The 144179-nt window shown below is 39.4% G+C and overlaps 1 protein-coding gene, 3 long non-coding RNA genes and 1 other non-coding gene across 50 annotated transcripts; 3 read left to right on the top strand and 2 right to left on the bottom strand.

The window, feature by feature from the left end:
* Positions 1-3763: 3763 nt before the first annotated feature.
* LOC145513537 (uncharacterized) lies at positions 3764-6615 on the bottom strand. Its single transcript, XR_014059482.1, has 2 exons — positions 5834-6615; positions 3764-3873 (listed from the first exon to the last, which is right to left on the bottom strand). It is a non-coding gene; the product is annotated as an uncharacterized LOC145513537 (long non-coding RNA).
* A 6170-nt stretch (positions 6616-12785) lies between these two features.
* LOC145513540 (uncharacterized) lies at positions 12786-14726 on the top strand. The gene is made up of 2 exons (XR_014059484.1): positions 12786-12989; positions 14418-14726. It is a non-coding gene; the product is annotated as an uncharacterized LOC145513540 (long non-coding RNA).
* A 58104-nt stretch (positions 14727-72830) lies between these two features.
* TRNAK-CUU (transfer RNA lysine (anticodon CUU)) lies at positions 72831-72904 on the top strand. Its single transcript has one exon. It is a non-coding gene; the product is annotated as a tRNA-Lys (tRNA).
* An 11475-nt stretch (positions 72905-84379) lies between these two features.
* Positions 84380-90372, bottom strand: LOC145513547 (uncharacterized). The gene is made up of 2 exons (XR_014059486.1): positions 89258-90372; positions 84380-85909 (listed from the first exon to the last, which is right to left on the bottom strand). It is a non-coding gene; the product is annotated as an uncharacterized LOC145513547 (long non-coding RNA).
* RNF38 (ring finger protein 38) lies at positions 89473-143154 on the top strand. Of its 46 annotated transcripts, none has more exons than XM_081509259.1 (15): positions 89473-89612; positions 90365-90515; positions 90781-90813; positions 92951-92984; positions 97364-97513; positions 108955-109148; positions 118321-118534; positions 125038-125205; positions 126669-126839; positions 129090-129251; positions 129575-129681; positions 130969-131053; positions 134735-134856; positions 138293-138392; positions 139719-143154. In XM_081509259.1, the coding sequence occupies exons 6-15, from the start codon at positions 109042-109044 to the stop codon at positions 139779-139781; spliced, it is 1299 nt and encodes a 432-aa protein (XP_081365385.1). In that variant the 5' UTR covers positions 89473-89612; positions 90365-90515; positions 90781-90813; positions 92951-92984; positions 97364-97513; positions 108955-109041; the 3' UTR covers positions 139782-143154. The 46 variants fall into 46 exon arrangements, 45 of the variants coding, with proteins under 45 accessions (XP_081365385.1, XP_081365393.1, XP_081365377.1 ...); XM_081509267.1 differs by having other exon boundaries at positions 90711-90813; XM_081509208.1 differs by lacking the exons at positions 89473-89612; positions 92951-92984 and adding exons at positions 90050-90118; positions 100710-100773.
* The last annotated feature ends 1025 nt before the right edge of the window (positions 143155-144179 follow it).

Raw genomic sequence — 144179 nt, 5'->3', positions numbered from 1 at the left:
TTCAAGAAAAAAATTTAAAAATATATTCATCTGCCACCTTAGAAATGTTTTCATAAGAAAAAAATTTAGCAGCTTGTGACAAGAATGACTATTTCAGCACATAAAGTCTGAGATAATTTCACCAGCTCCCATTCTTCTGACAGTCCATCCAAACCTCTCTTTCATCATTTACTTTTTCTTCCTATCTCTTTCAGTCTTTCTCTCAATCTCCCTTTCAAGGCATCTTTATATTCTCATGGTTACTCCTCACAACACAGCCTTTTTTATTTTTAATAAACTCTAAGGGGTTAAGCAAGGGGAACAAGCTCGGAAGTCACAGAGGTAGGATTTGAGCCTATCTCCTCTGATAAATATTCATATTCAGTTATAGGAAATAAGTCACAAGGTTTCAACATAACCCTTTGCTAATCCATTATATTTGAAAATATAATCATTTCCATAACACATCAAAACTCAGACTTAACTCCTTTCTAGTTGCCCTCTAACCTTCTTGAATAGAATATCTTCTCCTAACTGCTTTTAACCTGTTTCTACTAAAGGTACATATGTCCAAACATTCCATCATCACTTTCACATCAAAAACTCACCTTCTTACAATGTCCTGAGGAGGTAGATTTGTAAAAGTACTTTGTTTTATCTTGGAGGGTTGTAGCATGATATAGTAAACACAATGTTTCCTAAACTTTAGTAATTTGTATACTTCTTTCATGATTTTTATCACATTCTTATACCAGTTGCACATCTTTTAAAAAATATTTTAATTCATTCACCTTTAAACTTAAATTTTTTGTTAACATTTGTTTGTTTATATTTATTTGTTTTATTTATTTGGATGTGCCAGTTCTTAGTTGCGGCGTGAGAGATCTTCAATCTTCGTTGTGGCATGAGAATTCTTAGTTGTGGCATATGGGGTCTAGTTCCCTGACCAGGGATCAAACCTGAGCCCCCTGCATTGGGAGCCAGAGTCTTAGCCACTGGAACACCAGGGAAATTCTTCAACTTAAATTTTAAAGGAAGCTTTAGATTACTAAATAATATCCCTATCCATAAAATCAAAGTGCTTTTTATGTTTCCTAAACATTAAAATAAAAGCATAACTGTTAGTATCTTTAAATATTTGTCTTGAACTACTTCAAATAATCTCAGGAGCACATTGGTGAAACCAGGGCTGTTGCTATTTGCATCATGGTCACATCAGAGCTGTTCAGGACACAGCCTATGGCTGTACACATTAACCCTGAGTAAACCTTGGGAACTTTAAAAATAGTGGAAAATAAAGAGAGTATTTGGCAGCAGCCTGTAAACCTGTGCTCCAGCTGTACACTGCCACTGATTTGCTGTGTGACTGCGGGCAATCCTCCCACCTCTCTGGACTCCATCTTTCAGATCTAAAAAATACGGTGGTTGAATTGGAAGAGCTATAAAATCCTCTTTTAGTCACTATGATCCTTTTTTCGAGTAGTTCTAGTCATTTTGGATATCATTCTGTGGCTTTTAATCCCAAAGAAAAGCCTTGCTATTATTGTAATCCAATCAGATACAAATGAGTACTTATTAATAGATACTAAGGAAAAGAATTTTTTTTGTCCTTTGCTTTGGAGGTAAGATCAAGTAAATCTTCCAAGATAGGGTTCATGTTGGGCAAGAGGGCATCTCCAGGCAAAACTGTGGATTTGACATTATTGTTCAGAATCAGATACTATCACTATGGTTACTATTTGTGAACTTTTCCCCCTCTTGTCTAGAGAGAAAACTCTTTGAAGGCAAGGGTTGGAATCCTCACAGTACATTAATGTGGCAGGATCTCAGCAAATATTTGAATATGGCAACAGAAGGGAAAGGAGAGGGGGGAGAAATTCAAGGGAAAGCAAGGAGATGGTACTGAAGGGCTTACCCTTTTATTTCTCAGAATAAGAGAAATACCCTTACTCAGAATATTCTGAGAAAAGGTAGTCTCAGAATACCCTTTTATTTCTCAGATTTATTTCTCTAAATCATTTTGGTTCAATATGGGAGTGACACCTAGATGTGAAGGGAATTTTTTCACTGTTCCTGTTTCCTGTCTTAATTTTCAATGATGCATTGTTTCATACAGTGGAAATATGTAGGATGTTTTTCTAATACTTCACCATAGTTAAGACTATTCTGAGATTTCCCTTATGTATCTTTCTTTTCCCTAATGTATCTTTGACCTATTATTCATAAATGTATCCTATTTAAATGATTTAAATGCAATGTTAATGCTTATATATTTCTGCTAACTCTTTCATCTATTACAGAAATATTTTTGAACCCCTACTATGTGTCAGAAACCATGCTAGATATTGTTGAAAATATGATGATGAATAATAAATGGTTCATGGCTTTAAAGGTTTCATAGGCTATTTTGGGAGACAGGTAAATTAGAACAGACCCTTGACACTTGTGATTTACTATTCTTTGTTTCAGCTATTCAGTTCACAAACAGCCTCAAAGATCCATGACATGAATTTAATTGTATTGAGAATAATTATTCTGATATTATGGGCTGTTGAAAGGATTAACTGAGATAATGCATTTTTAAACACCTAGGATGAATTTAAATCAAGAGCACTGTAAAAATATTGTATAAGAGGGACTCACCTGGCTAGCCAAACCAAACATAGTGTAAGTAACTGGGATGAGTTGCAAGGAGGAGGGAATCTGGGCAGAATATCCCATTCTCCAAGTTTGGGTGAGAGATAACTTTGCTAATAACCAATAAAAACATGGTAGACCATGAAAAAAATATTAATTGATATAGGAGCTGTAAAACATAAGTCATGGTCCAACTTCTTGTGTGGCACTATTTTTAAAAACCACAAAGTATTTATCAAGGTTGAAAAGAAGAAGCATGAGCACACTGGTGTAAATACAGTGAAGATCATTCCTCCTGCCATCTCCATCTAGGTGAAGTTCTGCTTCCCTGTCTGCATAAATATAGTTGTTCATATCAATACTTGCAAACTTTGCATCACTTAGAACACATATTTATAACTCTTCTTAACTATCAATATTTGTAAACTCTGATGACATTTGAAATTGTCAAAAGAAAAAAAATTTTTTTCTGGTTTTGTTTGCTCTCTGGCCTTCTTTCATTAGCAATGTTCTGAGCAACCTCTGTTCTCTGTCCATTTCTTTCTTTCTCTTTTGGCCCTTACAGTTTTTTTCTTGCTGTTGCTTATTTCTTCATCAGAATTGGTTAGTGAGTTGATCAGATAGAATTAGTGTCTCAGAGACTGGAAAAAACAACTGTGTCCTAATGTGCTTGAAGGTTCAGGACCTTGGACAGCAACACAAACGCCCTCCCCATTTAAACATTCTCCTCATACTCTGCCGTATATAGTTAATAATGAGCAGGAATCATAAAGGTGTGTGTCAGGGACCTGCTATAAGACTCAATTAGGTAAGTGTTATCCTAGCAGAGTAAACAAAGTGCTGCAGGAGAACCAAAGAGGGAGAGATTTAACCTTCTTAAAGAATCTGGAAAAGTTTCGTTTAGAAAGGTGACACTATATTGGGACCTCAGAGAATAGAAGTCATAATAAATATACAGCTGTTTGAGCTAAAAGGGATCTCAGTTGTCCTTTTATACAATTTTAGTTTTAAAAAAAGTTTTTCTTAGTGTATCAGTAGAACTTGCTGCATACAACAGAAAACCTAAATAACTTACTTAAAAACAAGGTAGAAGTTTGTAAGAGAAGTCCAGAGACAGTCAATATAGAGCTGATATGGAGACTTCACAGTCATTAGAAACTCAAGATCTTTATGTCTTTCTCTTCCACTGTCCTTAGTGGATTCAATTCTGAAGGGGAACTCATGACCCAAGATGGCAGTTCAAACTTCAGCCATTTTCTAGAGAGAAAAAAAAGAAGAGAGTGATAATGTTATCGCCCTGTTATCTAAGTGAGCCTCTTTTAAGGTGATATCCTAGAGGTTCACCTGCAACTTCCATTCACATCTCACTGGTCATCCCTGGCTACAGAGAGATTGGACAATGTAATATTTTGGGTGGACATATTAAAGCCCATAACAAAATTAGAATTTTGTCAGTAAGGGAGAAGAGGAGAGGAAATATTAGATAGGCAATCTTCAGTCTCTGACACATTTAGTAAACTCCATAAGGGACCTTGGGGGTCATGTCCCTTGTATCCCAGAGCCTAGCACAATAAATGAAAATGTACACGAATAAATTTCATTTGGGGAAAATTGTGAAGCCTCTAATTCTTTACGGAAGGTTCTCCTCACTGCACTCTATTTCTCAGAATTTCCACTCACTCGTCCTGGTTCCTCTCTGAGTCATCCTGAGCAGGTTGACCTTTTTCTTTCATGGCAAGCATTTAGATATCTGGAGACACTTCTCATGTCCTGTCCTCTTCCCCCATATCTTTACTTTGTCAGGACCATTTCTCATAAGACATGACTCCTGGATTCTCCCTTTTAATTTTTTTTTTAACATAATTTTTAGCGATTCTTTACCTTTTTGGTTTTGTTTCAATTTTTGTTTGTTTGTTTTTGGCTGCTCCAGGTCTTCCTTGAGTGCAGTACATGGTATCTTTGTTGCAGCATGAGGGATCCCCTATTTCTCCCCTCTTCAAAGCATTGGGTCTCTCTGATCAAAACACTATTCACACACTGTACCATGGGGCTTGCATTCTCTACCCTGCAGAATCAGTGGGAGCTTTTCTAGAAGATACAGCCTCCAACCCAAGGCCTCAAATTTGCCTGATCTCCCATTAAACATCCCACCCAGCCTTGAGTCCAGCTTATCATTCTGCTTCTGAATTCCTGGGTTAACTTGGCTTCACATATTTTATGAATATATACACTCACTCACGTAGCCACCACAGACCAAGACCTAGAATATTTATTGCTCCATAGAAGTTTCTTCTGTGGGCTTCCCTGGTGGCTCAGCAGTAAAGAATCCACCTGCAATGCAGGAGACATAGGAGATGAAGGTTTGATCCCTGGGTGGGGAATATCCCCTGGAAGAGGAAATGGAAACCCATTCCAGTATTCTTGCTGGGAAATCCCACAGACAGAGGAGACTGGCTGGCTACAGTCCATAGGGACACAAAGAATTGGACACAACTGAGCATGAGCACAAAAAGGCTCCTTTGTACTTCCTTCTAATCAATACCCACTCCTCAACAATTGGCACTATTCTGGGTAGTTTTGCTAGCTTTTGAACTTCAGATCAGTGGAATTAGCCTGTAGGTGCTTTTCTCCTTCACCATTATGTCGGAGAGATTCATCTGTGTCATGTGTGTAACAGTATTTTGCTCTTTTCCATTGCTGTGTCCACTGTGGCAAGTGATTCAAAGATTTCAATTTGAGTCTAAGGCTTCTCTGGTGGCTCAGTAGTAAAGAATCCACCTGTCAATTCGGGAGACATGGGTTTGATTCCTGATCCGGGAAGATTCCACATGCTGCAGAGCAACTAAGCCTGCGTGCCACAACTGCTGAGCCCACGTGCCACAACTACTAAAGTCTGCCTGCCCTAGAGCCCATGCTCTGCAACAAGAGAAGCCACCACAATGAGAAGCCCACACTAGAGAGTAGCCCCCACTCACCGCAACAAGAAAAAGGCCCACACAGCAACAAAGAACCAGCACAGCCAAACATAAATGAGTAAAATCAAATAATTTTTTTCTGAGTCTAGAATGTGGTCAAGATTGAGAACCATGGCTCTAGAGTCAGAAAAAAAGCAAGATTGGGCTCCTATCTCCATGACCTGGTTTTGTTCCTGAAATGTCCCATCATCAGATGCTCTTTGGGCTCGACTGGAAATTTAGCTTCACTCGGTTACACTCACTTGGCATCAGATTAATTACAAGGGGCCTGGATAAGACACAGCATGCTGGCCAGACGGCACCTGGTACTTCTCTTCATCAGGAGTTCTTGTAGTAATCCAGTAATCCAGCTCCCCAGGCCAAAAGAGACAAAAATCACATCAGTGAATGTTGTAACAACTTTAGCTTAGAAATGCTCTTGCCCCTGGACTTCCCTGGTGATCCAGTGGTTAAGAGTCTGCCTGCCATTGCAGGGGACACAGGTTCAATCCCTGCTCTGGGAAGATTCCACATTCCACGGGCAACTAAGCCTATGCGTCACAACTACTGAGCCTGTGTTCTAGAGCCCGAGAGATGTAACTACTGAGCTCACATGACACAACTACTGAGGCCCACATGCCCCTGAGCCCGTGCTCTGCAACAAGAGGAGCCACTGCAACGAGAAACCCACACACAAGGAAAGAGTAGCCCCTGCTCACCGCAACTAGAGAAAGCCTGGGCGCAGCAAAAAGACCCAGTGCAGCCAAAAATAATAAATAAATAAATAATACATTTTTTTAAAAAAAGAAATACCCTGTCCCAAATAGGAATCAATATCTTGTGTCCCACAGACATAACTTTCAGGTTCTCTGTGGGAGATGAACCTAGTTACGAGAGTCACTGTGCTTAGGGAGGCCCAAAGCCTTGACTTCTCATCAGGTACTTAAATATCCTGGCCCAGATGCATTTTACCAACCAGGGGTTATTTTTACCATACCCAATGTGCCTAATATTATAGCTGACATTTCATCTTTATTACATTTCCAGGGGGATAGAGCTATAAAGTTAGCCCAAATTGGTCCTAAGAGAAGGAGAAAGTAAATTCTCTATTCATAACCCCCTTTAGCTGACATACTAACCCTTATAGAAAACCCAGAAAGTTCAGATTAGGTCTGAAAATGTCCCCTTTCCTTGAGTTTAAAACAGTATCTGGCACATAAAGGTGCTTAATCGATGTTTGTCAATGAGCAAATTAATGATAAATAACAACAAACCGCTTGACTAAATAATAAAAGCTACTTGACTTCTGCGTTATATTGGGCAAGTCTTAATTTCTGTTAAACCCCTGCCACCTCATTTGTAAAATGAGAATAATAATAGTTCTCATCTCTATAAGATTGCCGTAAGGATTAAATCAATGAAGTATATAAAAGATATTACAAACAGCTACGTTTAAACTTTATTATTATCGATGGCGAGAGGAAGCTTAGGGAGAGAAAGGAATTTGCACCACATCACAAATGGTGGCAGAACCACTTAGGTTTCCTGACTCCCAGCCCGGTGCCTGTCCGTAGTACCACGTGGCTCCTTACCCAATTTATGTGTAAAAAATCATAAATCTCAAACCAATTCGGATTTTTATCCAGGAGAAAAAACATTTGTGAAAGTCCACTTTGCAGACTTGTCACCCATCCTTTACAGAACACAGTCCATTAAGGGTACTTCGCCTAGTGTTATGGGTGAAATCAAAATTTTTCTCAAGGGCATGAGAAGTGAAAATGATGTTCTTAGCTTGCTGCTTATGTTCTTAGCTTGTTGTTCTTAGCAGACAAACAGCAAACAGAACCTCTAAGCATTCATTTTTGAAAGTTCTGGTTCCTTTTTCCTTTCCAACAGCCACTGCAGGGAGGGGAATGTGAAAAGCAATATGATCAGAATGCAATGAAAGAACAAATCTCACTAGGAGTCAAATACCATTGTTTAAAAAAAAAAAAAAGGTACCATGGCAGAAGCCCAAAAATCAGAGGCTTCCCCCAGTGTTCTTTGAATCCGTTTTTTAAGCTGTTAAAAACAGCCTTAAAATAAACCTGCCATCTTGTGAGGACAGGAAGAAGGTTGCCCGCCTTTCCACCACCATCTGTAGGGCTAGCTCAGCTTTAGGCTTCCTTGAGCCACACTCCCCCGCCTCCAGCCTGTTCGTTACAACACATCAGGGTGAGGTTGGTTATAGTCTTTTTCCCTAACTTAGCAAAATTTAGTTACAGCTATAATTTGAAGTGAACCAAGAAGAGACCATAGAGGTTGTAACCCATTTCACAATGCATTTTTTTCTTATAACTTCACTTTCTCTAATACAGTTGACCCAGGAACAACACAGGAGTTAGGAGTGCCCACCCACCACACAACTGAAAATCCCTCTATAACTTACAGTCAGTGCTCCTTACCTGGGATTCCTTCATACCAGGGATTCCTTCATACTCCCAATTACTTCATATCTGTGGTTCCACAACTGATTCAACTAACCACTCATTCAACAGACAGTGAATCTGATTCAACTAACCACGCATTCAACAAACAGTGAATCCTACAGTATTTGAGAAAAAATATGCCATAAAATCTGTGCAGCTCAAACCTGTGTTGTTCAAATGTCAACTGTAAGTTCTAACGTGGTGCTTGATCTATTTTTATTTATCAGTCTGAGTTTGGATCAGGTTAGTCTGAGTAGGTTCAGGGCTCAGGCTACATCTGACATTAGAGGTTGTTCTGCTACTGGGGTCATGGCTCAGACTGTGATTGGTATCAGGATTCACCGTGTAGCTGTGATTAGGGCTCAGTCTATGGTGGGCTGAGTCTATGGTGGGTTGAGTCTATGTGTATAGTCTGTGATTAGGGAAGAGACCTGTCTGTGATCAACATTAGGGCTCAGTCTGTACCAGAATTACAGAGATCAGATTTGTTTGTGGGAACCACTATTATTCAACCCATAGTGGGGGTTATAGCAGGAGAGGGCTCTCTTCCAGGAAAGAAGGCCTGGACGCATTGATCAGGAGTCAGAAAAGTCCACTGAGGGGCTGTTAGACCAAGTGACTGAGCAGAAAGGGAACCAGTGAACTGAGGCTGGGTGGGTGAGGGGAGATCAAGATAGAGTCAGTGACCCCCATCAATATAGCTTACATTAAAAGAACTGATGATATCAAGTGTTGGGGAGGATGTGGAACACCTAAAACATTCTCATATTACTGGTAGGAGTATAAACTGTACAACAACACTGAACAGCTGTTTGTCAATATATATAAAGTTAGGTGTGTGTATACCCTGTGGTTCAGCACTTTCATTCCTGGAATGAACAAACAGCTGCTACCTACCATGTGGATAGGTCTCACAAAACAGTATTAAGCAAAAGAAGCTAGACACCAAAGAGTAGAAATTTTATGAGTCCATTTATGTGAAGTTCAAAAACAGGCAAAATTAATCTATGGTGGCTAGGAACCAGAATAGGGGTTACATTTAGGGGGTGGTATGAGCAGGAGGCACCTTCTAGAAAGGTGGTATGGTGTTTATTTTGAACTGGGATGGTACACAGTTGAACATATTTAAAAATTCACTGAGATGAGCATTTATTTTTTATTTTATTTTTTATTTTTTCTGAGATGAACATTTAATATGTGCACATTTTATCCCATGTGAGTTATTTCTCATCGTGAAAAAAAGAAACAATATAGAAGTGTGGTTGGTTAAAGACTAGTTGGGGAGTTAACTTCACAGTCCTGACTCTTCTGCCATGATAATTGTGATGTTACTGCCATGGTTTCTGGAGCCTGGGGGTTGGGCCTGAGCGGTTTGAGGAATGGCAGGGTGCAGCCCTTAAAGCGACCAGTTCAGTTTAGTCGCTCAGTCGTGTCCGATTCTTTGCGACCCCATGGACTGTAGCACACCATGCTTCCCTGTCCATCACCAACTCCTGGAGCCTGCTCAAACTCATGTCCATTGAGTCAGTGATGCCATCCAACCATCTCATCCTCTGTTGTCCACTTCTCCTCCTGGTATATAAACAGTCACAGACTTGGTATCAGGAGCCCTGAGTTTGGATCTTAACACTCTGCTTAGTATCTAACCCAGGAGAAAGCACTGGTGTGTGGTAATTGGTCCTGAGGTGAGTTACAAATTATTCATTGGTAATTATAAATCACTGAAGCTTTTAGTAATTTTCTCTTAATTCATTTGAATTCATAATACATGCATTTGGTTAAAAAACAAATTAAATCTTATAGAAGAGTATACAGTGAAAAGTCCATTTTCCTCTCATCCCTGAGTCCAAACACTGGTCCCCCATTCCTTCTCTTGAGAGGCAACTACTGTCGTCAGTTTCTGAAATACCCTTCCAGAGATAGCCTATGCATATTCATGAATGATTTCCTTGAAGAAAATTAGAGCAGTTTCAAGGTATGCGTATAATAATGTTGCTTTGCATACTGAATACTTTATTTTCAAAATGAAATTAGGTTTTCATTATGAAAATAATACAGTTTAGTTTAGTTCAGTCGCTCAGTCATGTCCGACTCTTTGCAACCCCATGAATTGCAGCACGCCAGGCCTCTCTGTCCATCGCCAACTCCCGGAGTCTACCCAAACCCATGTCCATCGAGTCAGTGATGCCATCCAACCATCTCATCCTCTGTCGTCCCCTTCTCCTCCTGCCCCCAATCCTACCCAGCATCAGGGTCTTTTCCAATGAGTCAACTCTTAGCATGAGGTGGCCAAAGTATCGGTGTTTCAGCTTCAACATCAGTCCTTCCAATGAACACCCAGGATTGATCTCCTTTAGGATGGATTGATTGGATCTCCTTGCAGTCCAAGGGACTCTCAAGAGTCTTCTCCAACACCACAGTTCAAAAGCATCAATTCTGCGGCGCTCAGCTTTCTTCACCGTCCAACTCTCACATCCATACATGACCACTGGAAAAACCATAGCCTTGACTAGACAGACTTGTTGGCAAAGTAATGTCTCTGCTTTTAAATATGCTATCTAGGTTGGCCATAACCTTCCTTCCAAGGAGTAAGCGTCTTTTAATTTCATGGCTGCAATCACCATCAGCAGTGATTTTGGAGCCCCCAAAATTAAAGTCTGACACTATTTGCACTGTTTCCCCATCTATTTCCCATGAAGTGATGGGACCAGATGCCAGATCTTAGTTTTCTGAACGTTGAGCTTTACACCAACTTTTTCACTCTCGTCTTTCACTTTCATCAAGAGGCTCTTTAGTTCTTCTTCACTTTCTACCATAAGGGTGGTGTCATCCGCATATCTGAGGTTATTGATATTTCTCCCGGCAATCTTGATTCCAGCTTGTGTTTCTTCCATCCCAGCGTTTCTCATGATGTACTCTGCATATAAGTTAAATAAGCAGGGTGACAATATACAGCCTTGACGTACTCCTTTTCCTATTTGGAACCAGTCTTATTTAAAAATTATATAAAGTAAAAGTGAATGCTCCCTCCACCTGCTCTGCTTACATTTTACTCCTCAATTACAGAGTTAACCACTGTGAACTCTCTCCTATATGGACTTACTGATAACTTGATACATGTGTAAACATACATAGAATATTACTGTAAGTAGTAAATTTGCAATCTGATTTTTTCATCAATAATGTATTAAAGATATAGTTTCACATGAATTGCATACAGTTCTTATTACCCTTCTTTTAAGGCTGTGTAACATAAAATACTTTACAATAGGTGAGAAAGGGATAAAGATATGGCAAGAATTACAGTGGGAAGTGTGTGCACCTGAAAGCATCATCTCTCAAAATGACCCAGAAGAAAAAAAGTTAAAAGCAGTTGATTTACTCCATCTTGGTCTCAGTTTCTCATCTGCAAAATGGAGACAACAATGAAAGCCCTGATTGTCTCACAAGGTTGTCACAAAGATTACACAAGAGGAGAATGAATGCAGAGTACTTTGAAAACTGAAAAGTGCTGTGTAGACATGGGAGATTGTTATTCCTGGAAAAGAGAAGGAATGGTAGTTCCAGGGCCTAAAGTCTATAACCAGCACTAATAAAAATTGCTTTCCTGCCTTTCTTCATCAAACGAACTGTCCATTTTTGCATAATAATTGTGAACATTTATTGAGTTCTTACTTTGCCAGGCATTCTTCTAAGATATGATTACAAATATATGTAAATATATATATTGGGCTTCGCAGGTGGCTCACTGGGTAAAGAATCCACCTACAATGCAGGAGACTCGTATTTGATCCCTGGGCCAGGAAATCCCTTGTAGCTGGGCACAGCAACCCACTCCAGTACTCTTGTCCGGAAAATCCCATGGACAGATGATCTTAGCAGGCTACAGTCCATAGGGTCAAATAGAGTCAGACATGAATGAAGCAACTTAGCATGCACGCATGCATGATATATATTATGAGTCAGATACTCTTATTATCTTCATTTGACTATCAGGCAATCGAGGCTGACATGGTTGGCAAATGGCACTTTTATTTCTGAACTGTGCCAAGTGAAAGTCACTCAGTTGTGTCCGACTCTTTGCGACCCCACGGACTGCATAGTCCATGGAATTCTACAGGTCAGAATACTGGAGTGGGTAGCCTTACGCTTCTGCAGGAGATCTTCCCAACCCAGGGATTGAACCCTGATCTCCCGCATTGCAGGCGCATTCTTTACCAGCTGAGCCACCAGGGAAGCCCAAAAGTGCACATGTCTCAAACTCTGTGCTATTCACTTTGGAGGCTTATCCATGCTTCAACTATGTAATTAGGTTGAGACTTAGACAGTTAGGGAATATGACTATGCACTGAAGAAAGAAGGGGCTCATTTCACTGGTACTAAAAAATAAAAAGCAACTAAGGACTCAAAATCTCGAGTCTCATAGGTATTCACACAGGTGGTTACACTGCTACTTGCTCCAGAACCCTTCATGACTCCTTTCTGCTAAATAAAAGCCAAGTTCCTCAGACTGATGTTCCACCTCTTCCTAAGCTCAATCAAATAACCTTTCTAGGCCTTTGTTTTATAAGACAGGAACTTCTAAGCCCATCATTCATACCTGTCTGGGGAAGTCATGAGAGGTTAAATTGTGTTTCCTAAGAAAATGTATGTTGAAGTCCTAACCCCCCTAACCCTCAGAATGTGACTTTGTTTGGGAATAGCATTGTTGCAGATGTAATTCATTGTGATGAAGTCATAGAGAAGTAGAGTGGACTCCTAGCCCAATATAACTGATGTCCCTGTGAGAAGATGGCCACATGAAGAGACAATCAGGGAGAACGCCATGTGACCATGAAGGCAGAGTTTGGAGTTATTGAGCTGCAAGCCAAGGAATGCCAAAGATTGCCAGGAAAGGTGGCACTAGATGTAAAGAACCTGCCTACCAATGCAGGAGACACAAGAGATTCAGGTTTGATACCTAGGTTGGGAAAATCCCCTGGAGGAAGACATGGCAACCCACTCCAGTACTCTTGCCTGGAGAATCCCATGGACAGAGGAGCATGGCGGGTTACAGTCTGTAGGGTTGCAAAGAATCGGACACAACTGAAGCAACTTAGCACGCACTCATGCATCAGGAACTAGGAAGAGGCAAGGAAGGGTGCCCCTACATGTTTTGCAGGGAGAGCAGTCCATCTAATATCTTGATTTGGGACTTCTAGCCTCCAGAACAGTGAGACAATACATTTCTGTTTGTAATACAGAAATGGTTTGTAATAATACTTTGTTACCATAGCTCCAGGAAACTATTGCAAGCCTCAGCCATTTAACCCCCTGATACTGCATGAGGCCAAGATGCATCAGGCCTTCTTTTTTCCTGTCCCATTCCTGTTCTCTCAGTCAGCCGTAGCATCCTCGGCAGTTTGCTTGTATAACACAATCAAATCCATGACATTCCCCATCTCTTCTGGTAGACAGCACACCAATGGTCTGTTTACTTCCCAACACACTCTGTGCAGGGCCAGTCGGGTCCCCTGCCCCCTGCCTCTTCCTGGCTCAGGGCCAGCCCAGCCCCTCTGGGGAGACAGGAGATTGAAACCCCCTCCTGCGTTGCCTAGGCAACAGTGCCATCTGAGTGCCCTGGAGCCAGGCAGCTGTGGCTGCAGGGAAGGGAGGGACCAAGGGAAGGGGGAAGGGAGAGAGGAGGACTACCGGAAAGACTCAAGGAGAGTCCTTAAAAGTGGCTCTAGTATAACCCCAGAAAGTGAAATTAAAACTGCCTCACCAGCATTATAAAGAAACAGGCAAGACCTGAGCTGGAGAGGAAAGACTTTACTCAGAGCATTCTATAAGGAGCTCAGTTCTATGGGTCTTTCAATCCAAACTCCATTCAAACCTATGCTTGAGACCTTTTGACAGCATGAGATCAAAAGATAACAAAATTCAGGCAAATGGGTACTGGCATTTTGCACACCAAGAGCAAGTCTTCTGTAAATTGCCTTAAGATGCACATTAAATGAAGAGAAAGATGAATGTGATTTTCAGTTCACCATAAGTAATGCCTGCTGTATTCAGGAAAACAGGCAAGGTGCTGGTTAGTTGGGGAGGGAATACAGGGGGGAACAAGAAGTTATACTTGCCCTCAAGCAGCACATTGTCCTTCCTTCAGTCATTCCTGCAGGGATGAACTTCTATAGTCGCATGCTGGAACATTTGAAGGCAATTTTTCTTATTCCATGGGGTTAGGTTGGGTTTCAAGGGAACCTAAGAAATCAGGTTAATACATTGCCCTGGCCACAAATTGGTTCAGGGGTGGCCACATACCCATTCTTAGCCAGTGATGAGTAGTGAGTTTTGGTGGGATTGCTGAGAGGAATACATGTTTTCTCTTCTGTACTAGAAGCCACCATTACCAACTTGCCCCCACGTGGAATCTTGCATGAAGCCAACTGGTGGCTCTCGACAGAGGATGAGATAGTTGGACGGCGTCACCAACCCAAAGCACGTGAGTTTGAGCAAGCTCCAGAAGTTGGTGATGGACAGGGAAGCCTGGCATGCTGCAGTCCATGGGGTTGCAGTCCATGGATCTGACTGAACTGACTGAACTGAACATGGTGGCAAGCACAGCTGAGAGATGGAGAAATATTGGGAGCTGGTGACACCATTTGAGTCCCCAACTCAAGCCAATAAATTCTACATGTTTCTTAAATGTGGTATGTGTTACTTCCAATTCAGAAAGTTCAATAAAAGATAAATTAGGAACCCTTTTAACTGATTGACCAGACTAACCAATGTTTTTCATTCCCTACATAAAATACACTGATTTATGCCCTTGTATATTGAACACTCAGAGCCAATGAGTTCTGGTACTTTGTTCCCCAAACTGTTTATGTTAACTATATTTACCACTGAAATTATGTTATTTAATTAAATATTAAGTAACTGCAGAGGCACAATGCTAAAGGAAAGATTTCCTGGTTGTATGAAAACTAATTTATAAAATACTTTTGAAAGACTTGATATACAGTGAGTATTTAAAAATTGCTTTGGGGTTAGATATGGATACACACATAGTTAAAAATGAAACAATAAAAATAAGGATGAGTTTTACACTCCACTTTGGAAGGGTCTTTAGTTCTTTTTCCCTCTAAAGAGCCCAGTGCTCGACATAGTGGATGATACATACTGGGTGAGAAAGAGACCATTAATTGTCTTATAAGAAACCTTGCAGTTTTGACCTGGGACACTTGGAATATTAATTCTAGGGGGGAGCCAGGCACTACGTAAGAAGCCTATCTATCCTGAGACCATCTAACTATTAGGAAGCCCAGGCTAGCCACACTGAGAGAAAAGCGAGACACCCTGCTAACCCCAAGCTGTTTCAGCCATCTCAGATTAGAGACCAGATGAGTGAGGAAGCCATCTTGGATATCTATCCTAGTTGAACTTTCAGATGGCTCTAGCCCTAGCTAGAATCTGACTGCAACCTTAAAAGAGATTCCAAGGGAGAAACACCCAACTGAACCTGGTCCACCCACAGAACCATGAGAAATAATAACTTACTATTTTAAACCATTTAATACAAAGTGGGTTTATTATATAGCAACAGATAACCAGGCTTTTGTGGATGAAAGGAGAGAGTTACAAGAAAAAGGAGGTGGCTTCTAATGTCAAATACCATAAAGAGATCATGGAGGATGAGAAAAGACCATTGTGGTTAGCAACTGAGAAGTCACCAGTGTCCTTCAAGCATTTCAGTTTCAACAGAATGGTGGGAGCAGCAGCCAAATTGGAAGTGTTCTAGGGCAAGTGAGTGGTAGGAAATTGATACAAAGGCAGATTGGTCTTTTTTCTTTTTTCCTTTTTCTAATAGTTTCACATTCACTGATGATCCTTGCCTGAATCAATTATCTTATTGGAGATTGCAAAATGGTGATTTTCTAATTTTATCAGTCCTACATTTATTAGTTGACATTGTTCTATAAAGAAGAGTTTTCCCTCATCAATTGGGACTGAGCCTAATTTCTTCCAAAAATGGCAGATTAAATGCTTCATTCTTTCTCTTTAATTATCAATTTCCTGACAAAGGAGTTGGTGTTATAGTATTTCCATTGGTGGCAAATGAGTTTTTTTCTCCTTTCTCTCTTTTTCTCTTTGAGTATCATTATGGATTCATGTGTGGACTCATGTATCACATTTATTCAATATGTTACAATCAATTGCAAAGTAAATTAGTCTTCAAAGAAGTAATGGAGGATAGGGCTAAGGATGTGGTAAGAAAACTTCTGGAAGAACACAGTGGTTAAAAATACACTCACACATGCACAACTTATCCTTATCAGTAATCAAAAAATGAAAATCAAAGGTATATAAAGGAGGAAAAAAACTATAAAACACTCAATTCTGCTACTGAATATATAACCCCTCCCAAATTCTCACAGGTCCCAATGATGGCATATAAAGATATTCATATAGGTATCAGGTGGCTCAGTGGTAAAGAATCAGTCTGCCAGTGCAGTGGACGCAGGAGATGCAGGAGACGCAGAAGACAGGGGTTCAAATCCTGGGTCGGGAAGATCCCCTGGAGGAGGAAACGGTAACCCAGTCCATTATTCTTGCCTGGAGAACCCCATGGACAGAGGAGCCTGGTGGACTACAGTCCATGGGGTCACAAACAGTCAGACACGATTGAGCATGCACGGAAGGAAAATATGAAGATATTCACAGCAGTATTGTTTTTGGTTGTGGGGAGTTGGGAGACAATTTGCATGTCCATAACTGAAATTATGGGCAAAATGTGGTGGATGGAGTAAATGCAGTAATTATAAGCAGTGGACTAGATCATAAAAACATGTTACTGCCAGGAAGAAAAAAAAGAAAAAAATTATACTATTACTTATATAAGGAAAAAACATATGTGTCTAAAACAATGATACATATTACAAATAAACATCTTCAGACAAAAGGATGTACACTAAACAGAATGGAATGATTTCCTATGGTGAGAAAGAGGGATGAGATTGGAAAATATGGGAAAAAGAGAATAATAACTAAATAAAGCAATGTGAGAGGCTTTGCAAGTGAGGAATAGGATTGAGTCAACCCCCTCCATTTAAGTAAAAATAAATAAAAGACTATGTAAACAAATTGCCACTACAATACCTAGCAATTGTACTTTTAGGAATCTAGCCTACGAAAATAGAAACTAATGCATATTAGTGTTATAGCAGTGAGAAAAATACTCGACATGTATTCTTTTGCCCTCGCCCATACCTTGCAATACACATCCCCAGGTGCTTCAGGGCAACCTCAGAGGTGTTTCACAGGTGTTTGTCCTGTGCCTTGAACAAGTATAGTCACATGGTATTCGTATTTAAATTCATCATCTCATGCCCCAGCCCCTTCCACTTGGTGTTGCTATTTCCACTGCCTTTACTGGATATGGTTATGACTGTCACTGTCACTCATCTGGAGTCCTTCAGCTGCTAAGGCTGCACAGTGTTATGCTGCAGTGTAGCCAAGACTGTCTTGCTCTTCTCTTCGTTTTACGTACTATTAGAAGTCTACCGTTAGAAGTCTATTGTTTCCAGGAAATAACTCTTTCAATATTTTCTTACCATCTCTCTCCTCTGCTGATAACCCCACCCCAAACTTTTGCAAACCAAGTTGGAAAACAAATACAAGTAATAGATATGCTGGCCTTGAAAGTGAAATGGGAAATTCAAATCAAAACTACAATGAGATACCACTTCACATCCATTAGGATGACTGCTGCTGCTGCTGCTGCTAAGTCGCTTCAGTCGTGTCCGATTCTGTGCGACCCCCTAATATAAAAAAGAAAAAATGGAAAATAACAAGTGTCAATGAGGATGTAGAGAAATTGGAAACTTTGTGCATTGCTGATGGGAATGTAAAATGGTGTAGCCACTGTAGAAAACAGTTTGGTGGTTCCTCAAAAAGTTAAGTATAGAATTACCGTATGATGCAGCAATTCCACTCTAAGGTGGAATTCAACAGAATGGAAAGTAGGGACTCAAGCAAATACTTGTACATCAGTGTTCATAGCAATATTATTCACAATAGCCAAAGGTGAAAGCAACATAAATATCCACTGATGGATGAATGGATAAAGAAAATGTGATGTACACATACAATATAGTATTATCCAGCTTTAAAAAGAAATGAAATTCTGATAAATCCTATAGCAGGGTTGAACTGTGAAACACTGCACTAAGTGAAAGAAGCCAGACCCTAAAGGACAAATATTGTATGAGGTATTTAGAATAGGTAAATTCATAGAGACAGAAAGTAGAATAGAGGTACCAGGGACTGGGGGAAGGGAGAGTTACTGTTTAATAGATGCAGAGATCCTGTTTGGGATAATGGAAAAGTTCTGGAAATGGATGGTGGAGATGGTTGAAAAATATTGTGAATGTAGTTGCTATGAACTGAATTATGCACCCACCCCCCCATTCATATATTGAAGTCCTAACCTCCCAATGTGATAGCATTTGTAGATGAGGCCTTGGGGAGATTTTAGGTTTTGAGGTCTTGAGGGTAGGACCCTCAGGATGAGATTAATGCCCTTATAAAAAGGGATACCGGGGCTTCCCTGGTGGCTCAGCGGTAAAGAACCTGCCTGTCAGCAATGGAGAAACAGACATAGAGAACAGACTCATAGACACAGGGTCGGGTTGCAGGGGGTGGGGGTGGGGTGGCGGAGGAGAGGGTGAGATGTATGGAGAGAGTAACAGGGAAACTTACATTACCATATGTAAAAGAGAGGGCCAATGGGAATTTGCTTTGTGACCCAGGGAACTCAAACAGGGGCTTTGTATCAACCTAGAGGGATGGGATGGGGAGGGAGATGGGAGGGAGGTTCAAGAGGGAGGGGACATATGTATACCTTTGGCTGATTCATGTAGATGTTTGACAGAAAACAACAAAATTCTGTAAAGCAATTATCCTTCAATTAAAATAATAATAATAAAAGAATCCGCCTGCCAATGCAGGAGATGCAGGTTCAATCCCTAGGTTGGGAAGATCCCCTGGAGGAGGAAATGGCAACCCACTGCAGTATACTTGCCTGGGAAATCCCATGGACAGAGGGACCTGGCGGGCTAGAGTCCATGGGGTTACAAAGAGTTGGACATGACTGAGCAACTGACCAATAACAACAACAAGAGGGGACAACAGGGAGTTTGCTCTCTTTCTCTCCCCACCATGTGAGGACATAGTGGGAAGTCAGCCATTTACAAGCTACGAAGGGAGCTCTCACCAGAAACTGACCATGATGGCATGTTGATCTTGGATGTTTAGCCTCCAGAATTGTGAGAAAATAAGTTTCTGTTGTTTAAACCACTAGCCTATGGTATTTTTAGGGATTTTTAAAGAGGATTTATTTAGTTAGTTCTTGGCCATGGTGGGTCTTCGTTGCTGCATTTGGGCTTTCTCCAGCTGTGGAGAGTAGGGCTACTCTTTGTTGTGGTGCTTGGGCTTCTCATTGTGGTGGCTTCTCTTGTTGCAGAGCATGAGCTCTAGCCGCACGGACTCCAGTACTTTTGGCTCATGGACTTAGTTGCTCTGAGGCATGTGGGATCCTCCTGGACCAGGGATCAAACTGGTATCCCTTGTATTCCAAGGTGGATTCTTAACCACTGGACCACTACGGAAGCCCTGAGCTTGTGGTATTTTGTTATGGCAGCCCAAACTAAGATATTAATAGTAGCTAATGCTATTGAATTGTATACCTGAAAATTATTAAAATGATAAAGTTATATATATATTTTTTATCACAACAAAATGAAAATAAAAAGTGAAAAGGGCAATTCTGCTATCTTGCCTCTCTTTGTAAATCTCTGGGTACCAATCTTAGAAGGACATTAGTAATTGTATAGTAGTGACTCTAGATAACTCCCTCAGCCCTTCTGCCTTATATGAATAGGAGAGTGAGGGTTAGAGAAATAAACTGATTTAACCAAGATTACAGTTTTCTGTTCCCCATCCAGTATTCCCTACCTTCAGGAATGGTACTACTCTCACCCAGTTGCCCAAGCCAAAAATCTCTGTCATCTTTGATTCTCACCTTTTCCAACAACTGTCTATATCTTGGCGAATCTACCACCTTAATATCTCTCTATTCCTATCATCTCTGCCTCAGTTTGGGTCACTTTCATCTTTTGCCTGATATGATAACTTTTTAGTTGGTTTTTATCACCTCTCTTCTTATTCCCTTCCAACCTATTTTCTACACAGCAGCCAGAGTCTTTCCAAAATTGAATCTGACCATGTCACTCTCACTAAACCCTTCAATAGCGCTTTTTAGTTACTTGAGTTAAGTTCAGATGCACTCAAGTTTTTTTATGGTCTTCTGGTCTCCTGTTAACTCTCTTGTCTGATCTCTCTCTCAACTCTCTACCCAGGCTGTGTTTCAGCCCTATTAAACTTGTGGTTTCCTGAATATATCAAGCTCATCTTCTTTCCTGATCATTGCTGGAGGACAGAAATTTTCAGAGATAAAAGTCACAGAACACATGGATGTCATCCATTTCTTTCTTTTGCATCCCTTAACTGGCAAGAGGTGGTCCAAGGCCTAGACTGGCCCTCTCCCTTGTTTCTTCCTGGCCTGCAATGAAGCCTCAAGAGGCGCCTTTGATTACTGGATTAAACTGCTTTCCTGACTTTTTTCTTCTAGGGATAGTGTACAAAATATTTGACCAAACTGAAGTTGTAAGAGTTGAAACTGGAGCTTGGGCTTTGGAGTGGAAATTGGCCTGATTTCATGCAAGGCAGTGAGACCTATCAAAGGTGATAAGAGGGACTTCCCTGAGGTCCATTGGCTAAGAATCAATTCCCTGATTGGGTAACTAAGATCCCATGTGCCTTGGAGCAACTATGCCCAGGTGCCACAACCACTGAGCCCCCACTTCAGAACTAGAGTCCATGTGGCACAACGAAAGATCCAAAGATCCCACGTGCAGTAACTAAGACCCGATGCAGCCAAATAAACATTTTAAAAAAAAGAGATAAGAATGCTACATCTTATGGGAATTCTACAGTAGACATTGGGGCCAAACCCAGCTAGTAATGTTACCTGCCTCCTCTATGACCAGAAAGTTAAGGGTGCTGCTGCTGCTGCTGCTGAGTCACTTCAGTCATGTCCGACTCTGTGTAACCCCATAGACAGCAGCCCACCAGACTCCGCCGTCCCTGGGATTCTCCAGGCAAGAATACTGGAGCGGGTTGCCATTTCCTTCTCCAGTGCATGAAAGGGAAAAGTGAAAGTGAAGTCGCTCAGTCGTGTCTGACTCTTAGCGACCTCATGGACTGTAGCCTACCAGGCTCCTCCGTCCATGGGATTTTCCAGGCAAGAGTACTGGAGTGGGGTGCCATTGCCTTCTCCAAGTTAAGGGTGGGATTCAGATAATACTAGGTCCTTGAGCTAATTGTAACTTTAACATCTTCCTAGTCCACTTTCCTCCAATCTGCTCCACCTGGTAAACTTCTACTCATCCTTACATTCTTAACTTCTAAGAATGTGTCTCACCAACCTCCAAAGAGACTGTAAACTCTTTAAAGGCCTGGACTGTATCTTTATCATTATGTCTTTAGAGTCTAGCAGTGGTCATGATTGTATAAATGAAAAGATCACACAGTTCGTTAAGTGTTAGGGTGGAATTCGAAATGTCTGTTGCCAAAGATTCATCTGCACTTCTCTTACCCGGCCAGCCGTCACTGTAGCACTGTGCCTTGTCAACCTGCAGCTCTCTCTCTCCCTTCTCAGTCCCTAGTTGGTGGCTGCATGTGAGGAAAGGCTGAGGACAATACGGAAATGATCTATTCAGCAGTTTAGTTGCACCCTCACCCACATGGCTGTACTTAGAGGCACTCCTCGTATGTGATTGAGTTTATTTTGCTCCCCTATGGCTTTGATATGAGAGTCAGAGATATATGAAAGGAAAATGGGTTCAGTAACTAACATCACATCCAAGAAGAGGAGGGAGCAAGGGGGGCATGAATCTGCGGGAATTCTCTTAATAAAAAAAGCTCTCAGCACAATTCAAAAGCCTTTCTGCACTGCACAGCCTCTCCTTTTGAGACTAGGCCTAGCCGAGTTGGATGGCTTCCTGCAAGTCTTTTAACAAGGGCGTTTAAAGTAGGAAAGAGGAAGAGAAAGTCAGAGAAAGGGGCAAGGGGCCAGGGCTAAGCCAGATTTTTGGCTTCTGCTCATAATTCAGGATGGGTCTCTAGACTCGAAGGCAGGACACCTCCATCCGTTTCGTTTCTGCTTCTGCTACCCTCTCTGGGTCTGCAGAATCAATCTCTGGGATTGATTCATCACTGAGATACAGCCCAAGAAGGGAAGGGAGAGTTTCTGTCTTAAGTGTCTGAATAGGAAAAACTTTGAGAAAACAGCCAAGAGAGGGAGAGGAGAGGAGGCTGTGCTCTAGTGTGGGAAGAGGTGGAGGAAGGAGGCCAAGGCGGCACAACCCAAGGAATGGGAGCCTGGGGGCGGGCGCGCTGACGGGCAGCAGATACCCGGGCCAAGCCCCGGGCAAACTCGCAGGAGCCAACGCCGGCGCCAGAGGCAGCCGCGACGGAGCCCAGGTGCACCCGGGCCTGGGTCGCTAGAGGCCTGGCCCCGGAGGCCCTCGGCCGCGCCCCAGAGGCGGACCGGGGGCGGAGCAGCCCCCGAAGCTGGGCTCTCCCGGCTGGCGGCCCTCAGCCTCCCCGCCTCAGGGAGCGGCAGCGGCAGAGGATGCCCCACGGCGCCGCCCGCCCAGCCCGGGAGCCTCGGTCGGCGGAGGAGCCCGCCGCCCATTGGCGGCTGCGGCGCTGCGTCCCCGCCCCCCTCCGCGTCCCCGCCCCCTCCGCCGCCGCTGCCGCTTCCCGGCTCCGCCTCCTCCCCCTCCGGGAGCCGCCTCTGTCGCCGCCACCGCCACTGCCGCTGCCGGCCGGGGCCCAGCCAGCGCCCGCCGCGCCGGAGTCGAGTCGCAGCCGGAGCCGCTGCCCGCGGCCCCGCCATGAGCGGAAGCGCCGCCGCCGCGGTCGCCGCCGCCGCCGCCTCAGCAGCCGCGGCCGCCGCGCACTTCCAGCCTCAGTCGTCGTCTCCCAGGCCGGGCCCCGCCGAGCTCGGGCCCCCGCGCCGCCTGCGCGCCCCGCCGCCCCGGCTCGAGCCCCCTGCCGCCGGCCGCCTCAGCCCTCCGGGCCACGGGCCTCTCCGGCCGGGCGCCCAGGGTGGCAGCGCCTGCGGCCGAGCGCCGGGAGCAGGTACGGGGTCCAGGAGCGGGCCAGGCGGGGAGGGGCGTGGGTTGATTCCGGGGATGGGGGGTGGGCAGAGGCGTGCGGTCCAGCAGCCCGGCCCCACGGAGGGGGTGGAGCGTTGTCCGGGTCAGGTTTGTCCGGCCCCGGAGCCCCTGGGAGTCCTGCGTCCTCGCTGTGCCGAGCGGCTCACAAAGCGTTTTCCCACCCGGTGGCTAACCCCCTCCTCAAGAGTGGGCAGGGCAGGACCCTCCAGGTCTCCGCTGGGCGGAGGAGGAAACTGAGGCTTACTGGGGGAAGTGACTTGCCCAAGGTCACATAGCCGGCGAGAGTCGTAGCCTGGCTGGGACCCAGGGCCACTCTGGGCTGGCCCGGGCCCCGAGTAGGGGGCGCTGGAAGCAGGAAGAGCCCCCAGCCCCGAAGAACCGAGATTGATCGCGGAGGAGGGGGCGCTAGGCCCGTCCCCAGGCACGCCCACCCGGCGCTTTGGGGCTGGTTTAGGAGGAAGCATCTGTTGCGGGCTGGGACGGGGGAGCGGCGGCGGATTTGGGGGCTTGGTGGTGTGCTGGGGAGTCGATTTGGGGATCCCCAGGAGGAGAGACTCCTGTGAGGTTGTCCTCTCGGGGAAGAGGGCTTTCTTGAGTGAGTGGGTCAGAGCTTCGTAAACTTCTAATCGCGGGAACCATTTGGTCTCTGCCAGGCCACCTTCCCCACCACTGCACGGATTAAACCAATCCAGCTGGAATTAATAGGAGGGAGGCCTGCTTGCTTTTGTGGAGACGCTCGTAAGGTGTCTTTTCCACGAAATGGCCCGAGTTTCGTTCATGCCCCAAACAAGTGTATATATGACCCTCGTAAAGGCGTTTCTGCTGCAGAAAACCAAGTGAGGTTTTCCCTGGTGGTCTGGACCTGTCACACTTGGGTAACCCTCAGAGAAAGAACAGCTGTCCTGGGCATGAAAGGGGGAAGGAAGTGAGAGGATCGGGACTAGTCACACCCGCCTGCCTGGTATGGAACCAGGGCCATGTACCGCTTGGGATTCCCGTTTTTCTTTCGGGTGGGTTGTTTTTATTGTAGATACATCTTGGAAAGGAACTTGGGGTTCTAGAGGTGACAAAGATAGAGGAGGGTCCCATGGAGCGAGAAAATAGAAGCTGTGGAATGGGGGAAAAGGAGAGGGTATTTTGTCATTGTGGGGGAAGGGAGATGAAAGGATTGCTGAAGGGAGGGAGACAGTGTCTAGTGCAGAGAAAAAGATTGGACTGTTCAGAGAGGGAGCCAAAGGTATAGAGCTTGAAAGGAGTCTGGTAGAGGAGGATGGTGTCTTACAGGGTTGAGTAATAGGTATTGGTCGGCAATCACTTCATTTTCTTTCAGTAAAGACTGTTCTAAGTACTTTTACATAAATGTTTTAGCTGTTCTGCTCCCCACCCCCATTGTCTGTCGGCTTCTAAGGCAGACCCATAGTATTGTCTTGGAAGTAAGGCTTAACAAAAGAGGGAAGGGAAAGACTAATTAGCAAATGCATTAATTAGGGCCCTTTGTCCAGGGTGATTCCTTGTTTAAGTCAGCTGTTTTCTTGCTGCCCTCCCGCACCTCAGCTTTCCAGTTGTGGTGGCTGTTGGCAAGGTTCTTTGGGGACAGCTCCCCTGATTCAGATAAGATGGTTACATTTTTTTAGAAAACTGAGAAAAACCTATTTGACAGATACACATAAAAGCATGAAAATTTACTTGTCAAAAACTTAAAATCAGGGAAATGCAAATTGAAACATCATTGAGATGCCATTTCGCACTTATCAGATTGGCAAAAATTAAATGCTGTGATAATCAAGTATTAGTGAGGTTATGAGGAAATCATCGATATACTGCTAGTGGGCATGTAAATGGATACAGCCATCATGGAGAGTAACATGATGTCTGGTTGAAGGAGGGCAGACAAACCTATTTACCTAGAATGTCCATTTCTGGGTATATACTTTAAGAAATCTTTCCACACTTGTCCAAGAAAATAAGTACAAGAATGTTCATTGCTGCTTAAATGTCCACCAACAGGGAAATAGATAAATTGTTAGACAGTCCCACACAATTGAGTATTATAGCACTGTGAAAAATAAACTATAGCCGCATGCATTAAAATGGTTGAATCTTAATATGGGGTGGGCAAGCAAGTAACAGAAGAGTTATTAGAGAATGTTTCCACTTGTATAAAATCTGAAAACATGCACAATAATATTTTCTGTATTTGTGTGTGCTTAGTCGTGTCCAACTCTTTGTGACCCCATGGACTGCAGCCTGCCAGGCTCCTCTGTCCATGGGAAGAATACTGGAGTGAGTTGCCATGTCCTCCTCCAGGGGATCTTCCTGACCCAGGAATCGAACCTGTATCTTTTGCTTTGGCAAGCAGATTCTTCATCACTGAGCCACCTGGGAAGCTCCCTGTATGTGTGTACATATGTAGTAATAGTATAAAAACATTCATGGTAGCAACACCAAGTTCAGAGTAGTGGTTATCTCATAAGAGTGGATGAGGAATGGAATTGGTCAGGGGTACACAGAGGGCTTTAATTATATTTAGTATTCTGTTATTAAATCAGAATCAGACAATTGCGAATTAAGATTTGCTTATCTTTAATGTAGGGTACAGAGATATTCATTATATTATTTTAAATATTTTTTAGATGTTTGAAATATTTCTCAAATGCAAAACAATTTCTTATTTACATAGCACAGGGGTTTTGTGCCATAATAATGAAAGTCTGGTAGCAGGCTCCAGCCCTGCACAGCCTATTAGGCATGCTGGCTGGTGATCTTTTTCTCACCCCCTTTTGACCTGCAAAGCCTAGTTTTGTGATGGATGACTTTTATTTTGGAACAGCTGATAAGGCACGTGGAGGATTTCCCAGTCTTTTTAAACTTTCTGGTAGACCTAGGTCAGCAGTTTGAGCTTTGTCAAAATATGAGTGCACCAGGATATTTTCATCCATCAGATGTAGGGAGGGACCCAGAAATCTGATTCTGAACGTGTTCCCTTGTAGATTCTGATGCGCACTGGAGTTTGAGACCTAACTGCCTTAGGTTTCTTCTGACTCTGGACTATGTCCTTCTCAGCTTTGCCCAGCCTGTCCCCTGGACTGCCTTCTGTTGCTGCTCCTGCATGACTGGGACTAATTTGGACCCATGAGATATTTAGCTCTTTTGCAGGACATAAAAGAATGATAGGGTTGGAAGCCATTGGATGTTAAACCCTTCATAATCTGGATTGTCTATTCCTCTTACTTTCATGCAGGTATCCAAGAGGCCCACCACCTACTAGGGCTCTTTATCGGGTTTTACAAACTTTAACCACATGTATCACTATATATAGTTTTATAGTTAGTGGAGAGGCAAAATAGTGTCTGACTGAGAAGGAAAACTAGCAAACTGGAGAAAGTAAACCCCCAGAGGTAAATGTATGTGATCTTGCCTTTCTCTGTAGATGATAGTGATTGAGTGTTTTAATTTAGTACATGCATTTGAAGTTCAGTTATTTGAACCTGTAGTCAAAGATTAGGGGCTTTAGGAACAACTCATTATTGGTCTGGACAGAAGAGTTTCCTTTCTCCCAAATTTGCTACTTTTCCTTCTTTGCTAGACTCTTTTTCTCTAGTCCTAATATGTTTATGAATGAATTTATATTAATGTGTGAGGATTTCTGGTGATGAAATATGTGAAATGCCTGTTTGCCATTGGTGAGGTTCTTCTTTCTGGAAACCTATTTTGGAGGTGCAGTTTTGCCCCAGGTACGCTTTTGTAGGGCTGCTGATATAGGGTTGTATAACTTATGCTCAGCCCAGGGCACTTGTTTTGTTTCTCAAGTGGGAGTACAAACCCATTTTGTGCTCCACTTACCAAGATGCACACCTAGTGTGGAACGGTGTTCCCTTAGTTGGACACCCTTTTCTAATCCTCATAAAGGTGCCCTCTGAACTAGCATGGCCCTGCGGCTTTGGAACTGTTGTTCCAGCTGTTACCCGTCCATACTCATCACGGGCTCTGTGGATAGGGCTGGTTACTGTCGGTCCTGGCGCTCTGCAAACGTTTTCTCCTTGTGAACTTCTTATGGGAAGGGGCTTACCTCTGCCTCTTCATTACCAAGCTCAGTTGAACCAAAGAGTTCAGCTCAAAATTGTAAAATTTGTTATGGGTGTAGAGAAATGTGTACAGAATAAACAATTTGAAAAATACCATTATTTATGGAAAGACAATGAGAAAGAAATCACTGAAAAGACAGAAGCATCTGGTAAGCGAAGGAGAGAAAGTAGCTGTGTGCCACATTTGCTCTTGCATTCATATAGTGCTCATTTTGAGGGGGAAATTTGATGCCTTTTTTTTCTCTTCCTATTTCTCCCTACACTAGCATTCCTGAATTTCTTAGGACCTGAGGCTTTTTAGCCAATTTGGAAAATATTTACCCATTTGTATTTTCCATTAAGTGGTTGTTTACGTTTCCTGCTGTTTCATTTTTTCTTGGAGAGAGAGGAAGGGGGAGTGCTGAACCAAGGACAAGACTGGACTTCCTACTGCTTCTGCAAATAATGGCAGTGTGTTTTTCAGAGCATTTGTCATGCTCTGCGGGCTCGAGAGGTACAATTTGAAATGGTTTCTGTTGCTGTTTTTATTATTATTTTTAAACGTGATTGAGGGTAATGGATAGAGGGTACCATTGTACTTTTGCTGCTGTCTTAAAGAAATTTTTTTAAAAATGTATGTAAATAAAACCGAAAATGTTTAATAAAAGTAGTCTTCTGTCCATACAAGGAGAATAAACAATTCTTACCCGAAGCAGTTTCAGGTTTTTTTTTTTCCTGTTTTTATTTTAAATGGGTATTAGTGCTATTCTAGGGACTGCTTTGACAGTTAACCAGAGTGATGTTGGGCAGATGGAGGAGAATGGTGGGATTATTGTGTTAGCCTTTAACAGCAGCTCCTTCCAGTCATGATATGGAAAGCTATCACTGGATTGTCTGCTTTTATGATAAAATATGCATAGAAATGAGGGAGAGAGTGTAAGTTTTGATATGACCATTTGACCTGTTGATAGAAGGGAAGAAGTGATAAAGAGGAAGAAATACATACATGGAAGAGAGAGCTGCAAGCAGTCAAGTAATAGAATATTTTGTAGTGCTTCTGGGATGTTCCTTGAGTCGAAAGTTACCTGTCAGTATCTGTTCTGCCTCAGCACCTTTGATTTTAATGTTTGCAGATGGTGCTCACTGATCTTCCGTTACAGTCTGTTTTATTGTTACAGAGCTGGAAAGTGAGTGGTTTTGAAAACTTAGACTGAAGTAGTAGGGTGGGCATCATTTCATAATCACTTTTGCAATTAGGAGATAGGATTCATAATTAACAAAAATATTTGTTTGGCTTTTGGGCTACCTTTTTTTTTTTTTCATTTTAATTGATTTGTCTTCCTATGTAGATTTCTGTTGATGCCTGAATACATGTTTGAATGAGCACTTATTGGGTGGTCGCCAGTGATTCATGGGATGATGGCATCACTGTCAGAGACCTCATTACCTGAAGTACTGAGAACAGCACAAAGGAGGATATTTCAGCCACAGCTTTCTTTTCTCCTGCTTTTCATGCTTCCTTCTGGGCTTGGTGGTGATCTCTCTGTCTGTGAGGACAGGCCCTGTCCTTTACTCTCCTCATGGGAGGGGTACAGAGGCTTTGCAGAACCTTTGGGCTGGGCACCCATGAGTAAAACCCCTCAAACAATGTTGAACCAGACCCAAGGGCCACCAGAATGGCCCCAGCTCCTCTTTCCTTGCTGCTTATGTTGCCACCACCTACCCTTTGTTGTGGAGCCTGGAGGGTGCCCCCCTCACCCCTAATCATACAAAAAGGCTTTGTGCTTGGGGGATGTTTTAAAGGCACGATCACTGTAATTATAATTCCCTAAGCACAACCAAATAATGGGGGCATGCAGGGTAAAGATAGTATCCAAGTACTTGTTGGTAGGGAGAAGTCAGGAGGGGATTAAAAATCATCTGGAGACAGTACCAAAATGATGGATAATGGAGCGTTGTTGGTAATGCTGATGGGAATGTGTTTAAGTGAATACTTTTCAGGGTTTTAAATTCTAATACTTGCAAGATACTTGAAGCTTTAAAAAGCACAAGACAGCCAGAACTTTTTCCCCCCTAGTCTAAAATTGTAACTGAAAAGTACTTTAGAAGAAAGTATGTAGAAATCCAGGCCTACTTTGCTTTATGTTTGTGTTGCCAGAATGATTGATTGCCCGGGAAAGCCAAATAGATAACTTATTTACTATCCAGGGGAACTCTTGCTAATCTGTTTGTTTTTAAGTTTCTAAAAGTTAGCACTGACTGACATTTTGGGAAGCTGATTTTCCCCTACCACCACCAGAAAAAAATCAATTAATATAGGGATATGTGCTTAGTAGGTCTTCCTTTGTGGCTTAGTGGTAAAGAATTGCCTGCTAGTGCAGGAGATGTGGGTCTGATCTCTGGGTTGGGAAGATCCCCTGGAGGAGGAGATGGCAACCCACTCCAGTATTCTTGCCTTGGAAATTTCACAGACAGAGGGCCTGGTGGGCTATAGTCTATGGGGTCACAAAAGAGTCTGACACAACTTAGCGACTAAACAACAAAATGTGCTTGGTAACCTCTTGTATCAATCATCCTGTTGTGATATGCTTCTGAGCTCTGTTGGCAGTCAGTCTTCTAGAGAACCCTGTTTTACTATGTTAGCTATTAGTGTATTACTTTAACTAGTTTCTTACACTTCTTTCTTTCTCCCTCCCTCCCTCTCTTTCTCTTCTCCTTCCCCATTTTTATTGACAAATAAAATTGTGCATATTTAAACTGTGCAACATGATGGTTTGATATTTGTCTACATGGTGAAATGATTGCAGTGATCAGGTTAATTAACACGTTCATTACCTCACATAGCTACCTTTTTTTTTGGTGAGAATGCTTAAGATCTATTCTGTTAGCAAATTTCAGGCATACAGTATAGTACTGTTAACTGTAGCCACCATGCCGTACATTGGAGCCTCAGAACTTACCTATCTTAATAAACTAATGGCTTGTGCCCTTCAGCCAGCATCTCATTTCTTCCACCCCTGAGGCCCTGGTAACCACCATTCTACTCTTTGTTTCTATCAGTTCGACTTTTTAAATTTAAAAACAAAATTTTTTTTATTCTGCATATAAGTGAAATCTTACAGTATTTGTCTTTCTCTCTTTGGCTTATTTCACTTTACATTATTTCCTCCAGTTATATCTATGTTTTTGCAAATGGCAGGACTTCTTCTTTCTTCATGGGTGAATAATATTCCATTGTATCCATTTACCCAACTTCTTCATCCATTCATTCATTCATCAGACACTTGGGGTCTTTATCTTAGCTATTGTGAATAATGCTGCGATGAACATGGGAGTACAGACATCTTGAGGAAATCTGCCTTAAATTTATCATCACTGAAGAATAGTGGGTAGTCCATACAAAGATATTACCCAAATAATCCTTAAAAAGACTATACCCATTTAACAGCTAAATTTTGTGAGATTTGAAAATATACAGGGTTCCATTTTATCTGCTTTTAATGAAATGTAAGGTTGATTTCCTCCAACCCCCACCCCCCTCCTGTTTTAGGCACATATATTACTCAGCAGTGACTTATATTTTACCACTGTTACTCAGTTACTTCATTTGCTTCATTGATAATACATATTTCTTACAGTATATATACGTATAGTCTCTGATGGTTTACTTCACTGCTCTCTGGTGGCCAGTAAAAGTAATGATAAAACATTTATTGAATGCCTACTATATACCAGACACAGTGAGAATTTCAGATTTGATTCAGATATGCAACAGTTTAGCAGTAGACTCTTGACAGTGTGTTAGCTGACCAGATAAATTTTTTGGATCTGCTAACCACTAATAAGAGGGCAGAGAACATCAAAATTGCATAAATAATAGTGGTATGATATAATCATGATAGTTAATATTGCTGAAGCACAGATCTAATCAGATCACAAACTTAAGTGATTGCCTTATAAAAAAAAGAAATATTTTTTGGTTTGGCATTTGAGGCCAGCATAATTGGGTCTTCCAGTTGCTACTGTTCTTCATGGATATTCTACAGGGAAGTATAATACCCTGTTGTCCATATATTTGTGTATCACTTTTTCACCTCTATTCCTTTGTTGCTTCATGTTGGAATGCCTATCTTCCTCCAGTTTTTCCAAATCATACTAGTTTAATATCTAGTGGTCATTTACTGTGTGCTTATTATGTGCAAGCTCTGTTCTAAGTGGTTTACCTGGATTAATTCATTTAATTTTCACTCCAGTCCTCTAAGATTGATGCTTTTATTATCCTTATTGTGCAGATGAAGAAACAAGATTGAATATAAGCAAAGGTGATTACTGTTTTGGCCACTAAAGGGAATTTGCAGTCCAGGTTTACCTTTGCTCCTCCTGAGAAATATGCCCCTCCCCCCTTTTTTAAGTTCTAAATTTTTGTGTTGGGATTATTTATTATAATTCATTTCCTTTTGAGTCATATATTACTTTCCCACATAACATGGAGTAGGAGTACCTGCATTGGAGTGGGTTCACTTCATATCAGGCATGTTTAAATTGCTTCTTAGAAAATCTCCCGTGTTCTATGATTCTGAACGCTGGTTTTAACTTGGTGCTTGTTTGGTCACTTAAGCAAATACAAAACTTCTCATGGAGAAATTTGGCCCTACTCAGAATCCCACCTTTTTGTGGGATTTCCCTCTCTGAAATTAGTACAAAAATGGATGTTAGACTTCTTTTTAGCCCTCTTAATTTCCATAATAAACTTTGATTTGTCACAAGCTAAAGCATAAACATGTCCCTTTATTCAGTGGTATAGAATATGAACATTTCAGGCATCAGCTGGAGAGCCTGGTGGTGTGTTGATGCTGTCCCACATAGTAGATTATTTGGGGAAGATAATGTAGGATGGTGTGGTGTGGGTTAGTCACTAAGTCTGTCCGACTCTTGTGACCTCAGGGACTGTAGCCTGCTAGTCTCCTCTGTCCGTGGGATTCTCTAGGCAAGAATGCTGGAGTGGGTTGCTATTTCCTTCTCCACAGGATCTTCCCGACCCAGGAATCGAACCCTGGTCCCCTGCATTGCAGGTAGATTCTTTACCTACTGAGCTATGAGGGAAGCCCTAATGTAGGATAGTGGTTCCCAAATGAACTTAACCTAGTTGGTATGCTTGTTAAAAATTGTCTTTAGGTGGCCTACAGTTAGAACCTGAGATTAAATTTTTTCAAGCAGTTACAGTGTTTCTAATATTATTTCATCTGTGTTGTGTGCTTAATAGGCACTGGTGAGCCATCCATTTAGTAAATGTTCTGTGGGAAGGTGGGATTCTGAGGTCATAACCAGGTAGGGTAGTTACAGACTTTAGGAACATGGCATGTTTTTGAGTTGAGCACTGGCAACTCAGTCTTTTTCTTCTACTTCATTTATGGATACCTGGAAAGGAAAATGAATTCTCCTTTCAAATTACTAAGCAATATGAAAATTCATAGGAGGAAGATAGTGTTTCTATTGTTGAAAGTCACTTAGTCGTGTCTGACTGACTCTTTGTGACCCCATGGACTGTAGCCCACCAGGCTTCTCTGTCCATGGAATTCTCTAGGCAGGAATACTGGAGTGGGTTGCCATTTTAAGGCAGAATAAAAGCTGATTAAATCCAGATAATTGAGGAATTTCCACCCGCTTTTTGGTTTGCATTTCTTTAAGAAACTTAGCATCAGAACTTATCAGAACATATCAGAACATAGTTACAGTATGTTTGGGGTTCTAATGAAAGACATTGTTGACTGTCTTTGCTATATATGAAGAATATGAGTCATGAAATCTTGTGATCTGATCATCGAATGTTTCTTTTAAAAACTGCATATATTGTTAAAAACAGAAATTACTATTCCATGATATTTTTGAGTTTTAACTTTAAATAAAAGCTACCATTGTGTGCTTAACAGCAAGTAACAACAACAAATAAACCCAAAACTAACAAAGGCAACAAGTCAAAAGATATGCCTTCTTAAAGTGAATCTGTGTGGAATTCATGAAGTTATTAATGTCTGTGAAATTAAAACTAAAGTATGAATTTAACTCTAGAATATTGTACATACTTTGAGTCTAGCTTTTGGTAGAACAAAATCTTTTAAAAAAAAATGAATTCTCTCTCAGTTGACATAAATGGTATCAACAAACAAACATCTGTGTGAGGTGGGGGTAGAAATCAAACTAGTTTTACCATACCAAAATCTTTTTATAGCACTTTTGAGATGTAAGCGTGTTTCCTTTCAAAATAGAATTGTTTGATGGAATAGTTACATTATTTTTCCTGATCCTGTGTAATTAAAAACCCAAGGCCCAAATTCAATTCAAGAAACTTCCTTTTTATGGAAGAAGAGTTATCAAATTGAAAAAGGGCTTTAGAAATTTTGATTCTGAGATTTCTTTAAGAAGGGAGAGGCAAGTCAAATTGGGTTTCAGCCCCAAAGAATTGACTGTGTGACTTCCTAGGTCTGGCGAGGTGGGGACTGTGCTACGTTGGGGCGGGGCATAAGCCTGGTAGGAACTAGAAATGAAACTGGAAGTGCCTTAAAAAAGCAGATCGTTGTGTTAGCCCGAGTTTGGCTGCCATAAACAGTGAGACAGAATGATTCTCAAGCACAAATGTATATGTAGTTAGTTTGGCAGATTTCCTGAGAGAGTCAACATGTTTGCCTGTGACTCAGGACAGACCTGAGACTCAATGGAGGAAAATGAGAGAAGAGCAGAGAAGAAACTGAGTGAAATAGGGGCTTTAGGGTGCAGGTTTTGCAAGAAAATTTCTGAACCTTTGAGGGAGTCAGCAGGAAATTAAAGGTGGACTTCTGGGGACATTTTCCCTCCTTACAGGCTGTGTGGAGGTGGAGGCTGCAGCATGGAATGAAGGGTAGATAAACTTGTAAATGTTGATGGAGTTATCCTTGTTACAGCAGAAAAGGTATATCCCCCATCCTGCACTTTGTTTTAAAACAATGGATTCCCGCTATAGTATTAGTGATACAAAGGTTAGCTAGTCTTATGTAATTTTATTATGCTTGGGGTTAACATTGGCATTCACTTATTTTAAAGAAAAATGAGAACTTACGATATAATATTGACTCTTAAGAGTCAGTTTCCAGGGTGGTTTAATGGTAGTTATGTGCTATCCACGCACCAGAGATGACTCTGCTAACATGCTCTACCTAACTAGGGCATGCTGCGCTGATGTTTTCCCACAGGAGTGGTAGATTTAAATTCACAGAGGTTAAGAACCACTGCTCTTTCTGCTGGCCTCCCTGCTTCCCATCCCCAGAAACCACTCATAGATACCTTGTGTGCAGATAGGTGCAGGTAATATGGATAAGGGTTAGGTTTATGGCTCAGGACACTTTAATTTACTTATGCAGCATGCTGGGATCTAGTTAAAAAGCAGTTCTTAGCAAGGGCACAGGTGGTGGAGTAGTGGAACTCAAACTTTAGCCTGCGTAGTAGTCATATGGAGGGCTGGTTAAAAGGAAGATTACTGGACCCCACTTCCTGATTCACTGGAATCAGAAACTAGGGAGGGTCTTTTAAACAAATTCCTAGGTGATGCTAATGCAGCTGTTGAAGGGGGTTTGTGGGTATTTTGAGAGCCACTGAGGATGAGTATAAATAACCCTGAGGAGACTCAAACTGTTCCTCTTGGTTTCTTGAGTATTATTTTATAACTGAACTGCAAATGGTGAAGAAAAAAAGATTGCAGAAAGTAATAGAGTAATTAATACTGTTCATGTTAAGCAAACAACGCTTCATAAAACAATTCTACATGTTTTGTTGTGGTGAGTGTGTGTGTCTCTCTGTCTAGAAAAAAGTCAGTGACAGACCCCATCAAAATGATGAGAATAAAGATGATTACTTTTGGAGAAGGATCCAGGATTAATGGAGGGTGGGATTTTAACTTTCTATGTAAGGTTTTCATTTTTTAATGAAGATATTGTACTTCTGTTTATGTAGTTAGTTTTACAGAAAGTTAAAATAAATCCGGGTCAGATACCTTGCATTTACTTCTCCAGGCCTGTCCTTCACCCATTTCCACCTGGCTCTTTGCCACAGAGAGAGTTCCCAGATCTTCTGGTTTCTGGTTGGGTTCAGCCTTAAGAGGAGATTGAAAAGGAGGAGAAGAATGAGGTCAGAATGTTTATTCTCTCTCCTCTCAGAATAGTTGGTCTTGTATTACCTGGGTTGTGGTACTCTCTGTGTCCTGTCTTTGGGGGCTGGAGCAATAATTGTTCTGCTATTGCTAGTTCAGGTTCCTGTTCCTCCCCTGTAGTTTCTATAGGTCTAAACTCCCAACTTTATAAATAAACCCCCTTCAGATTATTCTAATTTGAGTTTGCCATCTCTTCACTGTTGGGGTAATGACTGATGGACTCTCGCTTGCTATTCCTCTCCTTACTATAATCCCAGAGGTAGTATCAGTGCGATTTTGATGTGTGTTTCTTTCCAGATAATTTCTATACACAGCATGGCTCTAACAAATGAGTAAATAAAACACAAGGGATCATATTATACTTCCTGTTCTTTACATTTTTTTTTTTTTAGCATCATACTATAGTGTGATTATCTTTCTACATCAGTGTAATCTACCTCATTTTTAATAACTGCAATACTCCATTGTACTTGATAATGGACGTACCACAATGTAATCAGTTCCTTATATATTTAACATGATGTTTTAAGTTGTATACTGAATTTTCATTAATACTTTAGATCTGTTTCTCACTCTCTTCTATTGATCTGTCAGTGTTCTGGCACCAGTATTGCATGTTTTACTTATTGTGGTTTTATATGGGTATTGGCTTTGTAGGGCAACTCCTTGTAGTATTCTTATTTTGGAAAAAGACTTTTGCCTTTCATTACATGCTTTTCCCTCATCCAGGTATATTTTTAAAAAGTTTTTGTCAGAGTTATTACAAAATTTCCACTGGTGTACTTATTGGAAAAGCATTAAATTTATTAAGTTGGAAATAATTGATCTCGTCACACTGTTGTGCCTTTTTATCCATTAATATGATTTTCCACCCCCACAAAAAAAATTTTTTTTTGATGGTTCTATAGCTTTACTGAACTACCAGCAGTTAGTTCTCATCTGCATTGTCTGCAGATTTTTGAAAGTGGTAACAGGCACATAGGTACTGACATGTAGACTTGTTTGGTGAGTCTTCATTACGTTTTCTGGACAACTGCACATGGATCAGGTGTGGGATGTTCTTTTTTCCTTTGGCCCAAACAGCTTTGTTGAGCCTAGTGTCCATGCACACATTTGGGGTTCCCATCTCCTTCATGGCAAATTGCTGGATTTCTTTTGAGTGCCTGAGGGGCATGCTTCTTGAAACCTACTCCAGGGAAACCTACTTCTGCAATTGTTGATAGTGTATTATCTGGTCACCACCTCAGTGATGCTGACCCACCCTTTTTTGTGGGAGGGGTTGGAAAGGAAGTTTGCAACAATAAAAACAAAGTATTTCTATTTATTATAAGTTTGTCAAATGCCATAGTATATTGGTTAGTGGAGTTTTGTAGTTTAATTCACATGTCATTTCCATAGTATTTTACATATTTCCTGCTTTTGACAATGGGGTGTTTTTCATCATGTTTTTTGAGATTTGCTGATGTTAGGGAAAGCTGTTAACTTTTGTGTATTTATTTAAAAACCTGCCAATTTCTTGAGCTCTTTTAGCCATTTTAATAATTTTTCATAGGTTTTTCTTGGGCATTCCAGTTGGACAACTCTGTTATTGGCAAATTTGATAATTTAGACTCCTCTTCAATATTTCCCTCTGTTATTTTTCTTTGTCATTTCACCTGGCTAGACTATAACATCCAGAAAATGTCATGTACTTGATTGTTGTCTAATGAGGCTGCCTCAGATGTGTTTCACTGTTCATTGTGGGGTTGACTGTGGGTCTGAAACCTAGCAGGTTAAAGAAGTAGTATTTTTATTTATTATAAGTTTGTCAAATGCCTGCCAAACCTGTTATCTACCCTTAGAGGTTATGTCTTCTTTTTATTTATATATGTACTGAATTACATTAATCAATTTTTATTATGGAATTATCCATAAATTTCTGTAATGGATCTCATAGTACTCGATTGACTTGTTCATATTTAAGACTTTGGTATATATTCAAGGAAGAAAAGCCTTGTAAATTTCCTTCTTTGTACCATCCTTGATGTCAGGATTTTGGTGGCATGGACAACCAGCCTTTTAGGAGGGGCAGTAACCATTTTTATCTTGTTTTTTTAGCTTATTCCATTTAGTTTTCAGTTTTTGTTGTATTGTGTGTGTGGTGGGGAGGTAGTCAATTTTGATAAAAATTTTTTTAAGAAAATTAAATTCTTTTCAAGCTTTAAAAAAGTATGAATGAATTCATTGTTTTACTTTTTAAAATGTTCTCTGTAAATGATTTTTTGAGCTGTATTCTGTTCTATTTTGATTAAATTAAAATCTCCTGACCTATTTCCTCATCTGTAAAATAGGTGTAATATAGGTATAATGAAAATGGGCTGATGTATGTGTCAAGTATATAGTAAGCAATCAAATGATGGTTGCTGTTATTTTTAAAAAAATGATTACCTTTTAGTCTTGGATCTATTCTATATTTTTGTATACTGATTGAGGAATTTCTGTTCTTTATTAAATTCTTTTTGTATACCTTAAAATATTTTTTTAAATGTATGGGCTTCCTTGGTGGCTGAATCAGTAAAGAATCTGCCTGCAGTGCAGGAGACCTGGGTCCAGTCCCAGGGTGGAGAGGATCCCCTGGAGAAGGAAATAGCAACCACTCCAGTATTCTAGCCTGGAAAATCCCATGGACAGAGGAACCTGGCGGGCTACAGTCCATGGGGTCTCGGAGTCGGGTACAACTTAGAGACTAAACCACCACCATACATGTATTGTCTTCTAATTATAAAAATGCACATTGCAAAAAATTCAAATGTTACAGAAATATGTGTTAGAGAAAATAAAGTCCCTTTATTTGAATTCTTCAGGGATTAATGAGAATGGCTTGTTGTATATAATTGTTGTGTGTGTTTTACTATGCACATACATATATGTGTATGTATGTAAACGTATTAAAAAATGGGGCCATCCTATATATATATTGTTCTGAAACTTGTTTCTGCTTTGTATCTTGGATCTCTTTCCAAGTCAGTATTTATAGATCTAGTTATTCTTTGCTAAAAGCTTTATTTGACATGTGATAATATGCATAAAACATGCACATTTTGTAAGTTTACCACTTAGTGAGTCATAACAGTGTGAATACACTTGTGTAACCAATAGTCAGATCATGAAATAATGTTATTACAGGGACCCTCAGGCACCTTCTATTGGGCTCCCTATCTCATTGTTTATAAAATTTAACAGGCTTGTTGAAATATAACTCATATATCATGCAATTCACCCATACTAATTGTACAAATTCAATGGCTTCTAATATTTTGGTATATTCATAATTGTGCAGCCATCACCATTGTCTGATTCTAGAATCTTCTCATTCCCTGAAAAAGAAACCAGGTACCCTTTGGAAGTCGCTCTTCATTTTCTCCCACTTCAAGCCTAGGAAACAGCTATCTTCTTTCTCTATAGCTTTGCCTATTCTGGACCTTTTATAGTGGAATCATACAATATATAGTCTTTATGATTGGCTGGTTTCACTTAGCATAGTGTTTTCAGGTTCATCCATATTGTAACATATATCAATGCTTCATTCCTTTTCATGACCAAATAATATTCACTGTATGTATGTACTACATGTTATTTATCTATTTGTCAATTAATGGACATTTGGGTTGCATTCATTTTTGGACTGTTACGAGTAATGCTTCTGTGAACATTTGCATACTAGATTTTGTGTGGACATAATGGTTTACATTTCTTTTATGTACACAGACACACACACACACCCCCTAGAAATGAAATTACTGGGTCAGACTGTAACTATGTTTAACCTTTTGAGGAATTGCCAAACTATTTTCCAAGGTGATACGCCATTTCATTTTACCAGCAATGTATTAGAGTCCTGACTTCTTCATACTCTCATCAAAATCTGTTATGTCTTTTTTATCATAATCATCTTACTGGGGGTGCATTGGTAGTTCATTGTGATTTTGATTTGCATTTCCCTAGTGGTTAATAATATCGAGCATCTTTTCATGCATTATTGATCCATGTAGATTTTAGAAAAAGCTTTTAAACTTTTTCTAATTGTCAGAGGCAGAGCTTAGAGGTATCTTTAGTGTCCTCATAATTTTTATACAAGCATTTCAGTACATATTTACTTCTCTACTCTCTTTACTGTTTCTTTATAGATATAATCTATAGTTTTATTTGTTTGTATATATTGCATATTTTCTTTTGAGAATGATTTTTTAAATGTTTCAGTGTAATCATATAGACAGATTTAGAATAGAATTTTAAATTGTTTTCCTGTTGCTTTCCTTTCTTAGCTATAGAATAACTGTAAATCAATTGATGGATGAATAATGTAGTTTCCAGGATCCATGTTTTCACAGATTATGTATAGGATTACATGAATTGATGACCTTTGTTGTTGTTCAGTCTCTTAAGTTGTGTCCAACTCTTTGTGACCCCATGGACTACAGCATGCCAGGCTTCCCTGTCCTTCACCATCTCCTGGAGTTTGCTCAAACTCTTGTCCATCGAGTCGGTGATGCCATCCATCCATCTCATCCTCTGTTGTCCCCTTCTCCTCCTGCCTTCAGTCTTTCCCAGCATCAGGGTCTTTTCCAATGAGTCAATTCTTCACATCAGGTGGCCGAAGTATTGGAGCTTCAGCTTCAGCATCAGTCCTTCCAATGAATATTCAGGACTGATTTCCTTTAGGATTAAGTGGTTTGATCCCCTTGCAGTTCAAAGGACTCTCAAGAGTCTTCTCCAGCACTACAATTCAAAGGCATCAATTCTTCGGCACTTAGTCTTCTTTATGGTCCAACTCTCACATCCGTACATGGCTACTGGAAGAATCATAGCTTTGACTATACTATCTTATTGGCAAACTGATGTCTTTGCTTTTTAATAGGCTGTCTAGGTTTGTCACAGCTTTCCTTCCAAGAAGCAAGCGTCTTCTAATTTCGTGGCTATGGTCACTGTCCACAGGGATTTTGGAGCCCAAGAAAATAAAATCTGTCACTGCTTCCATTTTTTCCCCATCTATTTGCCATGAAGTGATGGGACCAGATGCTGTGATCTTAGTTTTTTTAATGTTGAGTTTTAAGCCAGCTTTTTCACTCTCCTCTTTAACTTTCATCAAGAGGTTCTTTAGTTCTTCTTCATTTTTCTGCCATTAGAGTGGTATCATCTGCATATCTGAGGTTGTTGATATTTCTTCTGGCAGTCTGGATTCCACTTTGTGATTCATCCAGCCCAGCATTTCACATGATGTACTCTGCATATAAGTTAATTAAACAGGGTCACAATATACAGCCTTGTTGTACTCCTTTCCCAATTTTGAGCTAGTCTGTTGTTCCTTGTAAGGTTGTAACTATTGCTTCTTGACCCGCTTACAGATTTCTCAGGAGACAGGTCAGATGGTCTGGTATTCCCATCTCTTTCAGAATTTTTCAGTTTGTTGTGATCCACACAGTCAAAGGCTTTGGTGTAGTCAATGAAGCAGAAGTAGATGTTTTTCTGTAATTCTCTTCCTTTCTCTAAGATCCAACGAATGTGGGCAATTTGACCTCTGGTTCCTTTGCCTTTTCTAAAACCTAGCTTGTACATCTGGAAGTTCTCAGTTCACATACTGCTGAAGCCTAGCTTGAAGGATTTTGAGCATAACCTTATTAGCATGTGAAATGAGTGCAGTTGTGTGGTAGTTTTGAACATACTTTGACACTGCCCTTCTTTGGGACTAGAATAAAAACTTTTCCAGACCTGTGGCCACTGCTGAGTTTTCCGAATTTGCTGACATACGAAGTGCAGGACTTTAACTACATCATCTTTTAGTATTTGAAATAGCTCAGCTGGAATTCCATCACCTCCACTAGCCTTGTTTGTGGTAATGCTTCCTAATGCCCGCTTGACTTCACACTCCAGGATGTCAGGCTCTAGGTGAGTGACCACACCATTGTGGTTATCTGGGTCATTAAGATTTTTTTTGTGTGTGTGTAGCTCTTCTGTGTATTCTTGCCACCCCTATTTAATCTCTTCTGGTTCTGTTAGGTCCTTGCTGTTTCTGTCCTTTATTGTGCCCATCCTGGCATGAAATGTTCCTTTGATATCTCCAGTTTTCTTGAAGATATCTCTAGTCCTTCCCATTCTGTTGTTTTCCTCTTCTTCTTTGCATTGTTCATTGAAGAAGGCTCTTATCTCTCCTTGCTATTCTGTGGAACTCTGCATCCAGTTGGATATATCTTTCTCTTTCTCCCTTACTTTTTGCATCTCTTCTTTCATAAGCTATGTGTAAAGCCTCCTCAGGCGACCACTTTGCCTTCTTGCATTTCTTTTGCTTTGTGATGGTTTTGGTCACTGTCTCCTGTAGAGTGTTACAGACCTCTGTCCATAGTTCTTCAGGCACTCTGTCTACCAGTTCTAATCCCTTGAATTTATTTGTCATCTCCACTGTACAATTATAAGGGATTTGATTTAGGTTTATACCTGAATGGCCTAGTGGTTTTCCCTACTTTCTTCAATTTAAGCCTGAATTTTGCAATAAGGAGCTGAAGATCTGAGCCACAGTCAGCTCCAGGTCTTGTTTTTGCGGACTGTATAGAGCTTCTCCATCTTTGGCTGCAAAGAATATAATCAGTCTGATTTTGGTATTGACCATTTGGTGATGTCTGTATGTAGAGTTGTCTCTTGTGTTGATGGAAAAGGATGTTTGCTATGACCAGTGTGTTCTCTTGGCAAAACTCTGTTAACGTTTTCCCTGCTTCATTTTGTACTCCAGGGCCAAACTTGCCTGTTACTTGCCTCTTCAAGGTATCTCTTGAATTCCTATTTTGCATTCCAATCCCCTGTGATGGAAAGGACGTCTTTTTTTGGTATTAGCTCTAGAAGGTCTTATAGGTCTTAATAGAACCGTTCAACTTCAGCTTCTTTGGCATCAGTGGTTGGGGCATAGACTTGGATTACTGTGACGTTGAATGGTTTGCCTTGGAAACAACCAGCTAATTCAGTCATTTTTGAGAATGCATCCAGGTACTGCATTTCGAACTCTTTTGTTGACTCTAAGGGCTATTCCATTTATTCTAAGGGATTCTTGCCCAAGTAGTAGATATAAGGGATCATGTGAATTAAATTTGCCCCATTCTGGTCCATTTTCGTCTAATTCCGAAGATGTCGATGTTCACTCTAGCCATCTCCTGCTTGACCACATCTAATTTACCTTCATCCATGGACCTAACATTCCAGGTTCCTATGCGATATTGTTCTTTTTACAGCATCAGACTTTACTTTTACCACCAGACACATCCACAGCTGAGCATTGTTTCCACTTTGGCCAGCTGCTTCATTCTTTCTGAAGCTGTTAGTAATTGCCTTCTGCTCATCCCAGTAACATATTGGACACCTTCTGATCTGGGGGCGGCTCATCTTCCACTGTCATATCTTTTTGCCTTATCATGGTTTTCATGGGGTTCTCATGACAAAAAGACTGGAGTAGTTTGCCTTTCCCTCCTTCAGTGGATCATGTTTTGTCAGAACTCTCCACTGAGACCTGTCCATCTTGGGTGGCCCTGCATGGCATGGCTTATAGCTTCAGTGAGTTACACAAGCCCCTTTGCCATGACAGGAATGTGATCTATGAAGCAGTGATGATCTTAATGACTGATTCAAACATTTTAAAGGTATGGTTCAGTTCAGTTCAGTTGCTCAGTCGTGTCCGACTCTTTGTGACCCCATGGACTGCAGCACGCCAGGCCTCCCTGTCCATCACCAACTCCCGGAGTTTACCCAAACTCATGCCCATTGAGTCGGTGATGCCATCCAACCATCTCATCCTCTGTCGTCCCCTTCTCCTTCCACCTTCAATCTTTCCCAGCATCAGAGTCTTTTCCAATGAGTCAGCTCTTTGCATCAGGTGGCCAAAGTATTGGAGTTTCAGCTTCAGCATCAGTCCTTCCAATGAATATTCAGGACTGATTTCCTTTAGGATGGACTAGTTGGATCTCCTTGCAGTCCAAGGGACTCTCAAGAGTCTTCTCCAACACCACAGTTCAAAAACATCAATTCTTCATCACTCAGCTTTCTTTATAGTCCAGCTCTCACATCCATACATGACTACTGGAAAAACCATAGCCTTGAGTAGATGGACCTTTGTTGGCAGAGTAATGTCTCTGCTTTAAGGTTTGCATTTCGTTGTTGTAACTCAGAGCTTTTTGTTTGTTTTTAATTCATCAGGAGTTTCAAGGTAATATTTTTGTCAGTTACCCTTCCAGGGAGAACAGCCTAAGATAGGGGGTTTGCAGAGAAAAATGATATAGTCTTTTTCTTCATTATCAGCAAGATGAGTAGAGAAACCAAATGGACAGACTGGAGAGCATGGTTCCATTATTTGGAAGAATCAACTAATCCCAGAGCATCATACCTACTTGCCTTTGTTCAAATATAATATGTATGTATCTCCATATTTGTGTGATTCATCAGTACCACTCTTCCCTCTATGGCCCCCTTTCTGAGTTATTACAAATAGTTTATATCCAGTGTGTTTTGCCTTAGCCAGAAGTTCATATTGAGAACAGTTCATATTCAAGTCTAAATGGAAATACTCCGTGAAGAGTCTATAAGGGATGGCCCACAGGATGATATTACAGTGAGTTTTCCAAGGCATAGCAACTAGTATTCAATTTTATGGGCTCAGAAACTAGGCTTTTTTCGGCATGTCTCCAGGTGATCAGACTTACACTGTCCAAGTAACAAAAGGCTTATATCCAAACTGAAAGCACAAGTTTATTAATTTGTAAAGTGAAAGGGCCTTTTTACCAGCTTGGTGGTGATGGTTTAGTAGCTAAGTCGTGTCTGACTGCTTGCAACCTTGTGGACTGTGGCCTGTCAGGCTCCTCTGTCCATATTCTCCAGGCAAGAATACTGGAGTGGCTTGCCATTTCCTTCTCCAGGGGATCTTCCCAACCCAGGAATCGAACCCAGGTTTCCTGCCTTGCAGGCAGATTCTTTACTGACTGAGCTGCAATGCAACAGATAAGTATGAGTTTCTACTGTGTACCAGGCCTACTTACTGGGTATACAGTAGTGAACAGAAACAGTTAAAACCTCTGCTCTTATGATGAAGCTTGCATTCTGACGATGTGAGACAGACATTAGTAAACACATAATATGTCATAGAGATGGTAAGTGCTAAGAAGATAAATAGAGTAGGGTAAGGAAAGATGAGCAAAGAAGGAAAGGAGTGAGTGCTGTTTAAAGCCATTGGCCAAAGAAGGCCAGAGGAGTGCTCGCTGTCAAGGGGCAGAAGGGAATTCTGAGTAGCTAGAGAAGAAGGGTGACAGGAAGTAGGATGGTGATCTTCTAGGCCATTATAAAGACTTTCTTTTTGACTTTTGTTACGAGTGAATTGAGATCACTGAGCAGAGGAATGGTGAATGATCTGACCTTCTTTTTAGCTGTGTCTCTGGCTGCTGTGCTGAGGAGTGTAGGGAGGGTAAGGATTGAAGGAGGAAAAGCCGATAAGAGGCTGTTTTGGTTGAGCAGGAGGTGAGGCGGTTTGCCTGCTTCTTGGTTATAGCTAGGAAGTCAGCCCTTGTCTGTGTAACTATTTTTCCTGCTTTCTGAAACTGCTCTTGCCAAGATCATTGATAGTGAGTTGATAAACCAATGGACATTCAGGCCACATCTCACTGTGTGTCTTATCAGAATTCTCCATAGAATTCTCCCTCTTTCTTGAGTTACTATCTCTTGACTTCTTGGATAGCCATGGTTTTCCTCTCACTTTTGTGTGTAGTTTTTATTAGCCTCTTCCCCTCAGTCGCGGCAGGTTTGAGTGGCTTAGAGCTCCCTAATCTCTTCTGTTCTCTCTTAATGATATCATTTGTTCCCAAAGATCTTATATATGCTTTATATGCTGAGAATTTTCAAATTTATATTTTACAAGGAGCTCATATTTTACATGTCAAAATCTAAACTTATTATCCAGCCAAAACTGAAGAGGGACTGATCTCCCCCTGACCCCCCATTTTCCCTCTCAGATACTGACATCCAGTTGCTTAAACTGGGAACCTAGGAGTCATTTCAGGCACCTTTGTTTCCCACCCCCCCCCCAATCCTTCACTGAGTCCTTTTCAACTCACCTCCAAAATGTATCTTGTACCTTTCCATTTCTCTCCATCGAATCCATCTCACCTTTTTTCTTGAGCTACTGCTGTTAACCTTTCATTTGGTCCTCACACTTCTCTGGCTTTCCTCCCATTTTCTCTGCACAGCAACCAGAGAGCTTTTAAAAGAATAGGCTGCACGGTTACTTAAAACAATTCATTGGCTTCCTGTTGCACTTGAACTTCCCCAGTTTTTCCTTTCCCTCTCACAAGCTGTTTCTCTGCATAGACTTCTCATTCTGCCCTTTACTCAGTTCCTCCTCATCCGTTAGCACTCAGCTTTCCTCTGAGGCCTTCCTTGGCTACACTGTTCAAAGGAGGTTCTACTTCTCTGCTCTCTCATTACGCTGTTTTTTCTTTTATAGCACTTAACCACAATTTACAATTACTTGTTCGTGGGTTTACATATGTGGCCCAGATACTTGTCCCTCTAAGTCTGGTGGGAGAGGTGAGTTTGTCCTTTAGCAGAAGAGTTTGGTCTTGATTGTAGTTGCATTCAGAAGAAGCTGCAAATAATTTTTCACTTTGTCTTAGCTGAGTTCCCAGAAGCCCATTCTCTGATCTTCCTTTCTGTAACCTTCCCTCCCATCCCCAAGAGTGGGGAGATCTTTGACAGCTGGTGTTCAAACCTGGGTTGTCTTGTTCCTGGATCCATCCAATAAGATGGTTTTGATTATCATGCTCTTCAAAAATGAACATTTATAGGACAGACCGAGACCTCCCTCTTATTTGGGTATCTCTCCTGATTTAACTTTGGTATATTATCCCAGAGTACTTCCTTCTGACCACCAGTTTGTCATTGGGAACAATGGAAGGAATCAAAGGGATCAGGTCCCCTTATCCTGCCCCCCAACCCCTTTAGAAATTGTCTTCCCTACTAGGCTGCAAGCAGCATGAGGAGTTATTCTGTCTCCTGTTTTCACCATCATGACATACCCAGTGCTTATGTAGTTCTTGGCACTTAGTAGCTGCTCTGTATAGAATATGCACAGAATGGAATTAGAGCAAAAACAGGTAGCTGCTTTTGTGAGAATTTCATCTAAGTGATAGGAGACTTGATGGAAAATCTGCCTCCTATCAGTCAAGGCCTCTGGTATCCAGAATATTTGTCTGTGTCCTCTCCTCTCTGTCTCTCTCTTGGGCAGAGCTGGACATGACAAGGGTGGTTTTAGAATCTGTTTCTCATTGCTGATTTCCACCTTCAGGTGGCCTTTTGTTTTTTTATATGTGCTCATGTCACTGATTAAGTTAGTTCTTCTCCCAGTCCATTAAGTGTTCTGCGCCTAGGAAAAACCTATTTCTTATCACTGCATTTTGGAGAAGGAAATGGCAACCCACTCCAGTACTCTTGCCTGGGAAATTCCATGGATGGAGGAGCCTGGTAGGCTACATACAGTCCATGGGGTTGCAACGAGTCGGACACGACTGAGCGACTTCACTTTCTTTCTTTCTATAATTCCTTTTGGAGAAGGAAATGGCAACCCACTCCAGTATTCTTGCCTGGAGAATCCCATGGACGGAGGGGCCTGGTGGGCTACAGTCTATGGGGTTGCAAAGAGTCGGATACAACTAAGCAACTAACACACACACAGACACCACTGCATTTAATTTACTTCACTGTCTGAATCAACCCAGTTCTTGTCGTAGCGGGTAGTGTGGGGCAGGCACTTGGACCCCCATATTTTGTTGCTACTCTATTTAATTTTACTCCAGTATGTGTGTGTACTTGATAACTTGACTAAACCAGTAGAGATGGAAGAAAGTTCTTTTTATTCCTGCCTCTGAATTTTCTGTTTAGTTCCTTAAGCTTTGAGTTAAGTTAGTTTCTTCCTACTTCTGGTCACTTATGCTGGAGAAGTAAACTATGAGGTTTACAATTAGTACAATCTATTCTTCCTTTCTTCCCTCCCTATTTATTTATTTAGAGGTGTCATGTCTTATTTATTTTGGTTTGTAATGTCATGTAAGTTTCATGTGTATAGCATTATATTTCTACTAATGTATATACTACAGCATGCTCACCACCAAAAATTTAGTTTCCATCCATCATCATACAGTTGATACCCTTTGTCCATTTCACCGTTCATCCCACTCCTTCCCCTCTGCTAATCGCTAAGAACAACCTATGTTTAATACTCTCCACTACCTTCTATGTTTGTCAGACACCTGTATGGAGTTGTGGAGAAGGTGTACAGGTAATTAATGGTGTGTGCGTATATCAAACAGTTATGCTATGCCTGTACATAGGAGAATTGATATTTCTAATGTATTTATTCATCATTACAATTTTTTATTTTCAATGTCATTTTGTAGGCAGTTGATCATGATCTTAAGAAACCACAAGAAAAATGGTTTTTTAATTACATGTGCGATCTTTAATTGAAAGCATTGGTTTTGGCCCTGAATATAGTTTTCATGTATTAAGAGACACAACTTCAGTGAATGAATGGAATTTCTCTGCCTTGTAAGTTTAAAAAAATTTTTTTGCATGAAGATAAAAATTTTTCCTCTAATGTGTTGGATAGCAGTAGCCTAAAAACACATAGGTATAAAAGAGTACTTGTGCTAACGTTACCAATCACTGGAGAATCTTGTGTTTAAAGATTTCCTGACTGAATAATTCTCTGTTTTCTTTTGAAAGAATTTTGAAGTCAGTTAAAACTCATTCTTAGCATTTTACATGGTAGTGGAAGATGAATATGAAAATAAAAATTTCAAAAATTCACAAACCTCTAAAGTGAACAATTTTTACTTAGTGGTAGTGGAAGGAAAGGATTTCTGTGTAAGCAGCATAGAGTATTTAGAGTTAATGTTTTATGTGATCTATATGTGATGGAGTATGTATACATACTCTCTAATACACACACATATACTCTTCCCTTCCTTCTTCCCTCCCTCCCTCATATGCATCCAAGGTGTTAAATATAAAATAATTCTTTATTCTTGGGAAACTCTTAAGAGGGTTTGTGATCACAACTTAATAAAATCATGATAATAGATTTATTCTCAAAATACTAAGTATTCAGAATACCAAATGAGGACAGTATTCCATTCCCAATGTTTGACAAAGAGGTTTTATTTTTGGGCCATGGCAGTGAAAATGCTAAATCCTAACTACTAGTCCACTGGGGAGCTTCCTGTTTGGTTTATACAATGCTTCCATGTTCTGGGAGAAAGCAAATACCTGTAATCAAGCTGCTCTTAATGCAAGTTCCCCCAGCAGAAGTCAGGTTTTAAGATTTTGTTGTCTTATTCCTAGAAGGACTAGTGTCTCTGAATTTAAAGAATTTGGGTAAAATTTGTCCCTCCCAATGGTTTTATCAGCTTGTACCTTATTGCATGATAATCTTGGAGAATGTGAATGTTCATGTAAGTAGTGCAGAAAGCATTTGGACTAGAAATCAGCAGTTCTGACTATTAATATCTTTATGCCACTAAATAATCCTGTGACCTTGGCTGGGTCACACTCCATCTTCCTGGGTTTTACTCATCTGTAAAACAGGAAGATTGGACTCTTATTGCTAAGATTCCCTTATCTTATAATACTAAAATACATCCATCATTAAATAGATCAACACAATGGTCAAAACAGCCCAGTCTGTTGGTCTTCATACCCGGCACAATGTGGATATAGCTGTTCTGGACCCATGGAGGTGTGGGGCATTTGAGCTAGCCAGGAGCAGAAGCAATGGGCATTTGTTAGATTGACTGAGGCGGGGAGCTGAATTGCTGGAAGAGGCCAAGAGAAACCCTCAGGTCAGAAGGGAAGGCAGTTTCCATTGCAAGTCAGAGCTTAGGATAGGTCATTGAAGAGAAAACTCAAGAGCCTGGCATTCAGAAAAGGAAATGTCTAATTCTCCTTTGATTCTACAGCAGCAGACATCAGAAGTTGAAAATTGATGTTAGTGATGCTTATGTATCCTGACAACTTTTAAATTAGTTTTAATATTTTACAAAGCAGAAGAATGCATATTATATTCTGAAATAATATCAGTAAATATGGTTGAAAAAAATTATTTTAAATCAGCTGAATATCAAGAAAATTTATCCAGGTGTAGCTTCTACTCTATACTGATGCTAGAAAAATTAAAAATTACTGGGTTGACTTTTCTGTGGTCTGGTCAACTGGCAATTTTGGAAAGAAAGCAAGAATTAAGGAAAATGAGTGCAAGTTTAAATTGACTTATTTGCCTCCTAGCTTCCTTCCTCTGGAGATGATTAAGAGCCTCCTTTTAATATTTGTGCTTATTATTAAAGAAACAAAACCTTAATTGAGATTAAGTCCAGTATTGCATTTGCAGTTTCTCATGAATTTATTTCTGCATATACGTGAGAGTTGAATACTAATACATTTGATTTTTCAGATTTGTAGCAATGAGGCTTAGTTGGATATAACACAAAGTTTTTGTTAACTAGTATAAAGATGTAACCTTGGAAATCTGTCTAATTATAAGATTTAATATTAATGCATAATCAATACTTAGGTATAAAATATTTTCCCAGGTTTTAAAAATACCTGGGAAATATATATATGTATAAAAATATATGTAACAGGTATATTTTGTTTTCAAGGGTTAAAAAAGGTATAAAATCTCTATATTTGTAATATTATAGGCACACTTTTTATATTTATTATAGAAAATTTCAAACGTGCATAAATTTGGAGAGACTAATATAACGAATCCCTGTATAACCATCACCTGGTTTCAACAGTTACCAGACTGACAATTTTATTTCATCTACACTTCTGCTTACTTCCCCTGTACCTGTCTTGTATTATTTTGAAACAATTCCCCATCTTGGGCAGCCATGATACTCTCTTGCCACCTGGTGGCAGCATACCATAGTTTGAAAGTTATTAAGGCTCTTGAGGTTATAATTATAAAAAACAAAGGGTAGGAGAATGAGAAACTATTGCTTAATGGTTATAGGATTTCTGTTTGGGTAGTGAAAAAGTTTTGGAAGTAGATAGTGGTGATGGTTGCACAACACTGGGTATAACTTCTGCCACTGAATTCTACACTAAAAAATGGTTAAAATGGTAAATTTTATATCATGTATATTTCACTATAATACAGGAAAAACAAAAGGGAGAGAATAACCTCATGACTGTATTTGATAGCATATAAATACATAAAGGGATTCAATAGTATGGTTCTTGTGAAAAGAACTAATATGTGTTTGTTATGCTATCTTCTTTTTGAGGAGAAAGACCTAGTGAGCTTCCAGAATTTGAACAGCAAAACCATGATAAGTAACACACAAAATTCGAATTCCTTGGATATAGCGAGGGGTCTGGAAAGCTTCTTCCATCTAGTTGAACAACTTCCCCCACTCCCACCCCGTTGTATGGCCCAAAATGTTTTAAACCATGGCAGATCTCTGAATAGTTCCTTTATGAACCCAAACCATTATTCATTAGAGTTAAAAGTATTTGTAGAGGAGATCAGGTATTGGGTGTTTTAAGCGGTTTCCTGTTCAGGTCTAGTTCAACCTGAGATAATCATATACTAAAAATTTTTATGGGAGGAAGGTATGGATGTAGGCACTTTCTGGAGAACATTGCAGATGATAAGAAAACATGTTTAGTGTTCTAGATGCTCTTTTTAAAGACGTGTGAATGAATTCCAGAGAGATTGGCTGGAACACTGCCTCACAGCTAGTCAGTCAAAGATAGGGATGGGCTCTTTGTGCTTTACCATCACTACTTTATAGCATGTCAAGAGCAAGATAGTATTCATTCTGCTTTTTCCCTTTTCTCGTGTTCTTTTTCCTGATAATTTAGAGGTTCGGTTATCAAAGCCAGTTTTTGGTAACCAGAAAATTAAATCAACTAGAATATGCAGTTTTTCTGAGAAGTCTGTTTGGGGAGGTTTTTCTATATTTGATCATTTCAGTTTGCATTTGCATAGTACTTTGATACAATTTATCACAATAAACACACATTTAGTGGCTGCAGAGAGAAGGTTTAGGGTAGTGAATCACTGACCTCACTCGGCTTTAAGACCTGTTCTGCCCTTGCTCTGCCGTTAGCTCTCTGTATGCCTCAAGCCAAGTGATGCTCAGTGGAACTGGTAGAGGAGGATTTTTTTTTTTTTTAATTGGTTTATTTTCTATTTTTTAACTTTACAATATTGTATTTGTTTTGCCATACATTGACATGAATCCACCATGGGTGTACATGTTTTCCCCTTCCAGAACCCCCTTTCCACCTCCCTCCCCATCCCATCCGGTGTACCAGCCCTGAGCACCCTGGATTTTTTTTTTTTTTTTGGTCACATCACGCAGCTTGCAGGATCTTAGTTCCCCCAACCAGGGATTAAACCCATGATCCTTGCAGTGGAAGCACCGATTCTTAGCCACTGGACCACCAGGGAATTTCCTAGATTTGATGAGCTTTAAAGGCTTCTGTCAGCAGTGCCATCCAGAGCTGTTAAGCTGAATGTGGGCTTCAGTATTGCAATGAAGAGTCACTCTCTTCCACGCTTTTAGTTAAAAAGAGTTCACAGGGTAGAAGCAGCTACTTGAGGTTGCCCATGACAGTAATTATGCACATAGTGAAAACAAACCCAGTTTTGAAGTTAACATGAATACGTTTTTGTTTAGGGCTCAATACAATTATTAAATTTTTTGAATGTTGAAATCTCAGGCTTCTTCTTGGTGGAGGTCCTAAGGTTATTGGGTTTGAAAGAAAACAAAGTAAAAAAGGTAGTTGGCAAGACCGTTTCCTTTCTGGGTTGACATTTCTGTTCCTTATACAATAGTTGTTTTGAATCTCAAGCATGCTAAGAGGGCTCAAATTCAGTCTGCAAAGTATTTGTATTTTCTTTGCTTCTCTAGGGGCTTATTCCTTTCCTTGGTTGTCTATTTTAACAGGTCATCAGTTACTCAACCTTACATCACATCACCAAATGCCCACCCATCTAGGGCTAATTACTAGTAGTTATTACTACTTAATAATGATTGCCTGTGGCTCAGATGGTAAAGAATCTACTTGCAGTGCAGAATACTCAGGTTTGATTCCTGGATTGGGAAGATCCACTGAAGAAGGGAATGGCTCCCCACTTCCAGTATTCTTGCCTGGAGAATTCCAAGGACAGCGTAGCCTGGCGGGCTACAGTCTGTGGGGTAATAGAGTCGGACATGATTGAGCAACTGATCACAATAATAACCTACTTAGTAGTTATTACTAATTTGGAATCTTTCAGAGAGTAGCCAAAGGGAGGGAGATTTACATCTCTCCTTGGCGTCCCAGGTGGCACAGTGGTAAAGAATCCTTCTGCCAATGCAGGAAACACAGGAGACACAGGTTCGATCCCTGGGTCAGGAAGATCCCCTGGAGAAGGAAATGGCAACCCACTCCAGTATTCTTGCCTGGAAAATTTCATGGACAGAGGAGCCTGGTGGGCTACAGTCCATGGGGTCGCAAAGAGTTGGCTACAACTGAGTGACTGAGCACAGAGATAGCCGAATTTGTCTTCTGAATTCAGATTGAGTATCATGTCTTTCCATTCAGAAGTGTTTCTTTAATATTTATTATGTGCCCAGCACTGTGTTGGGCTTAGTGTAGCAGAACATTAAGTCCTGGCTTCTGTTCTTAAGCAGTTCTTGTTCTAGAAGGAGAAGCAAACGTTGTGATGTGTTTTGACATGTTATGCAGTGGTCTGTGCAGCACAAGAGTATCTAGATCATGCTGTTCAGGCACCATGATGAGACTCTGGAGTCAAAATTTTTAACCACACATAGTCACAAGAGCTTAACCAGTTTAATGTACATGTATTTAAACTTAATAGTTTTTAGATTGCATTTTTATTTTAGTGCAAAGAAATACAGTTGTTTCCAAACCATGTCCTTGTTGCAAATTTTCTTAACAAGAAGCATAAGGAAAAAAAAAAGCATTTCATATAAACTGTTATATTGGACTCACATTGTTCTCAACTCTTGAGAAATTGCTGGGAAAATCTCACTGTGTTTATGAGCCCTTTATATTAACTCCTTGCCCTCAAACTCCAGGAAAAGAAAATAACACTTCATGTGATAAAAATCTGCGTAACATTGCCAGAGCCTGTGTTTGAAGGGCCAGAAGTCCTGCCTGGAGGCTGTTAGCGTAATTAGGGCTTTGCAGGGCTGGCTTACTGAGAATCTCCCCGACATGAGTAAGGTCCAGTTGTGCATGTGGACCACACAGAACAGCGTGTGAGTTTTTAGTGCGTCGTAGACTTTCCTATGCGAGAGCCAAAACTTTGTGGGGAGGGGAAGAAGAAAAACAAGGGCTAAATTAGAGCCAGAATGATTGTGTAGGAGAACTAGACAAAGCAAGTCGTAAACGATGCACTATGCAGGACTGGCTCTCATGTGCCACTTCAAGGTGATGTGTTTCGAGCCCAGATGAAAGTTGAAAGGGAGAATTTCAATACATCTTTTCCTAGACTGTCACTTCAGGAGACATGTTAGAGCTGTGAGTTGTTTTTGTAGAGGAACATGTTCACTGCTGGTGTTCGTTGTTTTGTGACAGTCCTCGAGTTCAGCTGATGCTCAGAAGTACTGAGTTGAAAACCTGGATTAAGGAGTTGTAGCTTGGCTTTCAGACAGCCACGTGCCTCCGTGCTAAAGCTCTCACCCTCCCCAGGTGTTTCTGGTCTATGGTTTGACTTCCTGCCTTAGCATGAACTGTTTGCTTACACTTTCTCTCATCCCTACTCCGTAATTTATTTGTTCAGTTCAGTTCAGTCGCTCAGTCGTGTCCGACTCTCTGCGACCCCATGAATTGCAGCACGCCAGGCCTCTCTGTCCATCACCAACTCCCGGAGTCTACCCAAACCCATGTCCATCGAGTCGGTGATGCCATCCAACCATCTCATCCTCTGTCGTCCCCTTCTCCTCCCGCCCCCAATCCTACCCAGCATTAGGGTCTTTTCCAATGAGTCAACCCTTCGCATGAGGTGGCCTAAGTATTGAAGTTTCAGCTTCAACATCAGACCTTCCAATGAACACCCAGGATTGATCTCCTTTAGGATGGATTGATTGGATCTCCTTGCAGTCCAAGGGACTCTCAAGAGTCTTCTCCAACACCACAGTTCAAAAGCATCAATTATTTGTAAGCATCTCTATACCAGTGTTATAGCCTCCATTGGTTTGATACATATGGCAGCCAGTTATCCAATCTCAAATTGTGTACGTGGCTGACAAAGGATATCTTGATTTATAAAACCATTAATATGAAAGAGAATGGAACAGATGATTAAGTTCATTTAGTTATACAATTAACAAGTAACAGTTATTAGAAACCAAAAATTATGTGAAATCATATTCTCTTGAAGTTGGAGACATGGCCATGAAATCAACTTTGTCTTAATATGTCCATTGTCTTTTTCGCTGACCATGTTCAATTTCTCTGCCACTTTCAGATTTCCTCAGAGAGCATCTCATGATTAATTTCTTCCTACCTGGAATTTATCGTCATTGTTCTTTGCTTCTATTTAATGATTGTTGTTGTTAGGTTGTCTTTGAGTGTCCCTAAGTCACATCGTTTGTGGGTCTCTGTCATTCTAGGGTGGGAGCATCATCAGAACATGCTGCCCCGTGGTAAGAAGGAGTGAGGTGGTCCACCCTTGTGTCAGGTGCTGAACCCTGGTGAGGCACCATGTATGCTGAGTCAGCCAGTGTACTTTAGGAGATTTGAGCCTTTGTGGTCTCTGCAGAATCTGCTGAGGCCTAAGGTATACTGCATTAAGCAGAACATATTGGTAAGTGATCTCCAGAGGTGGCTGTGAGAAAAAAGGAGGATAGTTCTTCATGCTACAGTATGAAATCATGCTGTTTTCAGATTAATAAGGAACAGTGACACGTTTTGCGAGAAGGAAGGAGAGTGTTGCTTTGTTTATTCAGATTTTACTCTTTTCTTTCTTCTGAAAAGCTTAACTGTTTAGTTTTAATATTTGTAAAGTCAAGGTCTATTTGATTTTTAATCAGGGATATGTAGAAAAGTTTGTTAGATTAGCAAGATTTTCTGAACTACTCATTCTGTGAGTTCTCAAAAATGACATTTTACTGAAGTATTTTGCTGCAAAGTAGCTGCCAGTTTATTGTCTCTTCCAGGCCTTTATTTTGTCAGTAACTTTCTAGTGAATTGAATTCTTTGGATACTTTTCAGCCTTGATTTTTAGTTGAACTTCCTGTTTATCACTATTGAAATCCTTCTGCCTTTGCTTCAGTGACTCTGTCCTGATCATTCAGTCTCTCCTTTTTGGTGCTTTGGTGGCTTTTTCTTTGTTCATGCCTCAAATCAGCAATGGCAAACTGGCAATCTGTGGTTCAGATCTGGTTTGCTGACATGTTTTATTTAGTCCTTAAAGTGTTTTGAAAATGTTTATAGTAGTTGCCAATAATAAAAGGGTAATATTCTATATTAAGAATCTGAATGTAGCTTTTTGCAGGGAAACGAGCTGGCTGCACAGGGTGGCCATTCCCTTGTGGCAGTGTTTGTCAGATCACTGGGAGGGGCGTGTGCTTGCTTCAGGGGCTGTGGCTCCATGCAGAGCACTTCACTCATTTGTTCATTGCCTACTCTCTGTGCATTTGCATTTGCAACTGTCTTCCACAGCATCTGAAATCTCTTGTCTTCTCTCCATGTGCTCTCCCTGAGCACCTCTGCCTCCATCAGCCACAAAAGCCAGGTGGACGAGTCTGTTTGCCATCTTAAGGAATGGTTTTTCAGTTCAGTTTGTGCCTGCTTTTCATTGTTTGAGTTCGTTTCTTCTTTGCGTTTTAATCACGTTATTTTGTTTTCAGGTCTATAAGGTTTGATAGCTTGAAATAATTTTCCAGTCTCTATTAATTGAAACCTTTTATCTGCTTGTAGAGATCCCAATTGCCATTCAAGCATTCTATGTCCCAACAACTGGGTGGATGTTTTATTGTGCATAAAAATGATACAAAGATTAAGTTGCTTTGCTTTTACTTTTTTAATGTATGTACAGAGTAGCATTGTCATTTTTCTTACTGTTGTAACTTTCATACCTTTGCTCTAAAACCTTCATGTGAAAACCTGTCTTTGAGGTTTATACCACAATGTCCTTTACTCCTCTTTGTGATCATCCACTAAAACTCCTGGCACCAACATTTTTCTCATCCCACTCCCCTCAGTTCATGAGGGATTTTGTCATCTGGCTCATAGTGTTGCTCCCTTCACTCTGAATCTTACTGCCTTTATGCCTGTGGACAATCCATTTAACATACTGCCCTCTAGGAGCTTAAAATCTACTTGGAGATAATAAACATAATATGTAAAAACAGTAAAAGTCTTACATAAAAAGAACATTTTAAGGCATTTACAGAAGAAGTAGCATAGGTCTTTGATAAATTGCTGATAAAGTTATATAAGCAGTTTTTTGAAGGGTTGAAGTCTCTTTCAGCCTAGACTCATGTTTCTGTGCAGAGGGATATCACTCTATGTAATTCCCTTGGTGTGTCTTTTTCTGGGGAGGAGTAGCTGATCTTATTAGAGAATATGGGCAAGGAACTAGTCAGGGCCTACCTCTCATTCTCTCTCCTCTCCCCTTTGCTGAACAGCCAGCCACCGGTAACCTGTTCCTCTAACTTTTCCATAAACACACCTCCCTGTGGGGAAACCTATGGTTTTCTGACTATGACTGTGAGGAAGCCAGTTCAGTTCAGTTCAGTCGCTCAGTCGTGTCCGACTCTCTGCGACCCCATGAATTGCAGCACGCCAGGCCTCTCTGTCCATCACCAACTCTCGGAGTCTACCCGAACCCATGTTCATCGAGTCGGTGATGCCATCCAACCATCTCATCCTCTGTCGTCCCCTTCTCCTCCCGCCCCCAATCCTACCCAGCATTAGGGTCTTTTCCAATGAGTCAACCCTTCGCATGAGGTGGCCAAAGTATTGGAGCTTCAGCTTCAACATCAGACCTTCCAATGAACACCCAGGATTGATCTCTTTTAGGATGGATTGATTGGATCTCCTTGCAGTCCAAGAAACTCTCAAGAGTCTTCTCCAACACCACAGTTCAAAAGCATCAATTCTGCGGCCCTCAGCTTTCTTCACCGTCCAACTCTCACATCCATACATGACCACTGGAAAAACCATAGTCTTGACTAGACGGACTTTTGTTGGCAAAGTAATGTCTCTGCTTTTAAACATGCTATCTAGGTTGGCCATAACCTTCCTTCCAAGGAGTAAGCGTCTTTTAATTTCATGGCTGCAGTCACCATCAGCAGTGATTCTGAAGCCCAAAAAAGTAAAGTCTGACACTGTTTCCACTGTTTCCCCATCTATTTCCCATGGAGTGATGGGACCAGATGCCATGATCTTAGTTTTCTGAACGTTGAGCTTTAAGCCAACTTTTTCACTCTCCTCCTTCACCTTCATCAAGAGGCTCTTTAGTTCTTCTTCACTTTCTGCCATAAGGGTGGTGTCATCCGCATATCTGAGGTTATTGATATTTCTCCCGGCAATCTTGATTCCAGCTTGTGTTTCTTCCAGCCCAGCGTTTCTCATGATGTACTCTGCATATAAGTTAAATAAGCAGGGTGACAATATACAGCCTTAACGGACTCCTTTTCCTATTTGGAACCAGTCTGTTCTTCCATGTCCAGTTTTAACTGTTGCTTCCTGACCTGCATACAGGTTTCTCAAGAGACAGGTCAGATGGTCTGGTATTCCCATCTCTTTCAGAATTTTCCACAGTTTATTGTGATCCACACAGTCAAAGGCTTTGGCATAGTCAATGGAAGCCAGTAAATTAGTTCAATTCTGTAGTGAAGTTTTGGGAAGACATTGTTGCTATGCCTTTAAGTTACATTTTAAAACATAGGCTTTACCTGTAATAAAACTGACAGTTTGATCTCCATCTGTTTGACTTTTCTGTCTTATTTCTTAATTATTCCAGAAATGGGTAGGATAGGTAGCTGGGAGGAAGGGATTTTATTTAATGATCCCCTAAACCCCCGTGGTAACAATTGCTAAAATGTTCTTAGGGGACATGATTCTGGCTCTTTTGAGGTTTGAGTTGAGTATTGAGAGCAGAATTCAGGTAGGATTTTGTTGTTGTTTTATAATTGTATCTATTTATTTTTGGCTGTGCTGGGTCTTCATTGCTGTGTGGACTCTTCTCTGGTTGCAGTGAGCGAGGGCTACTCTCTAGTTGTGGTGTGCGGGCTTCTCATTAGGTGGCTTCTCTTGTTGTGGTTCCTGGGCTCTAGAGTACAGGCTCAATAGCTGTGGTGCATGGGCTTAGTTGTTCCGCAGCATGTGGGATCTTCCTGGATCAGGGATCAAACCCATGTCCTGTATTGGCAGGCAGATTCTTTACTACTGAGCTACTAGGGAAGCCCTCAGGTAGGATTTTAGAAGTGTGTTGACTTGAGAAAATGCAGGGAGATAAAGGTCAGTTCAAAGAACAGGAAGTTGATAGCTGGCTTTGAGCAAAAGGCTTTGGAAGATGTTGGTAGTGATGATTGGCCAGGGCAAATTGTATAGGACTTTAAATGCCTGATTGAGAAATTTGACTTTTTAATCTTATAAGTAGCCGAAAGCAATTGATGGATCCTGTGTAGGGGAATGATGTTAAAGTGACACATTAGGAAAGAATTTTTTGAATTGATGTTTCAATATAATATAATACATAAAAGAATATATTATCATTAGTATCTTAAGAGCCGGCTAACATTCAATGGTAACATGTAATGTTCACTGTAAATCATTTTGGAAGCACAAATGATTTAATATACTAGGAAATAATCTTTCTTGAAGATAGTCATTCTTTAAGTAGCTGTGATTTCTTTGAACAGAAGGCTTGCTTCACAAGCTGATTTAGATGGACCTGGAGTCATCTTTTAGTGTTAGAATTAACTTCCCAAAGCAAGCCTTTTTGAAGGAGGTGTACAATTTTTTTTTTTTTTTTTACTGAGGGATGTTTTTATTAATGTGTGTTGGACTGTTTGTAGTGTCTGGCAAAATAAAATGAGATGAGAAAAATAGTTTTGGAATCTGTCCAAGGTGATGTAATTCAATATTAAGAAAGATTTGACAGAGTAACCCTGAACAGGTAAAAAGCCTGCTAAATGAAATTACATAAATTACATCCTTACTCAGCAGCTGACATTCATGGAGAGGATGGCTGTATGGCATATATAGATGGCTGAGGTCACAATAGGTGCCTACCAATGTGGGCAAAGACCATTTTGTAACCTCAGCAGTACAGTATGAAATAGAGAAGGGTGCTCCTTTTCCATTGAGCTTTTTGTTTCTCATTATTTCTTCTGCCGCTTTCTCCTCTACCCACTCCAGCACCCCATTCCCCCACTTCCTAGCCACTATTGTGGTTACAGGGGCCATGCCTAGCTTTGCCTTGGCTGTATTAGATTGGCTGGCAGATGGAACCAAAAATAAGTCTGTTTGTGGGATTTTCAGGACTGTCAGACCATGAGCTACTTTAGGAAGACAGCGTTTTGGATAGAAAGGTTGAGTCAGTATCTGGGGTGTTTTGTGTGAGTAATTTTTATTTTAATTATATGGGTAATACTTTTTTCTCTTTTGTTGTTGGTTTTCAATTATGCAAGTAGTGCTTGAAGATGTAGACAATAAAAAATATGTAGATACCCCCAGTCCCATTATCCTTTTCATGAATAATTACTGTTAACAGTTTGTATATATTCCTGGATAAATGGGACCTTTTTGTATTTGCTTATTGTTTTGCACCTTGCTTTTTTCACTTTATATGTATTTGTGGTCTTTCTATGTCAGTAACTTTCATGCGGTCTGTATAATAAGTAGATCATAGGAATAGCAATGATTTATTTAACCACTTGCATACTGATGAATACTGGTAAGTTTTTCCAGTTACAGACTATGCCAGTTTCTGGAGGTCTGGAGAAAGGAGGTTGGTACTTTAACTTTCTCTTTGATGTGTTTTAAGAATAACCAGTTACTAACTTTTTAGTGCCAGACAATGCTAAGTTTTCTACATACATCATATAAACTTTGCAATAACCTATATCATAGGTGTTGCACCCCTTTCCAGATAAGGAAAAAAATTAAAGCTCACTTGGCCAAGGTCTCATGGTCCATGAATGGAAGAACAGAGGTTAAAACCCAAGCCTGTCCCATCACAAAACCTTGCTTCTTTTCCACTTTTCATTTCTAAGACTATATTAGCAAGTAAAAAATTTTTTTTTCCACGAGTGATGATGTTAGAATTAGCTTGAATATAATTTTTGTGTTCTAATTTAAAATTCATTTCTTGTTTATTTGTAGTTTTCCTCTCGGTTGCTTTTCATGCATAGCTCTATTCTGCATAGATTTGAAATATGGCAGTATGAAGTGGCCCTTGTGACTCATTATATCTGTTTCTTTCGCTTTGTGGGTTAGAGAGTAACAGTATACTGTGTAGCAGTATTCAGTTCAGTTCAGTTCAGTCGCTCAGTCGTGTCCGACTCTTTGTGACCCCATGAATCGCAGCACGCCAGGCCTCCCTGTCCATCACCAACTCCTGGAGTTAACCCAAACTCATGTCCATCAAGTCGGTGATGCCATCCAGCCATCTCATCCTCTGTCATCCCCTTCTCCTCCTGCCCCCAATCCCTCCCAGCATCAGGGTCTTTTCCAATGAGTCAACTCTTCACATGAGGTGGCCAAAGTATTGGAGTTTCAGCTTCAACATCAGTCCTTCCAATGAACACCCAGGACTGATCTCCTTTAGGATGGACTGGTTGGATCTCCTTGCAGTCCAGGGGACTCTCAAGAGTCTTCTCCAACACCACAGTTCAAAAGCATCAATTCTGTGCTCAGCTTTCTTCACCGTCCAACTCTCACATCCATACATGACCACTGGAAAAACCATAGCCTTGACTAGACGGACCTTTGTTGGCAAAGTAGTGTCTCTGCTTTTTAATGTGCTGTCTAGGTTGGCCATAACTTTCCTTCCAAGTAGTAAGCGTCTTTTAATTTCATGGCTGCAGTCACCATCTGCAGTGATTTTGGAGCCCAAAAAAATAAAGTCTGACACTGTTTGCACTGTTTCCCCATCTATTTCCCATGAAGTGATGGGACCAGATGCCATGATCTTAGTTTTCTGAACGTTGAGCTTTAAGCCAACTTTTTCACTCTCCTCTTTCACTTTCATCAAGAGGCTTTTTAGTTCTTCAAGCCTGAGAAAAATGTGTAGTAATTTTTTTTAAAATTCAAGTATAGTTGATTTACAATGCTGTGTTAATTACTACTGTACAGCAAAGTGATTCAGTTATATATTCATTCTTTTTTTGAAATTCTCTTCCATTATGGTTTATGATAGAATATTGAATTAGTTCTCTGTGGTATACAGTAGGACTTTATTGTTGATTCTTTCTAGATATAAAAGCTTACATCTGCTAACCTCAACCTCCCACTCCATCCCTTCCCCAAGTCCCTCCCCCTTGGCAACTACTAGTCTTTTCTCTGTGTCTGTGATTCCGTTTCTGTTTCATAGATAGGTTCATTTGTGTCATAGTTTAGATTCCACGTGTAAGTGATATCATATGGTATTTGTCTTTCTCTGTCTGACTTATTTCACTTAGTAAGATAAACTGTAGTTGCATCCATGTTGCTGCAAATGGCATTATTTTGTTCTTTTTAATGGCTAAATAGTATTTCATTGTATATATGTACCATATCTTCTTTATCCATTCATCTGTTGATGGACATTTAAGTTGTTTCCATGTCTTGGCTATTGTGAGTAGTACTGCTGTGAATAAAGGGATGAACAGAAGGCGTAAGTAGACATTTCTCCAAACAAGAAATACACATGGCCAACAGGCACATGAAAAGATGCTCAGCATCGCTAGTTATTGTTCAGTTGCTCAGTCGTGTCTGACTCTTTGTGACCCCATGGACTGTAGCATGCCTTGCTTCCGTGTCCTTCACTATCTCCCGGAGTTTGCTCAAACTCATGTCCATTGAGTCGATGATGCCATCCAACCATCTCATCCTCTGTTGCCCCCTTCTCCTCCTGCTGTCAATCTCTCCCAGCATCAGGGTCTTTACTATACCTATGGCTGATTCATGTTGAGGTTTGACAGAAAACAGCAAAATTCTGTAAAGCAATTATCCTTCAATAAAAAATAAATAAATTAAAAAAAACAACTATATGGTCAGAATGAGGTGCCACATCACACCAGTCAGAATGGCCATCATTAAAGTCTATAAATAAAAAATGCTGGAGAGGGTGTGGAGAAAAGGGGACCTGACATTTCCCCCTCCTGTTAGTGAGAATGTAAGTTGGTGCAGCCACTCAGGAAAACAGTGTGGAGGTTCCTCAGAAAACTAAAAATAGAATTACCATGTGATCCAGCAGTTCCACTCCTGAGCATATATATCCAGACAAAACTATAATTTAAAAATTCTGAAAGACACATGTACCTAATAATAATTCTTAAGCTTCTGATTTCTGCATTGTGAGACTTTTTACCTTGTGTATTGCTTTGCCCTTCCCCGGAGATGCTCAACATTGCTAATTACTGTTGTTCTAATAATTATCATACTAAGAGAGCAAGAGATGGCATCTCTCCCCAAGCAGGGGAAGATGTCAGGCCTCATACCTAGCCAGTTGAGTAGAGAGAACTTTTTTCCTTCCAGTTAAGAGTGGCATTGACAGTTCCCCCACCTCCCTACCTCTTTGACTTTGTGGAAGTAAATGTATCGGAGAATGAGCGTGCATTCCTACCTTCAGGTCTTTGCCCTAGCTGAATGAAAGCTTTGTACTGTATTGAATGTCTTGAAACTCTTCCTGCTTGTAAGTGGATTGGGATGGAGTATGGAGAGAGGAATCTTGAATACTTGGTTTAGAGCAGTGAATCTAATTGAGAATCCTGGACTACTTTGAAGATCTGTTTTAAAAAAAACACTCACTGGATTGCCTTTGCACTTAAGGTCTGAAGTTAACCATCTTGACAAGCTATTTCAGGCTTTATTTTCCCTTCGTAGGTTGAAAGCTGACTGAAGATAGGACCTATGTTTTTGCTGCTTTTACCCTCCTTCCAGCTCCGAGCTTCCAGACCAAGCTCAGTCTGACAGCAAGTAGCATTGATTGGCTTATCACTCATCAGATGATAAGTGGACACTATTTTTTAGATTGTTGCCCTTAGAAAGCTTTGAATTCGAGTGGAAAAGATTAGTTACCCAGATGGAGGATAAACATTTTACATCCAAGGATGTGTGAATAATTTTAGGAAAGATAACAACAGTAACTGACCCAAGTTTAGGTAGATTTCCCTCTGAGCTGGTTTTATGTACTGGCATTTATATTTGGTCTCAGTAACATCATCATAGATAACCAAGAGTTGATATGCTGCTGCTGCTGCTGCTGCTAAGTCGCTTCAGTCGTGCCCGACTCTGTGCGACCCCATAGACGGCAGCCCGTCAAGCTCCGCCATCCCTGGGATTCTCCAGGCAAGAACATTGGAGTGGGTTGCCATTTCCTTCTCCAATGCATGAAAGTGAAAAGTGAAAGTGAGGTCGCTCAGTCGTGTCCGACTCTTCGCGACCCCATGAACTACAGCCTACCAGGCTCCTCCGTCCATGGGAGTTTCCAGGCAAGAGTACTGGAGTCGGTTGCCATTGATATAAATGAAGATATTTTAGTTGTCAGATTTGGTGAGAAAAAAAGCAGATGGTACACATATGACCCATCTGATGCTGGGTGAGAAATGGCATCTTGGATAGTAAGATTGATAGGTGAATTCTCTCATTCTTCTTGCCTTACTCAGCTGAAATGCCAGGAGAGAGAGGGAAGGGCTGGCCATGTGCCATTGCAGCCTGAGTGGACTTTTAAGTAGCCACTCCTGTCTTATTTGCTTCTTCAGTGTTCATCTGTGTAGGGGCAGCAAAAAGGGAAAAGGAAGGGCCTGACTTTTTGCTCCTCTGGTGGTAGAAACTGCTTTCTCTCAGAACTAGCAAGTCAGGAAACAGACTTCAAAGATTAGTGACCCAGGTTGCCATGGCAAGGCTGAAAGATGGATGGCTATTCATTTTTATAATATTTATTCTTATGTTCCCATTCTTTAGTGCCAATCTTACTGTGTCTTTTCCTGCTATTGATTATGCTTCTGTAAATTAGAATATTTTCCATTATAGAAGAAAAAAAATGAATGTAAATGCATCTAAGATGATTTTTTATCTATCATTACTATTTTAATAATGTGCAGTCATCTTTTAGAAAAGGAGCTGAGTGGTTTAACTCTTTCCAAACTGAATTGAGCTCTCTTTTCGTTTGGATTACCAGTTTCATGTCAGCTTTCCCATGGAGATCGTTTGGTGCATCCCCAGATACTTTACAATGAACTTAACTCACTCTTCACATTACCCTGCTACCACTCAGAGCAATAAAAGCCTAACTTTAGTGGAAGAATCCCATGGATGGAGGAGCCTGGTAGGCTGCAGTCCATGGGGTCGCTAAGAGTCAGACATGACTGAGTGACTTCACTTTCACTTTTCACTTTCATGCACTGGAGAAGGACATGGCAACCAACTCCATTGTTCTTGCCTGGAGAATCTCAGGGACGGGGGAGCCTGGTGGGCTGCCGTCTGTGGGATCTCACAGAGTCGGACACGACTGAAGCGACTTAGCAGCAGCAGCAGCATCTATAAAACGTTATTTCACAATTATGAATATACACACAGAAGGCTATCTTTAGCATTAAGAGCTGACAGCATTGTATGGGAAGCTTAATATTTAAATGAATTTTTTTGTGATTTGAAACAGGTTTTTTTTTTTTTAAAGGCAATTCAGAGAACTTTTAAAAATTTTAGTTGATTTACAATTTCTACTGTATAGCAAAGTGACTCACTTATATACATATACACATTCTTTTGTATATTCTTTTCCATTATGGTTTGTCCCAGGAGATTGGATATAGTTCTCTGTGCTTAACAGTAGGACCTTGTTTGTCCATTCTCTATATTAAAGTTCGCATCTACTAACCCCAAACCCCACCCCTTTCCACCACGAAAGGTCTGTTCTCTGTGTCTGTGAGTCTATTTCTGAAACAGGTGATATTTTTTAAGAACTAAAAACCTGTAAGCCTTAGTATATAAGAAAACACAGAATTGTAAGAAACTAGGTTATATTTGTTGCCTAGAAAACTCTACTCTCCTTAGGAGAGCTTACTTATTTCTGAAATGTCTATGACTTATCATTTTGATGCAAACACAAAATGTGACATAATTGTGTTGGAGGACTGGATGAGATAGGAAGTGGAACCGGAGGAATGGAAGAGTTTAGTTGTCTGATAGAAGTATGACCGAAATTGAATAGTGAAAGTGTTAGTCACTCAGTTGTGTCCACCTCTTTACAACCCCATGGACTGTAACCCTCTAGGCTCCCCTGTCCATGGAATTGTCCAGATAAGAATACTGGAGTGGACTGCCATTTCCTTCTACAGGGTTTCCTTCTACCGGGGATCTTCCTGACACAGTGATTGAACCCAGGTCTCCTACACTGCAGGCATATTCTTTACTGTCTGAGCCACCAAGGAAGCCCTATAAATAACATAAAATTTGATAGCCAAGCAATAGTCATATATGCATATTATGTAGGAAAATTGAGGTCAGTACTGGAAGGAATGCCTAAAAAATTTGATCATGCTTGCATCTGGGAAGGGAGACTAGAGACTGGGATGGGGGTGGTAGTCGAGTTCTATTTTCATCATAAACCACTTTTTTCTTTTTCATTTTTTAAACTTAAATACATGACTAAGCTTATGTTTACAAGATGACATTTCACAGAATTGACTGGGCAATGCGTCTTTGTAGAATTGGTTAAGATATAAGATAAATGAAAGGCAGAGAGAGACCTTTTCTTATATATACTATGTCACTAGTGCCTAGGATAGACCTGACACAGTGGGGGTTTGATAAATATTGAATGAATAAAGCAGTTGCAGAAATGAAACTTTTGGAGTATGAATGAGATTAGAACCTTCAGGATAGAAGGCAAATGCTGTCTATTAAGCTGTAAACTCCATAGAGCAAGGGAGTTTTTTGCTTGCTTTTTGCTGTGTCTTATACATGGATGCGGAGAAGGCAATGGCATCCCACTCCAGTACTCTTGCCTGGAGAATCCCAGGGACGGTGGAGCCTGGTGGGCTGCCGTCTATGGGGTCGCACAGAGTCGGACACGACTGAAGCGACTTAGCAGCAGCAGCAGCATACGTGGATGCCTCCTACAGAGTAGGTACTCAGCAGATGCTCAGGGCTTGCTTTAAAATGGATTATTCAAGAATTAAAGCCTTGAGGGCTAGAAGTAAGGGTACTTCCATCAGCTTGTGTCTTGTTGCATCTATTCAGTTGAAGCATACTCCTTCCCTCACTTGGTGGATCCTTTGCTAGGCATAAAATCAGAGCTAATCAATTATGGAAAGTCTTTGTGTATTCAGTAAAGTTTTTTAGTAGGGCTTTCTATGACCAAAAGTTGGCATTAGGTTCTATAGAGGTTATAAAGATGAATAAGGCTCAGTCTCTTGACTCCAAAGAAAATATAATCCAGAAGGGAAATCGAATTTCTATGCATTTAACTGTTATATACAAAACTTATTATGAGGCCTGAGCAGCTTGTGTGGGAGAAAGGATGATGATTCAGGAAGGCTTCCTTTCCTTTGTCTCCCCATCTATTCCTACCACCCTCTCTTTCACTCTTTTATTTCATTTCTATCTAACTTTGTTTCTGCATTTACTTAGTGCCTGCCATGAGCCAAGAATTGTTCTCCATGCTAGAATATGGAAAGATAAATTAAGTATCTTATGGTCTGGTTGGAGAGACAGACCAGACATGTAACCAAAAAATGACAATATGATCAGTGCAATCGAAGAGTTCTAGTGAAAAATTAAGGAGTTAGGCAGTGTTTCACAGGCAAATCAGCAGCCTTGGTTTGAATAGAAGTGTTATTCATAGCACCATTTCTTGAATTACTGTGCCAGGCACTGTGCTGTGAGCATTTTCATATATTTAACCTTAATAATAATCCTCAGAATAACTCTGAAGTAGATGTAAGTAGATATAACTATTCCCACTTTAGAGCTGAGGAAGGCATGTAATATGTTGAATGACTTGCCTTAGATCACATATTCAGTAGATGACTGAACTGTATCTAGGTCTGACTCCAAAATTCATTCTATTCAAGAAAGGAATAGAAATGTATAATGATGCAGTCACTTTGGAAAACAGTTCCTTAAAAGGCTGAGAAGAGGTCTCTGTGACCCAACAGTCCCACTCAAGAGAAGTAAAAAGAACATCAATGCAAAAATGAATGTCATAACAGCACTATTGACAATAGTACTGAAGTGGAAACAACCCAAATGTCCATCAGTTGATGAATGGTTACCATACACTGGAGTATTATTTTGTCATAAAAAGGAAATGAATTGATACATGTTATAACATGGGTGAACCTTGCAAACAAACATTAAGCTAGGTGAAATTAGTCAGTTATTGTACAAAAGCCACATTTTATGATTTCATTTATATGAAGTATCCAGAATAGGCACATACACAAGTTAGACTGGTGCTTGTCAGGGGCTCATGGAAGGGAAAAATGAGGTATAGTGGCCTTAGGTTTCTTTTTCAGTTCAGTTCAGTCACTCAGTCATGTCCGACTCTTTGCAACCCCATGAATCACAGTACTCCAGGCCTCCCTGTCCATCACCAACTCCTGGAGTTTACCCAAACTCATGTCTGTCGAGTCAGTGATGCCATCCAACCATCTCATCCTCTGTCGTCCCCCTTTCCTCCTGCCCCCAATCCTTCCCAGCATCAGGGTTTCTTTTTAGAGGGATGAAAATGTTCTAAAATTGATTGTGATGATGGTTGCACAACTTTGTGAATATACTTTAAAAAAAAACAACCTTTGGGACTTCCACTGCAAGGGCCTAGGGTTCGATCCCTGGTTGGAAACTAAGATCCTGCCTGCTGGGACTTCCCTGATGGTTCAGTGGTTAAGAAGTTGCCTTGAAATGCAGAGTAAGTGGGTTCGAACCTTGGTCAGAGAGCTAAGATCCCACATGCAGTGGAGCAAATAAACCCTCGAGCCACAACTAGAGAATCCATGCACTACAACAAAACACCCTGAATGCTGCAACTAAAATCTGACAGTCAAATAAGTATTTTTTAAAAAAAAGATCCTGCATGTCATGTGGTACAGCCAAAAAAAAAAAACAACCACCCAACTTTTAACTTTATACTTTAAATAGATTAATTGTATGGTATGTGAATTATATCTCAACAAAATTGTTTAAAACAAAATATCCTGGAACTCTGAAATTGAGTTTTCTGTTCTTGGCAGCTAGAAGTGTCATTAAGATCTTATTGTAAAAGTAATTAAGCAACTGAGTCACTTACAGAGTAAGACTGGCTTTTTCCTCACATGTTATTTATCAAAATTTACCTTACATTAAAATTACCTTACATTACCTGGGCTTCCCAGATGACACTAGTGGTAAAGAACCTGCCTGCCAATGCTGGAGACGTAAGAGATGCGGGTTCCATCCCTAGGTAGGGAAGGTTCCCTGGCAACCCACTCCAGTTTTCTTGCCTGGAGAGTCCCATGGACAGAGGAGCCTGGCAGGTTACAGTCCGTAGGGTCGCAAAGAATCGGACATGACTGAAGCGACTTAGCAAGCACACAATTTCCATTAATAATGTCTTAAAGTGTATTAGTTAATAGAGTTTTGTCTAATAAGTTTTTTTTTTCTTTTTTGGTGGTCTTTTGTTCTTTTTTGTTTTTGTATTTCTTTTTCACTGTACTGAGTCTTCATTGCTGCTCAGGCTTACTCTCTAGTTCAGTGAGTGAGGGCTCTTCTCTAGTTTCAGTGTATGGGCTTCTCATTGCAGTGGCTTCTCTTATTGTAGAGCACGGGCTCTAGGGCACGCAGGCTTCAGTAGTTGCGGCTCCTGGGTGCTAGAGCACAGGCTTGATAGTTGCGGTGCAGGGGCTTAGCTGCTCTGTGGCATGTGGGATCTTCCTGGATCAGGGATTGAACCCATATCTCCTGCATTGGCAAGTGAATTCTTTACCACTGAGTCACCAGAGAAGCCCTGTCTAGTAAGTTTTAAATAAGTTTTCTAAAAATAGTGCAGTCTGTTCTGCAAGTTCATTTGGAGAAAACTTGAAACATTAAGGATAGATGAGTAAAGTTGGATTTTAACAACTGGGTGATACTAAATCTTTGGAGCAGATATCTTTTGGAAGTTATTAGTTGGTTGTTAAAACCTGGAACCTTTGTGACACTTTCTTTGCAGCTGTGCTGTAGACTCTGGTTTCCCGGTACCAGTTGTGAAGGCTACTGCAAGTGATATGACTAAAACCCAGCAAGATCATGTTCTAGAGTGTAGCAGTCTCTAGGCCAAGGATTGGATAAGGCTCAATATGTTTTCCTGTCCTACTATAAAATCAGTCACTTTTACTCTTCTGCCAGAGTAAAAGGAAAAGAGCCCTAAAAAAAACAGTATATGGGAGCAGACCCAAAAAATCAGACTCAAGTGCTGAGAGTATCTTTTAGACAGTAATTACAGTGACAGTAAGTACAGGTAAAGGGCTGGGGCTGGCTTTTATAAAGTCTACCTGTCTCTCTTAGTGTAGCGTGAACAAGATGTAGCTTTGGGTTTTGTTTTGTTTTTTTTTATTGAGTTCAAATGCCTTTTAGTAATAATAATAATAATCTATGCCAATTATTTGGATTGTGGTGGTTGGTAGGCTAATTAAGTTTTCAAAAGACTGATTTGGAAGGGTTGTTAATACCTCAGAAAACAGGACCAAATTTCAGAATAATTAAGTTGTATAGAATACCAACTATGTGAAGGGCCTGTACCAGTGTCCTAAAGAATCTAGAAGCTGTGTAAGACCTAGCATCTTTTATCTAAATTTTACTGCCTCCTTGTGAGAACTTACAGATCCATCTGCCACAATCAAAGATTGAATTCTGCCTTGCTATCCTGTCTTTGGATTATCAAGGAGATTCTGTCAGGACATGACTTCCATCATAGCCCACTTCTGACCCAAGTTAATCACTTGACATCCTTGGGACATATAGGAAATAACTGTTCCAAGCCTTGATCATCACCTTGTGTACTTAAGTGAAGTGAAAGTCACTCAGTCGTGTCCGACTCTTTGTGACCCCATGGACTGTGTAGTCCACGGAATTCTCCAGGTCAGAATACTGGAGTGGATAGCCTTTCCCTTCTCCAGGGGACCTTCCCAACCCAGAGGTTGAACGAACCCAGGTCTCCCGCATTGCGGGTGGATTCTTTACCAGCTGAGCCACCAGGGAAGCCCTTGTGTACGTAATTGGTTATAAAAAGCCCTGGTTCGATCACTAAAACATGAGGCTTAGTCCTTACCTGCCAATTGTTGGCCTCAAGCCAGGCCAGGTCAGTGATTCTATGTCTCTACTCCTAGTTCTTGGTACGTTAGAGAGACATCATCTTTGAGGAGTTGCATGAATGAGGCAGGCAGGCGCTCATAGGTTGGTCTAAGCTGCTTTCTCCAAGGTACTTTTGTCAGAAGTCATTATGGATTTGGACTAGAGCTTAATAACAAAATGAATAGAGTAAAAATATCCCTGCCTACACATAGATCAACAGTTGCATCTTAGCAGAGATGCAACAGTTGCCACCAAGATCATTTTGTAGACAGGGTCTCAAAGGAGAGAGAAGGTAAAGGATAGTTCACCTCAAGAATCCTGCTTGTGGTCGTGGTGGTGCTGTTGGAGCCCCCTATACTGCGTGGCTGCACTGTGTGGCTTGTGGGAGCTTAGCTCCCCAACCAGGGATCCAACCTGTGTTTCCTGAAGTGGAAGTGCAGAGTCCTAACCACTGACCGCCAGAGAATTCCATCTTTTTTTTTTTGAGTCTTTTTTTCTTGAGGTTGCTTGTTCTATTTGGTCTAGTATTCCTAGGGATACTTGAAGGTAGGCCCCCCTTTTTAACGGATATCATGGAAAATCAGAAAATATGGATGAGCAAAGATAAGAAAAAAATTTCTTCCTGTTACCCAAGGATTATCATTGTTACATCACAGTGTATATTCTTCTAAACGTTTGCTTCATATATCTGTGTATGCATGTATTTGTTTAACCACCATGAAATCATACTATTCATATTCTTCTTTACTCTGCTTCTTTTAAACATTTTTATTTCAGTAAATTTTCATCTCATCTAATTTCACTATATTTAGATTTTTCCAATTGTCTCCCAAATATCTTTTTAACTGGTTTATTTGAACTAATATGCAGTCTGGTATGCACTTTGTATCTGATTATTTCCTTTAATTTCTTTTAATCTAGCACAGTTCCTATCTTTTCTTTTTCCTTTTAGAATAATAATAACACTGACTTACTGAGAACTCCTGCAGAACCAACTTTTGGATGAGCTGATTGCTTCCTGTGATGTCTATCCCCTGTGTTTCCTGTAAACTGGCAATCACATCCAATAGTTTGATGGAGCCAAGGAAAGTATTTTTTGCTTGATTACCAAGCAGAGGTGATGTCTGAATTTCACAGTGTATCATATCAGAAGTCACAGCTGGTTGGCCCACTGTTAATGATGCTAAGATGGGTGATTGGATTAAGATGATGGGATTCCATCTCTTTACGGTGTCCTTAGGTTCTCCATGCAATGACAGTGTTTCTTTGGCAGTTTACAAACTCCCATCAGCCATTCACCTAGCGATTTTAGCCCTTGGTGATCCTTGCCTGAATCAACCGTTTTGTGCAAAATGATGTTTTCTAATTCTGAAATTCCTTCTTTATGTGTTGGCACCCTTGTATAATATAGAACTAGGGCTGTTCATTTACTCTAAAAGGATATATGCATGCTTTTTAAAAAGTTACTATTAAGGAACTCCTATATTTTCATGAATATGAAGTGTTTTTGGTTAGTTACAGTCTTTTCTTATTTTTGTTGTTTTTTTTCAGTGCTTAAACTGATAAAACTTTGGCCGTGGGAGCTGCTGCTTTTGGTCCTGTAGAACAGGTCTCAGAAAGCAGGTGGTGCTTTGGTTGGTGCTGTTGCTCTTGCCATTGTCCACTTCTGTAGCTCAAAACCTTCACTTTTAAACCCCTACATTTTTGGAAATTCCTTGGTGGTCCAGTGGTTAGGATTCTGCGCTCTTAACCACCAAGGGCCCAGGTTCAATTCCTGGTCAGGGAACCAAGATCCTGCAAGCTGTGCAGTGTGGCAAACAAACAAACAAAAACACAGAAATCTTTGTTTATGAGGTGACAACTGCTAGCTACTGAGTCTAGGACATGCTTAAGAGAGGCCCACTTCATACTGCTAGATTAACACACTACCATTACAATGCATTGAGGAATAATTCTAACAGTGTTCAAAATGGAGCATTCTCATGACGGCTTAAAGAGCCCTAACCATTTTTAAAGAGTTGTGCCCATTTTGCCCAGGTCTCTGCAGTTCAGTTTTGTGGTTTAATGCCTCTTCTTTTTTATACTCAGATTTCAAGGAATTTGCATGTATCTCAATGTTTTTTCTGCTGATGTTTATTTAAGAAGATTATATGTTTGTTTCACAAACTTAATACAACATTTTTCTCTTCAAAGCAATGTGCTGAAGAGTTTCAGTTACATTCCAACTATCCTTGACAGAAGATGACATTTGGAAAACCATGCTACATGACAGCAAAGGAGATGTGAGTTCTAGATGGGCCTGGCATTAGGAGACAATATTACTGCATATAAAGAACTGTTAATGGTCCTGTTTGACAATGTTTTAAGTATATAGTGGTGTTGATTGACAGTGTTTCAAGTATATAACATACTAGCATGATAATTTGCTACAAGTGTGTATTTATTGTGTTTTTAGCTCCCTTTTAGGAAAGAAAAAGTGGTAGGAGATATGATCAGAAAGGTCTAGGATACCCAGGTCATGTGAGACCTTGTAGATCAAGGAGTAAGGACTTTGGATTTTATTTTGAGTGGGAGAAGTAACCAAGGGTTTCAGAGGAGGAGTGACATGATCCATCTGAACCTTGAAAAGCGTCATTCATGCTACAACATGAAGAACAGACTTGGGAGGAGGTAGGGAAAGTTCATGGGGAAGAGTAGAACTAAGGAGACTAGTTAGGAAACTGTCACATTAGTCCAGGTGTTGGCTTGAGTAGCAGCAGTGAATGATGCCAAGTAGTTATATTTCAGGCATATTTTTGAAATGGGACCAACAGGATTTGCCAGATCATCAAATGTGGGATGTGAATTAAAGAGAGGAGTTGAGGAAGATGCCAGGGATTTTGACCAGAAATGCTGGTGAATAGTTATGCTGTTTACTGAAATTGGAGGTAGGTTTAGAGGACAAGATCAAGAGCTCAATTTTGGACATGTTATGTTTGAGATGATGCTTAGATATCTAAGTGATATCAAGTAGGTAGTAGGATATAAAAATCTGGATTTTCTTGGGGTAGGAGAGTTGGGGCTTGGAAATTAAAATTTTGGTGTCATCAGCCATGAGACTAGTTGGGATCACTAAAGGAGTGAATATAGATAGAAAAGAGAAGTCTGAGGATTTACTCTTGGGACATTCCAACCTTTATAAATTGGGGAGATGAGAATCAAGCAAAGGGGACACAATCAGTGATGTAGGAAGCTTTTCTGAGTCCAAGTGAAGGAAGGGTTTCACGAAAGAGAGTAGGGTCAGCTGTTACCTTCTAGAAGTCTTACACTTGTGTGTTTTACATTTAGGTCTGTGATCCATTTTGTGAAAAATATGATCAGTGTCTAGGTTCTTTTTTTTTTCCCTTTGGTATGTGGATGTCTGTTCATTTATTTTTAATGCTCTGTTTTGGAAGAGATTTTTAAGTTGCTAAATTAGGTATCTCAACCTTCATCTTTCCAGGTTCGTGGAGTCCAACTTTTTGACAATGGTCCTAAATGATGGTCTCCCCTACAGTTGTTAGATGGTATTATGTGAACTATTTCCAGCACAGTTTCATTCTTAGATTGTGTCCAGCAGAAACACACATAACATCATACCTTAAATACAAGGGTTTTGCATAAGGATAAGATAAATGTCTGTTTTGGTACCTCATTGAAAGGTATCTAATGTAGCTTATATTTCATCAGTCCTTAGGATTCTTTTCACCAGTCTAATTTTAGTATTGCATGGTATTAGACTAATAGGAAACAGAAAGTGTAATTTTTACCAACTTCTGGAGACGCAGCTACCAAATCTTTGACAGAATAGTTTGTTGTGACTAAATTTGTCATTCTATATTCTCCCAGGAGATTTTAGTATTTGGGAATATTGTTGTATATATATATTCTTCCTTCCAAATCATGGTTGTTGAATATGTTAAATGATGTTGACTGTTATTAGTACCCGTGGGAACTCTATGGTTTATATTATTCTTATCCATAATTGTACCTTTTTGGCAACTGCACCTTCTCCCACCTTATCCTTCCCAGAATTGTCATCCAGTGGCAAAATCTTGTTAAGCATATTAATGTTTCTTTCTTTCTTTTTTTTAATTGGAGGATAATTTCTTTACAGTGTTTTGCTGGTGTCTGCCGTACAACAATGCAAATCAGTCATAACTCTCTACGTAACACCTCCCTCTTGAGACTCCCTTGCACCCCCAATAAGTTTATTTCTGAAAAATAGAAATTGATAATAAATATTTGCAAATGCTTTTTCAGCATCTTTTGATGTGATCAAACTTTTTAAGATTGGTTCCTTATGCTAATACTTTGTTGATAAATTTTGTTGAATTAGTTAAGGAATCAGGCTTTTCTTAAGACAAACGAGCAGATCATGGTGACATACTATATTACATATGCAGTTAGTGTGCTCTAATATATAACTGTGTTTAGCATTTTTATTCTTGTGTTTGAGGTTAATTTGTTTTCTTATTTTAATCCTCTTTGTATTTTATAATCAGTGTCATATAAAATGGGGGACAGTGGTTTATATTGGGAAGTTAGGAATGTCACTGCCACTGGGATTATTGAATCTGTACATTTTAAGAAATTATGTTACGTTTATCTAGTAAGGACTTTTTTGGCTGTACTGCGCTTGTGGGATCTTAGATCCCTGACCAGGGATTGAGCCTGGGCCACTGGCAGTGAAAGTGCCGAGTCCTAACCACTGTACCATGAGGGAATTCCCTTAAGACCTTATCCTTTGTAGCTTTTAATAATTTTCTCTGTTATTGCCAATTATATTCTCATTTTCTTTTATGAATATATAAGGCTAATATATGATAAAAGTCTATCTTTAAAGTCTAAAGAGTTATTTCAATAAGTGTAAAATAAAAATTTTTAGTATTAAGAAAATGTGTCAGAGTTTAGTTGGTAGCATTCTTTCTCAAGGATGTGGAATACTAGGACATCTGAAATGATGACATTGTCAATTTTATAAAATATGGTACCCGTCAGTGTAACGTCCACAGGAATGGCAGTGGGATATCTTCTTAGGCTCAACTAAACACTTGCACATTCAGACTGCTAAAGCCACCGTAGGTCTCACTTGGCAACACTTTATTCAGAAGGATATAGGACAGAAACTGTAACTTGTCTGTTAGATAAACTGTAAGACAGTGGGAGTCCTTGCAGCAGTTCATTCTTTCTGAAGTGCTCTTCTCACAGCTAAGGGTCCAAGAGATAAGATCCATGTTGGGTGGTGCAGAGAACTCCATGGGCATAGTTTCCAGGGTCTTTTGCCAGGGACATACATGCCTAATTAATTACGTATCACCATACTCAGAAAAGTTCAAGAACATGGCTTCCTACTGTCTGTCTGCTTCCAGTCCAGATGCAGTTTACTAATTTGGTAGTTTCTATCGTAAACAGTGTTGCCAGATAACATAGGTGGCATGCTATCTTAATCAGGTTCATAGGGATTAACCCAAGGTTAAATTATTATAAGGAGAAGGGGTTTTGCTCATTTTGGTCCACAGTCATGCTTGCTGATTTTGTCACTTATGCCTTCTTATTTTATACAGTATCATCTTTCAGAAGGCTTTTCTTACTCCAAGATTGTTTTGTAAATCAGCATTTTCTTTTAAAATCAGTTTTACATAGATCTTGAGCCATCATTTTCGGTATGATGAGGTAGAAACTAAAACTTTTTTCAGATGGCTTATCAGTTGTTCCAGTCATTTATCTCATGGTCATTTGTTTTCCTGTTGGTTAGAAATGTCTCTGTTGTCATAGAGCAGTTACTAAGAGATAGTTCTTCAAATTAACAAATGGTTGGGTATATTAAAAATGTGTATTTTTTTAAAGTAATAAAAACCTACTTATAATCGTGTGATTGTGTATTAGATTGTGTTACTTGTATGCTGAGAATTTATAGCATCAGTTTTTTTCCTTAAAGCAAGTGTGTGTAGTCTAAAAAGCAGTATTCTTTTTTCTAAACAGAAGTTTGCCTTATTGAAGGCTTTTGTGGTTATTTAGGTGGCCTTACTCAGAAAACTAACCACTCAGTGTAGTGGAAAGTGGTGAATTAGGTTTGAATAATGGGGTTCTGGTTTCAGACCTGCCACTTCACTGACTGCTCCTTTGTGCAAGTCAGCCTGTCTGTGTTTTGTTTTGTTCAGTCAAACTGCATGAATAACAATCCCTATCCTGCCTATTTCCGAGTATTGTTGAGAATTAGATGGGATGATGGATATAAAGGCACATGTAATTGGTAAAGCAGGTTAAACATAAGAAATTATTGCATCTTAACTTTTCCTCCCTTTCTCTTGTAGGTAGTGTTGGTGCTTCTTTTCAGTGCCAGTCCATCCATCACGACCACATTTGTCATGATGACAGTGACAAGGTGAGGTCCGTGTTGATGTCTGCAATGGTGAAAATGCATGCTGCCCTATATCACTGAATTCACTTGCATAACTCTGGATGTAGAGGCAGGAGAGTGTGACTTGTGGGGCACAGTGTTGAGATACAGAGGGCCTTTCTGGTTTGTTGCTGGGTTATTAGACTGCTCCAGAAAACTTGCAGGTAATTCCAGGAGGTGGGCTGGGCTCCTGATAACCCTTCCATTTCCTTACCCCCATTCCTGTCTCTGTCACTGCACTTCCTCTTTTTCTGAACAGCCTGGATGGATTATCTTACTATCCAAACAGGTGTTTCCAAAACTGATAACTATCTCAGCAATTTGTGTGTGTTTCCAATTTGAAATATCTTGGACATTCCAGTTTGGTCTGTTTCATCAGTTCAGTTCAGTCGCTCAGTCATGTCCGACTGTTTGCGATCCCATGAATTGCAGCACGCCAGGCCTCCCTGTCTATCACCAACTCCTGGAGTTTACCCATACCCATGTCCATCGAGTCAGTGATGCCATCCAACCAGTTGACTGTATTATGGCTTCTTCTTATACTTTTTTTTTTTTCACTCTGTTTCCAAAGCCCAATTTAAATGTTGAGGATTGAGAATGGAACCTGTCAGATTCATGCCAAAAAAAAACCTGCTTTAGGCTTGTTTTGTTTTTTAAATCAGGTCCAGACTTTTGGCATTTTGTTTCTGTTCTTTTATCTCTAAAGAAACTGATCTTTGGGGACTTGTCAGTACTCATGAGCACCCTTGATGGCCCAGGCCTTGACGTGAATACTAATGTGGGCTTGGTGTTTGGAACCTTGGCTGCTGATATTGGAAGGGCTTAAATTCAGTCTTTTCCATCGTCAGTTTCCAGTGGTTTCCCTCCCATTTCCTGTGTCTTGTATAGAGGAATGTATCACTCCCTTGGTAGTTTCCCCAGGCAGACCAATCCAAGTGATGTTTTTCTCTGCTGTTTTAATCAAGATCCTCCTCCCTCATCCTGTTGGAGCCTGATCAAGAAGTTGGTTGAACATTGGGATTTTCCAAATGGCCTTTGTTCTGTATGTTGCTCTCTCTGCGAGCTTTGCTCAGTCAGATTTTGGTCTGTTTGTGGAGAGAGTGGTATACTTTTAGTATTCCAGATTCTCTCTTATTATGATAATAATCCAGAGGCATGGGCTTAACTTTTAACTTCTTTCAGAAGCAAGCCACTGAAAGAGACTTCTAGACTATATAGTTAGCTCCCTAAAATGCAGTATACCACAGATTTTAGAAATAAGCATCTGAAAATAAGACCAATGATAGAGACAAAAGGCAAAATCACTTTAGGTCGGTTAATACTATGAGCCGTTGTGTGACATAATTCTAAAGATGTGTGGGGGTTGAATTTTCTTTCCCCTACTCAGTATAATATGCCTCTGTCTGTTGTTCATTTACAGTGGAGAAGCCAAGTTTAGAGTCTAGAGATGAGATTTCTGTCTACCTCTGGCACGTATTTTTTATCTACTTTAAAATGATTTTCTTCCTAATTTCTGAACCTTTATATGACTGATTTTGTGCTTTTAGGATGGGGTCTCTCCTGAAATACATTGGGAGAGGGAAGAGAAATTTGAGGGCTTTTGTCACTTGATCAGGCGATCAAAGAACTGTCAGAAACTGCTTTGCTCTCCTCTCTCGCCTGCCTACTACGCATATATTTATGATTGTCTCCCAGAGGGAAATGGAGAGAATGGATTAGGGTCTCTTGAATATGTTTATAATTTATTCAACTGATTCAGTCAGCAAATAATATTTGTTGATGGGCAGCTATGTTTCTAGGCACTTAGGGAATACATCAGGATACAAAACAAATCAAGATTGCTGTTTTTTCGTGAATGTGCAGTCTGACTTGGGGGGGGGCAGACGATAAAAATAAACATAATATGTTGTACAGTAAGCACAGTGGATTGAAGAAAATGTACAGCAGAATAAGTGGGATGAGGACCACCAAGCATTGGATGGTAGTGATTGCAGCTTTGAATAGGATCATTAGACATCATTCTGGGAAGGAGAGTGGTAGATAGGATAAGAATCAGATCACTATGTTTGTAGCTTCTGACTTCTTTCTTCCTATAATAAATGGGTATTGGTTTTGCAAAGCAGCAGTAAAATCTGCTGCCTGATACATGCCACCTGGATTATGTGTTCTTTTCTCTCTCTCTCTGAAAATTGACAGGATTATAGAGCACAGCTAATTCAACCCTGTTTTAAAAATAAACTTAGAAGCTGTGATCCCAGTGGAGAAAAGACTCCATTCCAGGGAGTCACCCTGGAATGCTGGGGCTAGATCAGTTCTTCTATCCCTGATACAAGCGATGCCAAATAATTGTCTGGTTATTTCTGAACATATTTTCAAAACAGAGTGATGCTTACTATCCTCACTTAACTTTCAGGTATGGTTCATTTCTCAGATTTGGGAACAAAAGTTGATGTTTCTTAAAAGTTGTCTGAATTTTAACTAATGCATGTGTGATGGAGGTGAAACCGAGGAGTAAAAGGGCCATTTGTTGTACATCCCTTCTGTAGCCTTGGAAGTGGCAAGCCCTCAAATTCCATGATTGAGCTTGTTTGCCAACTTAAGTTTCTCTGCTGCTGTACATCAGCTTGACAGTGCTGGAAAGAGCTGATTGCAGCTCTGAGGTTTACTGTTGAATACTGTGAGTTATATACTTTCATGTTCAGTTTATTTTGGGCACAGCAATTCATACAAAGCCCTCTAGGAATATTTTTATATTCACTCATAATGTCATACCCCATAATTTCCAAGTAGCAAACATCAATTATATATTTGAGTGCCTACTATAAACTAAGCATTGTTTTAGGTATTGAGGACAAGTGTAGTGAACAAAACACACAGGAATCCTTATTTTTAAGGAGGTTGCTTTCTCTGTAAATGGTTAGGGAGATGGCAAGACATAATTAAAGGTACTGTTAGTTCATTTGTGTTATGAAGAATAATAAATCAGGTAAGGGATATAGGAATATTGGGAGAAGATTGCCTTCCAAACACCCTTTGAAATAGGGATTGTTTTATTCCCATTTGTAGGTGAGGAATGTGAGACAGATTAAGTAATTTGCCCAAGATGACCCAGTTAGTAAGTAGTAAACAGGGATTCAAACCCAAACTCCTTAATTCTAGAGTCTGGATTTGACCAACTGGAGAAATCTGTTCCTAATGTAGCTTTACATACTCAACTCTGACAGGCTCAGAGAAAAACATATCTTCTAGTGAAGGCCCTGGAGAACCACAGTGAACCAAGTCAGTTGGCAGGCAGTTTTGACCTGTCGGTTTTTTCTTGTCCAGCTCCTTTGACATCCAAAAGGACATGACTGTTTGTTACTCCAGGCCTCTCTAATCTGACAGCCCTGCTTCAATATTCAGAAACCTGTGCTTCTTTGTAAGAAACCTCACATTGTATGTTGCTGTGTTGCACTGATCAAATGTGATGGTTATGTAAAAGTACTTTAAAAGTATAAAGAATAGTAGAAAAATGTGATTGTGATAGCATATTTATATTTCACTTAGGTATTGAAATTAACCTAACTCAGCTAATGTACTTGAGATACTTGGAATTAAGTAGTCATCTTCACAGTGAGAACAAGCCTGGCATGGGGGAATAGGTCTGTCCTGAGGATGAGGTAAAACATTGAATAGTCTGATAAGACGAGACTTCAGGTGAGAGGAATTAATTTGTAGCCTCAATGGTACACTTTTCCTGAGTGGCCTGGTAATACGTCTGGGAAAGCTGGCCATTTGAGAGAAGGAGATGGGAGAGTTCTTTCTAAACCGCTGCTTCTGCTAAGTTGCATCAGTCATGTCCGACTCGTAGCACCCCCATGGACTGCAGCCTACCAGGCTCCTCCGTCCATGGGATTTTCCAGGCAAGAGTACTGGAGTGGGTCGCCAGTGCCTTCTCCGTCTTTCTAAACTGTATGTATGTAAATAGCTGGTCAGAGCAGAAGTCCTTTCTGGACAAAACTTCCTTGTGCTGGCCTTCAGTCCTTTGGTCACGGAAGAAGGCACCAATCCAATTTGTGTATGGTCATCCTACACACACTGCTTTCAGAAAGGTGGGAGATGTGCTGTTGGTTTTTCTTCCATGACTGTATACTTCCTTTTACCCTTTAAATATTCAGTTGTTTGTGTTTTTTTAATTACATAGTGATTTAAAAACAAAAAAATATGCAGCACTATGTATAATCCCTCTCCCCAGAAGTTAACAGCAATTGGAATTTTAGTATTAACAGGATTTTTAAGTTATATTTTTATAGAATATTTTTCATCTTTGCAAACAGTGGTTTTTTTTAGTATATTCAAAGAGTTGTTCCTCTATCGCCACCATCTAATTTTAGAACACTTATCATCACCCCCCCCAAGAAACCCATACCCTTTAGCAGTCACTCCCCACTATTCCTTCCCCTCAGCTCCTAGCAACTGCTAATCTTTTCTGTCTGTGGATTTGCCTGTTCTGTACACTTCGTATTAATAGAATTACAAAAAATGTGGCCTTTTGTGTCTGGCTTCTTTCATTTAGCATGATGATTTCATGGTTTGTCTATGTTGTAACATGAATCAGTACTTCATTCCTTTTTATGGGTAAGTAATATTCCATTGTGTGGAGCTAGCACATTTTCTTTGTTAGTTCCCTAGTTGATATTTGTTTCTATGTTTTGGTTATTATGAGTAACACTTTTATGAACATTTGCCTGTAAGTACGTTTTTGTTTTCACATGATTTTAACATTTTGAGGAGCTGTCAAACTCTTCCAAAGTGGCTCTACCATTTGGTATTCCAAAAAAATGCCTGAGGGTTCCAGTTTTTCCACATACTTGCCAATACTTCTTTTTCCTGATTGTCTTTTAAACTACAGCCACTGTAGTGAGTGTGAAGTAGCATCTCATTGTGGCTTTAATTTTCACTTCTCTAGTGACTAAGTATGCTGAGCATCTTTTTATATGTTTATTAGCCATTCTTAAATCTTCTCTGGTCAGTTATAAAACATCAGTTAAAAGTCTTTTTATTGTTCTTGCCCCTTGTGCTTTAGAACAAAAAAAGAGAGAAAAACAAAATCAAATCTCCCTGTGCCCCGTATTACATAGTTACATGTGATTATTAGGGAAATAGAAATAGATTGTTATAAGTAGATACACCATCTTTCAGTAGATGACACTCTTAACATGCTTTTTTTTTTTTCCTTTAAATTTTTCTTGGCATTCTTTGCACGGTTACAATAAAACTAAACTGTGCTGATTATCTATGGTTGTGTAATTAATTATCCTAAAACTTAGTGGTGCAAAGCATATCTTTTGGTTTCTTTCATGGTTCTGGGGTTTTCTGTGCTCAGCTAGGTGGCTCTTGCTTGGAATTTCTCATGCATTTGCTGTCAGATGGTGGCTAAGGCTGGAGTCATCTCAATGTCTTCACTCACATGTCTGATGGTTGATGCTGATTGTTAGATGGGACTTCAGCTGGGGCCCTTAGCCTGAGCACCTGTAGGTAGCTTGGGCTTTCTCACAGTGTGGCAGCTTGATTCTAAGAGTGACCAAGAGAACCAGGCGGGTGCTGTATGGCCCTTTATGCCTAACTTTAGAAGTCATAAAGCTTCACTTCCACCATAGTCACAGACCTGCCCAAATTTAAAAGGAGGGAGCATCAATCCCACCACTGGGGAAGAATGTCTACATAATAAGAGAATGAAGGATGGGAGAACTTAACGGTTGTCTTGAAAAGTATAATCTGCACATTATATACACATGAAACATCAGTTGGCTGCATAATGTTCCACTGTAAAGATGCATGGTAATTTATTTAACTTCTCTTTAACTATGGAGCTTTAGGTAATTTTTTAAAAATTGTGCATTTATTCATTTAGCAAACATTTATAAGTGCCTACTTTATGCCAGGCACACCTGAGTCACCAGAGTACCATGGTGAAAAGACTGACAAAGAAGGTCCTTCTTCGTAGGGTGCTTACTTTGTGGAAGGGGCAGAAAATGAGCCATATATGTAAACAAGTAAATAATCAGATATTCTAAAGTACTGTGCAAGTAATTGAGCAGTTGGCTACTCTAGTTGGGTATTTAGTTCAGTTCAGTTGCTCAGTTGTGTCCGACTCTTTGCGACTCCATGAATCGCAGCACGCCAGGCCTCCCTGTCTATTACCAACTCCCAGACTTTACCCACACCCATGTCCATCGAGTTGGTGATGCCATCCAACCATCTCATCCTCTGTCGTCCCCTTCTCCTCCTGCCCCCAATCCTTCCCAGCATTAGGGTCTTTTCCAATGAGTCAAGTCTTCGTATGAGGTGGCCAAAGTATTGGAGTTTCAACTTCAACATCAGTCCTTCCAATGAACACCCAGGACTGATCTCCTTTAGGATGGACCGGTTGGATCTCCTTGCAATCCAAGGGACTCTCAAGAGTCTTCTCCAACACCACAGTTCAAAAGCATCAATTCTTCTGCGCTCAGCTTTCTTCACAGTCCAACTCTCACATCCATACATGACCACTGGAAAAACCATAGCCTTGACTAGACGGACCTTTGTTGGCAAAGTAATGTCTCTGCTTTTAAATATGCTATCTAGGGAAGGCCTTTAAGAAGGTGACACTTAGGCTAAGATCTGACTGATGGAAAAGAACAAATTGAGAAAATCTGGGCCATAGAACATTCTAGGGAGAGGAAACAGCTAGTGCAAAGGCCCTGAGGCTAGAAATAGAAACAGAAGGAGAGCTGATGTGCTCCAGCAGGGTGGATGAGGGTAGAAGTGGTGATATGAGATGAGGTTGAAGGGGTAGGCACAGACCAAATTGAGTGGATCTTGGTAAGCCAGGGAAAGAAGTTTAGATTTTATTTTGCCTATATGGGAAGCCTTTGGAAGGTTTTAGGCAAAGGAGTGACATTATATATATATTTTTTACAGTATCCCTTTTGCTGCTGTGATGAGAATTTTTAAAAATTATTGTAAAATCTGCAACACAAAATTTACCTTCTTAACCATTCATTTAGGTGTACAGCTCAGCAGTGTTACGTACATTCACATTGTGCAGCCAATCTCTAGAACTCTTTTACATTGCAAAATGAAAACTATATTCATTACACAATAACGTACTCTTCTCCTTCCAAGCTCTGGTGATCACTCTTCTACTTTGTCTCTTAATTTGAGTGCTCTATGTACCTAATAGAAGTGAAGTCATATAATAGTTGTCTTTTTGTGACTGACTTGGCATAATGTTGTCAACGTTCATCCATGTTGTAGGATGCTTCAGAACTTCCTTCCTTTTAAAGGCTGAATAATATTCCACTGTATGTGTATAGAACATTTTGTTTATTCATCCATGGATGCTCACTTGGGTTACTTCCACGTTTTGGCTATTGTGAATAATGCTGCTAGGACCCTAGGTGTACAGATACCTCTTTTAGACTCTGCTTTCAACTCTTTTGGGTATATGCCTAGAAGTGGAATTGCTGGATTTTTCCCCCCTATTTTTAATGTTTTGGCGAACCACTATTCTGTTCCCTGAAGTGACTGCACCATTTTACATTCCCACCAAGAGTGTACAAGGATTCCAGTTTTTCCACATTCTTGTCAACACTTTTTTTTGTTTTTGTTTTTTCATTTAATAGTAGCCTCCTAATGATTGTGAGGTAGTATCTCATTGTGGTTTTGATTTGCATTTTCCTCCTGACTAGTGATGTTGAACATATTTTCATGTGCTTATTGAACATTTGAACATCTTTGGAAAAATGTCTATTTCAATCCTTTGCCCATTTTATAATCAGGTTTTGGTTTTTGCTTGGTTGCAGTTCTTTATGTTTGTGTGCTTGTGTGCTAAGTCGCTTCAGTCATGTCCAACTCTGCAACTCTATGGACTGTAGCCTGCCAGGCTCCTCTGTCCATGGGATTCTCCAGGCAAGAACTCTGGAGTGGGTTGCCATGCCCTCCTCCAGGGGATCTTCCCAACCCAGGGATCAAACCTACCTGTTATGTCTCCTGCTTTGGCAGCAGGTTCTTTACCACTAGCGCCGCCGATAGTTCTTTATATATTCTGGATATTAATCTCTTATCAGACATGACTTGAAAATATTTTCTCCTATTCCATAGGTTGCCTTTTCACTCTGTTGCACTGATATTTTTATTTTGAAGTAATCCAGATTTATCTATTTTTTTCTCTTGTTGCCTGTGAGTTTCAGAATGAGATCTTCCTTATATATGTTCTATGATTATAGTAGTTTTCTTTTGTTGGAATAAGGAAAAGGGACTTCCTGGTGGTCCAGTGGTTAAGATTTTGCACTTCCAACGCAGGAATCACGGATTCGATTCCTCGTTGAGGAACTAAGATCCTGAATGCTGCAGGGTGGCCAAAAAACAAACAAAAAAACAAAAGAAAAGAATTAAGAAAAAGACAGAAAATCTGACGAGAAATTCATAATTACTAAAGAAATGTAATTTCCAAGTTAAGTTGGCTAACAAGCAAATTCTACCAAACATTTAAAGAAGGCATATCACCAATCTTACAGAAACTCTTGTAGAGAACAGAAAAAGAATACTCCAGGATTCATTTTCTGAAGCTAGCATAATATTTGTGACAAGACTTGATAAGGATGTTACAAAGAGGGAAAAGTGAAAGTGAAGTCGCTCAGTCGTGTCCGACTCTTTGCGACCCCGTGGACTGTAGCCCACCAGGCTCCTCCGTCCATGGGATTCTCTAGGCAAGAATACTGGAGGGGGTTGCCATTTCCTTCTCCAGGGGATCTTCCCGACCCAGGGATCAAACCCAGGTCTCCGCATTGCAGGCAGACGCTTTAACCTCTGAGCCACCAGGGAAGCCCACTCAAGCAGGGAAAGTAACAGCTAATCTCACTTAAGAACACAGATGTAAAGATTGTAAGCAAAATGTTAGCAAAGCAAATCCAACAATGTATAAAAAGAGTAGCACAATATGATATGGTTTTATAGGAATGTAAAATTGGTTTAACCTCCAAAAATCAATGTAATTCACCCAGCAACAGAAATTCTATGATTATCTAATAGATACAGAAAATTTTGATAAAATTAAATATCCATTTTATGGTAAACTTTTAACAAATTTAAAATAAAACAGAACTCTCTTGATTTGCTAAAGGGATCTACAAAAAACTTACTGCCAACATCATACTTAAAGGTGAAATGTTGGAAGCTTTCCAGTTTTGGAATAAGACAAAAATGCATGCTCTCACTGTATTTAGCATTGTACCGGGAGTCTTAGCCAGTGCAGTAAGACCAGATAAGAGGAAAACACGTTGGAGAGATAGAAATTGAATGGTTATTTTGTGCCAATGGGATTATATGTGTAGGAAACTCAAAAAAATTAAGAAAACTATTAGAATTAATAATTATGTATAAAACTTAGAATAAACCCAAGAACAAATGTGCAAGATCTCTACAGAAAACTGTGAAGCATTATTGAAAAAATGAACAACTCAGGTAAATAAATGATGCATCTTACTTACAGTTTGAAGATTTAATATTATAAAAATATCAATACCATCTAATTCATCTCGAGATCAACGTGAAAGTGAAAGTCGCTCAGTTGTATCCTACTCTTTGTGACCCCATGGACTATACAATCTATGGAATTCTCCAGGCCAGAATCCTGGAGTGGGTAGCCTTTCCCTTCTCCAGGGGATCTTCCCAACCCAGAGATTGAACTCAGGTTTCTTGCATGGCAGGTGGATTCTTTACCAGCTGAGCCACAAGGGAAAGCCCAATAAAAAAATCTCAGCAGTTATTCCCATGTACTAGAATGTTAGGACACCAGGGTAGACCAATGACCACATACATTTGAAGTAACTGCAATATTTTCCTCTTTGGTAAGCAACATATATTGGTATATTTTTATTTTAGAAGTTGAAGGGACTTAAATGACCTAGATACCTCAGGAAGAAGTTTTTAGTAGTCATTTACGGTTTTCACTTCTGTCATGAAAACCAGTTTTTTTAAAAACCAATTTTAAAGGGCAGTCTTGGAGTTAGAATTCTCTAAAAGTGCTTACTAGAAGCAACTACTTTTCCTGCAAGTGCTGTACTGTTCCCTAGCCACATGTGGCTGTTTATACAATCCTTTTTGGACAGACTCCAAGTAAAATTTTAGGTTGGACTAGGGATGAGCAAGTGCTCCGGTATAATTTACTCCCCACCACATTAGGTGGTCAGTGGCCCACCTTAAAATGTAACTCACTCATTGGGTGTTCATTAGCAGGGTACCAGTTAGAAAAAAAAAATGCAGTACAAATTTCAAACTATGCAACCTTGAGGTGTGAGAGCATTGTTTACCTGTGGACAGACTTCTTAGGTCAAGTCCTCACACCCCAGTTAAGTGAGATCTCAACCATTTAAGAAGGGTTTTCAAGAGTTTGCCTGACAAAGAATTGGCTGAAGCCCAGGGGAAATGCATATAAGTTTAAAGATTAGGAACCCTGGAGGACTGTAATAGGTTTTTGCCACTGAGATTCAATACTTGAGGAACCTGACTCTTGCCTTACAATTGGACAACTTCCAAATGGTCATTTCCCTCCCTGTTCCCCGCCCCCCCCCCGCTTTCTTTTTTTTCTGTACTTCCCCTTCTCATTACATACTTGTATACAGTTAAACAAGAAAAGCTGTTTCAGGGTTGTCTGTATTATGTAAGGAAGCTTGTATGACAGATTCTGTTGGAAGATCTGTAATGCCAGGTGAGTCCACAGCTGGAGACCGAGGTTAGAAGTGGATTACATTGGATGCATCTAAAGGTGTGGTTGGGATTTATGCGTCTGTACTGTGAAATGAGAGGCGGGGACCTTAAAAGTTTGAATGTAATCATCTCCAAATTGGCTGCTTTGGAAGAGGGCAGGGAGGGCTTTGAGGGGTAAGAGTGGCTAGACAACAGGGCTACATAATGGGGGGGGGGCTGGGCGAGGGGACGTGTTCATGGGGGCCTATTATCTCATTCTAGCTTCTCTTTGTTAAGAGTTGTAAAAGCCTGTGATGTGATTGCTGGAACTTTGAATTCAGCAGTTGCTAAGCACCTGCTGTTGTGTTTCATGCTGTAGGCTTGGACTTTAGGGTTATAGTCAAAATAGTCTGATCGCTGAATCTGGCACGGGAGACAAATGTATTCAAATAATTACCATTTTGTGTTATTCATAGATAGAGGTTCAGAGGATCCTGCAACATCATTTTAGTCTGGTTCTCTAATTTTCTATAGGAAGCAGCTTTGGCCCAGAGCAGGCTGGAGACTGGTTTGAGTAATGCCAAAAGAACTAGAACCTGGGTTTTTTGATGATTGGCCTGAAATATGGTCGCCATCCTTGAAGACATATAATTCCTATCTACTTAAAACCCATTTCTTTGATGATGTTCCCTTGACCTCCCTCTTTCCTTCGAGATCACTTAAACTATTTTGTCCTTGTATTTACTGCGCTTTATGGAAGATCTTACATCCTCTTTTAGATCCTGAATGTGATTATCAGGACAGGCACCATGCCAGCTTCGGTCTCCGTACCTGTCTCATTTCCTGTTCTCAGCACAATATAAATGTCAGGTTTAATTGAGCCTTACAGTAGGACAAATTAGGGTTGAATCTGCCTCTCCAGAGATACACTGGACAAAGACATCCGGACAAATCACCTGCTTCTACATCAATAAAAACTCCTAACATTTAGGTCACATGGATACATACTGTATTTGGAATCTGAATGAAGTCAGGTACTGTTTGATGGCTAAGTTTTGGAGGCGCTAGGCACGCACTTGCAGCAACATTCTGGGAGAGATGTGTACGAATTGGGAGGCGCTGCCCGCCCGCTGCCCCGCGTAGCTGCGGCCTTTCTGGGCACGGGGGGCGGGACGGGGCGGGGCTGCGCAGGGGCGCTGCGCGACGGCTCTGTTGCCGGAACTAGTCCGAGTCGCGCGCCTGGACGCGCGCAGCCCGCCCCGCCCCCTCCTCGCGGGTGGAAACAAAGGCGCTCCCCGCGCAGAGACCAGCCGAGGGGGAGAGGGGCGGAGTGTCTGGCGGTCTTGCACCCTGGGCTCGCTAGGTTGGTTCCTGCGAGGGGGCGGAGTGGGCAGGTGGGCAGGTGGGCGACCCAGAGCCGAGAGTGGGACGGCCGCGTGCTCGCGCATCCTGCGGCCTAGCGGCGGGGGGCGTCGCCTGCGCGCGCAGCGGAGCGTAGTGCGCCGGCGCGCGGCGAGTCCCGTCTTCGCGCACCGGGGCGGGGCCCCTCGTGCAGCGGTGCGGGGCCGTGCGGCGGCCCGGGCGGTTAGGGCGCGGGGGCGGAGAGAATGGAGCCCCCGAGGCGTTAGCCGACTCTGTCAGCTCTGGGCGTGCAGCCGTAGTTTTGTGGCGCGGCCCGTGTGATGGTGCCAGGAGGAGGGAAGCGCCGTGACAGCGCCTGGGTCGGAGTTCGGGTTCCGGGGTTGAGAAGGCCCGGGAACGGAAGATCTGGCGAGCTGGCCGCTGGCTGGGCGAGCGGTCACAATAGGAGGCGGCGGCCCAGCGAGGAGCCGCGGGAGTAGCCCCGCAGGGCGGAGCCTCCCCTCGCAGGTACTGGCTGCCGCAGCCGTTGATTCCCGCACGAGGGCGGGACAGACCGAGCCTCAGGCGGTTAGGAGCCTGCGGGGCCGCGCTAGAGATGTGGTTGCTTGGTGTTCAGCGGGGCGCGGCCGGGCAGCCCGGCGCTCTTTGTTCCCCGGGCAGCGACGAGGAGGTGCGGGCACAGCCCGAGGGAGCGCCAGCCCACCGTCGTCTGGTGGATGGCCTGGTTCTTTTACTCCCTCCCTCTTTGCCCAGGCGCAGGTGAAATGATGTCACTCAGGAGAACGCAGAACCCGGTCCGAAGGGTCCTCTCTCGCGTCCTTCTGCAGCCGCGGGTTTCTGAACAGGCTGCGTTTTGTTCTCAGGGGATGGAAGTTCTTCCTTTCTGGGCTGAAGAATGAAAGAGGTTGGTTTTGAGCCGAGAGTTTTTCAAATTATTGAGGGATAAAGAATAAAGTTTTCATTTGCGTTATGTAGGACTTGTAAGACCTTGCTTTTTCTTTGTGCTGCAAAAATGATGTATTAAGTTGGGTGTGTTAATCTTAAACCGTAAATAGAAACAAAGTGTAATCTTTAATTGCCTTTTCTGTTTTCCTACGAGGCGCATTTAACACACGAAGATTTAACTGTATGCAACTCATTCACAATCGTCTATTACCTTAAAATTGCAGGACTTTTTGGATCCTATTTGGCCTTGATTGCAGGTACTGTTGTTAACACAATTACCGCAAAATTCCTTTAAATAGCTCTTAGCCTTGGTACCCAGGCTTAAATTTTTTTTTTTAATCCATTCTCTCAGTTTTTAAGAAATCAAAACTTAATGAGGATTTAGAGACAGTTGGGATCAAATTAAAATTGTTTCTTTCTTCCATTAGAAAGAAATTTTGGGCTTCTACAGAAGTAACAATACAAGACCAAATATAGGGGACAGATCATTTGCATTGCAGCAGGCATGTACTTGTAATAAAAAGATTAAGTGGATTTTTAAGTCGAAATTGTATCCAGCTCTTGCTCGCTCATAAAAGTATTCGTATAATATATTTCACTTTTTGAAGACCTATTGAGCCTTGAATCTGTTAATTATAGGGGTTCAATTTTAAGTTGATATCTATAATTTTCTGTAAGGCTTGTTTCTAAAAGACTTGGTGGCCTTTAGAGGCTGTAGTTGAATAAATTTTGCCGCAAATTAGCTGTGTGGGCCTCAAGTTCTTATCTGTAAAATGCGAGTTGGATTTAAATGATCTCTGTGGTCCCTCCACTTCTGATACCTTCTGTGACTCTGAAAGTGTGTTCCTATACTTGTTGAATTTCATATACTAATTTTTATAGCTAAACTCAGTTGGGAGTTATTAATTTGAATAAATATTGAGGATTTTCTATACCAAAGTAACCTGATTTTTGAGGAAGAGTGGATGGACAGAGGGTGACACAGTTAGATATACTTGAATATGTTAGCATCATAATGTGGAGTGTAGGCCTATTGTGTCTCTGCCAACTGCTTTGGATGAGGCTTTTAGTTACATCACTAGCCTGTTTTTATTTGTGCTCATTTTTTACTTTTCCCTGCAAGGCTGAGAGTGAGAAATACGAGTAAGAAATCCTCAGATAAAAGTCTCTGAAATGATTGATCAGTATGGAAAGATAATTGATCTTTGCCTTCTACTTCCAGTCTATTCTGTCTCTCTCTACACTGCCCCAGTTTTATTTAAGCCACCACCATTTTGTAGTTCATTTTGCTGGTAAGGTAGCTCTTAATTAGGCCTGTGATTGTTGTGTAATGTCAAGGTCTACTTAGTAGTTTTCTAGTTGTTTTTCTACTACTGCATATATCAGACATCCGTTTTCATGTTGTCTTGGTTAAATCATAGCTTGCTTTATTTATTCTCTGGACAGAGTATATGGATTGTAAACACACATTTGAACTCTGTAGTTGTAGTCTAGTTCATTTGTTCAGCAAATGTTAAAATTTAAACATCACATTGTCTATCTGGAGATCAGGCAAATGCTTGAACTCGATAATAAATTAACAAGAAATTTGAGCAAGTAGACAAAGAGGGGCCATGTACACAGTCTTGTCTTTCTCCCAGCTCTAATGTCATTTCATGTTCCTTTTTAAAGGAGCTGAACACTTTTCCTTCTCCCCTCTAAGTTAGGGGACTCTGTTACCCTCATTTATTTCTGTTGAATTTGCCCCTCACTAGACTGAATCTCTTTGAAGGCAAAAAATATTTCTTTTTGTTTTCATAGTATCTAGCGATATGCAATAAATATTTTAATTATTATTTTTATTTAGTAAGATTTATGAAGAGCTCAGTCACACTTCATCTCTTCAAATGTTTATGTGTGTAAGTTTTTTATTGATTTGGACTGTTCTTGGTTTAGGTGTTTTCCAAATCCGTGTAATTCTTAGAAATAAATCTTGAAGAGATGGTTTAGAGCAATTTACAAAGCAACAAGAACTTTGAGGTTACCAGCTTAAGTATAAAATGGTTTAGAAACACTTCCTTAAGGGGAGAATAATCCTTGTGCTGGCAAATCCTTGATTGTGAAAGTGAATGAAAGAAAAACTTATTAATAGAATGATTAATAGAATGTATAACTCTTACTTTTCCTAACGTTTATGTTCACCAGTTCAGTACATGTAGTAGTTAGAGACTTGCTTAGTTGCACCTTCTTCACCCTTCCCCATTAATTTGTGTGACTAAGGGGTGAGAAAGAAAGGTGGAACCTTTCAGCTATTTTCACCAACCCTGATTTTGCTCTGCTCCCCAAAAGACATGGACCCAATCTGTTGTTGCCCTAACTAAAGAATGGGAATAATAATTTATTTTTTTTAAAAAGTATCCCAGTGCTGGACAGTGATGATCCTTCCCAGGTAAGTAGTACCAGTTCTTAAATGGTTTAACAACTGCATAATAACACATACCATAAACTGAGTTAACAAATACTTACTTGTTAAATGTTTAGGTTACTTCTAGTTCCCTTTGAAATTGTTGCTTTGATGTGATGAACATATTTATGCATATGACTTTTCTCGTATTTTGGAATATAACCTGAGAATTTATCAGATAGTGATTTGAACTGTTGTTAATAAAATCTCCCTGATTACTTTCCAGGAGATTAACATTTGCCATCATGGAAGCAATGAGAATATTTGGATTTTTAGATAATTTGGATTTGACCTCTGCATTTTTTAGGTACCCAGACTTTGACCAAAAGGAATAAGGGACTTGTTGGAGTCAACAACCAAGCACCTAACTCATCATCTTTTGTTTCTTTCCTTTTTCCTATTAGCCTATGATTTTACTGCCTTTGAGCAGTTGGTATGCAACTTGTAACAGTGAACAGTTGTTGTTTTTTTTTTCCTGGAGAGTATTGTGACCATTTTGGGGAAGACTGTTCGGCCTTTTGAGCAATTTATTTTGTGGAAAGTACACATTATTTAATACTGGCCTAGAGGTCATCATACACTTGTATATTCTCTACTTTTATGAGAAAAATGTAAATGAATGGAGAAGGAAGCTGTCATCAGAAGCGATTTTTGCCTATGGCTGATTCACATTGTTGTATGGGCAGAAACCAACACAGTATTGTAAAGCAGTTATCCTCCAATTAAAAAAAAATGCCATACAGGATGTTGTTAGTTTTAAAGGAGTCATACAAAGTAAGCTTCTAGCACAGTGATAAACCAACATAAACATCCATGGTAGCTTTTTCTAATTTTTTTTAGTGATTTTGGAGGAAGCTGATTCTGGGACTATGTGGACCTAAGTCCTGTGTTATTTTTAACACAATAACTACTACAGTTTACCACAGTGATAATAATAGTACACTCTCTTAACACTGAGGTTAAATTGTTGGTAGTGTGGCTACCAGGCCGGGGAAAGGCCACATTAAATAGAAGATGACCTTAAAATAGTAATGTGTTGTTGCTTAAAAGGTTAAAGTGTTTTCTGTAATTTCAGTCTTATAAAACAGGAAACAGTTATGCTGGATGAACTAGTCATATTGTTATATGTAACATTAACATTGAAAAGTGTGTGGAGTTGCAGGCTCAGTCCCATCTCAGGGATGTTTTCATGGCAGGACTTCTAAAATACAGTTGCATCCTGAGAGAAGGCTGAAGTTACCATGTCTTTGTAGTAATGCTCAGCGGTTGGTATGTTAGGGGAAAATAGAACTGTATTGATTTTCAGATACTGTATAACCTGACTAATTTTAACTGAAAGAGAGTTAGGGAAGTGGTAGAAGTCAGAAACGATTTCCAAGGAAACATTTATTTTTAAGAACTTAAAATAGCTTTAAGTAAATAGGCATTGTGGAATAGTTGCTAGTTACTAATCCAACTAGATAGATTACAAAGAAGAATGTTACTTTTAAAATTTTGCAATTAAAAGGTGGTTTAGTGGGTTGAGTCTGAATCTTAGAACCAGATACACTTGGCTTCAAATTATGGCTCTGGTGTTTATGTTTCACTTTAAGCAAGTTGGTTAACCCTAACTTGTAGCATGTAAAGATCAGAAAGCCCAGTTTGATTCCTGGCATGAAGTTTACTATTACCAAATTGAGTTTTTAAAAACTGCTGTATTGCTTAGTTATTTTTTTTTAAAAGTTTTATGTCTTTCATAATCAAATTAATACAGAATTTTTCTCTAGAATTCTGGAGAAGAAACTTTCCTTGAGTATGGTACCCAGTTTTTATTCTGTTATGTACATGTTTGTTGTGCTAGTTTTCTATTGTGTGTAACGAATTGCCACAAGGTTAGCAGCGTAAAGCAAATCTTGTTACCTTACAGTTTCTGTGGATCAAAGTCCTGGTATGGGTTAGCTCTAGAGCCTCTGTCACGGTCTTCTTTGGCTGGGCTCTGATGTTATTAGAGACTGAATGTCTTCGTTCAAGCTCATTGTTGTTGTTATAATGTGATTCTTGTGGTTATAGGACTGAGGACCCCCGTTTTCTTTGAGGGGATCTTGATCTTAGCTAGCTATCAATTGATGACCACTTTTAGCTTCTAGCTGCCCTCAGGTCTCTACTATTCATATGCCTTCTCAGAACATAGCAACTTCGTCTGTAGGGTTGGCAGGAGAATGTCTTTAGGAAGTGCTCAACTTCTCTTTTGAGAGCTTTCTCTGATTAAATCAGGCCTACCCAGGATAATCTCCCCTTTGATTAACCTAAAATTCACTGGAAATCTTAATTATATCTGAAAATCCTTTCACCTCTGTGAAGGGGTTTGTGTAATTTAGGTCATGATTGAACCCAGTCAGGGGAATGAAATGCACCATATTTACAGTCCTCCCCACATAACATGCATGGTTGGAGGTACACAGAGGTGGGAATCTTGGAGGCCGTCTTAGAATTCCCTTTTCCATTCTCTCTCCTTTTCTCTCCCTTTACCCCTCTCCCCCTATGTCTGCAAGGACCAGGGTTTGTCAGTTTTTTATGTATTACTGAAATTTGTTTTCCCAGCCAGCTTTTTGTACTAGCAGGTTGTAAGAATGCTGTTCACACTTTTTAAGTTTGTAATACTGCTTAAGTGTGATAGTTGATGGTGTGTCACCTTATTAAAACACTCTTCAGATATACTTATTGTGCAGATTATAAGCTTGTAGAAAGAACATGAAGCCTGCATAAAGGAACAGGCCATTTTGAGAGAGAATTACTTGAAAGTGGTAAAAGCACTCCTTAGGTTGAATGGAGTCAGGAATGTGAAAAATACTTCTTCCTGTGAATTATTTTCTTACTTCTGCCCTCAGATAAACCCATGGCTCCTACGTCTTTTTTTACGTCTTTTTTTTTTTTTTTTTTAACAAGAATACGCTCCTTGAGGGTGGGATCCTTGTTTTCTTTTCTAACATAAATAGGAGGCAGTCAGTAAATATTCCTTGATTCAGTCATTGCTACTTCATCACAGTGGTAAAGGACATTAACACATGCATGTTTATAGTACAGAGGTGAGCTTTAGTTCATGTCCAAAGCATTTTGTGGAGAAGTACTAATAAATTCTAAAATTACTGCCTTTAGTCCTAGGAAGGTCTTTGGAAGTAGTTATTTTCTTAGCAACAGGCCTAGTTATCTGTTGATCAGGCTCATAGCAAGCTAGAAAGAAAAATTTCTAAAGGGGCTAACGAAGATTATTATAGCATCATTATTCATATAATTAGCATGCCACTTTATGATCTGTCTATTCCTTCCTCTCTGGCTACTTCCTTACTGACCAGTTATGCTGATCATTTTGTAGTTTCTTGACAACACTGTTTCTTACCAGTTACCTCTCCATAGCACCAGTATGGACCATTACCACAGAAAGGTACTTTTTTATACTATATGGTGATTTGCTTTTCTTTTTATTGCATATACTTCTTGAAGGTAGAAAATCATGACTATGTTTTTGTTTAGTGCCTGTTACAGGATAGACACTTACATGTAAGGGAATGAGTGCAACAATGAAACAAAACAAGACAGCCTGAAAGCACATGGTCTTAAGGGGCAAGCAGGTCCACAAACCTTAATCCCAAAGGGCAGTTCACTCCACAGCACAGTGGAATGGTGATACTCATCATATCTGACCAAAAATGCTACAGATCAAGTATATTTACTTACGGGTTTAGGGCATTAACTCACAGTCTAGTCAAGCATTTAAAACATGCAGGCATTTACTTTGAGGCTTATGATCTTGTCCTTTATTCATTAGGTAGGTTCCTGGGTTTGTGTTGAATAGAGCTGAGATCTCCACAATATAAATCTTGTTTTTTATACCTGTGATCGCTATAGAAATTTGGCCATATTTGTTCTAAAATCTCTTTTCCTTTGCCTGATAATTTGGAAGGTTAACTAAAAAAGAGAATGAAAAGTTAATCATAGCCAGGTAGACACTAATCTTTCTGTACTTGTGATTTTTCACTTCTGGTTTTCTTGAGATGAAATCTTATCTGTCATTTAAGATTTCAGAATTAATGCCAGCAAGAAAGATATCAATAGATACTACATGGGAAACATAGGAAGGACTTTGCATTCTTGAGCTGTGCTGTTTTGCCTTTAAAGAAGCTTTTTATAAGCGAGATCCATTGCCAGAGGCAGTCTTTGTCTTCCTTATGTTTGTTTTGATGTTTAAGATTAATTTTTTGTTTCTTTTGCTCTGCTAACAAAATCATCAAATACCTAGAAAATCCAGACTGTCCTTCATAGGCATGATTCTCCACATTGGTGCAGCTAGCCATGAACTATCCTTTTCTTCTCCCTCTTTTTCCCAGATATCTCCCGGGGCCAATTCAGCACCTCTACCTGGCCATCCTAACAAGGTGATTTGTGAAAGGGTGAGACTTCAGAGCCTGTTCCCTCTCCTCCCAAGTGATCAGAACACTACCGTTCAAGAGGATGCTCACTTCAAAGCTTTCTTCCAGGTTCTTATATATTTACCCTTTGCCTTCGTAGGGCTGAAAGTCACAAGATACATACTAGGTTGTCTCTAGGAAGGCTTGAAGCAACATTCTTAGTATCTTCCTACTTCTTATTTTCTGTTGTTTGTGGGAATAAGTATTCTTCTTAGAGGACATCTTTAACTTATTCAGCCAGCTTTTCTGAAGAATGTTTGTTTTCTCTTGAGCTGCTGTTACTATTTGACCACTTAATATTCTTGTTTTTTAATCTTTTGGTCTTAATCACGTGTCCCAATAGGTCAAGTTCTGTAGGAAAGTAGAAGATAGTACAGAATATGTGAAATTGTGTAGAAAAAGAAAAATAGAAGCATGTAAGATATTTTTTAAAGCCATCACTGCTTTGAAAGTAATACACATTACAGAGTTTGATAGTAATGCACATTTCAGAGAGAAAATATGGTAACTTGCCTTCTATGACTTTTGATACCTCTGGGTAAATGTGTTTAAAATTTCATTACATATGAAATGAAAACAAATTAAGGTATAAATGGATTTAAACTATCATTAGGTTATTAACAAGTTTACTAGGATGTGCTCACAGAAATTATTTACTACTATACTTAAAATCTATTACTCCCCTAGATTCAAGTTTTAATAATGGAAGTCATCATTACCAGAAAGGAGACCAAGTTACAGAACTGCTTCTGGATACTAGGGTTGTGGGTCAAGATGTGTAATTGTACATGTTGAGGTAGTGAGAGTTGCTAATCTTTTGGATAGAGCCAGCTTATTTTGTATTCATGTGGAAGTGGTAGGTTGGGACTTGAGACTGCTTCTGAGAGAGAAATGTTTATGACACATTGGAGAGGTAGGATTTAGAAGGTGATGTAGATGAGGATAGGTGTGTAGGTGATCTAAGGCTCTTCAGTCTGTTATGCCTTGTTGATGTTGTATGTCAGGTTCTCTGCTTCGCATGTGTTGTCTCGTTTTGTTTTTAGCCATCATAATAAAGTTCATCTGGATGGTTTTCTAGATGAAAAAATAGGCTCAGAGAATCTCACTGAGATGCCCAATTTACATATCTGGTTATTGACAGAATAGAGACTCAAATCTAACTTCAGCTATTTCTTATCTCTATCATACCACCTTATGGGTATTTCTGTAAACACAATTCACTGTATGTTGAAAGACATTGTTTATTGAATTGCATGGCATATTGACTGCTGTTTTGGATACACCATTAGCTTGCAAGAACTCTATCTTTAGTAGTAACTAATGAAGAAATTGACTTCATACCTTCACTACTGCCACCAATAAACAGTTATTTGACACTTTCTGTATTCTCTGTACTTCCTCTGAATCTTTCAGCATTAAGGTAACATTAACTAAACTCAAAGAGTAGCTGCCAAATGCAGTAGATTAAAACCCATATTTTGAAAATAAAATCAAACAGCCAGTTCCACTTGAGTGTTAGCAGAAAAGTGAAGGGTATTATTTTTTTATTTATAGTCCTAATTTAACTTAAACCTTACTTTGCTCTAACTTAAAAATCAGGCCCTCAATGTACTTTGCTCCCACGAGAGACTGGAGATTTTCTTTGTCCACTTATTACCCCTACCACTGTTCCACATGAAGCAAAGTAAATCCTTCTCACATCTCCTTTGAGATATTGTTAGGTACTTTCAACTAATTCTGATACCAAAATTGAGTGTGATTTCCTAGTTCCAATTATGGTTCTCATCATTATAAAACTTAGTTGCCATATGAAAAGGAGAACCTATGCAGCCACATCCTACTCCTCAGAAAGTCACTGCCTTAATGCATTGTTTCTCGCAGCTTTGCTCCAGGTTCCTTCCCTCCCAACTCTTTCTGCTTGTCCTTTCCCTTTTTACTCCATCCATTCCAAACAGAATCACCTCTACCATTTTTTTCCCTAAAACACCCCCTCTAGTTCATATTTTAGCTGAAACTTCTCTTTTCTGAGGACATCATTTCTCCTACAGCCTTCTCTAGGAGTAAAAAAATGATTGGCTCTTCATGCTTCAAGTGTGGAATTGGATATATGACGAGTAAGTAGGATGGTCACAGAGGTGAAGGCAAGTGTTGACACTCTCCTGGATCCTTGTTTTTAACCATCAGTCTTTGAACAAAAAGCTCATCCTATTTTTGATCTCTTTTTTGTCCTTTATCTTCACTACTTAACCGAGTTTATATCACTATCCTTGTTTATTACTTTCTCACTCTGTTCTTTTTTTGCTTATTTTTCTAGTCAAACTATTTCAAGTTTTGTGTGCTTTTTTTATTTTTAAAATTATGAAATATTTCACATGTATGTTGTAACGTATGAAGATGTATGTATAATTTTCAAAAATCTACCATCTAGCTTAAGAAATCAACTATTACCAATATTTTTGAACATTTCTATAAAAATTATGGTCTTGTTTATTTCTTGCTTTGAATTTTTTTTTTTACGAAAAAGGTTTAAGAAGCACATTTACATCTCTATAAAAAATAAGCCTATATTTAAAATTAGAATCAAGGTGCTTCCTATCATTTTTTAAATTAAAATTAAGGCATAATTACAGTGGAATTCACCTTTTTTGTGTACAGCTCTGTGAGTTTTGACAAATGCATACAGATGTGGAACCGGTACAATCAAGATATGATAGTTTCAGCACCCCTCCAGAATTCCATCACATCTGTTTGGCATCAACCCCCTATAGTTTTAAAATTAGCAGTTTCATATAGCACAGGGAGCTTGACTGTGCTCTGTGATGACTTGGAGAGGTGGGATGAAGGGGGATAGGAGGGGGTTCAAGAAAGAGGGGATATATGTATACATACAGCTGATTCACTTCATTGCACAGAAACTAACACAACGTAGTAAAGCAATTACAATCCAACAAAAGTAAAATGAGCAGTTACTGTACTACCAACCAATTCAGTGATTGTGAGTGAAGATTTATGCTTTTATTAATAAGTCAGGTGCATTGTGGAGAACTTGAATTTTGGATGTGGCATGGCCCTTGATTTCAGGAATGTGCGTGTGTATGTATGTGTTTATTTAACATGTATATATTATTATTAATATCCTTTTCCATTATAGTTTATCACAGGATATTGAACATAGTTCTTTGTGCTATACAGTAGGAACTTGTTGATCCATTCTGTATGTAAAAACTTACATCTGCTAACACCAGCCTCCCATTTCATCCTCCAGCCCTCTCCCCCTTGGCAACCACAAGTCTGTTCTCTATGCCCGTGGGTCTATTTCGGTTTTGTAGGTAGGTTCATTTGTGTCGTACTTTAGATTCCACATATAAGTGATATCATGTGGTATTGGTCTTTCTCTGACTTCACTTATTATAGTAATCTCTAGTTGCACCCATGTTACTGCAAATGGCATTATTATTATTAATCTGAGTAGTATTCCATTTTATTTATATATATATATATAAATCACATCTTCCTGATTCATTTATCTGTCAGTGGACATTTAAGTTATTTCCATGTCTTGGCTATTGTCTGTAGTGTTCCTATGAACATAGGGGTGAATGTATCATTTTGAATTAAGAGTTTTGTCTGGATATATGCCTCAGAATGGAATTGATTGATTGTATGGTAATTTTAGTTTTCTGAGGAAACGCAATACTGTTTTCCATAGTGGCTGTACCAACGTACAGTCCCACCAGTACTGTAAGAGGTTCCCTTTTCTCCTCAGGTGTGCATCTTAATACAGCTAGATAACAACTTTAATCTGTAAATTTACTGAAGTTAGGTGATTGAAATTTGTTGATTTATACAAGTAAAGAAATACATTGTTTCTGAAAGAGAAGACTAATTATTGTAAAAATGAATATTGTCATAACAAGTTCGTAGACGTAATAAAAATTTCAGCCAAAAATAAAAGAAAATTTTTATTTTAGAACTTTACAGAGTTATCCTCAAATTCATAAGGAAAATTAACTAAGGAAACACAGGAACTTTTCCCAAAATTGTCATAAAGGGAAATATGCCATAATGATACTAAATCATATCGTAAAGAAATAGTTTCATGTTATTGAGTTCCATGTTGTTTAAATACAGTGGCTATTTTTCAACCCTCATTCTACATGACCTCTTAATTAGGTTGGTGAAAAAGTAATTGAAGTTTTGGACTGTGAATTTTAAATCATTGTAACTAGGCTCAAACACATCTTTATTGATGAAAATAGGAATCATTACAATCAACAGATTTTTGTCAACGAGAAATAAGTTTGTTTATTCCTATAGCATAAAAATCTGTGCCTTGGGATTTGACTGACTCTTGGAAAGCATTTTCTGCCTCCTGCTGGTTGTGGAAGCATTTTCCCTGCAAAAAGATGTTGAGATGCTTGAAGGAAGTGGCAGTCATTTGACGAGAAGTCGGGTGAATATGGTGGATGAGGCAAAGCTTCATAGTCCCAATTCATTCAGCTTTTGAAGCGTCGCTTGTAAGATGTGCGATCAGACGTTGTCTTGGGGAAGAGTTGGGCCTGTTCTATTGACCAGTGTTGGCTGCGGGCATTGCAGTTTTCAGTGCATCTCACTGATTTGCTGAGCATACTTCTCAAATGTAACAGTTTCACCAGGATTCAGAAAGCTGGCGTGGATCAGAGCGGCAGCAGACCACCAAATATTGACCATGACCTTTTTGTGTGCAAGTTTGGCTTTGGGAAGTGCTTTGGAGCTTCTCGGTCCAACCACTGAGCTGGTTGATCAGCTCATGAGTCACCACCCACTTGGCAAGCCTTTTCACCTTTCCAGTTTGCTTCAAATGCCAAACGACTGTAGAATGGTCGATGTTGAGTTCTTTGGCAACTTCTCATGTAGTTGTAAGAGGATCAGCTTCGATGATTCCCTCAATTGGTCGTTGTCAATTTCCAACTTCCATTATGTTTGTTATCATCAAGGCTTTTGTCTCCTTTGCAAAACTTGAACCACCACTGCACTGTATGTTCGTTAGCAGTTCCTGGGCCAAATGTGTTGATGTTGTGCATTGTCTCTGCTGCTTTAAGACCCATTTTGAACTTGAATAAGAGAATCGCTCCAATTTGCTTTTTGTCTAACATCATTTCCCTAGTCTGAAATAAATATAAACAGCAAGTTACAAGTTATTAGCAAAAAATTTAGATATATGCATTAAAATGGTGTGTATAACATAACCACATTTATTTAAGAAAGTGTCTTAATAGCAAACAAAAGTGCAACATTGCAAAACTGAAATTACTTCTGCATCAACCTAATAGTTCACTCCTTGAAACTCCATTCCACTGGCTTTCACCTTCACACTCCACGCTCCTTTCATCAGCTACTCAACATAAAATGTTGGAGCTTCTTAGGGTTTAGCATTGGACCTCTTTTTCACTATATAAATCATTGATATTTTGAGCAATTTTGTCACTGCCTGCAACTTCTTTGACATACCATCTATCTATATACCAAAAACTCCTGAATTAACATTTCTAATTTGAGCTTCAGTTGTCTGCACAACTCCATGTAGATAATTCAGAGAGATCCCTTGATTTCAGGTTGTTCTTGATAGCTTTTCTATTTTTGTTGGTTTCATATTTATGCTTCAGATTGTTTTATTTGTCCTTGTTTATAGCTTCTGTGGAAGTGAGTACAGCATTTGAACACAGTACATTTATAGCATCAAGATAAATCAGTTTGTGAACCAGTGGTGTTTTGTGTAATTAAAAATTAAGAAAAATCTAGGACTTAGGTTGTTAATAATTATTCAGAAGTTAGCCACACAGGCCCCCCTAAACTCAGGAAGCCACTGCTGGCCTAGTAGTTATGGCCAGTGATACAGTAATTTAATATTTTCACACAGTATTTTATCCTCTTCATTATGGTGGGATTGCATTAGTTATACCACTAGAGTCCCTTTGTAAGCACTCATTGCATTTAGAATCATTCTGTTCTTTGGCCTTTTATGAAAAAACACAAACTTGGGCCATATCAAAAGCAAAGTCCTGATTTTTTTTTTAATGTCTGCTGCAGTAACTTTTGAAAACAGAACAGTAAAAGCTTTCCCCTCCCCCATATCTTTAAGTAAAATAACATTCCAAGAGGATATACTTTTAGAGTGGTTATGAAGTTGGATTTTGTCCTGAAACATTTTGAGCTGAGAACTGTCAAAGCTGTACATTAGAAAATTAAAGTCCTGTGTGAATTATGTCAGACAGGACTGTATATACCTTGTGTAGTTAAAAGGCAGTATATCACTGAATTGTCTTTGGTACATCTTCATTAATAGAAACACATTTTACATAAATTTGAATATAGTTTAAGTCAAGCTTTCCGTTTGTGGAGAATTAAATGGGAGAATGTGTAGAGATCATTTTGTAAATTGTATTGTGTGGTTCAAATATAAAGTTATTAATTTCCAGCTTTCCCTCTGCTTATTATTTACAAAAAGGGAAGTGTCTTGGTGTTTATTCTTTATTAGTTGCTTTATATAGAGTGAGTGTCTCAGTTTTCTAATTGCTTTCACGTCTCTTAGTGTTTTAAGGAACCTCCATACTGTATACTCCATAGTGGCTGTATCAACTTATATTCCCACCAACGGTGCAAGAGGATTCCCCTTTCTCCATAACCTCTTCAGCATTTATTGTTGATAGACTTTTAAATGATGGCTATTGTCATGTCTTTTATTTTTAATTAATAGAATTCACGGAGTGTTTTCTCTGCATGCTTGCGTGCTAAGTCTGACTTTTTGTGACCCCATGGACAGTAGTCCACCAGTCTCATCTGTCCATGGGATTCTCTAGGCAAGAATACTGGAATGGGTTGTCATGCCCTCCTCCCAGGGATCTTCCCTACCCAGCGATCTAACACACGTCTCTTGAGTCTCAGGCATTGGCAGGTGGGTTCTTTACCACTAGCACCACATGTGGAATGAGAAATCTAGTCTTTTGTCAAAGATGTAAGACAAATAGAGAAAGTCTGGAAGTTTAAAAGACGGTTGGAAACTCATAAATCATGCTGTACTTACTTGTGAGTCTGAGGTGAATGGTGGTTCTAAATAAGGACCAAGTGGAGAAAGGACCAGGTTTCTGGAGATTTTACCTCTTGATTCTAGTTGTCCCCTTGTTCCTTTGAGAAGGAAGTCCTCAGGGCTCACTAGTGGTTGCTGAAGTCGGAGGCACATTTCAATCACCATTTTAAATCTGGAACTTGGAACCTGGTTTTGCTTTGCAGAAGGTTTGCATTATCTTCCAAAACTTCCTGATTGAAATATATAAATATATATTATATTTTATGTGTGTTTATATATGTATATAGGCACATGTGTTTGTGTGTATTTTTTTCCCCATGGCATTCAGCATTTAACAATTTCTGATTTGCTTTTTTTTGAAACCATGCAATACTTTCTTATGGGTTTTTTTTCACTTCTAATAAGAATGTTTTGGTTATAGAGATTTGGGGTTAGATAGATGTAATCCTCTGCATTTTATTAGATGCTAAATACTGAGCTAGAGTTTCAAAGAGTACTCAAATTGATAAGGAATATGAAACAACATTGCATGTAATAAAACTAACTCTTTAATAATACCCTGTCCCTAAATATCAATTTGTGGTTTCCTATTACTTTGACTGAAAAAGTAAGGCTTATTACCATAGTGAATGAGTCACTCCTATGTATTTCCTAGTGTTTGTCTCTTACACACTGAGAACCTTTTACAACACAAAGAGAAGGGATGGGAAATTTTCTCAGTCATCTCCATTCTTAAAAGCAATAGCTTTGTTGTAAAATAAGAATATGCTAATGCACAACTTGAACATCACTGAAAATATGATAGCCTAAGTTTTTTAAGGATATTTTGGTGAATCTGTAGCATTCTCCTCAATATCAATAACCTCAGATATGCAGATGACACCACCCTTAGGGCAGAAAGCAAAGAGGAACTAAAAAAAAGCCTCTTGATGAAGGTGAAAGAGGAGAGTGAAAAAGCTGGCTTAAAACTCAACATTCAAAAAACTAAGATCATGGCATCCAGTCCTATCACTTCATGGTAAATACATAGGGAAGCAATGAAAACAGTGAGAGACTTTGTTGTCTTGGGCTCCAAAATCACTGCAGATGGTGACTGCAGCCATGAAATTAAAACACTTTGCTCCTTGGAAGAAAAGCTATGACTAACCTAGACAGCTAATATGCTAACTAGAAAGCAAATTAAAAAGCAGAGATATTACTTTGCTAACAAAGGTCTGTCTAGTCAAAGCTATGGTTTTTCAATAGTCATGTCTGGATGTAAGAGTTGGACTATAAAGAAAACTGAGTGCTGAAGAATTGATGTTTTGGAACTGTGGTGTTGGAGAAAACTCCTGAGAGTACCCTGGACTGGAAGGAGATCCATCCAGTCCATCCTAAAGGAAATCAGTCCTGAATATTCATTGGAAGGACTGATGCTGAAGCTGAAACTCCCAGTACTTTGGCCACCTGATGCGAAGAGCTGACTCATTTGAAGAGACCCTGATGCTGGGAAAGATTGAAAGTGGGAGGAGAAGAGGACGACAGAGGATGAGCGTCACCGACTCAATGGACATGAGTTTGAGTAAACTCTGGGAGTTGGTGATGAACAGGGAGGGAGGCCTGGTGTGCTGCAGTCCATGGGGTCGCAAAGAGTCGGACACGACTGAGCAACTGACCTGAACTGTAGTGTTGGAGAAGACTCTTGGGAGTCCCTTGGAGAACAAGGAGATCAAACCAGTCAGTCCTAAAGGAAATCAATCCTGAATATTCACTGGAAGGACTGATGGCTGAAGCTGCAACTCCAGTACTTTGGCCACCTGATGGAAAGAGCCAACTCATTAGAAAAACCCTGATGCTGGGAAAGATTGAAGGCAGGAGCAGAAGGGGATGACAGAGGACGAGATGTTGGATGGCGTCACTGACTCAATGGACATGAGTTTGAGTGAGCTCTGGGATATGGTGAAGGACAGGGAAGCCTGACATGCAGCAGTCCATAGGGTCGCAGAGTCGAACACAACTGAACAACAACATTCGCCATTTGGGCAGTGGATTTTTAGAATTCAGAGTTCTGTATCGTAGTTCACAGGTATAGGTTATACATATGAGGGCTCAGATAGTAAAGAATCTGTCTGCAGTGCAGAAGACCCAGGTTCAGTCCCTGTGTTGGGAAGAACCCCTGGAGAAGGGAATGGCAACCTACTCCATTGCCTGGAGAATCCCATGGGCAGAGGAGCCTGTGCGCTACAGTCCATAGGGTTGCAAGGAGTTGAACACAACTGAGCAACTGACACTTTCACTTTTTATACATATGAAAGCCAGTGATGATGCATCACTAGTATTTTGTACCTTAAAAAGTCAATGTTAGTGAAGTCTGTTTTACGAAATGTGGTGATCACTGAACTACTAACACGTGTAATTCATGTTTGAGTTTGTGACGTCTTAGTTCTGTCATTTTGTTTTAATCAGAATATCTAAATTTCAGTGGTTATTTCTTAGTTTTTAAGTTTTAGGATTATTAAAACATAACTGATTTTTTTTATTAAAATCGGGTTAAAACAAGTATAATTTTAATTATACTTAAGCACCGTTAAGTATAGGGTTTTCCTGATAGCTCAGTTGGTAAAGAATCCACCTGCAACGCAGGAGACTCTGGTTCAATTTCTGGGTTGGGAAGATCTGCTGGAGAAGGGATAGGCTACCCATTCCAGTATTCTTGGGCTTCCTTATGTCTCAGCTGGTAAGGAATCTGCCTACAATTCGGGAGACCTGGGTTTGATCCCTGAGTTGGGAAGATCCTCTGGAAAAGGGAATCAATACTACCCACCCAGTATTCTGTCTTGGAGAATTCCATAGACTGTATATAGTCCATGGGGTTGCAAAGAGTCAGACACGACTGAGCGACTTTCACTTAACTATAGGAAGAAATAAGGTTAGTGTGGTGAGAAAAATTACAAGAAACTTGTATATGGTTCTGGAAACTATTTCCTATTTTTGTTATAATAACATTTGAATTATAGCATTCCTTAATATAGATTGAAAATGGCATGGTTTTGTGAATACGTCTACTAAATAATTTAGGATCCAAAGCAGTTTGCTTCATTCCTCAGTTTAATCAATTGTTTTATATGCTTTATATCTTAAAATCTAATGCTGTAGTATGTAGCCTCATGTATTCTTTAGCTAATATTAATATGATTTTTGTTCTAGCAGCAGGTGCCAATCAGAAGTTCTTTAGGGACTTCCCTGGTGGTCCAGTGGTTAACCCCCTTCACCTCCAACGCAGGAGGCATGGTTTTGATCCCTGGTCAGGGAGCTAAGAGCCCACATCTTCATGGCACAGCTCCCTGCCCCAAAGTGCTCTGATAGACAGATAGAATTTGCAGGAGTAGACTGGAGACAGGAGGGGCTCTTGTTAGAAAACCCACAGCCCTCGTCAGACTTTGTTAACTTACAGTTTTGACAGTTTTGGTGAGACTCAATTGGAAGATTGAGTTGTGTGAGGAATCCTGGAGAGCTAATAATTCAATTAAGTTACCCATACCAATTTTGTACCTAGTAAGCAAGAAAGCTAGAGACTGTTTCAACACTGACAGGTATAAGTTTTGAATTATCCACCACTCCCGTGATCTACCTAAAATCTCGTGTCTTACCCCAAGATATCCTTTTATGATATTCTAGTTAAGAACTGATGAAATAAATCAATTGACTGTCTTTTAATATTTTAAGGAAATCTTACTTTGTCCACATAATTGCTTTAAAGAATAAATGTAATTACCTTAAACAACTGGAATAAGGAGGTAGACAAGTGTGATTTAGAATCAAATCACAAGCCTACTTAAATTATACCCACTCCTAAATGGATCTCTCAGCTGCAAATTAATGCCTAAAAGAGTAACTACTAACTGATGGGAAGGCATAGTAGAATTTCAGTTAAAATTGGAGTTTCAAAGAGGTGGTCAAGTACCATTTGTTGTTGTTTAGTTACTAAGTTCTGTCTAACTCTTTTGTGACCCCATGGACTATAGCTCGGCAGGTTCCTCTGTCCATGAGATTTTCCAGGCAAGAATACTGGGGTGAGTTGCCATCTCTTTCTTCAGAGGATCTTCTGGACTCAGGAGATCTTCTCAACCCAGGAAACAAGCCTGCATCTCCCGCATTGGCGGGTGGATTCTTTACCACTGAGCCACATGGGATGCTCAGTCAAGTACAATACAAATTGCTTATTACCCTATTATGTATGTATGTTGTTACCTGATTAGTTAAAGAAAGAGTTAACTTTTCATTTGATCTTCCTTTCCTACCCCACCCCTCACATCTTTTAAAGATATTTAATTCGAGTTGATATTATCTTTTTTCCCTCCTTTACACTTGGAGGTAAACGTACTTAAACATCTATGCATGTAAATAGTAATGCAAAAATCCTTTTAAAATCTTACTCTGTTGCTTGATTTTGTTGCATTGGCAGAGTGAAGATAGTCCAAGTCCCAAGAGACAGCGCCTCTCTCATTCAGTCTTCGATTATACATCAGCATCACCAGCTCCCTCACCACCAATGCGACCATGGGAGATGACATCAAATAGGCAGCCCCCTTCAGTTCGACCAAGCCAACATCACTTCTCAGGGGAACGATGCAACACACCTGCACGCAACAGAAGAAGGTTAGTTGGTTACATTACTTATTAAATTTTTGGCCATTGGTAGAGTATTTTTAAACATCAGAAAGCATTTTTTTCTGTAGGCATTTTATAAATGTATCAACACCTTTGTATTTGTACACTCACACACAAACAACATTACAAGTTGTTCAGACTACCAGACTACATCATGAGAGTTCATTTAGCTTGGGATTGACAAATGTAGAGATTGTATAATAAGAGGCTAAAGTGATTTACTTAAAATCAATCCATACCATTATATATGAATTCAACTACCTCAAGGTTTAAGACTTTTTGTGGGCTAGTCTTCCATCCATATTACCGAAAAATGCATTTTATAATTTACAGCAGTACTCCAAAATCCCTGTAGATGATGACTGCAGCCATGAAATTAAAAGATGCTTGCTCCTTCCGAGAAAAGCTATGACAAACCTAGACAGTGTGTTAAAAAGCAGGGACATTATTTTGCCAACAAGTTTGAATAGTCAGAGCTATGGTTTTTCCAGTAGTCATGTATGGATGTGAGAGTTGGATCATAAAGAAGGCTGAGCACCAAAGAATTGATGCTTTTGAACTGTGGTGTTGGAGAAGACTGTTGAGAGGCCCTTGGACAGCAAAGAGATGAAACCAGTCAGTCCTAAAGGAAATCAGTCCTGAATATTCATTGGAAGGACAGATGCTGAAGCTGAAGCTCTAATACTTTGATCACCTGATGCAAAGAGCTGACTCATTGGAAAAGACCCTGATGCTGGGAAAGATTGAAGGCAGGGGGAGAAGGGGACAACAGAGAATGAGATGGTTGGATGGCATCACCGACTCAATGGACTTGAGTTTGAGCAAGTTCCAGGAGATGTTGAAGGGTAGGGAAGCCTGGTGTGCTGCAGTCCACGGGGTCGCAAAGAGTTGGACACGACTGAGCAACTGAACAACAACAGTGGAAATATGGAAGTCTTGAGAATGAGCAGTCTCTGCTTCACTCCATTATTATCCATGCCATTCTTACAAGTGAATAACCTCTCTCCACAGATATTCCTTCTGTGTTCTCTAAGGCAACTGGTAGCTTCATTAAGTTTCTTTTCAAATTCCAGACCCTGCGATATGAGGAGTGACTGAAGTTTAGTTCAACTTTGAGTCCTCTCTTCTGTGTGGGACTTGGCTCTTGCTTTTTCTTCTCCAGGGAATGCGTTTCCTGAGCTACTTCCTGTTTAGTAGTGGCCTGAGATCATACCTTTCCTCTTCCAAAGAAATAGAGCGTCCTTGAAGTGAGACAACTGTTCATATTTCCCAGGTGTTGATAATCTAAGAAGTACTGATAATCTTGAAGTAATAAGGTGTTACGGACTGAATGTCTTCTGAATATCCATAGGCCTTAACCCACAGTGTGGATGTATTTGGAGATGGGGCCTCTAAGAAAGTAATTAAGGCTAAATGAAATCATCAGGACAGGTCCCTGATCCAAGAGATTAGTGTCCTTACAAAACTCCAGGGAGAGAGCTTTCACCAGAAATCAAGCATGCTGGCACCTTGATCTTGGACATTTAGTCTCCTGAACTTGAGAAAATAAAATTTCTATTGTTTAAGCCAGTCTGTGATATGTTGTTAGGGCAGCCTTAGGAAACTTAATTTTGGCTCAGACAGTAAAGAATCTGCCTATAATGTAGGAGACCTGGGTTTGATCCCTGAATTGTGAAGATCCCCTAGAGTAGGAATAGCTACCCATTTCAGTATTCTTGCCTGGAGAATTCCATGGACAGGGGAGTCTGATGGGCTATAGTCAATGGGGTTGAAAGAGTCGGACACAACTGAGTGACTAACACACAGGTAACTTAATACTGAAAGGATCTTAAAACTCATCATTCATTGTTCCTAATGAGACAAGATAAACCTGTTCCTGAGGTATATTCTGTTGAGACCATTAAACTTCCACATTATCTGGTGCTGCTACTGCTACTGCTAAGTCGCTTCAGTCGTGTCCGACTCTGTGCGACCCTATAGACGGCAGCCCACCAGGCTCCACCGTCCCTAGGATTCTCCAGGCAAGAATACTGGAGTGGGTTGCCATTTCCTTCTCCAGTGCATGAAAGGGAAAAGTTAAAGTGAAGTCACTCAGTCGTGTCCGACTCTTAGCGACCCCATGGACTGTAGCCTACCAGGCTCCTCCGTCCATGGGATTTTCCAGGCAAGAGTACTGGAGTGGGGTGCCATTGCCTTCTCCGATTGAAGGGAACAGCCACATCCAAAAGTTTTCCCCTAACCCTTAGGGTTACTGAACCAAACTTGGACCTGCTCTCCTGCACAGTAAAGCCCATCTACTGATGCCCGGTTGTGGAGAAGGAAAGCACACCATCTGTCTTAGGGCTTCCAGCAAGGAGCCTAGGCAGTACTTAAGGCTCCTTATCTGGTGCATTATTACCCAATTATATGGGAAATGTTTAAGCAAAATAATGTTATGCCAACCAGGTAAAATATTTCATAGCTGTTAAATATAACAGCATGAGGAAATAACTCCTGAGCACGTGCTGTAATATTTCTTGTTGTTTTATGATGAAATGTGCCATACATTCAGGAGAACTTGTAAAACAAGTGTATATTTAAAAAGGATAACACACAAGTGTGCCCTACACTTAGATTAAAATAGAACATCAGAATCCCTTCTTCCTGCAAGATAAACCTTTTCCTGTGATTTGTCATAACGCCCTTGGTACATGTTTTTAATACCTGTAAATACATTATAAAAACACAATTTTGCATTTTGTTTAATTAACTTACTTAAAACAGTTAAGAAACAGGAATAATTTTCTAATAAGTGTAACAGGAGAGAAGTACAAGAGATTGTATCCCTAAAAATCAACTGGAAATCTTAGTTGGTAAAATTAATGAACAGGCAGAAAAAACATCTTGGTCCCTGGAAGATCAAGTGAAAGAGTTTTCCCAGAATGTAATGTAAAAAGGGAAAAATGGAAAGTGTGGGAAAGAAATTTAAATATTGACAGAGTCATCAGTTCTAAATACATCTAATCATATTTCCAGATGGAAACAATAGAAGGGAACAGTTTTTACAGAAATAGTATAAAAATCATTTTCAAGAATTAAAGAATGGGAGTTGAACAAGATCTTGGTGAAATTCAAGAATGTGCATAAACATTCAGAGAGAAAGAAAGTTAAGCAGCAAGAGATCTCCCTGAATCATACACCATGATCAAAAGGGATTTATTCCAGGGTTGCAAGGATTTTTCAATATTTGCAGGTTAGTTGTGTGATACACCACATTAGCAAATTGAAGAATAAAAACCATATAATCACCTCAGTAGATAAAGGGACAGCTTTTGATAAAATTTGACACCATTTATGATTTTAAAACTTTTCAGAAGGTAGGCAAAGAGGGAACATACCTCAACATAATTTGTCATATGTGACAAATCCATAACTAATGTCATATTCAACAATGAAAACCTGAAAGCATTCCCTCCAAGATCAGGCATAAGACAAAGATGTCCACTCTTGGCACTTTTATTTAAAGTAGTCTTGGATATCCTACCCAAAGCAGTTAGATGGAAAAAGAAGGAAGAATCCAAATTGGAAAGGAAGAAATAAAACCATCACTGTTTGCAGGTGATATAATACTATACATAAAAAATCCTAAAGATGGCACCAGAAAACTACTAGAGCTTATCAATGAATTCAGTGAACTTGCAGGATACAGAATTAATATACTGAAATCTGTTTTACACATGAGCAACTATCAGAAAGAGAATTTAAGGAAATAATCTAACTTACCATTGCATCAAAAACAATAAAATATCTAAGAATGAACCTACCTAAGGAGGTAGAAAACCTTGTACTTGGAAAACTGAGACACTGATGGAAAAAATGGTAGGTGACAAAAACAGATGGAAAGATACACCATGTTCTTGGGTTGGAAGTATTAATATTGTTAAAAGGACCATACTGCACAAGGCAATTTACCGATTCAGTGCAATCTCTATCAAAATACCAATGACATTTTTCACAGAACTAGAACAAATAATTTTAAAATTTCTATGGAAACACAAAATACCCAAATAGCCAAAACAGTCTTGAGAAGGAACAACAGAGCTGGAAGAATCAGTTGCTTCCTGAGTTTCAGACTATATTGCAAAGCTACAAGCATCAAAAAAGCATGGTACTGGCATAAGAAGAGAAACATAGATAACTGGAACAGGATAGAAAACCCAGAAATAAACCCATGTACTATGGTCAATCTATGACAAAGGAGACACGAATATACAGTGGAGAAAAAAGTCTCTCCAGTGATGCTGGAAAAATTGGACAGGTACATGGGAAAAAATGAAATTAGAACATTCCCTAACACCATATAAAGAAATAAACTCAAAATGGATTAAAGACTTAAATGTAAGACCAGATAACTGTAAAACTCCTAGAGGAAAACATAGGCAAACTCTTTGACATAAATTGCAACAGTACTTTTTTGGACCTGGCTCCTAAAGCAAAGAAAATAAAAGCAAAAATAAACAATTGAGACTTAATTGAACTTTAAAAGCTTTTTGCACAGCAGAGGAAATCATCAACAAAATGAAAAGACAACATACTGAATGGGAAAAGATATATGCAAATAATTGATAAGGAGTTACTGTCATACATATATAAATAGCTCATAACAGAAAAACAATTTGATTTTAAAAATAGGCAGAAGACCTGAGTAGACGTTTTTCCAAAGAGGAAATGTGGATGGCCAACAGGCGCCTGTAAAGATACTCAGCATCACTAATCATCAGGTTAATGCAAATTAAAACCACAGTGAGATATCACCTCACCCCTGTTAAAACAGCTATTATCAAAAAGAACATGAAAAGCAAATGTGAGCGAGGCTGTGGAAAAGAGAAAACCCTTGCACGCTGTTGTTGGGAATGTAAATTCGTGCATCCACTGTGGAAAATAGTATAGAGGTTTCTCAACAAAACTAAAAATAGAACTACCATATGATCCAGCAGTTCTACCCCTGGGTACATATTTTTAAAAAAGAAAAAAACTAATTCAGAAAGATAGGCACCCCCATGTTCATAGTAGCACTGTTTACAACTGCCAAGGTATGGAAACAGCCTAAGCGTCTAACAACAGATGAATGGATAAAGAATACGTAGTAGAATACTACTCAGCCATAAAAAGACTGAAATTCTGATATTTGCCACAGAATGGATGGACTTGGCATTATACTAAGTGAAACAAGTCAGAGAAAGACAAATACTGTATGGTATCACTTATATGTGAAATCTAAAAAGTACAACAAACTAGTGAATGTAACAAAAAAACAGATAAAACAAGCTAGTAGGGAGAAGGAAAAAGGGTGAGGACCAATACAGGAATAGGGGATTAAGAGGTACAAACTATTAGATATAAAATAAGCTACAAGAATATATTGTACAACACGGGGAACATAGCCAATATTTTATAATGATTGTAAAGGGAATGTAGCCTTTTAAAATTGTGAGTCACTATGTTGTGTATCTCTAGTGTAATATTGTATGGCAACTATCCTTCCAATTAAAACAGAAAACCTTTTTGAAAGAATTATTAAAAACCGTATTCTATCTAGGAAGTAGAAGAATAAATGCAGAAAGGAGGATTAATACAATTTGGTAAGGAAAAGAAAAAAGACATATTGCTAAGTCTGAATAAAAGTCTCTTTAAAAAAAGATAAAAATTTTTTTTAAAAATCTGAACATAAAATGGGGATAGAGCAGAGAGAAGCAAAAATGTGCAATCTAGATTTTTTTTTAAATGTAAGTGTGTGTTTAAAAATATAACTGTAGTCACTGGAAGAATAAAACTGGTATATGTAACTTCCACACGATGAAACAGATAAACAGCATGTAGTCTAGAAGACTCAATCCAACAAAGGTACGTAAGTGAGGCCAGGAGGGCCTTGTGCTGTTTACAAATGATATATCTAAAACAAAGTGATAAAGTAGTATCTATCACTGATATAAAAGTCAACTGAGAAATATTTGTCCATCTTTTATCACTGTTTCTTATTTCTAGATTTTCAAATAATTGTGCTTTCTAAATGTTCTACCACAAAGTCATATACATAACATGTAATAAGAGGAAATTGAGGAAAGATAGGGACCAAATTGTTGAGGAATTTACATATCAGCATGAGGACTTGGGTCTTAATTTGTGTGAGTTTTGAGTTTCTGAAATTATGTTTGAGTAGGAAAGTAAGAGCAAGAAGCAGCAATGGAATCAAATAATAATAAAAGGGGCCCTTAAATTTTGTGAACAGGATGAGTGTTTTGGGGGAGATGAGTGATCTGGGTGTGTATTTTCTATTTTGATTTTAAAGTGCACATTTTTTTCACATCATAATATCTCTGTATTGATGGCATGAAGTGAAGTGTTAATCGCTCAGTCGTGTCCGACTCTTTTCAACCCCATGGACGGTGGCCTGCCAGGCTCCTCTGTCCATGGAATTCTCCAGGCAAGAATACTGGAGTGGGTTGCCATTCCCTTCTCCAGGGGATCTTCCTGACTCGGGGACTGAACCCGAGTCTCCCACATTGCAGGCAAATTCTTTACCATCTGAGCCACCAGGGAAGCCTGTAGCATAGTCTTAAATTGGCAGCTTTCTCCCTCTTTTTAGTGATACATTAAATGGTCCTTTAAAATAGTTGTACAGATACAGATATGTGCATATACATAGATAAATTTTCTTGTTCTTTTCTCTTAGAGAGGCTAGAAACAGTGTAGCAGTCAGCACACTTAGCTTTTAAATACCATTCTGCAGTTAAAGGAACCAGGACTCTTTTGGAGTCTCTTTTGGAGAACTGGTTAATTCCAGAGTTGGTGTAGGGAAAATACTAGATGAACCTAGAGCGTATTGTGGTCCATAGATTAAGGAAGTGCTCAAGAGGATAAGGACAATAGTACATCACAGGAGCCAAAATGTTCCCATTGAACAGAGTTGAAATAATTTGAACAACAAAATAAAATGACTGGATTATCACCTAAAGAATAAAATAAATACTCATTAGCCCTTACTCATAAATAACTAAATAAGTAAGAGAGAAGGAGCAACTTCTCTTTATAGATTGCAGTTGATATATATGGAAGAAATGAAGGGAGTAGAAAATCACCATTAAAATATCATAATAGAGTGATTGCTGAAGATCCATTCATGCAATCTAAAGTTATTGGCAAACTTTTAGCAAAAACAGAATAATTGCGTGATTCAGAGTATCTCCCCAAGAAAATAAAATCGATCACTGCTTCCATTTTCCCCTTCTATTTGTTCGCCATGAAGTGATGGGACTGGATGCCATGATCTTAGTTTTTTTATTGTTGAGTTTCAAGCCAGCCATTTCACTCTCCTCTTTTACCAAGAGTCTCTTTAGTTCCTCTTCACTTTCTGCTATTAGAGTGGTATCATCTGCATATCTAAGGTTGTTGATGTTTCTCCTGTCAACCCACTCGAGTATTCTTCCCTGAAGAACCCCATGGACAGTAAGAAAATAGGGTCTTGGCAGAAACCAGTTTAGCCAAGTAACGGGTAATACATGCAGGAGTGATGCATATCAGTGTCATGTGGCCCTTTAAACAGTGCACCGAAAAGGGCCTATCAACTCTGTGATATCCTTTCCAGTAATATGTAATGTCATGCAAGTCATGAGAAAACATCAGACAAACCTGGATTCAAGGACATTCTGCAGAGTAAGTGTCTTCAGAGGTATCAAGGTCATGGAAGACTGAGCTGTCATGGATTGGAGAAGACTAAGGAAACGTGACCACTCTGCAATAATGGGATCCTGTATTGGATTCTGAAACAGTGAGGAAACATTGGTAGAAAAACTGAGTGAAATCGGAATACATTCTGTTATTTAATTAATAGTATGATACCAAGCTTTATTTCTTAATTTTGATCATTTTTTTTTATTCTAATGGAAGATACTAACATGAGGGAAAACTGGGTAAGGGTTATGCAAAGACTATATGAAAAGTCTCTCAAAATAAAACATTAAGTTCTAAGGTAGATGGCACCTGAAAATCAATGAAATATAGTTTGTCGGTTTTGAAGTAGAAATGCAAAAAAGTTATGCTGATCATAAAGATAGAGGAAGCAATGAATGGAGCAAGAACCTGAGGGTTAGTATTAAGAGCACTGGAGGAATTAATATCACAAAAGAATGTCCCTTGTTGTTTTTAAGATTGGGCAATTGAGAGAAAGAAGAAGCAGATTTAGAGGTGCAGAATGCAGCAATTAAGGGAAAGGTAACCTGTCCTCAGTAAAGACTGCTGAGATGGCTGTGTGCAGCTTGTCTAGAAGGGGGCTGTTTCGCCTCTTGTGCCTGAAGTGGAGTACATTTTTATTGAGGCCTGCTGTTGTTTCGAATTGTTACCCATGCTGAGCCCTTGTAAAAAGCAGTAGAGCTGAATTGTGGAATTAAGGGACATGGAAAATAGAAGTCTACTTATGATAACAACTGTTATTTGTGTTTAACTATGTAGTGCATAGAGAGTAAAAGTAGTTTCCTTCAGTAGCCAAATTCTACCTAAAAATTCTTTATATCGCTAGAGTATTTATGCTAACACTATCTCACAATCATTTTCATTCTCAGTATTTATTGTTACTCAGTTATTTGCAATTGTAAATAGATTAAATGTTTTTTAGTTATTACTCATTTTTAAAACTCGTCATTTTGGGTGTGTGGGAACTGTGTCTTTCCTATATGCCTTAGCCAGATAGACAAACATAACATGCCCATTAGGGATAATAGGATTACTGCCAAGATATATGCAGATTAAAATTTGTTGTATAATGTTAATAAAATAAAAGGGACAAAATAGTAGGTTAAATCATAAGAACTTGCTGATATTTGTCTATAAAAAGGGCAGTTTTATACAATTAAACCCCCGCCCCTAAAATGACAGTGATTGGCTATTGATTCCTAAATCTTCTCGGAGCTGAATATCAATTTTGTTTTCTTCCATTATTTAAAAAAAAACAAACATGCATTCTATTTTGTATTTAGAGCTGATGATGAACCACAGCAATTCTTAATACTCAAGCCTATTTAAGCTTATACTGCTAATAGATTACAAAGAGAGACAGTACAGAATCTTGATGGATCACAACAGTAAACATTATAACAACCTCATTGACATTTTTACTATATTACAGTCCTCCTGTCAGGCGTCAGAGAGGAAGAAGGGATCGCCAGTCTCGACATAATTCCATTAGTCAAGATGAAAATTATCACCATCTCCCTTATGCACAGCAGCAAGCAATAGAAGAACCTCGAGCCTTCCACCCTCCGAATGTATCTCCCCGTCTGTTACACCCTGCTGCTCATCCACCCCAGCAGAATGCAGTAATGGTTGACATACATGATCAGGTATAGTAACGGAATATCCAGGAAATACAGATGCTCAAAGTTGATAGCAGTTTATAACAGTTTATTTAGGTTGATTGTTTTTTGTTGTAGATTAATTTTACCTAAAAGGAAACAGTTTTACCTAAAATGAATCTATTTTAGATAAGTTCATCATTCTTCATTGAAGATTAAAATTTAAATTCTACACAGCTTCCTTAAAAGAAAGTTGAACTTGAAAAAAATTAAGATCAGGGTCATGAAACCTCAGAATGACTTCATTGTAATAGTTGATTTGAAATGACTGATAAAGGGTTTATAGCGACGTCAGTCAGCTGGTGGTTTGAGGAAATACTGTTTTCTGCTTCCTTCCAGTTTCTTGTAGAGTAATTCAGTAGGCAAGACAGTTGGGTGCAGCTTTGCTTACAAGTTTTCCTAGGTCTCCACTGAGTTGACAAGTAACGAACTTTCTTTCCCTTTGTTCCTGCCAGGAACTGAGGAACTAGCTGAGAAGAGGGTTTGCCAGAGCAAAAATTGACCAAAATTGTATGATTTTCTGAGGTCAGCGATACAAATCTAGACATATTCTTACAAAGTTCCTGGATTTTAAGGGTTAGGAAAAAAATCTTCCAAGTTTATAGACAGCAGAAATTATGATGGAAAAAAACTCAGACTAGCATTCAGTTCTTTTTTTAAAAATTACTGCACTGGAAGATAAAAAACAGTGAAACTACCATATAGTGACAACTGAAAGAAAATATGATCTTGCATATACTGTGTAAAAGAAACCAGTCACAGAAAGCCCCGGTGTGTATAATTTCTTTGATATGAAATGTCTAAATTAGGCAAATCCATAGAAACAAAGAATGAAGTGATTGCTTATCATTAGTAGAATAATAGGATAAACGGTGATACCTTCATACCATGGACTGTAACTATGAGAATTACTTAGAATTATGCCAGGAATACCTGTACACTATTGCTGAGCAAGAAAAGCAAAATTGAGTTAAGTGTTATGTTCAGTTTTATAAAACATGACAATTAAATATTTGTATACATAGGACTCTGAACATAGAGAAGAATATGGAGAAAGATACACTAGGCTTGGGGACGGGGTGGGTACTAAAATGAAGGGAAAGAGAAGGTAGGTAGAGATGGAACCAAAGAAAGAAAAGGTAAAGTCTTCAGAAGAGGTGTTATCTCATTTATGTTAAATTACTTGAGCCTATATATGCTCAGTTGCATCCGTCATGTCCAACTCTTTGTGACCCTGTGGACTATAGCCCACCAGGCTCTTCTGTCCATGGAATTTTCCTGGCAAGAATACTGGAGTTGGTCGCCATGCCATCCTCCAAGGGATCTTCTGACCCAGGAATCAAACCTGTGTTTCCAGCATTGCAGGTGGATTCTTTACTGTCTGAGCCCTCATATGTATAACCTGTACCACAAAGCTTAATGCAAACTACGACATGGGATGCTGAGCCACCAGGGAACCCCTGAGTCTACATATTGAGAAATGAAAAAATTGCATATGTAAATACTGGAACAATGCAAAATACAGAAAACCTCAACAGACCCAACAGCTATGGAAGAAATTCAAGGCATAATTAAAAACCTGTTTATAGACTACATCTGAATTCTCATTTCTATAAAGAACTGAAAGTTCCAATATAAACTGTCCTAGATCATAGCCACAGATAGAAATTTTCCAAGTATATTGTGTGAAGCTCCTTAATAATAAAACCTCATAGACAATGCAACAAATGAAACCTTTCAACTAGTTTCCTTCTCGAGTACAGATGCAGATGCTTTAAATAATAAACGATAGCTAGTGTTATAGTAAAATAGTCTATCCTGATGGTGCAGGATAAATTCAACATTAGGAAATCTTCAGTATAAAGGGAAAATGTTTTATTTTGTTAACAGATGCAAAAATACAAAATTTTGCCATCATATCCAATAAAAGATCTTAAAATGGAAAAAGGGAGTTTTATTTTCTAGAACTGTCAGTCAGGGTTATTGAGAGCATTCCCCTTAATTGAGGACAGCCACCATCTCCCAGAATTTGCTCAGTTTCATGTCCGTTGAGTCGATGATGCCATCCAACCATCTCATCCTCTGTCACCCCCTTCTTCTCCTGCCTTCAGTCTTTCCCAGCATCAGGGTCCTTTCAAGTGGGTCGGGTCTTCACATCAGGTGGCCAAAGTATTGGAGCTTCAGCTTCAGCAGAATAAGAGTAACTGGCACCAAATGTAATTTGCAGTCAAATTCACGTCAACTGTGAAATTAGTCAAAGTATGTGGGACTGTTGCTGCTAAGTCACTTCAGTCGTGTCCAACTCTGTGAGACCCCATAGACGGCAGCCCACCAGGCTCCCCCATCCCTGGGATTCTCCAGGCAAGAACACTGGAGTGGGTTGCCATTTCCTTCTCCAATGCATGAAGGAGAAAAGTGAAAGGGAAGTCGCTCAGTCGTGTCCGACTCTTAGCGACCCCATGGACTGCAGCTTACCAGGCTCCTTCGTCCATGGGATTCTCCAGGCAAGAGTACTGGAGTGGGCTGCCACTGCCTTCTCCGACTGCTGCTGCTGCTGCTGCTAAGTCGCTACAGTCGTGTCTGACTCTGTGCGACCCCAGAGACGGCAGCCCACCAGGCTCCCCCATCCCTGGGATTCTCCAGGCAAGAATACTGGAGTGGGTTGTCATTTCCTTCTCCAGTGCATGAAAGGGAAAAGTGAAAGTGAAGTCGCTCAGTCGTGTCCGACTCTTAGCGACCCCATGGACTGTAGCCTACCAGGCTCCTCCATCCATGGGATTTTCCAGGCAAGAGTACTGGAGTGGGGTGCCATTGCCTTCTCTGTCTCCGACTGCAGGGGCGTAGAAAACATGGAGATTCTCTTTGGAGGATGAAGTCTTTATTCTGGTTTTCACAGAATTTCCTCAGCTAAATTTTCAAGGACAGTAAGCAGTAAACAAAGTTAACCAAATACATGAGGAAAGACTATGAATGAAAACCAATAGAAATAGATCGACAGTGAGTTCACATAACATTTCAAGCAACGTAATTAACGGTAAAACTTAAGAGTGCATTCTTGCTGATACCTGGACTAAGCCAGGGTGATCACTAGCTCTACATCTGTTCAGAATCCTGGAAGCTAAGCCAGGACTGGGGACTTCCCAGGTGGCTCAGTGGTAAAGAATCTGCCTGCAATGCAGGAGACGTGGGTTCGATCCCTGGGTGGGGTAGATCCCCTGGAGAAAGGGAATGGCAACCCATTCTAGTATTCTTGCCTGGGAAATCCCATGGACAGAGGAGCCTGGCAGGCTATAGTCCATGGAGTTGTGAAAGAGTCAGACCTGACTGAACAACAGGCCAGGACTAATGATAGGAAAAAGAAAGAGGGTAAGAATAACAAAAGAGCAAATAGCATAATAAGTAATTGCAGATGAGATAATCATACGGGTAGAAAATCCCAAATTATTAAAGCAACAATACAGCAAATCAGTTGTATTTCTTTATACTGGTCAGTATAATTAAAAAACAAAATATAGACAATATATATTTACACTAAACAACCCAGTTATTTCAACATATAAGCTGGGGCACTGAGGGTAAGGAGAAGAGGTGAAAGTGGCAACTATAAATTTAAAGAGACATTCTTAGTGTTTGCAATATATAAACCATTCTTGGATACTGATTGAGAAAAAGAAAAAAAAGTTTAAAAAATCATTTATAACATTGATTATACAATTGAAGTTTTGAACACTGACTTCATTTTTTTTTTTTTTTTTAAGAAACTTTTCGTTAAGATATGTTGATATTGGCTGTGGTGGTTATTTTAAGTGTTGTCTTTTAGAAATAAGTACTGAAATATTTGTGAGGTGATAGGTTCATGAAATTCAACAGAGTACAGAAAGGGAGGAGTTGATAGGAGTGGACTGGATATATGGTCTTGTGGTTTTGGAGACTGTGTGATCGATACAGGGGTTCATTATACTAGTTCATTACACTAGTTCATTATACTAGTATTGAGCATGTTTGAAATTATCCATATTAAATATGCAAATAAGCAAGTACAGTTGAAACCAGAATAACATGAAGGAAGTTAAGAGTCTTAACAAAAGATGTTCAAGTCCTTTTTGATTACAAAACTGTCTATATATTTGGCTTGAAAGATCCAAATTTGTAAAAACTGTCTGCTTTCAAAACACATACTTAGAATTAGTATATTCCTAGTAAATTTCCAGTAAGTTTTGGTGTAACTTGAGAAACTGATTCTGCGATTTCTATGGCATTTTAAAGGACCAGGGATTATCTAGAGCAGGGAAAAGCAAACTACTGCTGGCTGTTTTCTGTAGAGTTCTATTGGAATACAGCTATGCTTGTTTACTCATCTGTCGTTTGTGGGTGCTTTGTGCAGGGACCAGGATGACCCACAAACTTAAAATACTTATGTTTCTGGCCCTCAGTAAAATAGCTGGCCAACTGACACTTTGGTCTTGAGTCTCTGAGGCCAGGTGGTTCTCAAAGTATGTCTTGAATTAGCTGATCAGCAGCAGCAGCACCTGGACATTTGTTAAAAATGCAGATTCTCAGACTATATACTAGACTTATCAGGTGTGGGACCCAACAATGTGTTTTAACCCAATTAAGATAACTTTTGGTGTATAATTCTGAAGTAGAACAAGTTGGGCAGAGTGGCTCTTTCAGTTATTAGGACTAATTATAAAGCTGTATGAAGGCATTTTTGCCAGAATAATTAACCAGTTTGATATGGAAATAGACAAAAGTAACATATCAGCAATATAACAAAACCTCCAAACTTACAAAAGAATTTTGAGTAAGAAATTTAGTAAGAATGGTATTATTTATGAAGAAAACTAATTTCTTGGAGGTATATAGTACTGTAGTAGTGATCATGTAGTGACATGATAGTCTAACAAAAAGCCTTAATATAAAATTGTTCTTTGTAAAATAACATTTAATACAGTTAATATAAATTAGGATTCCAGTGGATTTGGAAACTGAATAAAATTATTTGAGGTTATTTATATAAGAATAAATGTATAAAAATGGCCCAAAAATAAAATGAGAGGAAAGTATGGTAATGAGAAGAACTTGTCTTACTAGATACTGATTTTTCTAGTAAGATACTATAATTGAGACAACACAAATTTGACACAAACTAGATCCAGGTATGTTTGGGAAGTTACTGAATAGAAAGAAAGAGGTAGTTCAGTTTAGAGGAAAGGGGAATGTTGATTTACCATTAAATAAAAAATTTATCAAAAGAGAAATCATGGACTGAGAAAATATTACATTTATCTCTAATTAAAAAGCCAAACTATAAGTTAATATGAATAGACAAGCCTTATAGAAAGTGGGCAGTGAACAAAGGATATAGATTATGTACATAAAAGGAAATCTAGATGATTAGTAAACATATTGAAAGAAGTTCAACCTCTCTAATCTGAGAAATACAAATTTAAAGTAAGCCTGGTAGATACTGGTTTTCCCCCCTTCCCCCATTGTTATATTTGTACAACAAGCAAGCATGCTTGTTATGCAAATATTGTACATCTGCCTTTGAGTGGAGGTGCTGAGAGTCTTGTTACTACCGTTGGGATTGTGATTTAATCCATCCAGACTTTTGCTAAAGTTTAAAATACATTCACCCCTTTACCCAGTAATCCCTGTGAAATAAATGAAACTAATGTGTAAGGATATATGTTCAGTGATGTTTTTTATGGTTGTTATTTGTATTGGTAAAAGGTGAATACAACTTGAAATCCTTTAGTATATGAATGATAAGATTGTGTTAAAGTGATGACTGTATTTGAAATACCTTGTTAGTGTCAAAAAGAATGAATTGGCTTTAATTTCCTTCAAAAGATATCTACAATATTAATTGGAAAAAGTAAGTTTCAGGGTAATATCTCATTTCTGTTAAGAACAAAAACAAGCATGACAGTAGTTCATGCATATGTTTATATCCTCATGGAGAATGATACAGGAGAACATATTTTTAAACGTTGTTTGCTTCCAGATAGGATGGGAATAAAACTGACCAGGGGAGAAGGGAATTATTTAACTTTTTAAAAATGCTACTTAACATTTCACTAGTTGCAGTTAAACAAATGTTTTTTTTCCTCCTGTTGAATGTGACCAGAAGACATGTTTCTTTTTTCCAGATTTCCTCCTTAGAAAAGTTTTCTGCACTATAGAGCAGGCTTGAAGAGTTAATATAGCAGTTCATTATTCTCCTGGACTTTTCAAGTTTTTTGAGTGAAGAGTCAGGCCCAGTTCAGTGGATATCATATACTGCTCTTGAAACAGCTTTTCTCTACAGTAACAAGAATATTTTGGTTGAAACTACTGCAGAAGTACGTTGTGCACAGTTTGTGCGGCTAAGAGGAGAATCAATAAATGCCCAGATTTTAATGTTTAATAATTGATGTTTTATCCAAACTGTTTAAGTTTGTCCAAACACACTCACTTCTCTCTCTTTTGTTTCTCTTTTCTAATAGCTCCATCAGGGCACTGTCCCTGTTTCCTACACAGTAACAACAGTGGCACCACATGGGATTCCCCTCTGCACAGGCCAGCACATCCCTGCTTGCAGTACACAACAGGTCCCAGGATGCTCTGTGGTTTTCAGTGGACAGCACCTCCCTGTCTGTAGCGTGCCTCCTCCAGTAAGTCTGTGCAGTACTTCTTTAGAGTGGCTAAATATGTTATATAAACAAAACACAAGAGACTTGGAGCTTTTCATTTTCAAGTAAAAAAGGGAAGTTCTATTGCAACAGAAATCTCAATTGCACCTGTACAGTAACAGTTCAGTAGAATTAGCTTTAAAACTTGATATGTTTTTACATTAATTAAATTACACATATTTTAACATTCTTTGAAGGTCAAAGCATGTTCCTTCACATGTCTGCACTGTTTATAATTAAACCTTAATAAAGATTATCCTTCAGGTTTTAACATAGGATATTGAACTGATTAGTAATAAAGTCTCAGAGAATTTGGTGATCAACATTAATAGTCTCAGCAGTTGCTGGGTTTTTAATAGGCACTTTGAGTGCTTAGACTTATTTATTCCATACTATAGGAAGCCTGTGATGAAAATAGTACCCTCATTTTCTAAATGATGAAATTGAAAATGGTTTGCTTAATATCATAGAAGCAATTAGCATGAGAAAACAGGAGTTCACACTCATTTCTTTCTGCCTCTTATAGTGAAATGAAAGTCACTCAGTCGTGTCCGACCCTTAGCGACCCCATGGACTATATAATCATCCATGGACTTCTCCAGGCCAGAATATTGGAGTGGGTAGCCTTTCCCTTCTCCAGGGGATCTTCCCAACCCAGGGATTGAACCCAGGTCTCCCACATTGCAGGCAGATTCTTTACCAGCTGAGCCACAGGGGAAGCCTCTTACAAGCTTATACTTTATTCTTTACCAGCCCCTAGTTCAGCCCCCTTATTTGAGAAATAGGTTGCTGAAAACCAGAGAATTTAAATGACTTGTCTAAGGTCAATAAAGTCTTCAAAGTAAAGCACTTTGCTAAATCTTAATATAATCCTAATAATCCTGTCTGAATTTGAAATTAAACCAAACATATACATACAAATACTAACACCAATTTAACAGATTAATTTACCCATGCATGGTTTCTTGTTAATAGATTATAGAACCAATGTACTAAATTAGCAAACTAAAATATTGAGAGATCATAAAGCATTTAGTTGTGAATTGGGCTGTTAGAAATAAAAAAATCTACAAGATTGAAAAGGACAGCTTTTTGGAAAGTAGTAATGTCTGTTACATTTTAAGCCAAGTGGGAAGAGATTCCTTCTCTGCGGCACTTTCCCTTCATTTTCATAGGTGTTACAAAAGCTTAAGTAAAAGATAGGTGTTTTGACTAATTTATAAATCAGTCAAATATGTAAATTCCAGAATAATTACTAGTTACCATTTACTTTACTAATAAATCCAAAAATGTGCAAATATCTCATTGTTATTACAGGTTATTAAGACAGTTTTACGATTCTGGGAAGACTATGGCAGTAACAAGTTTCAATCTGATCGCATAGTTTTTTTAAAAAAATAATATATTCTGATACTCTCAACAAAAAATAATGATTTCTCTTACAGATGCTTCAAGCATGTTCCGTTCAGCACTTACCAGTACCGTATGCTGCATTTCCACCCCTTATTTCCAGTGATCCGTTTATTTTACATCCTCCCCATCTTTCTCCTCATCATCCTCCTCATTTGCCACCTCCAGGCCAGTTTGTCCCTTTCCAAACACAGCAGTCACGATCGGTAGGTATCTCTCATGTCTTTAACTTTTGCAGAATATTGAGACCTAAAAGACAGATTACTTTAGTAGATGTTAAAGTTGTTACCATTTAAAAATTGTAACTTTTATACTTTCCTGGTTCTTAAAAGAACTAAGAATCCCCACACATAGAAATATATATAAACAGTAATTGTACCTACAGTTACCTTGGTTTCTTAAGTTTTTCTAGTTATTTTATATGAAACTTGTCTAATCAAATTTATTCTTTTGTATCTGCAATCCTTTGGAAATTGAATCTGGAAAGAAAAAAAACACAGTTCTAGTTTTTCCTTTCATATGTTTCTAAAATGGGAAACTGACAATATTATAAAAATGTTTATACTTGTTAGAATTATGTTTACATTCATTTAGGCAAGTAAGTAATCCTTTGAACCTCAATTGTTTTTTTCCAAAGGCTAGTTTTATGCTGTGTTCTGATGAAAAGTAGATGAGATACTCTGTTAGCATAGTTCACTCTGTCCTAGGGCTGGAATATAGCTGAGAGGCATAATATTTCCAGGGGCTGGAGGGATCAGTGGGGGGAAACACACAGGAAGAAGGCCTCATTGTTTTCTGGACAGGCCAAGTTTAACATCTGAACCATGATTAAAGGAGAATAAGGGAAAGAACATATGAAAATGGTTAGAGTAGAAGTGGCTTTGTGAATGGAGCTTGATGGTTTACCCTAACAGAGCCTGACCATGCTTTACTTAGGATTTATACACCATGCTTGGTCTCAGGAAGAGGTGAGATACGAGCTTACCTGGCTGCTTTCCTGAAAACTATAGAAGCCAATTATGACAGAAGTTTGGCTAATCTGAAAAGTTTAAACTACTCCCACAAGAAAATCTTTTATTAGAATCAGGGCAGGATTCATGCCAGGATGTTCCTTAGGAAGCTTCCAGTACCTGGGAATTCAAGGTTGAAACTAAACTTAGCCATCATACAAGCATACGTAAGCTTCCGAAGTAACTGTTACCAGTTACTTGTATTTGAATAATGTGTTGCTATTCTCTTAACTGTGGGAAGAAGTTAGTCTAACATTTAAGAATACATGTTCCCAAGAGATCAGATCGAAAACATCAACCCCAAAATGTGTACACAGATGTTCATAGCAACATTATTCCTAATAGCCATAAATGGAAACATTCCAGATGTCCATTAACTGATAAATGGATAAACAAGGCATGGTATATCTATCCAGTAGATTATTATTCATCTCTATAAAGAACAAAGTACTGATATACAAACTACAAGATGGATGAACCTTTTGAAAACATGCTAAGTGAAAGAAGCCAGGTACAAGGGCCACATCCTATGTGATTCCATATATATGAGATGTCCAAAATAAACAAATGTATAGAAATAGAAAGTACATTAGCAGTTGTCTAGAACTTGGGAAGGACTGGGGGAATTTAGATAGTGGTGATGATTGTACAACTCATGTGAATATACTAAAATCCACTGAATTGTACCCCTTAGCAGGGTGAATTTTATAGTATGTGAATTTTATCTCAAGCTATTTAAAAAAAAAAGATTGAGGGGAGGAGGCAACATAGGCTATGTGCTTTGCAAAGCATTGTGTGCTTTCTGAACATTGTCTCGGTGTTCCCATCACACTTTGGAAGTAGGCTGTGAACATGTCAGTTCTACAGATGACAGTATTGAGGTTCAGATTAAGTAATTTATATAAGAGTCACAGAGTTCATTATTTACAGCACCAAGAGTTTGTCTAATGCCAAAGCCCGTAAGCTTTCTACTATAAAAGAACTGCCTGCTGTGTTCTGTATTGTTTAGCCACAGTTCTCATTTTCAGTATACACCATCTTTGATTTCCTCTGTTAAAGGTTGTGTCTGAAAATCGATGTAGTTCAGTGTGCCATGACTTAAGTAATTTCAACTTTTATATAACTGGCTTACTACATGACTTTTTCTCTTTCCTTATATCATTTTTAAGGGAAAGTTCAAATAATGTAAGAAATGTATCCTTTAGTGGATAGTGGAAATGTTTAATAACATGTTTGAGAGATTTTCTTATTGAAATTCAGTTAAAGGCAGTAAGATTTTACTGTAGGCTGTATGTCCACATGTATGAACTTAGATTGATGTGAAGATCAAGAAATGCATGACCCAAAAAATATCTTTGGGTCTTTGGGTTTTTGGGTTTTTGTTATAAAGCACAGTCTATCTATTTAAACACTGCAAGTATATTGGTTTACTTTCTCCCCCCTCAGCCTCTGCAAAGGATAGAAAACGAAGTGGAACTCTTAGGAGAACATCTTCCTGTGGGAGGTTTTACTTACCCTCCATCAGCCCATCCCCCGACATTACCTCCATCAGCTCCTTTGCAGTTCCTAACACATGATCCTTTGCATCAGGAGGTTTCGTATGGAGTAGTAAGTTTTCATTCATTGTTATTAATTTATTGCTTGCTTTGGTAACTAACTTGTTTTGAGTTCTGCTTCAGTATAACTCTACATGTTTAGAATATTAAATGTATTCTTGCAGTCAGGTGGAAAATTGTATTTAAAAGCACACCAAAGAGTATTCTTGTTTTAAACTAGTTGTTGCACTTTTGTTAACATTTAAGAAATTCTAAATACCACTTGAACAATAAATAACTTTCTGGGTTTTTAAAAAAGAAGAGACTTTATTCAACACCTTAAGAATTTGTGGATGTGGAATGATCTTAAACTGTCTTAACATTCTTTCTCTACAGCCTTATCCTCCATTTATGCCTCGGAGGCTCACAGGACGCAGTAGATACCGATCCCAGCAGCCGATACCACCTCCCCCCTACCATCCCAGCTTACTACCATATGTGTTGTAAGTTCTGTCTTATTCTTTAATGAGTTCTGAATTTTGACACCCTTGAGATACTCTTCCCTTTATGAACAATTTTATGTGGTATGGTGTATAATTTAGAGTGTGTTAGATACTTGTTTTTATTTGATGTTAAGAGATGGGTGTGGGGGATCATTTAAGGCTGAAAGAGAAGAGCAAGGACAGGGGAGAAGTGGGGGCAGGGGCGCACAGAAGTTTAAATTGTTTGCCTCTTGCACAGCAGGCATTACTTGCCACTTTCCATTGTTATCTAGCATTTGATGCTGCCACTTCTCTCAAGGGAAGCGAGAGAGAGAAGTTATATCTGTACCTTAGAAATACTCGGCTAGGATTAGGTTTGTAACAGAAACACCCATAGGTTAAACATCATAGTTCTTTATTTCTTTCTCGTGCAGCGAAGTCTAGGTGATTCAGCCATGGTTTGTTAGCTCCATAACTATGAGGAATGGGTCTACCATCCTCAAAATTTTATGGCTTCCTCTGCATGATATAAGATGACTTCTCAGGCTGTAGCCATCACATCCACATTCTAGCTAGCAAAAATGAAACTGAATTCTTTCTGCCTACCTGCTTCCTCTCAAGGATATATCCTAGAAGTTGCATGTATGACTCCTGCCGACATCCCATTGGTTAGAATCTAGACTTGTGTCTGTAAGTACTTTTAGAAAGGCTAGGAAATGTTGTTTTTATACCACAGGGCTATGTGCCTATATCATGCTCTTTTGAAAATTGTAGCTTTATTGTCTTAAAATCAGATACTATAAATCTCCCAATTTTGTTCTTAAGCTGATTTTATTTAAAGTCTTTTGCATGTCCATATATATTTTAAAATCAGCAAATCAGTTTCTACTTTAAAAAAAGCTGGAATGTGGTAGGGATTACGTGAAATCTGTAGATGAGTTTTGGAAGAGAATTGACATCTTTAACAATATTGAATCTTCTAACCTACTTACATGGTATATTTCTCTCTTTATTACCTTTTCAAATTTATCCTAGCAGTATTTTGACAGTTTTTATTTTACAGGTCTTGCACATATTTTATTAAATTCATCCATAATGTTTCATGTTTTTTTATGCTGTTGTGAATGATATTTTTTTAATGTCAGTTTTTAATTGTTTATTGCTTGTAAAATCAGTTTCTTTAAAGGGTTGTCACTGATCAACACTGATCATTCTTTATCTCTGTAGCACTGGACATGTTCTTCTCATCCTATTCATTGATATAATGCATTAATGTATCAATGCTTGTGTTGGTTATTTTCACTGCAGATCAATGCTTCCAGTGCCACCTGCAGTGGGCCCAACTTTCAGCTTTGAATTGGATGTGGAAGATGGAGAAGTAGAAAATTACGAGGTTAGTAGATGAACTGTGAGTTGATTTGGGGAACTTTGTATGCGTAAAAATACTGTACTACTCAACTCACTCATCTAATTAAACACTTACTAGGTAAATCCATTGTATATTTCAAGATACAAATATGTCAAAAATTATTTCAACATGTACCACACAGTTATGATAACAAGATAGACTGGTGTTCTCTATTAGAATTACATACAATTCCTGTGAGAGAATGTAAATGAGAAAATGATGAATTATGATTGGATGTTCTGAAAACATTTTGTGGCCGCAGAAGTGTTAAGAGTCAGTTCCTGAGGGATGGGAAAGCTTTTTCATGCCTAAGACTGAGGCAGGGAAATGCTGGATATTCTTGAGGAAGAACATAATATCCGGCTAAAGTGAGAGGAGAAAATGGAGATTTGATTGAAAAACTCAACTGGTTGTATTTGAGTGCCCTGTGCTTACCCTGGTAGAGAATGAAAATAATTTTGAATATTGTGGGAGGAAGGAACCACTAAATATTTTGGTGTTTATCGATCAGATTGCTATCTTAAAGAGTCAGAATTGGTAGCATGAAGGAATAGATGAAGTGGTTCAGAGTTGGTGGCGGGGTAACCAGTTTTTACCAGACAGTAAATTACAAAACCATGCAAGTTCTGAACTATGGAAACTTGAAAAGAATACACTTTGAAAGACATTTTAACACTAGAATCAACAGGATTTGATCATTGAATGGTTTATGGTAGTGTCAGGGTTGTGAGTGGGAGGGTTGCAAGAGAACATGCTCTGCAAAAGGACTGCAATAGCTTGGGAAGAGGGCTGACTCCAAGATGCCAGGGCAAATAGTACCACTTAATTTAGATGGTGGTGGCATTGTTATATTATTTGAGGTTTGGAGTAGAGTGGACAGTTAAAGGGTTGGAAGACATATTTGGATTTGGAAATGTTAAATGTGAGTGACTGTGACTTTGCTTTGGTACTGCCGGCTGTCTGCTGCTTGCCTCAGCCTCACTCAGTCTCTCTACAGTAAATATTGGAACAGGGTTTTTTCTTGTTTGTTTTTAGGTAAATGGAATCTGGGTACATAGAGGAAAGATACACACACATAGTCTTACAGCACCCCTCCCCCCTTTTTAATTCATGTGGAAGAAATCAGACCAAATGCTATATTTTGTTGTTTTTAAAATGCTATTATGTCACTTTCTGCATGTACAGTCACACTGCAGTATCCTTTGGATTCCATTCTCAGATTTCTTGAGAAATGGGCTATAATAATTTTATGTTTCTACATTGTTTATGCTAGTTTTGAACAGAGTAGTAAGAAAAGGAGTTGGTTATCCTTTAGGCATTCTGTACTAAAATTATCATAAGTCATATTGCTGAAAGCTAGACAGCTGTCTGTTAAACAGATCATATACATATCAGTGGTAAAAACAGTGATACCACCCCAGTAAAAGAAAAATATTTTGTGTTTGGCATTAGAGTCCCTTTCTAAGTTGTATTTGGGGTTGACTATGTTTAATCTTCTGCAAAGTCGTACTTTAATCCAGTCAAGAAAGTATTTGCTACTTGTGGTTTTATTTCATAGTGTGCCTGCCTCCAGTACTCCCTACTCCAGAGTACTCATCATTTTTTGAGTCTCTCCTGTACATCCTTGCTTTAGTGCCTTTACTCCCCTTAATTCTTCTCCTTAAGAACTTTGCCCGCTTCTTACACATGGCTGTCTTCCAAGACCCAACTAATGCTGCTTCTATGAAAGGCATTTCTGGTCTATTCCCAGGTTTGTATGAGTCTCTTTCTCCTTTTTGCCTTCATAGGTGTTATAAAACTATACATACTTATTATGTCCTGCCTTCAGTTGTCTTGCCTTCTGATCATGTGGATTTGTTGAGGGCTCAATATTTTATTCTGCATCCAGTAAGGCCTTAACATAGTAGTCATAAATTGTATTAGTTGACCTAAGTGTCCTATAGAATATAAAATAGAGGTATAAAAGATAGATCACCTGTACCATAAATTTTATAGCTAATTGTAGTCAGCATCGATTAAATTTAACAAGTTACCATCTATTTAGCATTTAGAAAGACTGAAGGGCATGCATGGGGGATGGGGAAAGGGTCTTTTAGATGACCCATTTCTCCAAATAAAGCTGTACCAGAAGTAGCAGCAGTTACCACAGCACTGATTATTGAGTCAACGGAAAGTTAAACTTATTCCTCTCATTGTCCATCACTGTTTCTTTGTTACCTATTCTCTTAACCACGTTACCTATTCTCTTAACCAGTGGTAGCCTTAAAAAAAGGGGTGGGGGGCAAGCGACCTGTACATGGCTGCCTGATTGTAGAAGGCAAATGAGCAGTTAGAACTATGGAAAACCAGGAAAATGGAGGGACTAGGGTAAAATCAATAAACATAGCTGCAATGTGTTGAAACTTACCACCTGATTTAAAATCCATGAGTTCATGGGTGATACTTCAAAAAACAATAGAAAATAAATTCATTGGTCTTACCTTTCCTATTTCATATAAATTATGCAACTAAGTATAGTTTGATATGAGGCAGTTGATCAATATAAGAAGCATTTTATCTAATGTGAAGAAAGAGTAATAGAATATTACCATTTTGCCATTTTTAATGAATTAATGGATCCTAGGCAGTGTTCCATCAGTGCTAACTAGCATAAAAACAATACATGCTGAGCCTATGATGGAAATAGTAAAACCTTCCAATTTATAGGAAGTACAGGGGACAAGGAATATATTAAACCACAGGAGTCGGTGTGGAGAGGTTCAGTCAGCAAAATTCAGACTGGGAACTTCTACAGGCCATTGACCTGGTTTCTTTAACAAATATAAGAGTAAAAATAGATACTTGAGACATTTGAACAAACTTTTTCAAAAAGAGTATTAGAAATAATTGAAGCAATCAAAGATATTTAACATTAAGGAATTACTAGTTTGGAGAGTGTAATGATGTTACTGTTATTATGTTCTTTTAAATAGTCTTTTAGTTTTTAAAGTGCTGGTGGTTCTCAACCTGGGGATAGTTTTATCCCTTAAAAGGTATTTAGCAAAGTCTGGAGGTACTTTCGTCTAGACCAGCGCACATGTGCTAAGTTGCTTCAGTCGTATCTGACTCTTTGCAATCCTCCTCGCCAGGCTCCTCTGTCCATGGGATTCTCCGGACAAGAATACTGGAGTGGATTGCCATTCCCTTCTCCAGGGGATCTTCCAGATCCAGGGATTGAACCCACGTCTCCTGTGGCTCCTGCATTGCAGGCAGATTCTTCAGTGCTGAGCCACTGCAGATACTGTAGATACCAGGGTTACTGCTAAATATCCTACAGTGCACAGGACAACCCCCTACAACAAAACTTTACACAGGTTTCAAGTGTCCAAAATGCTGAGGTTGACAGACTGCCTCAAACATAAAAACAGAACTGTCTTACCAATGAAATACCATGTTTTAGGTTTCTTTCAAAATAGTGTGGGTGTAGGAGTGGACAGTGAAAGATGAAATAAAATTACCCATGAACTGTTGAGCCTGGGTAATGGGCATATGGAAGTAATTTCATATTTTTCTACTTCAGTATGTATTTAAAATTTTTCCATAATAAAGCTAGTTTTAAAATATATATATGTTGGAATATAAAATTCAAAGAAGTATATGCAGATATGTCTTTCTTTCCCTCTGTAGGCCCTGTTAAACCTAGCAGAGCGACTGGGAGAGGCCAAGCCTCGAGGACTGACTAAAGCAGATATTGAACAACTTCCTTCTTACCGGTTCAATCCTAACAACCACCAGTCAGAACAGACTTTGTAAGTACATTTTTCTGATATCTTTCTGTATTAAATTTCCTTTTCCACCTTTATGAAATAAAACCTTGACAGTCAAAGATAACTTGATGAAGGTAAGTAATGACTGTTTTTGTAGTCTAGGCTTGTGCTGTCCAATAAGATAGCTGTTAAAGTTAAAATTTTTAGTTGCACTACCTAGTGATGCTTTATCAGAAGATGTTGTAGCTGTATGGCATTTCTATCACCTGAGAAGCTTCTATTGGACAGTGCTGTTCTGGACTTTTATGTTGCCTAGAAACCTTACAGTTTTTAAGTCAAACTCTAGAATGTTTTATATTAGATCGAAAAGTCTCATACCTGTAAAATTTGAGGGGTTTACCTAAAGATTCTGCTTATTATAGCATCTTTCTTAATAGCAACTTTACTGAGATATAGTTCACATTTAAAGTGTACAATCCAGTGGTTTTTAGTACATTAATAAGAGTTTTGCAACCATCATCACAGTCAAATTGATATCATTTTCATCACCCCCGGTAGAAGTACCTTAGCAATTAACAGCCACTCCCCATTTCTCCCCAACCTTCTAAAGCCCTGACTCAGCCCCCCACTAATTTACTTTTATCTCCATAGATTGGCCTGTTCTGGGCATTTCATATAAATGGAACCAATATAACATGGGGTCTTTGGGATCTGGCTTCTTTGATCTAGCATAATGTTTTCAAGGACCACCGTATTGTAGCTGGTATCATTTCATTCCTAATGGGCTACATCATTTTACGTTCCCACCAGCAGTGTACAGAAGTTTCCTTTTCTCCACATCCTCACCAATGCTTGTTATTGTCTGTCTTTCGATTCTAGCAGCCCTAGTGGGAGTGAAGTGTTATCTCTTGAGGTTTTAGTTTTCATTTTCCAGCTGGGCTAGTGATGTTGAACTCTTACCATACTTACTGGCCATTTATGTATCTTCTTTGAAGAAATGTGTATTCACATTCTTTGTTTTTTAATTGGGTTGCCTTTATTGAGTTGTAGGAGTTATTTATATTATATACATATAGGTCCTTGTAAGACACATGATTTTCAAAAATATCTTTAATTCTGTGAGTTAGTTGTCTTTTCACTTTACAGATTTATAAAGCATCTTTAGTACCCCCTCCCCCCTTTTTAAAGGATAAAGTTCAATTTATCTGCCTTTTTTGGTTATTATGCTTTTGATACCATGTTTAAGAAGCCATTGCCTATTCGAATGCAGAGTTCCAAAGAATAGCAAGGAGAGATAAGAAAGCCTTCCTCAGTGACCAATGCAAAGAAACAGAGGAAAACAATAGAATGGGAAAGACTAGAGATCTCTTCAAGAAAATTAGAGATACCAAGGGAACATTTCATGCAAAGATGGGCTCAATAAAGGACAGAAATGGTGTGGACCTAACAGAAGCAGAAGGTGTTACAAAGAGGTGGCAAGAATACACAGAAGAACTATACAGAAACGATCTTCCCAACCCAGATAATCACAATGGTGTGATCACTCACCTAGAGCCAGACATCCTGGAATGCAAAGTCAAGTGGGCCTTAGGAAGCATCACTATGAACAAAGTTAGTGGAGGTGATGGAATTCCAGCTGAGCTATTTCAAATCGTGAAAGATGATGCTGTGAAAGTGCTGTACTGAATATGCCAGCAAATTTGGAAAACTCAGCAGTGGCCACAAGACTGGAAAAGGTCAGTTTTCATTCCAATCCCAAAGAAAGGCAATGCCAAAAAATGCTCAAACTACCACACAATTGCACTCATCTCACATGCTAGTGAAGTAATGCTCAAAATTTTCCAAGCCAGGCTTCAACAGTACATGTACCATGAACTTCCAGATGTTCAAGCTGGATTTAGAAAAGGCAGAGGAACCAGAGATCAAATTGCCAACATCCGTTGGATCATCAAAAAAGCAAGAGAGTTCCAGAAAAACATCTACTTCTGCTTTATTGACTACACTAAAGCCTTTGACTGTGTGGATCACACCAAACTGTGGAAAATTCTGAAAGAGATGGAAATACCAGACCACCTGACCTGCCTCTTGAGAAACCTGTATGCAGCTCAGGAAGCAATAGTTTGAACTGTACATGGAACAACAGACTGATTCCAAATAGGAAAAGGAGTACATCAAGGCTGTATATTGTCACCCTGCTTATTTAACTTATGTGCAGAGTACATCATGAGAAACGCTGGGCTGGATGAAGCACAAGCTGGAATCAAAATTGCTGAGAGAAATATAAATAACCTCAGATATGCAGATGACACCACTATTATGGCAGAAAGCGAAGAACTAAAGAGCCTCTTGATGAAAGTGAAAAAGTTGGCTTAAAGCTCAACATTCAGAAAACTAAGATCATGGCATCCGGTCCCGTCACTTCATGGCAAATAGATGGGGAAACAGTGGCTAACTATTTTTTTAGGCTCCAAAATCACTGCAGATGGTGACTGCAGCCATGAAATTAAAAGACACATACTCCTTGGAAGGAAAGTTATGACCAACCTAGACAGCATATTAAAAAGCAGAGACATTACTTTGCCAGCAAAGGTCCGTCTAGTCAAAGCTATGGTTTTTCAGGAATCATGTATGGATGTGAGAGTTGAACCATAAAGAAAGCTGAGCGCTGAAGAATTGATGCTTGTGAACTGTGGTGTTGGAGAAGACTCTTGAGAGTCCCTTGGACAGCAAGGAGATCCAACCAGTCCATCCTAAAGGAAATTAGTCCTGAATATTCACTGGAAGGACTGATGTTGAAGCTGAAACTCCAATATTTTGGCCACCTGATGTGAAGAACTGACTCATTTGAAAAGACCCTGATGCTGAGAAAGATTGAAGGCAGGAGAAGGGGATGACAGAAGATGAGATGGTTGGATGGCATCACTGACTCAATGGGCATGAGTTTGAGTAAACTCCAGGAGTTGGTGATGGACAGGGATGGAGGCCTGGCGTGCTGCAGTCCATGGGGTCAGAAAGAGTCAGACGCGACTGAACTGAACTGAACTGCCTATTCCAAGGTCATGAAGATCTACACTTGTATTTTCTTCTAAGAGTTTAACAGTTTTTAGCTCTTATATTTAGGCTTTTCATTTTTTAGTTAATTTCACATATTGTGTGAGGTAAGAGTCCAACTACATTCTTTTGCATATGAATGTCCAGCTGTTAACACTGATGAATATAATAGTATGTTCAGTATTAAGGCTGGCTTGGATGTTAAACCAGAAATTTTCTTGATGATCTCTCACTAAGCAAAACAAAGCACTCTTACTAAATGTCTTCACATCATGCTTTTTTTAAGGTATTGATAGATTATTTTAGCCTTAAAATTTAAATGGTATTTTGATAAGTGAGATAGTAAATGGCTTTATGGTTTCGATAGTTGTAACAAAATAGAAACTACTTGGTTTTATGGTTAAACAATCTTTCTGCTTTATTTCAGGTGTGTAGTATGCATGTGTGATTTTGAGTCAAGGCAGCTACTTAGAGTTTTACCCTGTAACCATGAGTTCCATGCCAAGTGTGTCGACAAATGGCTTAAGGTAAAATGATGGCATCTGAAAAGAATGACGTTGAATTTTCTCTTACTGACCATAGTTTCATGTAGAGTAAGTCCATGGTTTGGTGGAGGATGATTAAATTGAAACACAGCTTTCATAATTCTGACCATTTTCTCCTTTGGGTATATGGGAGGGAAAATCCCAAAGACGCAAATTCTGATAGTATGCCGGGGTGAAATTATTTCAGGGACTTCTTACTTTCTTCTTCTTTTTTTTTAATAGTAGGATAAAGGGACTTCACTGGCAGTCACGGGTTAAGACTGCCTTCCAATGCAGGGGGCGCAGGTTCAATCCCTGGTTGGAGAGCTAAAGCCCCACATGCCATGGGGTGTAGCCCAAAAAAATTTTTTTTAAATAGGATACAAGTGTGGTACAGTAAAATAATTTAAGTCAACTTTAGGGTTGGTTTGTTTTAGATTATTCTGAGTAGGAGATGATAATACTGGCTTAGATAACTTGACAGTTGGTAAGGAAGACAGATGAGTTAAAATAGAATCAGTCTTCCACGTGAGCACAGATTAAGGGTACCCAGTTTTGTTCAAACTGAACCCTAAAGGTAAAGTGTCTGAGCTTTTTAGAAAACAGAACTTATTATATGTGCATAGCCCTGACGCAAGAACAGGATGACCAGAAAAACATGGGTTCCCTGTGGGTGATGGCTAGATTGTGAGGGAGAGTAGCAAGAGAAGGGGATTCAGAGGTTAAAACCAGGAGTCAGCTTTTTGCAAAGTCACTGTGAAGTGTGCCAGAGTTTGGATTGGATCCTGAAAGCATGTTTTAGAAAGATCATGGCCACTCTTTGGAGAAGGTAATAGAGGAGGTCATTTCTGAGAGACAGGGAGATGAAATAAGGATGTACTGGGCCAGATGGAAAACAGATAGTAGAAGCTGGATGAAAAGAAGAGTACTTGACTTGAGAACTATCATAATGTGGAAATGAGAGCATTTGATAAAAAATGCTTTGTAGAACATGAGAGAGCAGGTGTTGCTTATGTTTCTGATTTTAGCAGCACACCGAATGGTAGTGCCATTTCTTAGGATGGAGTTTTAATTTTATGCCTTATTACATTTGTCTGAAGTGGTGATGGATAGTCTTGTCTATGTTAAAACAAATCAAATAAAGAATTATTCATAGGCTATTATTGTTTTAGAGGTTTGTGGAGTATTTTTAAGATATTAAATGATTGTACTTTCTTAAAGGAACAAAGAATGTAAAAACTATGTGGAAAGTAAAAATAGTTCTGTTGCTTTTAATATGTTTCACCGTGTAAGTCAAAATTCAGACAAGTGCTCTCTTTTATGTTTTAGGCAAATCGTACTTGCCCAATCTGCCGAGCTGATGCTTCAGAAGTGCATCGGGATTCAGAATGACCAACCTAAGAGCACAAATTTAGTTTGGGTGTTCCTCATCACATGTATATACGGACTATCCATTGAACTTAATCTGTGTGACTTCCAGCCCTCCCTTTACCAAAAGGGTCAATGGACCTTTCTTTGCACTGTGTGACTTAATCAACTATAAAAGCTTACAATTAGTCTTCACAATTATGGGATTGTTATACTAACCGTGTGATTGGAACTCCAAAGACTTTTTCTTTAGCTTAATTTTGTGTGTGCACTAACATTCCCTGGTTTTTGTGTGATCATTCCGAGTGTTGCTGCAAGATTACAGTGGACGTGATCTTTTAGCATGTGCTTTCATAAAAAGTGGTAGCTCCAGATGATATAGCAATCTACCTTATATAGAGCCTTCAGAAACTGTGAGTGGAAATGAATGCAGCGTATGACTGTTGATGGTAAATGTATCTGTGTGTGTGAGAGAGAGAATGTGTGAAACTACTTGTGTGAGGGCATGGTAGCTAACGTGTGTATGAGATCCTATATACCAGCATGTACCAAGAATGTGTGTGTAGTTTTAATTATGCTGCAATGTATAATCTGGTGTGTTATTTAAACAGCACTAGTACTGTACACTGGTTTTTCCCCTTGTGTTTGCTGTTGCACACTGATTGCTAAGGGTGCATCAACTATAAGCATTGAATACTCCACCCCCTTCCCTCCCAGTGAATGGAATGAGAAAAGCCTTCTTCCTTTGCTTCAGGCAGCTGTCACCTTCTCTTCGTTGGTGGTCCCAACTGGGTCACTTAAGGAAAAAGTGTAATAGATTCTCACTCCATGAACCTGAAATTTTGATTTTGTCGTGAAAAAGAAATTTTTAAATCTCCAACTTGCTGTTTCCAAAAAGAAGGTGCAATATCATACATCATCAGTTAGCAATATTAGCATTTCAATCAGTGATTTGAATGTTGATACTCTCTTGGTTTTCCTTTACATTTTCAGTAAGCTTCTTAGCCGGAAGTGCTTGTGATTTTTTTTTTTCTCCTTTTAATGTTTAGGTTTGTAGTCTATTCTGAAGATATTTGAGTAATATATTTCTAAGAATACCACTGGTCCCATGAAGTCTCACCTCCTCTACTTCCACCAGAAAAAAATCTGTTAACTCAGCTTGACTTCTGACATGTTGTTTGTTCAAGCTCCCACAGGCAACTAAATTGTTTTAAGAAAACTATATTTCTGTTCTGCCAAGCTCCAATTCTGAAAGTTGTCTAGTTCTCCCCTCAGTAAATGTGCTTCTCATCGAAATCCTCATTTCCAGGATGGATCAAGTGCTGTGACAGCTCGAGTTCCTTAGACCTGGTGTGCTTTGATGTTTTATCACTTTTCTTCTTTGTTGAATGAAAAGAAAATTAATATAACAGGTGTCCAGAATACTTGCAGTATAAATGAAGATTTGATTTTTGTATAAAAAATAATGCTGTAAAACAGGAATTGACCTGCATTTAGTTGCTCTGAAAAGAATACATAGCTGTGTGGGTTTCTTTCTTTTTTTAATAGGTTCCTTGAGCATAATTCAAATCGTTTAAAGTCGTTGTAGCAATGTTTGGCTCCCCCTCTCATTGGTCTAGTGTCTTCACCGTAGTCTGCCTCTTGCTGCAGTTGATGTCCTTGCTCTGTTCGCGGTAGCACACGCTGCAGTTCTCCAGTCAGGACTGGAAGGACTCGCTGCCAGCCTCACTCAGCTCTCAGTTGGCTCTGCGTCCGTTTTCTACTCAGACAGTGTTAACTACTTGTTACTGCCATGCTCCTTGCCTTCCCTTGAAGACTATAAGCTCATCACAGCTTAGAGTTCAGTAAAGTCAATTCACACAGAAGCACAATTTTGCCCTTTTCCAGACACTGTTGCCTCTATCTAGTCCTACAAGTAGGATTTTGCATACTTTGTTTGCCCTTGTATTTGTCAGTGCATCAGAAATACATCTAAACAGTGGTAAAATGCACATATTACTTTTAAATCATTAGAGTATTCCCTACCTGTTCCTAATGAATAAAGTGTGTTAAAGACCAAAATTATTGGCCTAATAATCAACTACATTGCAAATCACATATAGTTTAATCTTTATTTTTTTTAATTAAAAAATCATGTTTAAAATGGCAAAAGCCCATCTTATACATAGACTCTTTTATATAGCTGCAAAAAATTTATATCTGTACAGATCTAACATAACACTACTACACTCAGTATTCATTTTATTGAAGCATGCAAGTAAAGCACTTTTTCTAATTTATATAGATACTTAATTAACAAGGCACACTGTACTAATGACTAGGAAAAATAGCTCTTTCTTCCCTCCCTGGGATGATGAAGTCTTGTCATACTACCCCTTTTCCATTAAATTTTTGAGAGGCCGTTGGCAGTTTAGGAGGCAGCAGGGTCTATTTTGGTAAAATCCAGAATTGTTGCACTCTTGTGGCTGATCTCTCTTTGGGAATGTCTTTTCTTCGCATGGGGCTCTTAGAGATGTGTGCAGATTTGCTTATTAAGTAGTTAGTGTGTGTTAGGAGCGTACATGCATGTGTTCCGACCCAGCTCAGCCTAGCCACAGTTAGCAACTGTGTGGCTAGCAGAAGAGAAAGAACAGGTGATTTGTACCCAGCTGTTGACTCCTTAGGTGATGCACCAGATAGCAGGCAGATGTTGGTTTCTTGCCTTCTTCCTCTTTCCTCCTAAAACAATATTGGCTTTACCACCTTAACTCTGCTGTGGTTTTTTTTGTTTTCCTTTGCATGAAATACCACCTTTGTTTGTTTTTAGCACCCCCTCTTCCCCAAAAAGAATAAAACAAAAGACAAGGCCTCCAGGTATCAAGATCTCATTAGGATTTTCTGTCCTGAATTTTTTCGAGCAAAATCTAGAAAATGTGAAAGCCTATTTAGATTTTATACACTCTCTGAAATGTGATTTGTTAAGATTCTTATATTTGGGCCTCTTATAATATTTTGAATGAGATCTACCAACTCACGAGAATATTTTTCACAGATATCTTTAGGCCTTTATTAGAAAGCTAGTTTTCCCCTGTTGGTACATTTGGTTACCTCATTTTGCTGTTTGTTTCAGATTATGGAAAGCTTACAGGGGTGTATTTTGGAATCATTTGCTGAGTCATTTCCTCAAATCATACTCCATTGTATCAGTTAACATATAGTTTTAAATGTACGTATTATAAATATCTGTAACCAAATCATTTGAAGGCTTGATAAATTTTTAACAAAGTTTGTACATTTTTTATGAAAGTTACTAGTAATGCTTTACTAAGTAGTGCAATGAATTTTTATTTTTAATCCCTGTGCCCAATTTTGGAGTTGAGAGGGTTGTTGGTAATAAATGTATGATGTACACTTAAAACATTCGGTTGTGTTTGGTCTTACTGTGTTAGGGAAGGGTAGGGGTCGTGTGTGTTTGGAGGGAGGGATGTAGGGGACTTCCAGCAGGAAGATAGAGCTCTTGAGCTCCAAGCAGCCAGACTTAACTTTGAGGCAGTAATTCAGATTTTGTTTCTGTGTTTGTGTAAACAACTTAGAAACATAAAAGCAACTTGCTTTATAACTCGTGGTACATATTTATATCTTTAGGAAGGCCAAGAAGATAGTTTTGAGTGTAGGCACATGTGTACATGGTATAAGCTCATTGAACCATAAAGTAACATTAAGTGGGTACCTAGAGTTCTTTCTATTTGTGTCAACCATAAGATACAAAAGATAGTTGGGCAGATTTGTTCACATTAGCTATAGTATGTTACGTCCAACTTGTCCACGTAATATGGAAAGAGGAGCTCCTCGTTTTCCATACATGTTTGTGTAATTGCTTTCCTTTGACTAAAAAAGGAAGAGAGTAAAGCCATCTACTTATATATTATTTATTTATTTATATTATTTCAAAACACTTGACCAAAATAAGTAAACTGTGGAATGTACCGTCAGGTAAGTGAGCAATTGTTTTTTTAAGGGTAATAAATAGGAACAAGCCTGGCAACCTGTGTCCCAGGTGTATTGTTTGATCTAAGATGGCTCCTTTGTTGAATCAAAATCTGATGAATCTTGAAACCTGGTAAGTGAAAGAAGCCAGATAAAAGGCCACATATCAAGATAACCCACGTCCAAGGTCAGGAGTGGCGGCCGAGAGGAGATACCCCACGTCCAAGGTCAGGAGCGGTGGTGGTGAGGAGATACCCCACGTCCAAGGTCAGGAGCAGTGGTGGTGAGGAGATACCCCACGTCCAAGGTCAGGAGTGGCAGCCGAGAGGAGATACCCCACGTCCAAGGTCAGGAGCGGTGGTGAGGAGATACCCCGTGTCCAAGTTAAGGAGCAGTGGCTGCGCTTTGCTGGAGCAGCTATGAAGAGATACCCCACTAAGATGGTAGGCACTGAGA

This window comes from Giraffa tippelskirchi, chromosome 1 (assembly GCF_054371585.1).
Source record: "Giraffa tippelskirchi isolate mGirTip1 chromosome 1, T2T-mGirTip1v1.2.pri, whole genome shotgun sequence".
NCBI classification, from domain to species: domain Eukaryota; kingdom Metazoa; phylum Chordata; class Mammalia; order Artiodactyla; family Giraffidae; genus Giraffa; species Giraffa tippelskirchi.
This window is presented reverse-complemented; position numbering and strand designations above follow the sequence as displayed.

What these genes read in the sequence shown, in the direction of transcription:
- RNF38 (XM_081508908.1), top strand. Translation starts at nt 91,730, where the DNA reads ATGATTGATCAGTATGGAAAGATAATTGATCTTTGCCTTCTACTTCCA. An exon ending in ACAGTGATGATCCTTCCCAG is followed by an intron (nt 92,985 to 96,351) that starts GTAAGTAGTACC and finishes ATCATTTTGTAG; the next exon opens with TTTCTTGACAACACTGTTTC. An exon ending in CACCAGTCAGAACAGACTTT is followed by an intron (nt 134,857 to 138,292) that starts GTAAGTACATTT and finishes GCTTTATTTCAG; the next exon opens with GTGTGTAGTATGCATGTGTG.